This window comes from Arachis ipaensis, chromosome B7 (assembly GCF_059453495.1).
Source record: "Arachis ipaensis isolate K30076 ecotype BB chromosome B7, ASM5945349v1, whole genome shotgun sequence".
Classification (NCBI taxonomy): Eukaryota; Viridiplantae; Streptophyta; class Magnoliopsida; order Fabales; family Fabaceae; genus Arachis; species Arachis ipaensis.
Window position 1 is genome coordinate 17,854,636 of NC_142442.1, and position 143,192 is coordinate 17,997,827.

Here is a 143,192-nt window from a genome sequence, read left to right on the forward strand (position 1 = left end):
ATCTTTAAATGAATAATTTTTAGTTCCTTGACTTAATTTAGTGATTTTATTAAAGTATTTAGGACAAATATCTAATTCTAATTATCTCAGTAAATTTTTAAATTTTTATTATTTTTGTTTTAACAGTATTTACCATATATGTATTTTTATTAAACTGTGGATTTGTATTCTTATTAAGCCAAAGAGTTTTTTGTTTCTAATTCATCACATTGCATGTATGGGTTTCATGTGTTGATTTTAGATTATTGTCAAGTTATTTTTTTTCTTTTTTGATGTACCAATGAAAATCGTGAACAATTTAGAAGGAAAAACTTTAGAAGTATGATCTCTGTCAAGCATGGAGAATATCTAGGCGACTTAGCTGAAGAAAGTGTAATATATGAACATATTTTCTTCAAAGAAGATGAAAAGTGAAAGAAAACTGTTACTCTAGATTGGCTTTCTCTACACTTTTTTTTTTCTCAAGTTAATATTTGTTTAGTGCAAAGTTCATTAACAAAATTTTTCTGTATACTATGAGCTAAATTCTAAATGCCATTACATGATTCATGTAGTGAGTTTTATATACTAAAAAAAGGTTGTGCTGTTATAAATAAGATTGTGTTTAAATTGTCTACTTGCTTCAATTTAATAGCTTATTTTAAAATAATTTATAGATTTTTAGTTTCAAGATTTGTAATTCCCATTTTCTCTATTGATTTGTTCGCTTATTTTAAAATTGTGTGTATTGACTTTAACAATGTTTAGCATGATGGTGAAACTGCGAAAGTTATTAGCCAATTAAAAGATAGACATGTGAATTTAAGTTTTTAAAAAGTAAAGAAGGGTATAATAGGATAAAGAGACATATACATATTCATTCTTATGAAAATATATATTAACAAATATAGAAAAGACAAATATTCCTGTAAAAGAGCATTGTAATTTCTCTATATCTCAATAAAGAAGATTTTTTAAAGGTTATAATTTCGAAAAAAAATCCAAAGAAGAAATGTCCTTTTAATGTTAAAGTGTTTAGCTGTTGCAGCATGTGACACCAAAAGAAAATATACGATAAATACTATCAAAAAATAGGTTTTTATACAAAAAAATATAAATGGATAAATATTTTTTTTATTACTAGTTATGATTTTTTTATTATTTTTAATTTAAATTTATCCTCTAGATGATACATTTGTTTGAGGTCATGGAAGTACTTGATTTACTTATAGCCAAGATCCTATTTTAAAAACAATAATAATCATCAATTTGATAATGAAGCAACTAACACTTTTTCTTTCCTTTCCAATTTAATAAGGTTATTTTTTGTTTTATATATTCTATCTATTATAGTCCTATTTAATTATTTAAATTTCATGCAAGTTACTAATTACTCAATACTTCATGATATAAATATAAAATAAAAAGTATTGTATATTTTTTTTATTTTAAAGCAAAAACTTTTAATAACAGATTATTCCTGAATTGATCACTTTTATTACTTTTATTATTACTGATACTTTTTTTAAATGTGTTAATTTTTTCTATTTACATTTGTAATTTATCTGCATATCTGCGTGAATAAAACAAAGAAAGAATACAATTATGAGGTGAATGTAAATCATGTTTAAATTGTTAATTAGTGTGAAAAATAAAGGAGCATTATTAGTGTTTGGAAAAATAATGTAATGCAATTTAATATAAATTAAGTACTATTTTAATTTCTAATGTTTGGATTAAATAGCAAAAAATTTAGAACATCATTTATATTTTAATAGAAACACTTATAAATAATAACGTAACATAATACTTCATAGCGTTTTTTTAATAGTAATCTTTTTTTGTTTGCTTAAAAATTTTCATATACTTTTTCGAACAATATCAATGCTTTTTTATTTTTTCCACCAAATATTATTTCAAATATATTTTACATTCACGTTATTATATTCTTCATTTGTCTTGTCTGCGCATTGCGCGGGTATCTTGCTAGTATATATATATATATATATATATATATATATATATATATATATATATATATATATATATATATATATATATATATATATAAGTCTATACAGTGCGAGGACAAAGACAACGATTACTACTGCTGCTGTTGCTACTGCTACTACTATTGTTGCTCTTGCTGTTGCTGCTAATGCCGATGCAGGTCAAAGATAACTGGAAGCTGAAGAGATCTGATACTAGAAAAAGAGTCACTCGGGTACATCAATTATCGAAAATTTCGGTATGAGCTTCGCCATGTTCAGTGGATGAGGCGAAAATGGATACTGACTTTCGTCAGGGTGCAGCTTGGCGAAAGGCATGTCATATGGCATGTCCGGGTTGAATTTTTGACTAAGCAGAGGATGGGAGAAGGGATGATCAGAAAGGTAGTAGCGATGCATACGCGGAATTTCCTAGAACACCGCATCTCCCAACGCGGGATCTATGTAGCAGCCGTAGGCAGGGCACTAAAAAAAAGAACGTCGGTCCCATTTGCGGATGTGGAAGAAAGAGGGTGAGACCTAAGGTTTCTAACATGATACTATACAAAAACTCTAAGGAGTCCACAGCCTAAGTCTAACCGTTCACAAGGCTCAAAAAAACATTAGTTCATACACAAACAAGTACAAGTACAAGTATATAACAGAACAACAGTTACATAGCAAGTAAACGTACATTCACAAACAGAGAAAATGCAGCAATCAAGTATGATGCATGTCTAGTCCTATGTAGGCCATGAGCTCATACGTCGGTTGGCTACTCACAACCCGACGTTACCCAATCCAAGTCCGGATATGGCTACTCCACTAGGTCGGTCGCGCATCGGTGTCCAAAATACAATCGCGGCACTGATAAAAGAATAGCCTAAAATACAAGGTGCTCCCAGTGAGTAACAGTCCATATGGCGGGCGTCCCCACGTTCATATAGTCTTTGGCCAGGCAGGATGAAAGTCCATTCTGCCAGGTATCTCTAGCACTTCGGGGTTTATAGTTTTTTTTTTCCGCGGCACACCTCAATAAAATTTTATCTTTAAGGGACTTTTTTGCCATTCTTTTATAAAAATTTGTGTCCGGTCTCTTTTCTTAAAATTTTTCAACCTTGTCACATTCTACCATATTTTTCTTGTTTTTATATATTTTCAATTTTGCCCTTTGTTAACTGACTTTGTTTTTCTAATTTTCAAAGATTTTTAGTGACACTTTCACTACTAATGTTATTACTTTATCATTTACCTTCATGTTTTTACTAAAAGACCTTTTTATCCTTTATTAAGTTAATTAATCATTTTTTATTTTTTTATTTTATACCTAAAGTTATCAATTTGTCCCTAGTACTCTAATTTTACCGTTTAATCTTATTTAGCGTCAAAATTTTACCAGATTGATCCTAAAATTTTTCCATGAACAAATTATTTCTAATATTTTTATTAAATACCAATTTTATCTCTAGTAACCTAAAACACTATTTTACCTTTTATTAATTTATTTACTTATATTAGTTACCACTTTTTATCATTTTACTTCTAATTTTTACTACAGTTTTTATTTAGGCCAAAAATTTTATTTTAGTTATAATTTTGACCCAAATAATTTATATAATTACTCATTTATCCTTAATAACACTAAATTCATAATTTTATTTATTTTTTATTTAAATTACATATTTAACCCTCCATTTATCCGAAAATAAGTATAACACCCTTTTACTGTTGCATACTTGTTTCATAGGATTAAAATCAATTTTCTTTCTTCTCGCTAACCTTCTAACATGTCATTTTCTAGGTCTTTTGGTAGATGAATTTTCAAGGATACAGTTGTTTATTTTTATCCACTGTTAATGACTTTTAAAATTTGAAACCTAAATCTTAAGTGCTCTAAATAATTTCAGTAGTTTCATACAGTTTTCAGAGGCAAATAAGTTTCATATATCACTCAAATAACAATTCAAAATAGGAAAGTACCAATGAATTTACAAATTATAAAATTAAGCACAAAATCACCATAAAGTGGCTTATATGAAGAGCGAATCAAGCACAAACATATTTTAACTATTCCTAACCCTTACCTCTCGTTTAATGCAGTCACTAGACCTCTCAAACACTAGAAAATATTCTCGCAAAGGATGGAGCACGTTTGGGTATGGTGCAATTTTTTCTTGGTCGAAAGTGTCACAAAAGTGTTGAAATTTGACCACTTTAAATTTGAATTTATGTAGCTCCTTAGACGTGCTTCATATGGGTTTCAAGAGAAATTTTCTATACACATAAGAGAATAAGAATTCACCATAGTCACTACTGAAAAACAGAAAAGAATAGAGAAGAAACAATAGCTTACCTTATTGAATTTTCGGTAAAAATGCGAGAATTAGTGGAAACAGGCAAGAAATTGTGTTTAAATGGCTTGGACTCTTGAAGAACACATGAAGAACTACTGAAAATAAGGTTGAAACACATGGAAAAAGTGCTCTCTCTCTCTCTCTCTCTCTCTCTCTCTCTCTCTCTCTCTCTCTCTCTCTCTCTCTCTCTCTCTCTCTCTCTCAGAGAGTGATAAAGATGCATAAGTGTTTGTGACCAATGTTCTTTTAAATAAAAATTCAGAGTCTTACTGAATTTTTTATGATAAAAGGATGAAGAAAAATTAGAAGAAAAGGTGTTGAGATTGAGAGAGAAGGGGCGTGAGTTTGAGTGAGAATAATTAGTGTCATAATTACTTGTGGTTGAAAATACAGCAGAGAGGGATGAGAGGCTGAAATAATCTCGGTCCAGACTAAGAGGGAGGGGTTAGTTACTTGGGTGGCAAGTAAAAGGATCCGAGGTCTCTACGAGTCATTTGCGGAATTACTTAGTAAAATAATTAATGGTTAAGATTTATTCTTAAGGAAACAAATCATGAATTAATGACTAATATTAATCTTGAGACGCAATTACCTAAGTAAAAATTATTTTTACCAATGGTTCTGAGGTTCTTTTGTTATTAGAGATTTTCTTGGCGCGCAAAACCTTCACTAAAAGTATTTTTATGGCTTAAAAAGTCTCTAGTAAGAAAAATAACTAGTAGTAAGCTAATATTTACCATCAACTAGTCAAATTTGACTTAGAAAAATTAATTACCCTCATAAAATCAAGTTTAACTTTATTAATTACCTTTTTCTAATTAATTTTTTTCACCATTAGACCTACCTCACTATTTCTTGTTGGGTCATCATTCAGAATTTTACAAGATAAATTTTAAAATATCTAAAAAAGTCTATTTATCGAAAATTGAGTTCTTAGAGAATACTCGACTATAGGGTTAGTACTGTCAGCTCTAGTTAAAATTTTATGTTAGTTTCTATAGTTCTTTCAATTTTGTATTTAAGATCTAGGGCAATTTACATATTTAAAACATTTGGAAGAAAACGTTACGCAATAACAATTTTTCAAAACACCAGACACAATTGTAACTTTTCTAATTATATGTAAACCCCGACATCCTGCTGCGGATTAGAATTGCACGTAAACCACCACACCCTGTCGCGGTTTACGTTGAATTTGGCCTGTGTATAAACCGCTACACAGTTTATATTGACTTCTGTAAACATAGAATCCGCTACACCCTATGGCGGTTTCTGAAGGAATGGCGTCGATAAAGAAACCGCGATACCCTGTAGCAGTTTCTTCTTTTCCCAAGCATTGTCTCTTACTTTAGCAAATATGCAAATGAATGATGAATGTGAGCTCTTAATAATAGAACTCTTAACAATCCCAAGTTTTATTTTGTATTCGACTTTGTAAAATTTGTAAAAGGATAAATTAAATGAAAAACTAATTATAAGTAACAATAGAATCATAAATAATGAAAATTTATAGTTTCAAATAATACTAAATTAAAGAGTACTGATAGTACTAAAAAATTATAGAATATTTTCTTTTTGTTTGACATTATAAAATTTAGGAAAATTTTCAAGTATGCCAATGAATCGGTGTTTCAGTGATTTTTAAACATTGATCTTAATGATATATATAATTTTTATATGATCTTAAGTATATGATCAATAATTTTTATATTATTCTTTTAGTATTCTAATTTTTCATGTATGTTATTATTTTTTGCAATTCTTATTATTTTTTTTCATATTAACTTTTTTTAGACATAAAGAACAGAAAATGATAAAAAAAAGTTAACATGAACAAAGAAATAATAAGGATTGCAAAAAATAATAATATACATAAAAAATAAGAATACTAAAAAAATAATATAAAAATTATTTATCATATAAATAAAATAAATACAATAAAAAATAAAAATATGAAAGAGAGTACTATAAATTTTAGAAAAATTTTCAAGTGTAATAGTATACCGGTGTTTTAATGATTTTTAACCGCTGATTTTAATTATAAATTATATATATAATTAAGATCAACGGTTAAATATCACTGAAACACCGATGTACTGGTATACTTGAAAATTTTCCTAAATTTTATAATGTCAAAAAAAATATTCTATAATTTTTTTAGTACTATCAGTACTCTTTAATTTAATATTATTTTAAATTATAAATTTTTATTATTTATGATTTTATTGTTACTTATAATTAGTTTTCATTTAATTATCCTTTTTGATAAAATCATAATTCATATTATGCAAAATTTGATAATAAACGTATTATATCATAATTATAATTACAAATTTTACAAAACCGAATACAAAATAAAACTTAGAGATTTTTAAGAGCTCTATTATTAAGAGCTCACATTCATCATTTATTTGCATATTTGCTAAAGTAAGAGACAATGCTTAGGAGAAGAAGAAACCGGATATTGCGGTTTCTTCATCGACGCAATTCCTTCAGAAACCGCTACAGGGTGTAGCAGATTCTGTGTTTACAAAAGTCAATATAAACTGCTATAGGGTGTAAAGATTTATGCACAGGCCAAATTCAACGTAAACTGCGACAGGGTGTAGCGGTTTACGTGCAATTCTAATCCGCAGCAGGGTGTCGTGGTTTACATATAATTAGAAAAGGTGCAATTGCGTCTGGTATTTTAAAAAGTTGTAACTGCATAACGTTTTCTTCCAAATGTTTTAAATATGTAAATTGCCCTAAAATCTATATTTTATATGTTTTTAATTAGATTCTTACAATAATTTTAAATTTGTAACTAGATCTTTTTTAATAGTAAACTTTTTAAAATATTTTCGTTTATCTTACACTGCTAGCAAGTATGTCTCAGCATATTTATTAAATTAAATATTGTTCGGTAGCTCGGGTACCGGACTGTTCGGGGAGATCCTTTGGTTGGTAAGGTGGGGTATCGCCTGGTTCCGGGTTGCGGGGTTGGAGCTGGAGCAGCCGATGTCCCGAGATCTTGGTGTGGAGAGAGGGGGGTGCCAGCTGCAAAGACACTCCGACGCTCTAGTCAGTCAGATGTGCAGGCGAAAAGTGGGCAAAGTGATATGTGTGACGTACCTTGGGGGAGGGGTAGGACCCTCCTCTTATATACCTTGTCAGAAAAGTGGGCCCCATAGGAGAAGGCCTCCTTCCAGGAAGTTTCCTTCTCCCCAGCTGTTATGCAGCTGGCAAGGAGGGTGCGTGGCCGGGTCGCCAGACAGGCGGGTACGATGACCCGCCCAAATGGGTCGGTAGATTTTCGGGCCGAGTCGGTCTCCATGCCTAGCTGGGCTGGGCCGTATCAGTGTCCCCAACGCGTTAGCAATGGTCGTGAGCACCGTTGGTGGCGTGTTATGTTTTCTCTCGTGTGTTGTCGCTAGGTCGGCCGCTCATGGAGAGGAGGTGCCTCTTGCACGCGTGTCTGTTTGTTGCTGGGGATAACCTTTCGTCGCCTCGTTCTTCGCGTCAAGTATTTGATGCTCATAGTGGGTTATTTCAAAACCTTGCGTGCAAAGACTATTTTACTTTTTGCCTTTCGCGCTTCTTGAGTTAGTTTCCTAATCCCCTAGTCAGTTTTGCATTTCGCTTCCACTTCATTTCCTTGTTCTCTCCACTTCCATCTTCCTCCCTCTCGAATTTCCTACTGCTATTTCTACGCCCTTGTGCATTCGCCCCTTCTTGCCTCCTTTCGAATCTTTGCAACTATCCTGGTAAGCGCTCATCTCTCACTCTTTGTTCCATGTTTGTTTTATCTTCATTGTCTATGCTCTGTATGCATGCTATTTTTCTAATTTGACTTGTATGTTGGATGACATTAGTCTTAGGTAGGTGCATTAGGGGGGTTGCCACTCCAGGGCATTTGTTTTTAGGCTTTTACTTAGGATTGGCTTCGACCATGCTTGGTTGCAGTTGTTGAATAGGCAAAATGTAGTTTCTGGACCTTTTTCGAACTCCCGACCTCGTAGACTAACCGAGTGGTGCCCCCACTATAGGTATGCCTCGTCACGTTTCGCGATCTTCCTCCTCAAGCGCGGGTTACGACCGATATGCTTGGGTGACCTCTGACGTGAAGGACTCCCCAAACCAAATGGGTGAGGAGGAGCTGACCGAGTTCCGTCAAGTCGAGTACTTATGCGGCGGGACCGACGAGGAGTCTAACTACGATGTTTTCATCCCCGCCCCTAAAGAACAGTTATACAAACTCAACCTCCACTCCCCCCGAGTTGCCGACTGGATCTGGTTCTACAAGGCAATGTTTACCCAACTGGGGGTTCGCATTCCTTTCACTTCTTTTCAAATGGCGCTCCTTAACCGAGTCTTCGTGGCGCTGTCGCAGTTGCATCCGAACAGTTGGGCTTCCATCCGCTGTTTCGAGATGGTGTGTGAATATTTAGAGCTGCCATTGTCCGTGGACGTTTTCCTTTATCTCTTCAACCTTATGAATCATTCCAAAAAAGGGAAAGCGAGGAAAGGGTTCATGTCCTTCAAGGACAAGTACTTCAAGGTGCGCCCAGTCAAAGGTCACCATCCCTTCTGGCTGTCGTTAGAGGGGCAGCGCCTCATCCCGACGTATTGGAGTTTCGGGGCGGGGTCCAATACCTTTATAAAAGTAACATACAAAGGAATGTCCTCTGTGGACAAAAAGATTGCCGACGTGTTGTTGGCTATTTTTGGGAAAAACCATGTGAACCTCCATCTCCTTATGGGTGACCAGGAGGTTGCTAGAAATTATATTTGTGAATAGTTTTAACTCGCATTTCTTGTGCTACTATTGCTCTGATTTGTTATGCCGACTTCACGACTAACCTGTTTCACTATTTTGCTACAGTGGGAATGTTTGCCGAAGTGACAGGCCTTGAGAATTTATATAACACCTTTCTGGCCGGCAACAGTGATGAGGAAACGGCCGACGAGAAATAGGAGGCTCCACCTGAAAATAACGAGAAACAGGCGGTGTTCCCTCCTCGTGATGCCGAGATGTCGGACCAAAATACTGATGAGGCGCATGCCTCTCCCGTTCATGGTTAGGCGATTGGTCCTGGCAAGGGCTCGACCTCCAACCCTCAATTCGAGGAGGATGATGTGTAGATTATCCACAACCCAAAGAGGAGGAAGCCGTCCTCCAGTTCTGAAGGAGCCCTCATTGTGATGGAGAGGAATTTTATAGACACGTAGCTGCTTCCTGGCACAGAGGAATATTTCCATGGCTGGGATCTTCCTGGGCAGGCGAGATGGATGTATTGTTCTCTTCTTCACGGCGCCGCCATAGCCAGGAAGGCCGAGTTTGAGCTGTCCAGAATCCAGTTGGTGCAGAGGAGGCTCGAGTCCTCTGTCAAGGCCAACAATCAATTTAAGGCGCAAGTTGAGACACTTCGGGAGCAGCTGTCCAAAGCAGAGGAGAAGCTCAAAGCTTCCGAGGAGAAGGCCACAGTCGCTGAGGAAAAATTGAAGACTTCCGATGCAGCTGTTTCCCGGCTAACCGAGCGGGAGCTGACTTTGGAGAGCCAGCTCAACATTACTCACGGTCGAGTCGTTGCTTTGGAAAAGGAACGCGACGAGGCCGCCTCATTGGCCAAGACTGCTCAATCCGAAGCTGAAGAATATAAGAAAAAGTACAAAGAGACCGTGAAATATGGGAAGAGCGCCATCCTGATGACCGAAGAGGCCCTTAAAGTCCAAGTAAAGCTCGTGGCTCCTGACTTCGACACGTCGGCAATCGGTGTTTTCAAAACAATCAAGGACGGCAAGATTATCGATATGCCGCAGAAGTGATCTCTGTACTCGTATGAATCTTGTAATTTTTTGTTTCTGTAGACGTTGTCGCATAGTTTGATAAACTTTGCTGTTGTGCATGTTGGATCTTGTAACTTTGAACTGCTATAGTAGTCGCCTGGTCAGCTTATGGTTATTGCTTTTCCCCACTTACTCGGTAGTACATTTTCGTTCTATTTTATTACCGTTTTGTTGGTATTGGCTTGTCTCTCACGTTTGTTTACCGTTGCATTGGTAATTTGACGAAGCCAAGTCGTGGCTTCACTATCGATGTAGCTGTTTGTTATGGCGTTAACTTAGTTGGTTTCTGGGGTGATCAGTCCCGGGGTACCGTGTCGTTGCCCCATTTAGCATTATCGTAAGAAATTTGTTGTCGCGGGATGTATGAATGGGGAAAAGTAACATTTAACAAGTGAACATTAACAAGTGAACATTAATCGGCAAGTGAACAAGTCTATTGCAACAATAAGAATTTAACAAAAGTAAATTATTTGATGATAAAGCGAAACCCGGGTCTTACTGAGCTGGTCAGGTCGCCTACTCGACGTGTTTACACTAGGAATAAAATCTTCTTAAGTTACCCGCGTTTCAAGTTCTCGGGACTTCCTTGCCGTCGAGTCTTTCCAACTTGTAGGCGCCCTTACCAATCACCTCTTTGACCCTGTAAGGGCCTTCCCAGTTAGCCGTCAGCTTACCTTCCCCCTGAGTCGGCATCCCGATGTCGTTGCGCTGCAGGACCAGGTCATTTTGTTCGAAATCTCTCCTGAGTACTTTGGTGTTATAGCGTAGGGCCATTCTTTGCTTCAGTGCTACTTTCGACAAATGGGCCATCTCTCTCGCCTCGTCTACTAGATCTTTCTCTACAGCTTCCTCTACTCCTCCCAGAAGCAACCGTGGGCTCGGTTCGCTGATCTCTACGGGTATCATAGCATCCACCCCGTATGTCAGGCAGAATGGGGTTTCCCCGGTGGACGATTGCTGGGTTGTGCGGTAGGACCAGAGGAAGGAGGCGAGTTCGTCGGCCCATGCTCCCTTTTTCTTATCAAGCCACTTTTTGAGGCCTAGCAAGATGACCTTATTCGCGGCCTCAACTTGGCCGTTTGTCTGGGGGTGTTCCACAGATGAGAACTTTTACTTTATGCCCAAACCGGCGAGGAACTCTGTGAACTTCTTATCAGTGAACTGTGTCCCGTTATCAGAGATAACGACCTCAGGGATCCCGAATCCAGTTACCACTTGTCTCCACATGAACTTCCGACAATTGAATGAGGATATGCTATGGCTAGTGGCTCAGCCTCTATCCACTTGGTATAGTAGTTGATGGTAACTATAAGGTACTTGACCTGCCCTGGACCGACCGGGAAGGGTCCTAGGAGGTCGATTCCCCAATGTGAGAAAGGTCGCGAAGACGTCAACAGGCTTAGCTCAGTTGCCGGCGCCCTGTGGAAATTGGTGTTCTCATGGCATTTGATGCATTTCCTTACGAATTCTTTGGAGTCCTTCATCATTGATGGCCAGTAATACCCTGCTCTGATGAGCTTTCTTGCTAAAGCTTTGCCCCCGATGTGGTGACCGCAGCACCCCTCGTGGACCTTTCTGAGCACATAGTCCGTTTGATCGGGATGCAGGCATTTCAATAAAGGTTGGCTAATTCCTTTTTTAAACAAATGGCCCTGTATGATGGCATACTTGGCCGCTTCCCGCCTTATCGTTTTGGCTAGCTTGTCGTCGCTGGAAAGTCTTGCCTTCTCCAGAAAATCAATGATCGGGTCCATCCAAGAGGGTTCTGATTGGGTCAATTGGAGGACCACAGATGGTTCCTTTACCAAACCTTGAATGAGAGACCGGTTGCCGGCCCCTGGTTTGGTGCTTGCTAGCTTGGACAGGAGGTATGCTCGTGTGTTCCTTTCCCTCGGAACGTGTTGGATCGTGACCTCCTCAAATTGCTCGCTCAACTCTTTGACCTTCTCCAGGTACTTCTGTAACAGTAAATCTCTGGCTTGGTAGGTTCCATTGACCTGAGAGGTAACGACTTGCGAGTCACTGCAAACCTCTAGCCTTGTAGCTCCGACTTCCCGAGCTAAGATTAAGCCGCCCAGAAGGACTTCGTACTCTACTTGATTGTTTGACACTGGGAACTCAAACTTGATCGACTGTTCATATATGACTCCGGCGGGGCTCTCCAGGATGATCCCGGCGCCTCCGGACGTTTGGTTGCATCTACATGGAGATTCCACCATATGCTCGTTACCTCGGCCGGGTCCCCTGTTACTTCTACCAAGAAGTCAGCCATGGCCTGCGCCTTAAATGCATGCCTGGGTTCATATTGTAAGTCGTACTGGACAGCTCGATAACCCAAGTCATCATTCTTCCCGCTAAGTCGGGTTTCTGTAGTACCTGACGGATTCCATGGTCTGTTCTCACGACCACCTGATGACCTTGGAAATACTGTCGTAGCATACGGGAAGAGGTCAGGAGTGCAAGTGCCAACTTCTCTAATTTGCTGTATCTCAATTCTGCTCCTTGCAGTACTTTGCTCACAAAGTAAATTGGTTGTTGGATCTTCCCTTCTTCCCGTCCCAAAACCGCCGCCATCGCTTCATCCGTTATGGCCAAGTATAGGTAGAGTGGTTCCCCGACCTGGGGCTTCCTGAGGACAGGTGGTGTTGCCAGAATCTCTTTAAAATGCTTGAATGCTTCCTCGCATGCTGGGGTCCATTCAAATGCTATCCCCTTCCTCATCAGGTTGAAGAACGGCAGGGCTTTCGCAGCCGATGCCCCGAGGAAGCGAGACAGTGCAGTGAGCCTTCCCAACAACCTCTGAACGTCCTTGACGCAGCCTGGGCTCTTCATTTGGAGTATTGCTTGACACTTTTCAGGGTTGGCCTCCACCCCTCTCTGGGTTATCATAAACCCCAAGAACTTTCCTGCTTCCATGGCAAAGGCACACTTAAGCGGGTTAAGCCTCATGCCGTGTTGCCAGAGGGAAGCGAACACGTTTCTTAGGTCGCTTAAGAGGTCCTCAGGTCGGGTGGTCTTTGCAAGGATATCATCCACATATACTTCCACCGTTTTGCCTATAAGGTCACTGAATATTCTATTCATTAACCTTTGGTAGGTGGCCCCAGCATTCTTCAGGCCGAATGGCATTACCTCGTAGCAATATATTCCCCCCGGCATTATGAACGCTGTTTTCTCCTCGTCTGGCCGGTGCATCGGTATCTGATTGTAGCCAGAATAAGCATCCATAAAACTCAGATACCGATATCCCGCCGCCGTATCGACAAGTGCGTCAATGTTGGGTAGGGGGTAGCAGTCCTTGGAACATGCTTTGTTAAGGTCGGAGTAATCCACACACATCCTCCATTTTCCATTGTGCTTTCTTACCAGAACTACGTTCAACAACCAGGTTGAGTAGTTGAGTTCCGGATAAATCCCGCTTCGAGGAGGCTGGCCGTCTGCCTGGCCACCTCCTCTGCTCTTTCTTGTGACATTTTCCTTGAATTCCTTCTCCTCTGAGCCACCGGTTTGGCCTTCGCCTTGACAGCCAAGTGTTGCGACATGAGCTGGGGGTCTATCCCCGGCATGTCGGCTGGCGTCCGAGCAAATAGGTTGCCGTTGGCCTTGATCATTTCCATTAGGGGTTCCTTCAATTCGTGTGGGAGGTTTCTGTTCACGAAGGTGAACTTCTCCTCTGTGTCGCCGACCCTGAACCTTTCTAAGTTCCCTTCCGGCTCGGGTCTGGGCTTGTCGCTGACTCTAACATCCAGGTTGGCGAGGAACACTCCTAATGCTTCTTTAGATTTCTTCCTCAAGGAGAGACTGGCATTGTCGCAAGCGACTGCCATTTCCAAGTCTCCCTTTATGGACCCCACGGATCCGTTGTCAGTGATGAACTTCATTACCAACATCTTTGTACTGATCATTGCCCCGAGATCGTTGATAGTCTTTCTTCCTAGGATGACGTTGTAGGCCGTAGAGTCTCGCAGAACTACGAACTCAGCCATTACCGATCTCCTTCCCTGTCCCAGTCCTACGGATACTGGTAGGGAGATTATCCCGTCGGGCTTGATAAAGTGGTCGTCCAAACCTACTACGCCGTGCTGGTGAGTCCTCAAGTCAGCATCCCGGAGGACCAAGGCATCGAACACATTACGGAACATGATATCCGAGTCAGCGCCGGTGTCTACGAGGATCCGCTTGATAAGGCCGGTTCGCACTCTGGCCGTGATGACCATGGGAGGGTTTTCCGCGACCTCGTCGAACCATTGGTCTTCCGGACCGAACGAGATGGGCGGAACCCTTTTGGAGCTTCACACGGAAGAGAAGGAGACCGCCAAGTCTTTGGCGTCCTTCTTGTGTGCCGACCTTGACTTTGGAGCCGCGTCTCTTGCTATTACCACGTTTACTTTGGTAAGGCCGTGCTCGTTGTCCTCTGGCTCCTGACGTCGCTTCACTGCACGGGTCTTGTCTTCTCCCTCGTGGTCGCGATCTCGTCTCCTCGGCCCCCTGATGAGGTGGGAGAATTCAGCCAGCTTTCCGTCCCGGATCGCTTGTTCCAGCGCGTCCTTCAGGTCGAAAGAGTCTTGTGTCTTGTGTCCATAGCCCTTATGATAATCACAATAGAGGCTCTTGTTCCCCCGGTTCTGTCCTTGAGAGGTCGAGGCTTCGATAGAATTCCTTTCTCAACTATTTGCTGATAAACCTCTACGATGGGAACGATGAGGGGGGTGTAGTTGGTGAATTTTCCGACTCGGGGAAACGGCCTGGATGTCTTGCTCGACCCGCCGTCTCTGGCGTGCTCCTTCGGCCTTTCCCCACCACCGTGCTGCCGGGGTTGGTTGTAGGCCGGCTGCCGTTTGTTGGCTGCCACGACTTGGCTGACTTCTTCATCGTTAATATATTTCCTGGCCACACTTTGGATCTCTTGCATCGTCCATACCGGTTTCGTGGTGAGGTGCTTCCTGAAATCCTCGTTTAGGAGTCCATTCGTCAAACACAAGCTAGCCACCGAGTCAGTTAGCCCGTCGATCTCCAAACATTCATCGTTGAACTGGTCCAAGTATTTTCTGGTTGGCTCACCGGGCCTTTGTGTTATCCCGAGTAAGTTTATCAGGTGTTTCGCCTTCGCAATTCTGGTAGTGAATTGGGACAAGAAAGCGCAGCTAATGTCCGAAAAACTGGCAACAGAGCCCTGCGGGAGGCTGTTAAACCACCGTATTGCAGGTCCTGCCAGAGTGACCGGGAACGCGTGACACCTTACTTCGTCGCCTACTCCCTCCAAGTTCATTCTGGCCTCGAAGGTCGTAAGATGCTCCTGGGGGTCTTGGGTTCCGTCGTACCTCATGTCTGTCGGCTTATCAAAGTGCTTTGGTAGCCGGACCTCGAGGATGGAACGATGAAACAGGGTTGCGCCCATTATCACAGGTCGCCGCGTTCTCCTCGGCCTTTCTCCGCCGTCTTCCCGATCCTGCTCCGCGGTGCGTCTTCTTTCAGGCCGGGTGTATATCACGGGGTCACGACGTCTTCTTGGGCGTTCTTCTTATTCCCTAGCACTTTTAGTTTCAGATCGTGGGCTAGGCGTTCGCCGGGAGTGACTTCTCTGAGGAGTTATTCCTCGTGACACGGGAGAACGGGAATAGCTTGGTTCTAGAGTTCGTTGACGATGTTCCTGATCTGCCAGCTGGCGTTCCAGGTTCTGCATCCTGTGACGCAGTTCCTGCATTATTCTGGCGCTATTGCTGCCTGTTCCCCCAAAGGGGCGCCTCTCTTGAGATCGTGAAGACGGCTCGGGTTGTCATGGAGGGGACCTCGTGCGCTCCCGGGAGGAAGCCACGGAGGCTTCCCCTCTAGGCTCGGCCCCGCGGCCTGGTTCTCCAGGACCCAGTACGACGTCCATTTAGGCGAGTCCCCACAGACGGCGCCAATGTTCGGTAGCTCGGGTACCGGACTGTTCGGGGATATCCTTTGGTTGGTAAGGTGGGGTATCGCCTGGTTCCGGGTTGCGGGGTTGGAGTTGGAGCAGCCGACGTCCCGAGATCTTAGTGTGGAGAGAAGGGGGTGCCACCTGCAAAGACACTCCGACGCTCTAGTCAGTCAGATGTGCAGGCGAAAAGTGGGCAAGGTGATATGTGTGACGTACCTTGGGGGAGGGGTATGACCCTCCCCTTATATACCTTATCAGAAAAGTGGACCCCATAGGAGAAGGCCTCCTTCCAGGAAGTTTTCTTCTCCCCAGCTGTTATGCAGCTGGCATGGAGGGTACGTGGCCGGGTCGCCAGACAAGCGGGTACGATGACCCGTCCAAACGGGTCGGTAGGTCTCCAGGTCGGGTCGGATCGGCCTCCATGCCTAGCTGGGCTGGGCCGTAACAAATATTTTTAAAATAGTAAAAATGTGATTATAAATTTAAAATTGATATAGAGACTTAATTAAAATTTTTTAAAGTATATGAACTTAAGTATAAATTTGGTGAAATCATACAGAATAATAATAATCTTTTTTATTTTCATCCCAACACTATAGATTAAGGAATTAGAGGAAGAAACAAATAAGATTAATAAATTTTACAATTCATTTTAAAATTTTAATTGTCGTTTTAGTAATGCCAATTTCTTCTATATCAAAAAGAGATGAAGGGAGTATTTATTTATATTTTGCAGTAATGTTGTAAGCTGTGTGTCTAAGAGATATATGTCTTTAAGAAAACATTGTCGTAAAAATTATTTTGTTGTATTTCTTTATGCTACTGGAACATATATGCATGGACATGGAAGTGTGATTAGAAATGAAATTTTTAGCGGTGTCCTTTAATATTTTGTGAAACATATGTGGAATATTAATTGTTAAACCATTGGAGAAGAGTTGTATTATAAATAATTTATAAGTGTCAAAAAATTTAATATTTATCAAACCACTTATATATTTAATCTAAATTTTTTGTATAAATATTTAGATATTATTTATAAAATATATAAAAAATAGCAAAATTTAATTTCTAATTTTTTTTCATTTGTTAAAGACAGGTCATTTAGAAAAAAAATACTTGACATAAAATAAAAATTTAGAAAATGCTAAAAGGAGAAAAAGAAACAAGAACAACAAAAAAAAAAGAAAGAAGAAAAAACTTCTATATTTGTATAACAAAAATTTATATGTTTTGTAATTAAGAATTCTTTTGTTTTCATTTTATTTATGTAACTATTCTGTGGTTAGTTTTATAAAATTTTGCGTTCAACTTCACAAATTTTTATATTTTTTGTTACAGAAATTTTTATATTTTAAATTTTAAGACCAAATTTTCTTATAACGGACATTTGGATAAAAAAAATGTAAATTTTTAAGGAAAATAAAAAATTGTGGATGAAAATACAAAATTTTTTTTCTCTTCTTTGATAATAAACACACATTTTCTTACCATAAATATAGAAACTTTGAAAAAAAATAGAAAAAAAACAAAAAAAATTACATTTCCATTTTTTTAAAGCATAATTCTGTATTTAATTTTGGTAAAATATATCATGTTAAGTTATTTTTACAAAATTTCAGTATTTATATAGTAAACATTTTTATATTTTACAGTTAAAATTTTGTGTAAGTCTTATATAATTATTCTATATTCATCTTTATAAATTGCTGTCCAAGAGATTAGATTTATTGTTAGAGGAGTGCTAGGAGGTCACTAACTTTTGTGATTTATAACTATTAAGTAGTTATTAATAATGATTTTAATGGTGTGAGATTTTATCTAATGACTAAAAATTACTTACTTTTCTTTTATTGATTACATGTTGGTCAAAATTTAATAAAGTTGCTTTTCTCTAGACTTTTTCTTATTGTTATGTTATGATATGATATATGATAGGAAACATTTCAAGTGCACCAGAAAATACCGGTGTACCAGTTGTTTTAATCGTTGATTTTGATTAATATATATTATATATATTTTTTATAATCCAGATCAACGGTTAAAACAACTGGAGCACCGGTACTCCCGGTGCACTTGAAATGCTTCCTATATGATAAGATATGACATGTGACCCTTTAATTTGGTGAACGCGTCCAAAATCTATTTACTGAGAAGTGCCATCACTCAAACAGATCGCATTAAAGATTGAGCTGCCATGACCCATTCTTCTTTGTTGCGTGAAACCCTCGACCCGACTCCATGGTTGAAGCTTCATGGTGCTCGAAAGCGACCATTGATGGCCATTACGTTAAAGCGAAAAAATAAATAAATAAAGGGAAGAGTTAATAAGGAAAATTTATCTGAAAAGCTAGCAACTCATGTTTACACATTTTTCTGAAAAACAATTAGAAAGAATTGATAAAATCATATCTTTAATAAAGTTGATAAATTTTAGGATTCAAGTCTCTTAAGATTTGTATCCACATATTAGTGGTTGTTAGATTTTTTCTCTGTAGAGAACATTTTCAAATACAGGTTGTTTGTGAACTATAAGAATTATGTTCTGTGTATTTATAATTTTTGTGCATTGTTGTTACACCACAGAATCATCTAATAGTCTAAAACAGTATTAAACTATTGATGATATGGTGTAATAAAGAAAACTAACCAAAAATTGGTAAGGGTAGAGAAAAGTTATTTTACATGTCTAATGGGCTGGCCCAACCCTTATTTCATGCTGAGTTGAACTGTATTCTAGTTTTAAGACCAAAAAAGGAACTGTTGTACGGAAAAACCGTCACTTAAGAAAACAAAATAATGTGATCAAAGCCTTCTCTAATGTAGTGTTTGGTGAAGAGATAGAGATAGAAAGACTAAGACTGAGAGATAGGAATTAAAAGATAGAGATTAAAATAAATTTCAGTATTATGTTTGGTGCAAAGTGAGAGATAGAAATTGAAATAAGAATGAAATTCTAATTTAATTTGCACAAAAGATAAAATTGGAATTAATTAATTGGAATGAAGGTATTTTAGGTATAAAATGTTATTAAAGTTTCAGTCTCCATCTCTAAAAATTTTAGTCATCTGTGTCCCTACTTTTTGGAGGTATTAAAATACTGAAATTTAGGAGACAGAGACAAAAATTTTAGTACCAGTCTCTAAACTAACAAACATGATACTGAGTCTCAGTCTTCCAGTCTCTGTCTCAGTACCTCAAAACAAACGCTGCCTAAGTGACATTTCATTTGTCTCGTGAATAATACTCGAAATCAAAACTTGGCTGACACAAAATAGTGGATAAGATAAAAATATTTCATATGAGGCATTTCTTTTAAAAATTCAAAGATATTGAGTTTTTTAAAATTTTACCAAAATATATAAAAACATAAAAAAAATTGTCGAAAATTAATGGGTACAATTTCTAAAAATTTTTGAAAAATTAAGAGAAAATGTTCAATTTGGTCTCTAAATTTTTAATCGCACTTCAAATGTATCCCTGATTTTAGAAAATTACCAAATAAGTCTTCGACATTACAAAAGTTAATTCTCCATTAGTCCTTCGCATAACTGTCGTTAGTGAATTGCTGATGTGGCTGTTAATTGCCACACTGGCTGCCACCTATGTTTTACTAAAATGGCGTCGATTCGTGGGTTTAGGCTCGAATGAAGCCAAAGCGACGTCGTTTGATTTCCTTTTCCTCAAAATAAATCTATCGAAATGGTTTCCCTCTTCATTATTTTATGTTTTCCACCAAAAACTCAAAAATATTCTTCTCTTCCATGAAGTCCTTCGTCTCCCACAAGGAAGCACTTTCTGAGTGTCGCCAACGCTCATCCATGTGGCACTCTCTTTTTTTGTTCAGTGAATCGTTTCATCGACGATGCATCGTTGTCGCACATTGTTTATGTGAAAGGTAAGAATTTTCGTTTAGTATTGTTTCTTTCTTGTGTTATGTTGATGGAATGGATGGTGGATAAGTAATGTAGGGTGAACTTTATGCCATTGTCCATATTTTACGTTTTACTACATTATTTGTATTAAAAAAATCTATTAGGATTTAGGGTAATTTTTTCAAAACATGTTATGAATATAACTTAATTTAAAATTTTATTATCCTCATAAGATGATGTGTTTTTCTCTAGTTCTGAGTATATAGTTGTTATTGAATCATTAAAATTTTAGGATATAATTTTTTTTTATTTTCTGGAATATGGTTGGTTATAAGGGAACATTAATAGTTCTGTTTTGGGTTTATTTTATGTTTTTTCAGTTGAGTGAATGCTTGACACTCGTTTTCTACAATGGTGAAAAGTGTGAGATAGTCACTGATGGTAGAATTATCTACACAAGCAACTTGATTAATGAATGGATTCAGATAGATGAAGATTATCTGGATGTCTTTGTTGTGACTGGTTACTTCAAGGAGTTAGGGTATGACAAAGCTAATACGACTTGGTATTTGAACCCGGTTTAAGGGTTTGAGTTCGGGTTGAGGAGGTTGGCATTTGACCAAGATTTAAGGGATATGATCAGACGCAGCCATGCCAATAACAATGTCATTCATATTTACTTTGAGCATGGGCCTTTTAAGCCTGAGTTTATAGATATTATGGAATTGTTTGAGGATGGTAAACATGCTGATGGAAGAGGTGATAGTGAACCAGAGGTTACATCAGTTAAGGATGCTAGCACTATTTTAAGCCAATTGTATGATCCAAAAATACAAGAGACACCACTTGAGCCCCATTTCACTATGCCTATGCCAAACCCCCACCCTAGTCCCACTGCAGTTGAGCCCAACTTTGAGCCCGATCCCACTACACTTGAGTCCAATTTCGATCCCAATCCCACAACACTTGAGCCTAACCTCCAGCCCAAACCCAATGCAAAAAATTCCAAAGATTTTTCCGATTCCACTATACTTATGACCAAATTCAAGTATGATTTTCCTGCTACTGATGCCACAACCGAAAAGAAATTAACTACACCCACTTTCAACCTTAATCCAAAATCAATTGTCCCCCTATTTCTGGCCTAAAGTCCACTACCTCAAAACCTATTGCCACCAAGTCTACTGCTGTTAAGAACAAAGTCCCAAAATTCATTGTTCCCAATATCAGTAATATTAAGTGTACTGTGAGATAAACTGCACAATCATTGAGGTGTAATATAACAATGAAACATGCAGTACCCATTTTCAATCATGCAAATTTTAGATTTAATACATCTACAAAATTTACTGTGTCTAGAAAATCTTGTATAAGATCTGTTGAAAAAAGGAGTGTTCCCTCCATAATAACAATGGCTGATGATTCATTCTCTGACTCATATAAGTTTGTAGAGGATAGTCTTTATAAGCTACCATTTTTATCTGAGTTTGAAGAGTCCATCAGTGATGAGGAAGTAATTAAAACTTCATCAAGAGTTGCAGTTAAAGGAAATAATATGAAAATGAGTCAATTTCAAAAAGGAAAAGAAAAGGTTGTGGATGAAGTTATCCCCATCCATGGATTTTGAGCTAGAAAAAGAATATAATTTTGAGGACTTGTTAAGCCAAGGTTTATTTCAACATTGCACTTCAATTTCATGATTGCATAACACAATATCTTGCATAATACAGTTCTACTACCTATTGCTTGTTTATTGGTGCGGTAATTTATAACCCACTAACTAATCGGCAAGTGCACCGAGTCGTACCAAGTAATACCTTATGTGAGTAAGGGTCGATCCCACGAGGATTGATGGATTAAGCAACAATAGTATTTGATAGGCTTAGTTAGACAAACAGAAAATAATGCTTGAAAGTTCAAAGACATTAAACAATATTAAAAATATTAAAGATAAGTAGATAAATAAGTTGGGAATAAAATATTGAGAAAGCAGTTAAGGGTTCAGAGTTATCTATTTTTCTGGATTAACTTTTCTGACTAACTATTTTAATTATGTAGGATTTAATTTATGGCAAACTATATGTGACTAGACCCTAATTCCTTAGACCTTTCTAGTCTTCTCTAAAATTCATCAACAGCCAATTCCTTGGTCAATTAATTCCAATTAGGGGGTGAAGGTCAATTCTAGTTATATGCCACAGAAATCCTAATTACCCAAACATAAAAGGATTATATGTCACGTATCCTATTAAATCCAGATAAATTAGAAATTTAGGAGAATATGTTTTCAAGCTGTTGTTCAAGTAAAGAGCTTTTCCAAGTTATACAAGAACGCATATAGAAAGAGGGTCATACTTCCGTTCCACCCAAATTCATAAAATAAAGAACGAAAACAATTCTTAAATATAAATCCATACATAAATTAAAATAGAAAAAGTAATAAAATCAATCCATACAAATAGACAGAGCTCCTAACTTTAACAATGGAGGATTAGTTGCTCATAATTCAGAGTAGAAAACTAGGATTGTAAATTGGGATGGAATGGGATCCTCCCCAGGACCTGTACAAAGGAAGGAAAGCTTCCTCCTTTTATAACTAATCCTAATAAATTTAAAAATCTAATATCTAAAACTAAAAATTAAAATAATATCTTTTCCTAATTTAAGATTTGAATTTAAATTTGAATTAATTAACAGATCTTCAGTTGATGGGTGGGGACCACTTGTTCTGTCCATTCTGCAGCTTCTACTATGTGTTTTCTGGGCTGAAAATTGAGTTAAAACAGCCCAGAAATCGCCTCCAGCGTTTTTCTGCGTTTTCTGCACGTGGCGCATGTGACGCGTCCGCGTCGTCCACGTGTTCGCGTCATTTGTGCAGATTCCAATCCACGCGTTCGCGTCAGGCACGCAATCGCGTCATTGCGATCTCCTCCATTCCGCGCGGTCGCGTGAGCCATGCGTCCGCGTCGGTATTCGCTGGTCATCTCCTTGGTTTCTTCTCTTTCTCTGCAGAAACTTCATCAAATCCATCCGAATGCTACCTAAAATAAATAAAATTGCACAAAACTCAAAATAGCATCCATAGTGGCTAAAATATAATTAATTCTTAATTAAACTCAACAAATTAGATGCAACTTTACTAGAAAAAAGATAGGAAAGATGCTCACGCATCACAACACCAAACTTAAACTGTTGCTTGTCCTCAAGCAACCAAAACTAATATAAGCTTAGGATGTGAATTTGCATGAGAATAAGAGTTCGGTTAAGCTCATGTCTCTTCTTATAGTGGAGTTAACAACTGTAATCCTGAATAGTTTTGGCATCTCACTTTATCCTTTGGAGTTCAGAATGATTGGCATCCATAGGAACTCATAATTTAGATAGTGTTATTGATTCTCCTAGTTCAGTATGTTGATTCTTGAACACAGCTACTTTATGTGTCTTGGCTGTGACCCTAAGCATTTTATTTTCCAGTATTACCACCGGATACGTAAATGCCACAGACACATAATTGGGTGAACCTTTTCAGATTGTGACTCAGCTTTGCTAGAGTCCCCAGTTAGAGGTGCCCAGAGTTATTAAGCACACTATTTTTGCTTTGGATCACGACGTTAACCGCTCAGTCTCAAGCTTTTCACTTGACACCTTCACGCCACAAGCACATGGTTAGGGACTGATTGATTTAGCCGCTTAGGCCATGATTTTATTCCTTAGGGCCCTCCTATCCATTAATGCTCAAAGCCTTGGATCCTTTTTACCCTTGCCTTTTAGCTTAAAGGGTTATTGGCTTTTTCTGCTTGCTTTTATTTTATTTTATTTTATTTTATTTTTTCTTTTTTTCGCAAGCTTTGTGTTTTTCACTGCTTTTTCTTGCTTCAAGAATTAATTTTATAGTTTTTCATATTATCAATAACATTTCTCTTTTTTATCATTCTTTCAAGAGCCAACAATTTTAACATTCATGAACTTCACTATAAAAAATATGCACTGTTCAAGCATTCATTCAGAATCACAGAAAATACCACCACATCTAAGTAAGCGAGACTACTCTAAAAATGAAATTCAAATTCTCATGCACTACATCTGTTCTTCTTTTTTTTTTTCAAGCTTAGTGGGCAATACATGAAACATCTTTCAGAATTAAAGCACTTAACAGAAAAATTAAACTATAACCTATGAATCTACTAATAAAGGATCATGCAGCAAACAAAGCAAACTAGCAGAAAACCAGAACATATATAATAAAAACGGGAAGGAAAAAAATGAAAGGAGCTCAACCACCTTAGTTATCTGAGCGGTCATTTTATTCTTCAGGTTGTGCTCCTTTGTGAAGATGATTCGCCTCCCTTTTGTTGCCATAGGAATAAACAGAAAACCCTTAAGCGAAGCGTCAACACCAAACTTAAAGGTTTGCTTGTCCTCAAGCAAAGAAGAACTGAAAATAGAAGGAGACAAATATTATTATGAAAGAAAAAGGAAAGGATAAAAGAACAAGAGAGAACAGGGATTGGGAGAGAGAGAGAAAGAAAATTGGGCGGCGCAAACGACGCGTTCGCGTACGTTGCGCATTCTTCATAATGACGCGTTAGCGTCAGGCACGCGTCCGCGTGCCCTGGATTTTGTGCGATTTGCGCGAAGCCAACCGCGCGCCCGCGTGACTTTCTGTTCGCATGGCTTGGAAGCCAAATTTTCATACGACGCGTTCGCGTCATGCACGCGCTTACGTGGATGGCCATATGTGCAACTGACGCGAACGCGTTAGTCACGCGTCTGACGCGTCCGCGTGACCAAATTTGTGCTTTTAGCACACCTCTTGTCCTAAGTCGGCACAATTCTCTGCCCAAACACTCTTTTACATCGAATTTGCAGGTCACGCGTTCGCGTCGGTGACGCGCCTGCATGAATGGCGAAAATCACAAACGACGCGAACGCGTGGGGTACGCGTTCGTGTGGGATCGTTTGTGTGAAAGGCATGAGTCCAGCGCCACTCCCGTGCAATTCTCTGTCAATTTTTATTTTTTACGCACACATGATTGACGCGTTCACGTCAATGACGCTTGCGCGTCGTGTGCTTTCCCCGCTTTCTTTTTTTTTTCGGCTCCTGTTCTAAAATAGCTGCATGATCAGAAAATTAGTAAGAACTTAATAAAAATCAAATAAGTAAGAAAACTACTACTAATAAAAATAAAACAAAGTAAAGCTAAGAATGAAAAGGAATGATCACACCACGGTGGGTTGTCTCCCACCTATCACTTTTAGTTAAAGTCCTTAAGTTGGACATGTGGTGAGCTCCTTGTCATGGTGGCTTGTACTTGTAATGATCCAGGAATCTCCACCAATGTTTGTAATTCCAATGGCTACCGGGATCGTAAACTAGGCGCATAACGCCTTTGAGCAAGTTGAAGCAAGTGACAAAGTCCCACGAGTGTTGATTGTGGGAATGAATTTCAGGGTCTCAAACCTTGCTTTTACACCCGTCTTCTTGTGTATCACCATTGTTCTCACCGGGTGGCAAGCAATTTGAATTCTCACAGAGACATCCAAACAACCTTCTAGACCCATTCAAATTAGTTCTACACCAATTCTTGCACTTCAATTCGGAGCATGCAACCATATTGAACCTTGCTTGACAACTCTTACCATTAACCATCTTCCTCTTACTCTTGATACCACAAAGAGCTCTAAGTTGACCATCCGTCTCCAGTAGCCCATATTCAAGTGGGAAAGTAAAGGTTAAGGATAGGAATTTTACCCTCTTGAATGTTGTATTGGATGGTAATGGCCTTGGGAGAGGTCTTGCAAGCTCCACTCCCTTGTGTTCTGCTTTGAATTCTACCACCTCTTTGCAAGCTTCCTCTTTTTCAACCTCTTTTTCTTGGTAGCTCTCTTCTAATTCAATCTCTTCTTTATTGCTTACCAAGGGCATGGGAGGTTGTGCATCTTCCCCTTCTTCCATGTGTGAGGATGGAAAGTTCTCTAATTCACTGGAGTATGAATTCCTTTGATTGATTTTCTCACTTTCTTCTATAGGATCTTGCATTATATCTCTTGGGAAGGAATTTGCTTGCTCCTCTTCCTGTGACTTGATAATCGACTGCACATGCTTCTCTATATTTTTGACACTCGTCTTTATATCCTGTAAGAATTCTTTCATGAGAAGCTCAATATCTGATGGTATTTGAAATGAATAAGGAGGAGGTGATGGTTCATGATAAGTGTAAAAAGAGGATGGCTCTTGGTATGAACATGGAGATGGTGGCTCTTGATATGGATAGAGAGATGGTGGTTCTTGGTATGGATATGGAGATGGTGGTTCTTGATAGTTGGAACATGGAGCATTGAAGTTTCTTTGGTTTTGACTTTTCCAACCAAAATTCGGGTAGTTCCTCCATCCACAATCATATGAATTACTACTTGGGTGGGAGTAGTAACTCATGTGATCTCTCTCCATTATTTTTTCTTAGCACAACACACCAAACAGAATTAAACGCACCATGTGGTAAACAGGAAAGCAAAGAAGAAAGAATAGAATTCTAAAAATTAAAATAAAAAAAATTAAAATAAAACTAACTAAGAAACACCAAACTTAATTTCAGGAATTAAAAAAAATTATTGTTATTTTATTTTATTTTATTTTATTATTATTATTTTTTTTAAATAAAAATAAAATAAAACTAATAGAATATAAAAAGTTAAAAAAATTAAACAAAGTAAAACGAAAAAGAAAAAAAAATGAAAATGAAAAGAGTAATAAAATAAAACAAAAAAAAATCAACGAGATTTTTTTTAAAAAAAAATATTTTTAAACGGAAAAAAAATAAATAAAACGGGGGCAGGGGTTTGCAAACGGGAAAAAACAAGGAAATTTTTTTTTAAAATATCTTTTTTTGAAAAATAATAAAACAATATTTAAAACGCCTAATCTAAACAATTAAACAACTAATAGTTGTTAATCACAGTCAATCTCCGATAACGGCGCCAAAAACTTGGTGCGGTAATTTATAACCCACTAACTAACCGGCAAGTGCACCGGGTCGTACCAAATAATACCTTACGTGAGTAAGGGTCGATCCCACGAGGATTGATGGATTGAGCAACAATAGTATTTGATAGGCTTAGTTAGACAAACAGAAAATAATGCTTGGAAGTTCAAAGGCATTAAACAATATTAAAAATATTAAAGATAGGTAGATAAATAAGTTGGGAATAAAATATTGAGAAAGCAGTTAAGGGTTCAGAGTTATCTATTTTTTCGGATTAACTTTTTTGACTAACTATTTTAATTATGTAGGATTTAATTTATGGCAAATTATATGTGACTAGACCCTAATTCCTTAGACCTTTCTAGTCTCCTCTAAAATTCATCAACAGCCAATTCCTTGGTCAATTAATTCCAATTAGGGGGTGAAGTTCAATTCTAGTTATATGCTACAGAAATCCTAATTACCCAAACATAAAATGATTATATGTCACGTATCCTATTAAATCTAGATAAATTAGAAATTTAGGAGAATATGTTTTCAAGCTGTTGTTCAAGTAAAGAGCTTTTCCAAGTTATACAAGAACGCATATAGAAAGAGGGTCATACTTCCGTTCCACCCAAATTCATAAAATAAAGAACGAAAACAATTCTTAAATATAAATCCATACATAAATTAAAATAGAAAAAGTAATAAAATCAATCCATACAAATAGACAGAGCCCCTAACCTTAACAATGGAGGATTAGTTGCTCATGATTCAGAATAGAAAACTAGGATTGTAAATTGGGATGGAATGGGATCCTCCCCAGGACCTCTACAAAGGAAGGAAAGCTTCCTCCTTTTATAACTAATCCTAATAAATTTAAAAATCTAATATCTAAAACTAAAAATTAAAATAATATCTTTTCTTAATTTAAGATTTGAATTTAAATTTGAATTAATTAACAGATCTTCAGTTGATGGGTGGGACCACTTGTTATGTCCATTCTGCAGCTTCTAATCTGTGTTTTCTGGGCTGAAAATTGAGTTAAAACAGCCCAGAAATCGCCTCCAGCGTTTTTCTACGTTTTCTGCACGTGGCGCATGTGACGCGTCCGCGTCGTCCACGCGTTCGCGTCATTTGTGCAGATTCTAGTCCACGCGTTCGCGTCAGGCACGCGATCGCGTCATTGCGATCTCCTCCATTCCGCGCGGTCGCGTGAGCCATGCGTCCGCGTCGGTATTCGCTGGTCATCTCCTTGGTTTCTTCTCTTTCTCTGCAGAAACTTCATCAAATCCATCCGAATGCTACCTAAAATAAATAAAATTGCACAAAACTCAAAATAGCATCCATAGTGGCTAAAATATAATTAATTCTTAATTAAACTCAACAAATTAGATGCAAATTCACTAGGAAAAGATAGGAAAGATGCTCACGCATCACTTACTAGAAAGCTCATCAAACAAGTAATTAGACCAACACCAATAGCCATCGTTAAAAATACCGTAACCATCGTCATCATCATTATCTTCAGTGACTTAACTTTACTCTCCAAAATTTTCAGCCTCCGTTTAAAATCGTCCACTGCTTTTTGATGAAATTGACCAATACTTTGTTGTTCATCGTATCCATCATCCCAACGAAAAAAGTTACAATGACTTTCAAATTGCAAAGATAAGAAAGCAACGTTGAAACCGAATTTCTTCAAGGCGAAAAACATGATATTTGTTGGACAAATCACTAACCTCATAATTAGGACACCCATGAAATGGTCTTCCTAAATTCTCTGGTGTCCTTGAATACTTGATTATTGCTCGCAAACCATAGTTGCAAAACACAGCATTCCTAGCGACTTTGAGTCGGATGTCTTTCTTTCCACTTGAGTAATTTATACCTGAGCTTCCTTGACTTGTATCTCTACCACCTATCATTATTCAACAATGATGCGAAAATAATTTCGAGATTCGAAGAAAAGAAAGAAGAATGAAGAGAAAAGAAGAGTGAAGAAAATGGAAGAGAATAACAAAGATGATTCTTAATTTTAAGGATTTAGAATTTTAAATTTAATGATGAAATTAATTTGGACACAAAGAATTAATGTAAAACACCATTTTGAACATAATCTTGTAATATCCATGTCACATTACACATCATACAGCTAGCATGGCAGTTAACAGCCATATCATCAACTCATGGCAGTTTTGCGAACGACTAATAGAGAATTAATTTTCATAATGTCGATGACTTATTTGATAATTTTCTTAAGTTAGGGATACATTTAAAATGTAATTGAAAATTCAAAGACCAAATTAGACATTTTTTTAAAGAATTAAACAATAAAAATCGATGGATACGATTTCTACACACTACCTTATACAACTAAAATAAAATTGGTGCCACAAAATTTTTCATAGCAATGTATTTAATACTACTACCATCATGCTCTTGTCATACATATGCAACGTACTGAAAAATAATTTGCGAATAAAAATAACTACTGTATATAAAAATTTCACTTTTGTATAAAAGTTACTACTGTGTATAATAAAAATCCACTTTAGTATTCAAGAGAGATTTAATTAGTACAACCGTGAAGAACTTATTTAACTCTATGATATCATATTTTATAAAAGAGAAGACCCTTCTTATCTAGTTGACTAATAAGTAGTTGCCATGGGAATTCGTGGCTTCACTTCAATGCCATATTAATGGGTGCATTCAATGCCACCCTTCGGTAGTTTGGTTTTGGTCCCTCACCATAACATATTATATTATTACTCTTATATATCAACATCTCATTGATGCACTACACTCAAAACTTTTCAAGAACCTAGCTACAAAACCATTAAAATCAAACCCTACAACCTACATACAAGTAGATACAATAATAATATAGAACCATTATTGTTATCTAAGACTAGAGGAGTAACAAGATAGCTAGATGGAGAAGGGAAATGGTTTTGAAGGTGGTGCAGCAAGATCATCAACAGCATCCATGAACATGGCTTATAATGGTAGTGAGGAATTGGAAGGAAACGAGAGTAGCATCATACGGACTGTAGAGACATTCTTGCGTTTGATTCCTATTGGTTTGTGTGTAACCGCGCTTGTGATCATGCTTAAGAACTCTGAGCAAAATGATTATGGTTCTGTTTCCTACACTGACCTTGCTGGTTTCAGGTAATATATCAATTACAACTTCCAATTATTAGAACCGTAAAAAATTTCATCACTCACTGCTGGTTCTATTTTTCATTGGTTTTGTACTATTCATTTTTTTCTCCAAAAATTGGTCTATTTTTAGGAAAAGTATAAAAAATTAATTTTTAGATAGTCATTTTTTTTAATTCTAATTTTTTTTTTTTAGAATTTGGAGTTTAGGTTTTATAATTTAAGATTTAAGATTAAGAGTTCATGACTTGAGATATAAAATTTAAGATAAATAAAATAATTTTTTTTAAAATTAGCTAATGTTAACTGAAACAATTGGTTCTCTAGTATTATTTTTATTTTTATAATATATGTGGATATAAGGAATATTCAGATGTACTTTCAAAAATAAAAGTGATCTAAATGTGTCAAATTTCTAGAGTGATGAAATAAAAGGAAAGAGAAAGAGAGCAGTTGTAATTAGTTAATTAGATCTTAGTGTGAATATGTGGGAATGTTGAAGCTGAAATCTTGTTTATTCATGGTTGAAGGTTTTTGGTGCATGCAAATGGGATCTGTGCAGGTTACTCATTACTTTCAGCTGTGTTTGTTGCTTTGCCCCGCCCTTCCACCATGCCTAGAGCTTGGACATTCTTTTTCTTTGACCAGGTCAGAGCATAATTTTTGTTACCCCTTTTCTTGCATGCTAATGAAACTGATGAGAAAAGGAACTTACAGATGTTCATTCACTTCTCCTTAACACTGCTTCAATTTTCCCTTATGGGGAGGTTTAGACATACTTGTCACTATTTATTTTCAAAATTTTGGTATAATGAACTTTTCTTAGATATTTGTGTGTACTAAATGTGATAATCATACTGAATTATTGAAAGTACACACAACCAATTAGTATCAAATACATTAGAATCATTGAGATTTTTTCAGCATCAGTCGTTAGATTATTTAGATTGTCTTTTTTTGGCCAGAAATCATGTCTATGCAAGAATTTTAACTTCAATTAGTCTACAGGTTCATCTGCGAAGTTTTTACCTTAGCAATAGCAAGCAACTTTTTGAAAGTTACCATATGCTCAAAGTAATTTAAACTATTGTTAGTAAAAATACTAATTCTCCCACATGTGAATGAACTTAATTTCTTGGAAAATTTGGTACTAACTACCCAATGTAAGCTAACTTTATGGAGGAGATTGGAACCTCAGGAGTTCTAATTCTACAAAGTTAAAGAACTGAAAAACTTGCTAATTGTGATTGATTCCAGGTGTTAACCTACATAATCCTGGCTGCTGGAGCTGCTTCAACTGAAGTATTGTACTTGGCTGATAAGGGGAACACAGCAACAACATGGAGTGCAGCTTGTGGATCCTTTGGTTCATTTTGTCACAAGGGAACAGCATCAGTGGCCATCACATTTGTTGCAATGTTTTGCTATGTGATGCTTTCCCTCATTTCTTCCTACAAGCTATTCAGCAAGTATGATGCACCAATGAGCAACCCCATTAATGCTAAAGGCATTGACATTGTTGCTTCTCATGGCTGACCCTAAAATGGTAATGGTGTCTAGAAACTCTGCTTGTGATGTGTGTACACTGTGTTAGTTACAGTATGATAACAATAATTACATACTATTATGTGTGTGAAGTTGTTTCAATGAGGACTCAGTTTGACTCGTTCTTCATGTATAACATGGTATAAAGGTTGGCATTAACTTTCTACAATTGATTCTTCAAAATAAGAGAGATGTATTATTCATTCAGTTATGTTTCATATACTGAATTGATATATACATCACTATCGATGAATATGGATAGAATATAAAATTCATTCTGTGGTTACTGTGGATAGAAAACTATGCTTCTGAAGTGATTACTGTGGTGTCCAACTTGCTGCTTAAATGAACTACCACTAATTAATTCCAAATTTATCGATATGATATATATAATAGCTTTCTAATGTCCAGCAATAAACAATGTTCTTTTTATTGGTGTCCATTATGGTAGACATCAGAACCAAAGTTCAGTAAAATACAAATAGTGCCAGCTGATAATTATGTATATTAAATATTCAATCACCATTCACCTTGTAAAAGAAGAGAAAGAAAATAAAAAAATACTGTGATTTTGTGTTTTCTTTCTTTTCTTTTGGCCTGTACAAAATACAATGATGATGAGGCAATTTCTTGGATAGGAACTTCTCAATTTATACATGCAAATCAATGTTTAAAAATGACCCAGACAACTTGACACATGCCAACATTGATTTACATACTTAAAGTGGAATCGTCCCACCCAAGAACTTCCCAGAGTGAAATTAAATTAGAAACAGAAGTAATACATTCAGCTATGTAATTGAAGACAACTCAGGATCAAATAGTATGGTAAGCCATATTCAAAAGACGTTCAGAAACTACAAACTTTTCCTTATTGTTACACAAAGGCTATACTGAAATCAAATACATAATACACTTACATTATTCATAATCCTTTAGCTTATCTTATTGGAACAGGGAAGGACCAAAGAAACTCCAAATTAGCAAGAGTGATAATATAGCCTTCTACTGGTGCCTAAAGATCCTCCTAATTCAGAATTCCACCCAAAACAGTAGAGATTGTAACTTACGCAAACATTGAAAGATAATTCAATGTATGTGAATGAGATTTTGAATTAGGAAAATTTTTAGGCATGTCAATTAGAAGGATTTATCATTTCTCAACTAGCGACTAGAATATCTAAAAGAACAGCATCAGGAGCTAGCGGGCTGAACGAGAACAGCATCAGGAGCTAGTAGGCTGATCGAGAAGGCTCCGCCCACATGAAATTGTGCACACAATAAGACCCAGAATTGCCAGCATATGAAACTTCCTGTGGTCATATATTTGATTAATCACATGTCAATGGTTTTAGAAGGACCAAAGAAGTATGGTCAATCACACATTTCAAAAATAATTGGAGAAATTCTTACAACTCTTTTGAGCAAATCTACTGTTTCAACATCAGATTTTTTAACTAACCTTATCTTCTTACCCAGACCCAGCCAACATTCTATACCTCACTTACAGTTACTTTCTCAAAAATTTTCTAAAATTCAATTTTAGAATATAAGAGTAACCTACAAAGGTGATATAGGAATCAATGAATGGGTTAAAGCAAGAAAAGTACCCAGTTCTAGCCTTCTAGTGGATATAGGAATCCATAAATGGATTAAAGCAAGAAAAGTATCTAGTCCCAAGTTCCTAATAACATATAAGAATTAAGCCTGATACTAATATCAGGCATGCTTTTACACTTTATTGTTTTCACTATTTTCTCTTTTTCCTTTATAAAATTCTGAAAACAGACAATGAAAATGCAAACCAAATGCACCCTTGATTTACGGATCTCAAATCTGCAGCATGTCAGATCCGAGACCCTCTCTTGATCCACTCAGTAACCCCTTGATTTTGTTTTTTAATTTCATTTTTACACAGTACATGACAATATATGATTGAATGTGTGTGCGCGAACTAAAATCAAAACCAAATCCATGAGCTGCAACAATTCATATGAGCTTTAAAAGACCAAAAACAAGTAAAAGTAATGGGAGCAAACCCGAGAGTGAGTCGCTTCGCGGGATCACCAGTGGAATAGCCAGTGAAGTAGAAATAGCGAGCAACAACATGAAGCAACCCAAGGCCCGCACAAACTGAAGGGTGCTTCAACCCTCCCATAATCATGAGCATGAAGAATATGGGCATTGTTTCCAAAGAGTTCTGATGTCCTCTCTGCGCACACACACACACATAAACCACTGACTCAATAACCCAAAAAAATTTCGATTCATCAACATTTCTCTGCACGAAAACAAAAATCTACATATACATATAAATAATTACGCTTTAAGAGAAAGAAGAACCTGAACACAGTTAAAGAGATTGGCTTGTTTGTTTTCGGATTCAAGGGCATAAAGGGTGGGATAAGGGACATTGTACCTGTGGAGAATTTCATCAAACAGCTTGTAAGCAACGGAAGATGAAGAAACAAAAATGGAAGATACACATAGATATGAAATTAAAAATTACTTCTTGCGAGCCATGCCGACTTGGAATGCCATGTAGAAATTGAGGAAGACATAGAGAACGAGAACGATGACGACGTAACCGTACTCTTTCGGGAGCAATTCTACGAGAGATGCTGCCATTTTCGAGTGGGAAATGAAAAAGCAGCGTTGCAATGAAATGGTCAAATGGAAATATAGAATGAGATGGGGATTTTCTCTCTCTGACTTTGGCTTTGGTTTCGATGAGATGAGATATCTAGAAGATTAGAACTCTTCCACTCTTCAAGATTGCGCATTGCCATTGCATTACCATAATCTAAGCGTTTTTATTTCTTATCATTGTTAAGGCAGTTTCTATTGTTTTAGAATAATGAGGCTAAAATTTTTATATATGGATAATTTTAATGTGAAATACAAAAATATTTGATGATTTTGGTGTTCTACAGGGTTGTGGTAGTAGCACAAAACGTTACTAACGTTTTGTAATAAAAAATTTTTTTTAATCATCAAAGAACAAAACGTCACTGACGTTTTGTAATAAAAAAAATATTATTTTAATTATTAAAACACAAAACGTCGCTGACGTTTTGTTAGAAAAATATTATTTTAATTGAAGAAACACAAAACGTCATTGACGTTTTGTAAATGGCCATAGTTGTGTTCAACACACAATTTGGTTCATGATAAAGGATTTCACCTCTAGTAATACAATATTAAAAAGAAAAAGTTCGAATAATGATAGTGATTTATAAAAAAAAATACGTATAAATATCAATCAATTTTAGTAATAATTTATTTTCTTCCATTATTTAAGAATTAATAATAAAAAAAATACAATAGTCCAATCATTATATGATAGTTATATTATTTTAACATTTTAAAACCAAATATACTGATGTGGTATGTTTTGGCATTTTTCTTCTCAATATTATATATATTTTTTATAATTAAAATTAATAGATAAAATTACTAAAACACTAATATTCTAAATATATTTAAAATTTTTCTTATATTATATATTAAAAAAATACACTTTTATTTCTTGTAAGATGTCTAAATCACATTTTTCTCCCGCTATATGATTATAAAATATATACTCAACACTCTTTTTCTATAAAATTAAAATAACGTATATATTTTAGTTTATGTGACTAAATTTTTTTCCAATAACAATTATATATATATATATATATATATATATATATATATATATAAATTTGTGATAATAATTATTTGGTTGATTCAGATAATAATATTTTATTATTATTGTAATAAATAGTATTTATTTTGTTCAAATGATACTGCAATTAAATTGTATTTTATATGCAAAAAGAATGAATTAGTGATATAAAAGAGATATAATAAAAATCAATAATAGGAATCATTTGAAGAAGTAGGGTTACGAAAATATAATGACATGGAGTATTCTAACACTAACTTTTAAATCGACTTTCAATCTGATTAATTTAATGAAAGAATCAATCATAAATATTTATTGTCTATTATATCTATTTTATCTTATTAAAATTAAATTTTTTCAATTAATAACATAGTTGATATGATATGTTTTTTAAGGTATTTTTTATTTATTTTATTTTATTTATTTAAACGCATTAATTAATTTGATTGAGATGAATAGTAAATTAGCCAATGAGTAATAGTTCAAATGGCATAGTCTCTCCATACTCAATTAAGAAGTTGCGGATTCGAGTATTCTATCTTTAGTAAAAAAAAAACAAAAAAAAAAGAGATGAATAGTAAATTATTTAATATTTTATTTGACTAAATTAACTATAACTAACTAATCAATTGCATTAGTTATTTGATTTGAGCGTAATAAATAAATTGATTTTGTTTTAATTTATATTAATTTTTTTATCTTATATATTTTGATTAATTTTTAAGAGTATCATAATTAATTATTTATTTAATTTGATTGAGATAAATATTAAATTATTTAATATTTTATTTGATCACATTAAATATAACCAATCAAATATACTAATTATTTAATTTAACTAAAATAAATAAGTTAATTTTGTTTTAATTTGTAATTTATTTTTTTATCTTATGTATTTTAATTAATAATTTTTAAAAATAATATAACTTTTACATAACATATTTATAAGATATTATTTATTTATTTAACTTATTTGTTTTATCTATTTCGGTATTTCATAATTTTTTTACTATAAAAAATTATATATACTAAAAAAGAATCTCAATTTTTTTTACTAATAGTTCTTTTATTCGATAATATTTTATTCTCCTATTGCTGTATTATTTCTACTCTTTTTTTATAAACTATAAAACATTATTATTTATTATTGTACTTTGAAATAAAGTATTTTTAAAACTTTTTAAATGAAAACACGCATAATCATTTTTGTTATAATTTTTTTTAAAGTTAATTAAATTTAAAATTTAATTATTCTTAATATTGAAAATAATAAAATCAATGAATAATATTTTTACTTATTTTTAAAGTATAACAATTACTCATTAATAGTAATATATAATTTGTAATTAAATTGAAATATTTACGTTATAATCCTATCTTTCTAAAGACTTCTCTTTAAATAACATTAATGGTTAAATATGTAGACATTTTCTCATAATTCATAAGTAAAACTTTTAAATTCTCTTTCTCTTATGTTAAACCCAATTTGAACAACTGCAATCTAATAGAGTTATGCTACGTAGACAATGGAGAATGCGAACAACGCGAATAATAGGTGGCACTTCAGGCCCACTAAAATAAATAAATATTTCACCCCATTCATCCACCACAATCCTAACCTCTCACCATCTACCTTTTTCTCTTTTTACCGTAGCCGCTTTACTTTCCCTTCTCTGTCGCACCGTCACCAATGCACCTCATCGTCGCCGCCACCGTCTAAAGAAGCAACGCGCCGCATTGCTGTTGCACCTTTTTCTCCCATGCATCACATCGCCTCTGTGCTCTCTGCAACCAACGCTGCCGCTGCACCTTCTTCTTCCCTGCGTCGCGCCCCCTGCTCTCAACGTCGCCGTTGCACCTTCTTCTCCCATGTGTTGCACTGCCCCTGTTATCCCTACAAGGGATGCTGCGGCTGCGCGCCTTCTTCTCTCCTCCGTGACATCGCATTATCACCGAGCTAGAGGCTTTGTTCCACCACTGCTCCAACGCTGCATCTCTACCCTTTGCTTCCACATCGCTACATCGTGTCTTCGCTACTTTCATCGCGTGCCGCTTTGCTCCGTTCACCCAAATGGTATGACCCAAATAAACATTCACATCTTAGTGAAAAGTACCATTCTCATACATAGTAAAATAAATATCGTGTGGAGCATGTGCATGTAGAATCAAGCAAATCAAGTAAAATACCAATGGTATACTCAAATAAACATCCACTTTAGAATGAAAAAACCATCCGCTTACATAGTAAAATAAACACCCGACTTAGTTGATGAGAAACAAGTAATGACAGCAGCAGCGGCGGTGACGAAGAGATGGAAGGTGACGTTGTTTGAAAAAAAATGATTCAAAAATAAAAAAGATTCAAAATTATGATTAAACCTAATTAGTTCAAAATTTGATTTTTAAAATTAAAATTAACTTCTTTTTTAACCTATTGTTTATTATGTTGTTCAGAAAAGGCGTTATTCCCCTATATTTTCTCTTTTGTTAAAAATCTACCTTAAACCATTTTATATTCTAAGATCATATTCATTCTTAGAATCAAAGTAATATAACCAACGTTATTCCCTGTTGAAACTTACTAACATATTTTGTTTATTCTTGAGTTGTAGCTACATTTATACTGCTAGAGCGAAATAGTTTCATGTTTTTTTTTTTTTTTGTTTAAACACCTACTAAAATTGCTAAAAACAAGATAAAAACACAATTAAATACACAATTTCTTATCTTAACTTTTGTGGAATGATAGAAAGAATTTGTGTCAAAATCTTGTTTTGTTCATACGTAAAATAATAATTGTTTATACAAGGCCTTTCCACAAAAAAATCTTTTGTTACAATAAAAATGATATTGATTATTCGATAATCAAAATTGATTTTTCTATCCAATACAAACACTTTTTTTTTTCAAAAGCAAATATTTGTTATGTGTAAAAAAATTAAGATATCACTCAAGCATTATTTATCAAGTGTTTTATAACAATATCTACTAATCAAGGAGTTTTTTTTTTTAAATTATGAGTTTAGTTTTCACTAACAATATTAATTGAGGATAATCGAATTAGATCTAAAATATGAAATCCTTAATTATATTTGGTAGTATTTTAAATTTTAAGTATATCCGATTCTTCTATCATAAAGGAGTAAAGATACAATGTCACTTAAATTAAATTTTAGTATATTTCATCCTTTGAATAAATTTCAACCAAAATTAAGCTCCAAAAAAATGTTGGTGTACTCCATGACTATAAACCAAGCCAAAACCTCTTCTTCACGATACACAATTGTTATAATAATTATATCAAATATATGTTTTTTCGTCTTAAATGTGTTACAAAGTCAAATATGATTGGAATTATTTATTTTAATTTCTCTCTCTCTCAAAATTTAGTTCTTCTATAGTATTTTTTTAGATAACAAAAAATATTTACTTTAGTCATTAAAAATATAAGAAAATAATCTTTTAGAATTTTGTCACAAAATTATAAAATTTTATTTAAATTTAATAAATATAATTATTTAGTCTCATTATTTTATATGGCTAATTCTATACATAATACATAATAATATTAAAACTCAATCCACTTAAAATGATCAATAATTACAAATTTTATATTATTAGAGTTAATAAAACCATCCTTCATATTTAGTATTATTTTTTATTGATGTAAAATATCATTACAAGCTCATGCCTATACTGTTTTATACATATTTTGGTCTTCACATATTTATATACAAAAATTTATAATGCAACATATATAAATGTATAAAAAAAAAATCACGCAAAAAAATCACTTCAAATCACATTATTATATCCAGATTCCAGGCATACGTAGTCCTTTCACTTGACTTGTGTAATACAATACAATAATTTACGTGACCATCTTTTTTGTCAAAGAATGGCAGACAAGAGAAATATTGAAGTAGCAAATTAAGGTGGAGGTATTAAGAGCTACAAGGGCGGTGGAGAAGAGTGCACCCAAATGAAATTGCACACAGCATTAGACCCACAAGCGCCACAAAAAATAATCTCCTGTTCACATATCATATAGAGTGATTAATTAATTATATTCAAGTGCTAATGGTTTTGTCACACAAAAAAAATGCTAATGGTTTTGGAGAGACCAAACAACCATGGTCAGGATCAATCACTCATTTTAATAATAATTGGTGGAAATTCTCATATTATAGTTCTATTTAATTTGTTTTCAATCAACTTTTTGCATATAGATTACCCATAATGAACATCATTATTTTAATTTCTACTCTCTTTTAGTGATAGTTTTTCAACAAGGGTGATTGTTTCAAGGTTAAAATCTATTTACGTGTATTAGATATTCTTGAAAATTTTGATCATTCCATATTTTTATTCTCACCTTATTATAGGATGAAGATAAAGAATTTCCTTGATGACATGCATGGAAATAAACTTTCATATGTAAAAATATACTAAATCAGAATCCTTCAAAATACAAGATATTATATAAACACTAAAAATTAGTTATTATATTTGCATTTTATTACCGTTATATCAGTGGTTGTTAAAAATTACCACAAAAAATATTGTTGCGTTTTAAAGGACGATATACTTCTAACTGTTGCAATATCATGTTTGCGGTGATTTAAAATTGCCACAAAACCCTCATAAAATCGCCGCTTAAACATGTGTATATAGTGTATTTTGTATTTATGTATTTAATTTGAGTAGTTAATTTTTAATGGTTAATAATATTTGATGTGCCCACCAACCTTTAAGTATCATTACACAAAAACAAGATTAAAAAAATGAAACAACTAAACATTAATTGAGACGAAAGTTAATACTGATTCTCAATTTCTCATAATATTAAAGCAGATCAACATATAAGAATTTCTCCAATAATATTTTATAGTTCGCATGTATTAGCTTTTTAATTTTATGGTGGAGGGGGAAAAAATAGAAGCAAGTCAAGAGCAATATAAGAATGATGTCAAACCCGATCTTAAGACGGTTGATGGGATCACCGGTGGCATAGCCTTTGAAGTAGAAATAGCGAGCAATGATATAAAGCACTCCAAGGACACCACAAATTGAAGGGTGCTTCAACCCTCCCAAAATCATGAGCATGAAGAATATTGCCATTGTTTCTAACGAGTTTTGGTGCCCTCTCTGCACTCACCACAAAGAATAACAACACAAGACTTAAACCATCCCCAGAGGAAAATAAAAATATATATAAATAGGGGTGTTCATGGATCGGATCGTATTCGCAGATCTGCAGTAGGTAAATATCCACATCCAATTAAAAAAATTGCGGATACGTTCCGATCCGCAGAATGATCGAATCGGATAGGATCCGATCCACACCCTTTAAGGATTGGATCGTGGATATCTGCTCTACACCGGCGTATTCGACCCGGGGATCTGCACAATAATAATTAATATATATATATATATATATATATATTTGTTATTATATTTACTTGTTTGTATGTTTTAGTTAGTAGTTATTATTTATATATTGTATTATTTTATTTTTGTTATTTAGAAAAAGTTTGATTAAAAATATTTTAGAAATAAATAGGTTTAAAAGTGTGAAAGAAAAATTTTTATTGAATTTTTTACATAAAAATATGATTAAAAAGAAAAGGTTCAATTATGTGGATATACCCGACATCCGATTCGATCCGATCCGCAAATGTGCGGATCAGATCAGATCCGACACAAAAAAACGTGAATATCATATCCGATCCGATCTGATGGAGATTGTGCGTATCGGATCAAATTTTCGGCCATATCCGATCTGATTCGATCCGGGTACACCCTTATACAAACAGGATATAAAAAAGAAACTTGATGTGCATTTTTTTCCATAAAAATATCTGATCTTTCATTGTATATTATATATATATATATATATATATATATATATATATATATATATATTAATATTAAATTCATATTTATTATTAATATTTAATTTATAAACATAAATTAACAAATTAAACATATTAGTGCCTACAAATACATTAGTATAAGTAAATTAAAATTTTGTAAAAGGATGCAAATTCATAATTTTATATATGCATGCATGTGTAGTGTAGTGTAGAAATTGATACATTATAAAAAGGTTTAGAAAAAATATATGGAATCAAGAGGTCTTCAATTAAAAAGTAAACAACTTAATTAATTTATAATTATATTTAATTAATTTTTTTTAATTTATAATATTTGATATTAATTGCTTCTCACCCCAAATTAAAATTCTAAATGATACGTTGGAGAAATAGGTGCAGGGATTACGGAACTTCTAACAATTCCGATTCTTAGTATATAAAAAATTTTATAAAATTTATAAAAAAACATCTATTTAGTATGAAAAAGAAACATTCTGATACTTAGTAAAAGAAACATCCTAATGTCTAGCATAAACACCATTTACGTAGAAGTTTTGGATTCACTTAGAGGCATTTGGCAGATTTTTTGCTGATACCTTCTTAGTTCCCAGTATTGTTGAAAGGTTTAATATATTTATCAGGTGTCAACTGTTGCCAAAAGTTATTTGGCTTTTAGAATTTTCTAACTAAAACATTTGAAGAAAATAACACTATGAATTTTTTTTATAAAAATGATAGAGGGTTATCAGAATTTATTATTTTTTATTATTAGTTAACCATAAATATTTAAAAATATGTGATAAAATATATTATTAGACTATTAAATTAAAAGAACTAAACTAAAAAAATTAAATTAATGATTAAATGATGACAAAAAATAATAAATTTTGATATCTTTTTAATATTTTTTCCTTTTTTTTATTGAAAAAAAACTTGAACATTTGTTTTTGTTTTTGGAATCTTTTACATGTTCAATGCATATACTCATTATCGTTAGTCGAACACATTTTTTTTTCTTTTAATAAAAGCAAAGTATAAATTAAATGATTTAGTTAACATGTGATTGGAAGGATAAGTTAAAATTATCAATTAATTTTTTTTTATAAAAAATTACAAAGTTGAATTTCCAATGTATTTAATTTGTTTTTATTAAAATAAAATATTTTAAAAAAATTAGTAGTAATAATTTTAAGAAAAAACTACCAAAAGTACTTATGAAATTTACGAACGTTGATAAAAATATCCATAAACTAAGGAAATTAACGTTGTACCCATGAAAGATGGGTTTCGTACGACAAAAGTATCAAAATCCTATTTTTTTGTTAATTTTTTAATAAAATTCCCAAACTACACCACCCTAACCCCATTATAGCGTCATTCCATCTCTTTTGACTTCTTCCTCTCTCCTCACTTTTCCCTCTCTCAAAAACCCTTACAGAATCATAGAGCTCTCCCCCTACTTCTTTATTGTCGTCCGCCACATACCTATCCGTCACCGCCAATCTCCTCTCCTTTCACTATTCTTAAAATTTATTTACAGAAGATCCAGTTGATGGCTACTTCTACTTCTAATTTTTATCGAAATAAATTTTAAATTGGATGAATGAATTTGTTAGTTTTTTATGGTTGATGGCTGTTTCTGCTTCTGATTTTGCTAAAATGAATTGAAATTAGATGAATAAATTTAAAAAATTTTATGTCTTGAGTATTTTTTGGTGTTTGATTGATTTGGTTTAGGTAAGGATTGTAAACTTATGACTGAACAGATTGAGGTCTGATCCTCCACTACTACTACCACCACCACCACCATTGATTTTGGTCTAGTCTGTTATAGAAGTAGTTTCGGACTCCATGACAAGAGATTTTAAAGGTGCACGTTGGGTTATGGAAGGTTGAAAAAGTGAGTTAAAATTGAGGGTGGGGTAGTTTGAAATTTTTATTAAAAAACTAACAAAAAATTAGGGGTTTGATACTTTTGTTATACGGAACTCATCTTTTATATGTACAGTATTAATTTTCTTAATTTATGGGTACTTTTATTAGCGTTCGTAAACTTCATGAGTATTTTTAGTGGTTTTTCCTAATTTTAATATGTGCTTTTAGAATATATCATAGTTAAAGTATTAAATCCTGAATTAAATTCATGTAATTAAGAGATAAGAAATGTTATATATTTAAGATTTTTTATGAATTAACTCTAACCAAATTAAATAATAAGACTTAAAATAATATTAATCATAGTTAATTTTTATTATATTAGATCAATTTAATTTAATGTAATTAAAAAAGACTTGAATATATAGTATTATTCTTAAGAAATACTCCTGTTTATTGATTTATGAATGTGTTAAGAAAGATTAAAAGGAAGTACAACAATTATTAGCGAAACACGCAGTTGGTAATTACCTGAATGCAGTTAAAGAGTTTGGCATCTTTGTTTTGGGATTCAGAAGCATAAAGGGTGGGATATGGAACCTTGTACCTCTTGCGAGCCATGGCCACTTGTGCAGCCATGTACAAGTTCAGAAAACAGTATATTACAAGAACTATCGCCACAAGCCCATACTCTTTTGGGAGCAACTCAATTATCGTCGCCATTTTTCTGTTGATTAGTAGTAGTAGTAGTTCAATATCAGACCGATGTTGGGATTAATATATAGACAACTTCAATTCAATAATAAATAATTAGTGTGGCACCCTGATTATTATTATTGTTTGGATTTTGATTTTGGGTTAGCGAACGCCGTTTTAGATTATGTTAAATTTAGAATTTAGTTCTTTTAAATTTTGAATTTTATTTTAGAAGATAAAGTGTAATTTTTTATTATTTATTTTATAAATAAAATAAAAAAATATAAAAAAATTATTTAAAAATAAAAGATTACATTTTATTCATTTAAATAAAAATTTAAAATTTAAAAAATTTAAATTTTAAATTTAACAAAAAATATTAAAAAATTAATAAAATTTATTATTTTTGACTAATAATTAATAATAATATTTAAAAATATAAATTAAAAATATATTATTTGATTATTAAATTAAAAAATTAGATTAATAACTAAAATTTTAAAAATAATAAATTTTACTTGGCTTAATTTTTTTTTCAAATTTAATTTTAATATTTCATTTTCTGAGAGAGGAAAGTAGTTCTACATTGAAATGACGTAATTAAAATTAATTTATTATTAAGACAATGGAAGATAGTACATAATAGTAAAATTCCGTGTTCTTGGCTTGATCCGGTTATGTTGTTGTATCCGCTGATTGTTCTCCAAGGCAGAGATTATCAAGAGTCAACCTTTGACTATACATAATTAATGTGGCTTGCTCACTAATCCACAGAGCTAAACTTATAACGCTCACATAGACACATGCTGAAGTTTAATTATATTTTGTTATTGCAAATAGAAATTCTTTAATCAGTGTCTTAAAATATACTTTGATCAATGGGAGAACAATATATATATCACTCTCTCTTTCTAATAAGATAGTAAGATACCAAAGGTTTTGGTAAAGATCTAGTGCCAAAAATGTTTTTCATTTTTTATGACAAAGCAATTTATAGTTATTTTGTGATAATTTAATTAATGCTAATTTATGTTTGATATATATGTTTCTATTTGTACATAACTAAATATTTTCAGTAATTAAGGTCTATTTTGGACCCCAAATATATTAAGCATTAAAAAAAATAAACAAAAAGATATGAATTAAAATTAAAAAAATATTAAATTAAAATAAAAACAAAAAATTAGGTTAAAATTGAATATACATAGAATCATTTAATTTTTTATCCAATTTCTTAATGTAAAAAAAAAAAAAAATTCTTCAACACCTAACTTCTCTCCACATTATAATTTGGAAATTGAATTGAATGGACTCAGTTAATTTTTTATCCAATTTTTCGATGCAAAAAGAGAGAGACTCAATCAATCTCACTTGTCCACCTATAATTTCATTACCAAATCAAAAAGTATTTTGGCACTCTTCTAATCTCTCCATATTACGACTATAATAATTTATGAGGTATTTATAACCTCTTATTAGGTTAAAATAAATAAAATCATAAGTCCATAAACATAAAGCCAATTTAGTAACTTTTTTTTTGAACAAAGGAGCTCAACACAATAAAGTGGAGCATAAAGAAACACAGTACAACAAAACACAATATATAAACATAAATAAAATGGCCGCATCCGTTGTCATCTCCGGCATTGCTATCAACAACTAAACGGATCAACTCCACACCATTCCCCGTAGCTCAAGAATGATCTAATCTTTACTCCTTCAACACTTGTCTGTACGCTCTGGAAGACTCTGCTATTGCGCTCCAACCAAATGTTCCAAACAACTGCACAGAATCCTGTCAGCCATTTTCTTTGCTCAGACTTGCCACCTAGTACTCCAGTTCAACTCTCAAAGAACTCTTTTCCGGTCCCCGGAATGGCCCAAGCTCTATCAACACCCGTCAACCAAGCACACCATACCTGCCATGTTAACTCACAAGCAAAAAATAAATGATGCACTAATTCTATGTCCTTGTTACACAACACACATATATTGTCATTATGATTAATAATGCCAAGTCTAGTCAGTCTCTCCTTCGTGTTGATCCTGCCTACTAAAACAAATCATGCAAACAGTTCAACCTTTGGAGGAACCAAGCCTCTTCAGATGGAACTAGTGAAGCTGTAACTCGTGATGTCCTCTGAGAGTGTCTCTTTCTGCAACACCTACACAAACGATTTAGTAGAAAAAATACCTTTTTTTGTCAAATTTCCAGACAACTGAATCCTCTCTATCAACTGAAAAACTTACAACCCGTAACCGGTCGTAGAGTTGATTGAGCAACTCTAGCTCCCATTGGAAGAGTTCTCTCCTCCGCTGGAAGTTCCACACCCACTCTAGCCCATCCCAAAATCCACAGTCCCCTATTACTGATCCTTGTTGATTTGAAATAGAGAAGAGCCTCGGAAAATAATCTTTCAAAGATCCATCTTGTAGCCAAGCATCCTCCCAAAAATGGGTGTTTCTGCCGTTTTTCACCTCCATGGACAAGCCACTGATCATCATATTTCTTATATGCTGCTCCTTAATATTAAGCTGGCAGATATCTTTCCACGGGCCCCCTCTTGATGGCAACGGTTGGTTTGACAACATTGCAGTTGGGTCCAACTGATTACAGGAGAATACAACATTCTTCCAAAGCGGGCAGTCCTCCTTTGAGAAGTGCCACCACCACTTGAACAGGAGCGATACATTTCTAATTAAAGCATCTCCCACCCCCCCAAACCGCCTAACTTTTTCGGAGCTTGAACTAACTCCCATCTCACCATTGGCATCCCGCTATTCCCATCTTCTTTACTCCATAAGAACCTTCTCTGCAGTCCAATTATCTTTTCTGCAACCGTCTTTGGCATCTTATACAAGCTTAAGTAGTAAATCGGCAAGCTATTGAGAACATATTTTATGAGGACCAATTTACCCGCTTTGTTGAGAGATCTAGCTTTCCATAGGCTCAGCTTGTCTTCCACCTTATCTATGATTGGTTTCCAGGTCTTCACCAACCGAGGGTTAGCGCCAAGAGAAATGCCTAAGTACCTGACAGGTAACGCCGCTTCAGCACATCCCAACAAACCACACATATTCATCACCCATTCCTTCTCACAATTAACTGGAATTAGGCTAGACTTCTCAAAGTTGATGCTCAGGCCTGACATTAACTCAAAGTAAGGCAGGAGCCTCTTATAATTCACCAGCGTCTCTGTTAATTCTATATTGTCCTTTCCCACCAGCAGTGGAGAAATTCGGCTATTTCTCCTTTTGTTTTGCCATCTTTCTTTTTGCTGCGATGGCTTCATTTTGACTCTGTAGAATTGTCATAATATCTTCTTCATCGTCATAGACCGCTCCTGACTCCACTACTAGCATACTATAATTAGGAGTTGGAGAGACCAATAGAAAAATAAATGTGTAAATATTCGAATAACCCTTGAAAAGACATAGTAAATATGACAGATGGAAGCAAATTGTACAAACAATTATACAAAGAAGACTGAAAAATATGTGTGGGAGATGACATGAGAACATTATTTTGGAAAGACACATAGATGGATGACAAAAAGTTAAAAGAGAGATTTTTGATGCTGTATAGAGTCTCAAATCAGAAGAATGGTAATATTAGTGAGTGTGGCATGTGGATTGGATCATCATGAGTCTAGCAATTCTAATAGAGGAAAGAGTTTTTCGAGAGAAAAAAAAGCATAAATAGAGAGTTAGAGAGCATTCTAGATTTTTTTTTTGTGCAGGTTACCAAGACAACATGGCATGAACACATAGCATAGATGGTGAATACAACGTCAAATCATTCTATGATTCGGTGCTTGGAAAAATACATAGAGCTTCAAATACAAAGCATATCTTTGATGACCTTTGAAGAGGGCTAGTTTCACCAAGAATAAAGATGATGGTGTGGTTTGTAATTTTAGATAGCTTGAATACAAAGGAAAAACTATTAAGGAGAGGAGTACTAGATGCCAAAAGTGTAATATGTGTTTTATGTGGAATCGAAGTGGAAACGATAAATCACTTGTTCTTATACGGTCAATTCTCTACTCAATTATGATGATCTACTTTAAATTGGTTTGATTCAAAATGAGTAAGAGTAAAGGATATGAAAATTTGGTTTGAAGTCTCGATGCAACAAAAAATTAGAAAAATGTATAAAAATAAATGGCGTATGTGCTACTTCGCAATTTTATGGGTGGTTTGGAGTGTTAAAAATAGAAAAATCTTGGAGTAAGTATTGTTTTGATCCCTAAAGATAAGGTCAAAATCAAAATCGTCCCTAACCTTATTTTGGATTTAAAATTGTCCTTAACGTTTTATTTAGTATTAAAATTGTCTTTTTTGACCATTTTACCCTTATACTCTCTCACCTCTCTAACTCCAAATTTTATCTTCTTTACACCACCGTCACAATACAGAACACACACAGCTTCTTCACACACAACCATCACACACCTTCAACTGCCACGCCACACACACTTTTTCTTCACACACAACCATCACACACCTCCTTCTTCTTCTTCTCCATCACACACAACCGCCACACACACTTCACCTCGACAGCGACCTCCACCCCGACAGCGCGGTGACCTCCAAGAGTAGTAGCGGCCAATGACGACCTCTGCCCTGACGGCAACTTCCAAGAGCAGCACCAGCGACCTCCATGCTTTTTATAAGATATAGTTTCATTCTTTTGTTTAAAAAAAAATCTGAATATGTTGTTGTTAGATTTGAAGAATTTGATGTTGTTCATCATAATCCCTAATTCCCTAATTTTTATTGTTGATTTTGTTTTTGTTCTTATTTCTGGATTTTCTGGATTGCTGTTGCTTTTTTTGTTTTTGGATTTCTTATTTCTCCCTAATTTTTGTTCTTGTTATTGTATTTGATTGTTCTTGGTAATTAAATTTATAGATTTTTTATTTTTGTAATTGGAGATGAATTTGGATATTTTTAATTCTTGTAATTGTATTTTGTTAACTGTATTTAAAGATTTGAAGTTTTAAGTTTTGTTAATGAAAGAAGAATTTGTTCTTCTAGAAGAAGAAGAACAAGAAGAGAATTTGTTCTCCTGAAAGAAGAAGAACAAGAAGAATGAAATGGTGGGAAAAAGGTATTTTTATCATTTTGAAAAAAAATTTATTTGAAAGGACGATTTTAATAACAAATAAAACATTAAAGACGATTTTACATCGAAAACTATGTTAGGAACGGTTTTGATTTTGACTTTAAACGTTAGGGACCAAAATAATACTTATCCCAAAAATTTTTGAAAAAAAAAGTAATTATTAATTGTTTGGAACAAATTAAGTGTTTTATCAACCAATGGTGCGGTTTTTAATTTGTATATTGGGGCTGAGATAGTGTTTTTTACCGTTATTGGGACTCTGTGTGTAATCCTCGGGTATGGACGATGGCCTAAAACAAATCTGAGACTCAGATTTCCAGTACCACAAATCGGAGGGTCAGTTTTCCTCAAATCGGACCCTCAGATTTGAATGTAACTAGGACATGCTTCTGTGTCAATCGGACGGCCAAAAACAAATCAGTGGAGATCGGACGGTGAATGCAGTGATGCCCGAAATCTGAGGCTCAGATTTCACTCTTTTTCCATCCAACGGGCAGGGTTATATCAACAATGATCAATGGTAAAGGAGGGCTCTACAATTCTTAGCCTCAGTATTGTGGTCAATAACCACGTGTTCCTCATGCACATGGGAAGGATGGGGCTTGATAGCAATTGCACGAGCCTGTCTCTTTCTTCTCTCCTCATTCATCCCTTTCAAGTTTCAACCCCTATTTAGTTCAGTTTAGGCAACCATTCTTCATCCTTCACCTTTCATACCTCTAAATTCATACACTTATAATAAATAAAAACCATAATGCCTAAGAAAAAAAATTAAAGAAGTAGATCGTCCTGAACTTCACATTATTAACTATCTTAGCCAACTTTATTATGTAAGTATTTTTATTAAATTTTTTTTAATATAGATAGAAAAATAATTATATTATGAATTTAATATAATTTATAGTAAATAAATTATAGTTATTAACATATATTGTCCGTTGATAATTATTAGTTTAATCTTACACACGTGTGTGTATATATATAATGTTAATTTGTTTGTTTACGTTATAATAATAATAATAATAATAATAATAATAATAATAATAATAATAATTAGTTTAGTCTTACACACGTGTGTATATATATATATATTGTTAGTTAGTTTGTTTGTTTACGTTGTTGTTATAATAATAATAATAATAATAATAATAATAATAATAATAATAATAATATTATGTAGGTAAAGAAGAAAAATTAGTAGAATATTTGTTATTATATGATTAGATTTATTTTATAGGTTTATTAATTGTATTTGTTAGAGTAAAATGGTAATTAGAATTTAGTTTAGTGGGTAATTTTATTGATGACAATTGTTGCTGAAATTTTTGGTAGGTTTTATTTAGTGTTAGTGACATAATAATTTAATTAAGCATTATTAATAATCAAAGTTAATAGAGTTTAATTTTTGCATAATTATATCAATTATTTTAGATTGTAGGAGAATATAAATTAGAATTTTTAAATTTATTTTATAGATTTAGTAATTGTATTTGTTAGTAGAATGATAATTAAAATATAAGTAATGATGGTCATTTTGTTGATAAGAAGTTTAGTGATAATGACAACTAAGTAGAGAGGTTAATTTATTTTTTGTCGGGTGTATATTTAATGTTAATTATAAGTCTTTGTACTCATGTATGATTAACTACCATAAGATAACTTGAATTAATTATTCGTCTATATTTTGTAGGCCACAAAAATTTTGAGGTGTGTCCACATGAATCCACCGGGATTATATAATCCAATTGTTGAGCCTCTTGTGCGGGCCACTGAATTTTATTATGTATATAAAGTTGGAGTGATCCAAGGCCAGTCAGCTTTGGTAACAACTCTAGTAGAGAGATGGCATCCAGATACTCATACATTCCATCTCCTGACTGGTGAGTGCGCTGTTACGTTGGAGGATATGGCTCTAATCCTAGGTATTCCGATAAATGGTCTTCTTGTGACAGGAACAACCATGACTAGTCAGGAGGCCATGGAAGCCGAATGCTTACATCAATTTGGAGTTGCACCAACAACCAGTGATTGCAGAGGAAGTTTCATCAAGATGACCTGGATTAAAAATGGGAAAGAAGGATTAATTTTAAATGATCAAGTTGCCATGAAAAAGTACGTGAAATGCCATATATTGTTGTTGTTTGGGTCAATCTTGTTTGCTGATAAGTCTGGGTCAGCGGTTCACTGGAAATTTCTTCCATTGCTTCATGACTTCTCACGGATACATGAAATTAGCTGGGGATCGGCATCCCTAGCACACTTGTACAGAGCATTGTGTAGAGCATCTCGATTTGATTGTAAAGAGATGGATGGTTCACTGACATTGTTGCATATGTGGGCTTGGATTCGTATGCCATTGCTTGCCCCGATTCCTGGAACACCACAGTTCTTTCCACTGGCTAACCGGTAATATCAATTGTCAAATGATATTGATATGTTACTTTGTATTGCAATATCTGGTTTGAAAGTTTAGTAATGAAAAAAATGTTAACAGATGGCGTAATTGGGAGCATCATAATTGGCCATATAGATATCATATTGTTGCTTATTTTAGGGGATTGTTAGATGAGGTTCAAGAAGGCCAGGTGTGTTCTCATTCATTGATATAGAAACATTTGTATATACATGTTTGTTGATGTGTTTGTATTATGCAATGGTTAATAATATTTTTTTATCCAATCCAGTTTGTTTGGGAAGCTTACGGTGTTGATCAGATAGAGGCAGATGTCATTCCAGAAGATATTCGTAGTCAATCAGAAATTTGGAGTGCAACCATACCATTGATATCATTTGAGACTCTTGAGTGGCATGCAACCGATAAGTGTAGGAGACAATTCGGGTTCGTACAGGGTGTCCCACATCAGGAGAGGTCTCTAGATGGCCAACATGGTGAGATTTTGACCGGACCTAAAAACTTGGATTGGTCTGTCACATACAGATTTTGGATAATGCAGTGGACTAACCGATATAGTCATGTCCTAATTCATGAGCTTGTGCCTTTGCATCATCCATTAGATCTTTACATGTGTTGGTATCGAGAAAAATATGGGACTCATTTGCACTTGTCTGATCTGGTCTTAGAAGAAAATCAAGAGGGTGTAACTAACCCGAATCAGCCACACCAGCCCGAGCCACAGCCATCATTACAAAGGCAACAACCTCCATAGTTAACACCACTACAGGAGCAACCTCAGCCGTCTTCAAATCCGTATGTTTCTCAAACATATCGCTCATCGCCTTTTACACCGTCATTCTAACCGACTTCAAATCCATATGTTCCATATGTATCGCACTTTAAAAATGGGACCAAGCATCATTTAACCAGCTGCTTGGCTTTATGGCTACAGAAGCGGGTCAATCACAGTCATGTAATCTGAGTGAAGTACCCCCACCCAAATTGACGCACCAGAATGTCCTAACCCAAGGCCGGAGGTCATTGGATACTCAAATTCGGTTTTGTTCACCTTCAGGAAATTCTGGAGGCAGATTATCTGTTGACTCAAGTAGGAGTGATGGTAGTCGAGGTATTGTTAATAGCGGAAACTCCCGTCGCATCCAAATGGGTCTCATCAAGAAGAGTATGAGGGGTAATGACATTGATGATGTTGACTATTTGGTAGACTCCCGCGAGGGTGATGACGAGGATGATGATGACGACGATGAGGAGGAAGAGGACAATGAGGACAATGAGGTCGATGATGGTGGACATGGTGAAGATGATGACTGTGGTGATAACCCTGGGCCTAATACAGGTAACGTAACCCTTAATAGGTTGATATCTTTATAGTACACATTGTTAGTGCTGAATATTACTTGTAGGTTGATATATATGTTATCTTAACAGAATACTTTATTGTGATTGTATATTGCTAGTAAGTTGATATCTATGTTATCTTAAATTTTTTTTAGGTGGGGCAGGTACAGGAACAGGTGGGACCGCATCTCCATATATTGGAGGCAAAGGATATAACCTAAGAGCTGATCTTCTATGACGGAGTGCAAATAGATTCACACCGTTTACATTTACGAATGTCGCAAAAAAGTGCAAGAAGTTTTGCAATGATGTCAAGTGGACAATAAAAAAGTAGAATGTTAGACTTTGTGTAAGAAATATTTAGATTTTGTGTAAGAAATATATGGACTTTGTGTAAAAAAGATATGGACTTTGTGTTGGACATATGATGACTTTGTGTAGGAAATATTTGGACTTTTATAAGTAGCATGATTAGAATGTTTTGAAGGACATAGTGTTTGTTAGTTTAATATAAATTGACAAAGTGGCAATATAATGTAATTTATAGGACATAAAATATATAAATTTTACAAATTCAAAATGCCACCATAATGTTATTTGAAAGACATAATTGCTAAAAAAATCAATGGCTTGCAAAGCTTGGGAAATAGTATTATAATTTATAATTGAAGATGTGAGACTAAAAAAAGAGGAATTAGTGTTTATATTACAAAAATATTTTAGATTGGATAAATGACAAAATAGGAATGAGTTGGGACTTGAGGATATTAAGAAATAAATAAAATATGTGGTACGGCAAGTGATACTAAATGTGGGAGTAAATTCGTGGACAGCAACACATTCAAAGAAAAGAAAAGGTGAAAAAAATTGGTAAAAGAATTAAGTGCGTATTGAGTCTATTGAAATAATGAAGGTAAATGAAAATAACTAAAAGATACATCCATAATGATACAAATATGTGACTGAAAATACTATATTAATTGTGATTTTTTTTTTCTTTGTTTATTTATATTTTTTTGTTTTTTTTTTTTTTTTTTTTGTTATAACTCTGTGTAGCGTTGACTATTTTTTATGGTAATATCAAAGAAGATAGTCCAATTCTTCTGATGACTCTCCTACTCCCCTCTCATGGATTGAGTTTCTTTCGAAGTATCTAAACAAAAAAGCCTAAACTCCTTTGACTTTCTTTGTGCAAACATTTATATTTAAAATCTAATAATGCAACCATTAGGTCCATCACAATCCGAATTAACATTTCCTTGGCATGTTCCATGAAGACTTTCTGAAAATTTATACGAATATTAGATCCTCAAAGTCAAACATCATACAAAAATGTAAGAATATGAACCCCCAGATTCTGACCGACTCCCTCGGTTTAATTTTTTAAAGAGTTAAGTATGTTTTCGTTCTTAAATTTTAGAGTCAAAATTAAAATTGTTTTTAACATTTTTTTATTAAAATTATTTTCAATGTTTAAAAATATTTTAAAATTATCTTTTTTATTCTAAAAAAATAAATTTATCCTTATAAAAAAATAAATTCTAAAATTAAAAATTATAAAATAAAAAATTAAATTTCATCTCACCAAAATCATTAGTTCTCAATAACCCTTTCTCATTAACATCCTCTTTCTCATCTCTCTCACCCATGCAGCTACATCGTCGCTTTCTAACTGGTGATGAAGAGCTTCCATCCGCAGCAAGCCACCGCCTGTCAACTTGCCGGCGATGACGACCACATCCACCACAAAGGAGCTCCGTCATTACCTCGCACAACTCCGACCCTTTGCCGTCCGTTTCCCCTGACAAAGCAACTGTTGGTGTCTCCTCGCCACAAAAGACGACGTCAATAACCACGCGAAGGTAGTTTATTTCTGCGTCGCGTCCAACCACACCATCCATCAGTCTTAAGCGCTTCCCGTAAATCTATGTTTTGTTCGTTGTTTTCTTTTTTTTAAACCCATTAATTGGAACGAATAATGAATAAATTAATTATTGTGATTGTTATTATTAATAGAAGAAAATTGTTGTTGAATAAATTAATTATTATTGTTGTTTTTCTTTTTGTCTTTTTTTTCTATTGTTGTTGTTGGTAGTGTTGATGAATTGTAAGAAGGAGTCTCTGGGTTACATCTGATGGTAAGAGAGTAACAATAGGATGAAGATAGAAATGTGGGTAATTGAGTACATGTGGTGGTGGTGGGGAGTGAGTGAAGTTCAGTAGTTCACTGGTGAGTGGATGAGGTTGGACGGTGATGGATGATGATAAAGATAAAGGAATCAAGATAAAATGGAGGTGAAGGACAATAATAGTAGGAATTGGAATCCGACGATAACGGTGGAATGTGATTTAATTTTTTATTTTATAATTTATAATTTTATAATTTATTTTTTACAATGATAAATTTATCTTTTTAGAATAAAAATGATTACTTTAAAACATTTTTAAATATTGAGAATGATTTTAATAAAAAAAAAATATCGAAAACAATTTTAATTTTAACTTCAAACATTAAAAACAAAAAAGATACTTAACTCTTTTTTAAATGATGATTCAGATTCATCAAATAGTTCAATCTCAAATAATACATTCTCAGAAATAACAGCAGCTTCAACACTCAACAGTATTTTTTGCTACATTGATAAATGAATAAGAAGTATAGATTTCTCCTTCAAGGAATTTTTTGTTATAGCTTAAATTACTCAAAATCCTATACTGAACATCCAGCATATGCTTCTGATTTCCTAAAATCACCACCCTCTCAAACAAGCTGTAGTCAAGAATTTCTTTTTCTTCATCATCATCACTATAATTCAGAGTTTTCCTGTACAAAACATAGTTATTGAGCAATCACTCTACTCTAGTTGTTGCGAAGGAGGCCACCACAGTTCACTGAGCTCGCGTTTTGAATCACTGAACCATCAACGTTCAGCTTCACCCAATAATTCTCCTCTTAGACATAGAAGAGTGCACCCAAATGAAATTGCACACAGCATTAGACCCACACGCGGCACAATTATATTCAAATGCTAATGGAATTGGAGAGAGCAAAACAGCCATAGCCAGGATCAATCACCCATTTTAATAATAATTGGGAAAATTTTTATGAGTTTAATTGGTTGGACACTAAAATTATTTTACGTTCACATTGTATAAAAGTTAATTTATTGTAAAAAAATTCAAAAACTAACCGAATTTATTATTTTTTATTATTAATCTAATTTTTTTAATTTAACAATTTAACAATATATTTTTAATATTCCTGATAAAAAAAATAAATTTTGATAACTATTAAAAATTAATTTGTCATAGTACTAAATTTCGACCAATAAATTACTACATATACAATACGAGATTCAAACTATCCATACTTGCTTAAACACACTAATAAATTAATCACTAGACTAACCCAAATTAATTTGTTGTATTGTAGTTCTATTTGTTCTCAATCAACTTTTTTTTTATATATAAATTACCCATAACCAAGATCATTGTTTTCTACTCTTTTTTATTGGTAGTTTTTCGATAAGAGTGATTGTTTCAAGGTTTAAAACTTATTCCTAGAAATAATAAATTAAAAAAAATATTATTTATGGATATTAGTATTCTTGAAAATTTGATCTTTTCATATTTTTATTCTCACCTTATATGTTGGAAATAAAGATTTTCCTTGATATGGAAATAAACTTTTATATGTAAAAATGTACTAAAACAAAATGTCTCAAAATAATAATAAGAAATATATAAATAAATATTTGAAGATATTTTCCCAATAACTTATATGATAAAGAAAAAATTAATGCCAAATACCATTAAAAATTTTAATTAACGAAAAAATCAATTATGTTAAAAATACTAAAAAATATTTAGTAAATATTATATTAAAGAGAAAGACCACACACAAAATATTTATAAATAGACAATAATGTCTTTATCTTTTTTCAAATCTCTAATTTAAGATAATAATTTTGTATTTGTCACCGTCCATCTTCTTTTCTTTTCTAACTTTCGCCACCCCTCATAAAAGAGAAATGTTCATATACAAAAGCATCATTTAAAAAAAAATTGTTTAATTAAATGCTAAAATATAAGTGTTTTTTTTTTACCAATAATTTAAAAAAAAAAAACAAGAAGCTGATGAAACAGCGGAAAAACCGATTGAGTTGAGGGAGCAAGTAAAGGGTTTGAAAGGATTAAAATTGAGTGACAAGGAGGTGTTGTTGAGATGGGAGTGAAGGGAATTTGAAACAATAAAATTGGAGGAGGAACCGCCAGAGAATAGGAAAAAAAGTTGAAGAATGGGGGGATAGGCATGGAAAATCCAGGAAGAAACAAATAAGACAATACAAATGGAAAGAATGAATACAAAACACAAGTTTTTTTTTTTTTTTTTTTAAGTGTAAGAATTAATAATAGAATTGAGTCTAAAATATAATCGATAATGAAAAACATTTTGAGAATGAAGAAAAGCTATAAAATTAAAAGTTAACCGAATTATGAATGATGAATTAGAGGTAATAAATAAAATGTATCGATAAAAATTTGAGTATATAGACAGTTAAAAGAATATGTTTACAAAAAAATAAATAATAAAATAATTTAAAGATATATTTATTTTTTATAAAAAAAATTAATCTTTTTTTTAAATAATAAAAATTAATGCTTCTTAATTTTAGTATTCTTTTTAATAATTAACTCCTTTTAAGGTTTCTTTTGAGTAATTTTTCCTATTATAAACCAAATAAACTTTTAACTTATCCCTGAAATTACCGAACAAGTTTATTGAAATACACAGCGATATTATTCTCATGTATAATGTATAATATTATTCGCCACTGTATAATAGTTCAAATGGCATAATCTTCCCCTACTCAATTAAGAGGTTGCGGGTTCGAGTCTTCTATTTTTGATAAAAAAAAATGTATAATATTATTCCTGAAAGTTTTATTCATACAAATACAATTTTTAGTATCAAGATCTTTTAAAGTGAGAAAATTAATAAAGTGATAAAGTGAGGAGTTAATTATAAAATATGAATATTTTATTAAATTATTGTGTCTATATATTTTGGATATGACACTCACCAATACTCGTCTGACACATATATTTGTGTTTAACTGTATCTTAATAAAAAATAAAAAATAAAAATTTTAACATATTTAAATACACCTAAATACCATTAGATGTAAGCATTTTTAGTTTTATTTCTTAATATGTATTCTTGAAATGAGTTTAAAAATAATATATATTATTATTTGTTAAAACAAATATTTTAAATACTTTATATAATTAAAAAAAGATATTAAAAATGATTAAAAATTTATTTTATATTTTAATATCAATAAAATATCAAATTATCATTGTAATTTATCTAAAAAATACTTTATATTTTATATATATGCCGTGTTTTCATGTCTTATAAGATTTTAAAATCTATATATTTATGTATCTCGTATCGTGCCGTGTTTTATATTCGTGCATCATATAAAATTAATCATTTTTAAATTAAGATAATAAAATATACATTTCATGAAATTATAAAATTAATAGTAATTAACCTTTCATCATTTTACCACTTTATCAATTTTTTTTTTAGGATCCAAATTTCAGTTTCTAAGCTTGAAACAAAAGAACGGTTATTAATAATATTATTTGTACCAAACCTTTTAAGCATTACTACTCAAGAATAAGAGTAAAAAAATGTAACATCTAAACATTAACTGAGACAAAAAAGTTAAGACCTATCCTCATAATATTAAAGCATAGTAACATATAAGAACGAATTTCTACAATATTTTATAGTTCTATGAACTACTTTTTAGTTTTATGGGGAAGGCAAAAATAAAAAAAAGGAAGACAAAAGAAATATAAGAAAATGGAGTCAAACCTGCTCTTATGACGGTTGTTGGGATCACCGGTGGCATAGCCTTTGAAGTAGAAATAACGAGCAATGATATAAAGCACTCCAAGAACCCCACAAATTGAAGGGTGCTTGAGCCCTCCCAAAATCATGAGCATGAAGAATATTGCCATTGTTTCTAAAGAGTTTTGGTGCCCTCTCTGCATTCATCCAAAAATAAATAAATAAATAAATAACACAACGCTTAAAAAGTTTATTTGGATATCATTAAATTATTAAAAAAATAAATAAATATTATTTTGATCCCTATAATTTAAAATAAAAATCAAAATCATTTCTCACATTTTTTTATTTAAAATCATCCCTAACAATACAATTGTCTTTAAAGTTATTCTTTTGTTAAAAGAAATAATTTTTGGATATATTTATCCTTTATAAAAATTAATAATTATCATTTGTTTAAGAAAAATATATTAATAAATATATTAATACACTAATATAAATAAAGAGTTAATCTTGTAAAATGCTGCAAATTACATAATCTTCTCATATATGCACGCGTCTATAGAAATTTATAGAATTTAAAAAATTTTAATATACTGGTCGGCTACCACAAAAAGTTAGTTGCTTTTTGGATTTATTTTTATAAAAGACATTTTAAGAGAATAAGAGTATAAGACTATGAATTCTTGCACTTCTTGTGGAATCTTTTACATCTTCAATACATATATACTCGTTAGTTGAACAGAATTTTTTTTCTTTTAATAAAAGGTAAAGTATAATAAAGGGTTTGACTAATATATACTTGCAAAGTCACATGTAAAATTATTAAAGAAATTTTAATAAAAATACAAAAAATTCAAATTCTTAATATATTTATTGTGTATTTATTAAAAATAAAATATTTATAATAATTTAATATATCCTAAAAATATACATTAACTAAAGCACTTAATAATTGAAGTGCCAAAATAATTAAAATGATATTACGTGACTAATAAAATTTATTATTTTTAGTCAATATTAGACTAACACTTTATATTCTAAATTCTAAATATAAAATTCTAACTCTTAATAATATAAAATAAAATATTGATTGATATTAATAAAACATATTTATTATATTTAATAAAAAATATTATCCTCCTAACATTTGTCGGTAATTATTAGTTAATTGCAATTATTACCTGAATGCACTTGAAGAGTTTGGCATCTTTGTTTTGGGATTCAGAAGCATAAAGGGTGGGATATGGAAAGTTGTACCTCTTGCGAGCCATGGCCACTTGTGCAGCCATGTACAAGTTCAGAAAACAGTATATTACAAGAACGATCGCCACAAATCTATACTCTTTTGGGAGCAACTCAATTATCGTCGCCATTTTTCTGTTGATTAGTAGTAGTAGTGGTTCTTCTTCTAAGTTTTAACAAGGAATCACATGAACAGAGCCATGCAGTGCTTGTGCTTTGGGATGATTTTGCTTTCAATAGCAGATCGATGTTGTGATTAATATATAGACCAATTCAATTCAATAATAAATAATTAGTGTGGTACCCTAATTATTATTAGTGTTAGGATTTTGATTTTGGAATAGCAAAAGTGGTTTAGACGGATTATTTTAACTAGGTCTATAAATAACTTTTTTTTTTAACTTATGAAAAATTATAGTAGAGTAAAGTATTGTTTTTGTCTCCAACGTTTGGAGTAAGTTCTATTTGTGTTTCTAAAATTTAAATCGTCCTATTTGTATTCTTAACGTTTATAAAAGTGATTCAATGTTATCCTACTATCAATTATACTAATATTATATTTTTCAATTATTCTCACTTGAATGTATTCATTCTCAATTAGGTCTCACTTGGATGTGTTCGATTTTAATATTATACCCACTATTTGTGTTTAGATTCAATTATGTCCATAGAAAAGTGAATTATGTAAATGTTGTAGGAATTAGTTTCAACATTTGATGAGCTATTTTTCGGAGTAGATCATCGATTCTATCTCAGACATTTGTATTCTAACTTCAAGAAGATATTTTTAAAACTCAAATTAAAGCGCTTATGATGTGTAATTGACGGCAGGATAACATTGAATCACTTTTACAAACGTTAGGGATACAAATAGAATGATTTAAACGTTAGGGATACAAATAGGATTTATCCCAAACGTTGGGAAGAAAAACGATACTTTACTCATTATAGTATTATGTTTGGTGACTTGGTGTAATTTTTAAAACTAACTTATAACTTTTTAAAAAACTATTTAAGTGTTTATAGAGAAATTTAAAAAATAATTTTTTTATAATAATTTTTTTATTATTTTTTTTTAAACAAATATTTTTAAGATTAAAAAATTAAATACAAAATAATTTATTGGGCAAAAAACAGAAATAAGCCAAGGGAGAAAATAATTTATATGAATAAGCCAAAACGAAAACTGCTTCATGAATCCACCAATGCACGTTTATATGTAGTTCGAACCAGGTTGGTTCGAACTCCATTTCTACATAATTCGAACCAGCTTGGTTCGAATTATACACAAACACATGCACACACTAATTCGAACCAAGCTGGTTCGAATTACACACAAACACACGCACATACTAATTCGAACCAGCTTGGTTCGAATTACACACACAGTAATTCATAGTATAATTCAAATTATGCTGTTAAAAAATTAATAATTTATTAAAAACATTTTATTAAAAAAATATATATTTTATTTCATACGTTAAAAAAAAGCTAACAAAATATTTAATTACGAGACTTCTTTAAAATATTAATGAGTTATCAATTCGAATTCCATACAATATTTTTCTGTCCATTTTTAATAGCTCATGAATATTTTTTAATACATTTTTTTAATATTTTTTTTTAAATTATACTACAAAAAATATTTTATCCTATGCAAAACAATTTAAAAAAATGGCTTAAAAAATGTTAGGAGTACTATAAAAATTTGTAATGTTATAATAAGGGATAAGTATTGTTTTGGTCCCTCACGTTGAGGGTCGGAATCGAAACTGTCCCCAACGTAATTTTCGATTTATAATCATACTTAACGTTTTTTTCGTATTAAAATCGTCCTTTTAATTTTTTTTTGACAAAAATACCCTCATCACTACCAACACAATTACCTCCTCCACCAGTACCACCACCAACACCACCACCACCACCACAACCACCACCACCACCAGCATCACCATTAACACCAACACCAACACCACAACCACAACCACAACCACCACCACAACCACAAACACAAACACAACCACCACCAACAACCACCACCACCACCAAGACCACCACCAAGAAAGCAGAGGAATCAACACCACAACCACAATCACAACCACAACCACCACCAACTACCACAACCACCACCAAGAAAATAGGAAACAACACCAAACAAAAACAGAAACAACACCAAACAGAAACAGAAAGCAAGAAAGCAGAAACAAGGCGTGAGGCGGAGGCGGCAGAAGCGAGGCGGAGGCAGCGACGTGAGGCGGTGAGACGGAGGCGACGAGGCGTGAGGTGGCAGAAGCGAGGCGGAGGCGGCGACGTGAGGCGGCGGCGCGGAGGCGGCGAGGCTTGAGGCGGCAGAAGCGAGGCGGACTCCAATGGCAGTGGCTCGCCGTCCCCCTCCCCCCTTTCCCCTTCCCCCCACCCCACCCAGCGTCCATTCCCCCTTCCCCTTCGCGCCGCCGTCCCCCTCCCCCCTTTCCCCTTCCCCCTCCTCCTCCCCCTCTCCCCTTCACCCCACCCCACCCCCACCCCCACCCCCACCCAGCGTCCATTCCCCTTCCCCCTTCGCGCCGCCGTCCCCCTCCCCCCTTTCCCCTTCCCCCTCCTCCTCCCCCTCCCCCCTTTCCCCCACCCCCACCCCACCCCACCCCGCGTCCTTTCCTCCTTCCCCCTTCACCGCCTTCTCCCCCTTCCGCCTTCCCCTTTTCTCTTCTTCTCCGGCTTCTTCCACTTCCCCTCCTCCCTCTCTTCGCCGCCGGTGCCGTCCCCCCATCCCCCCTTCCCCTTCCCCCTTTCCCTCCCCTTCCCCTTCGTACCCTTTTCTTCCCCCGACCCCACTAACGGGTTTTCTTTTTTTTTTTTTTAAATTTTATAATTTTTTTATTATAGGGGTAGTTTAGGAATTAATTAAAAAAATTTATTAGAAAGGACGATTTTAAATTCAAATACGACTTTAAGGATGATTTTAAATCAAAATATACATCAGGAACGGGTTCGATTTCGACCCTCAACGTGAGGGACCAAAACAATACTTATCCCTTATAATAGCTTAGGTAAATACATGTATGTACTCAAATTTTAAATAAAATATTCTACATAGTCAATAATAATTTAGAAATGAAAGAAAATATTTTATTCCATACAAAATAATTAAAAAATATATTTTATTCTATACAAAATAATTTTAAAAATGGCTTAAAAGATGTTATGAGTACTATAAAAGTTTGTAATATTCTAGTGATTTAGGTAAATACATGATAAAAATATTTTTTCTTTAATTTCTAAATTATTAGTGACTATGTGGAGTATTTCTTTAATGTCCTAAGTCATTAGGACATTACAAATTTTTATAGTATTTTTAACATCTTTTAAGCCATTTTTTAAATTATTTTACATAGAATAAAATATTTTTTGTGGTATAATTTAAATAAATTTATTAACAAATATTCATGATAATTTTTTAATAAAATTATTTAAATTATATGGTGAGATATTACATGATTCGAATTACGCATAGGGAAGTTCGAATCACTCTTATTCAAATTATATGGTGAGCAATTCGAATTATATACAATACTCTTCTGCCTATTCTTGATAGTTCATGAATATTTTTTAATAAATTTATTTAAATTATACCACAAAAAAATATTTTATTCTATGCAAAATAATTTAAAAAATGGCTTAAAAAATATTAGAAGTACTATAAAAATTTGTAATGTCTTAATTACTTAGGACATTAAAGAAATACTCTACATAGTCACTAATAATTTAGAAATTAAAGAAAAAATATTTTTATCATATTTTTACGTAAATCACTAGAATATTACAAACTTTTATAGTACTCATAACATCTTTTAAGCCATTTTTTAAAATTATTTTGTATAAAATAAAATATATTTTTTAATTATTTTGTATGGAATAAAATATTTTCTTTCATTTCTAAATTATTATTGACTATGTAGAATATTTTATTTAAAATTTGAGTACATGCATGTATTTACCTAAGTTATTATAACATTACAAATTTTTATAGTACTCCTAACATTTTTTAAGCCATTTTTTTTAAATTGTTTTGCATAGGATAAAATATTTTTTGTAGTATAATTTAAAAAAATTTATTAAAAAAATTATTAAAAAATATTCATGAGCTATTAAAAATGGACAGAAAAGTATTGTACGAAATTCGAATTGATAGCTCATTAATATTTTAAAGAAGTCTCATAATTAAATATTTTGTTAGCTTTTTTTAACGTATGAAATAAAATATATATTTTTTTAATTTTTAAATTATTAATTTTTTTAATAAATTTTTTAATAAATTTTTTTTAATAAATTATTAATTTTTTAACAGCATAATTCGAATTATACCATGAATTACTGTGTGTGTAATTCAAACAAAGTTGGTTCAAATTAGTATGTTCGAACTAACTTGGTTCGAATTAGTGTATGCATGTGTTTGTGTATAAACGTACATTGGTGGATTCATGAAGCAGTTTTCGTTTTGGCTTATTCACGTAAATTATTTTCTTCCTAGGCTTATTTCTGTTTTTTGCCCTAATTTATTTATAAATTATTTTTAATTTAAATTCTCATATTTTAAGTTTTTTTTAATTAAGTTGTTAAACTGGCTCTAAATTAAATTTAACTAATATTTTGTATTCCAAAAGGAACGTAGTAAAATGACATAAAAATAATTTTATTATTATTTTAATGAGTCAGACAATAATGGAAGATAGTAGTAGTAAAATTCTGTGTTCTTGGCTTCATCCGGTTACGTTGTCTCCGCAGATTGTCCTCCAAGGCAGAGATTATATCAAGAGTCAACCTTTGACTAAATTAATGTGGCTTGCTCACTACTCTCCACAGAGCAAAACTTATAACGTCGCTCATGTTTAATTATATTTTGCTATTGCAAATAGAAATTCTTTAAAAAGATAACCAAGGTTTCGACTTTCGGTAAATATCTAGGGCCGAAAATGTTTTTTGTTTTTTTATTACAAAGTGATTTGTAGTTATTTATGTTAATACTGCTGAATAGTGTTTCTTTTTTCTTATGTTTAACATTGATATAATATGTTTCTATTTGAACATAACAATACTTTCAGTAATTAGGGTCTATTATGGACACCTAATTTTACTCAAGTAGGTATCTCTTTTATGTAGATAAATTAAAATAAGTGAATTACATACCCAATTATCCAAAGGAAGACAAACATGAAACATGTTAAAAATAACATTAAAAGTTAATACTAAGTTTCTTATAATCACTTAACACAAACACAGGTTTCTTGGCACCAAAAAACACAGGTTTATAGTTTATATGTAAACCACACCAATTGATACGATTAATAAGTTCAGAAGTATTAAATATACAAACTCAAAAGAAGCTAAACTCCTTTGATATTTCTTTGTGCAAAGATTTAAATTTAACATCTAATAAACTTCTTAATGATGTTCAACAGGTCCATCATAAGCCGAATTAACACTTCCTTGGCCTGTTCCTTGAAGATTTTCTGAAAATTTATACAGAAATATTAGATCCTCAAAGTGGAAAATCAAACAAAAATGTACACAAATTAAGCTAAGCAACAAATATTTTACCTTGAATATGAACCACCAAAATCTGTCTTACTTCCTAGGCTTAGTTTCTTAAATGTTGATGCAGATTCTTCAAGAAGTTCAATCTCAAACAATGCATCCTCAATTACTTGACCCAATTTCTTGTCTTCACTAGCATTGTGAAAACAATCTCTTTTCTTAGCATCAAGAACCAGTTTTCTCCATATAGAGTCACTATTAAACAATGTTGAACCATTTCCAACAATCCAAAGGCAATATCTACAAAAATCAAACAATAAATTTTAATCACCTTATGCATATTCTCATTTATAAATTAAGGTGGTAGTTTAGTTTAACATACCTAGCTCTTGTCAATGCCACATTTGTTCTTTGTCTGTTGGAAAGAAAACCAACTTTTCCAGCACCATTTGCTCTAACTGTTGATATTATGATAATATCTTCTTCCCCGCCTTGAAAGCCATCGACGGAACGAACACTTAAACTGAAATCAGGATCAGAAACCGAAGTGTAATTCTTGACTTTCTCTTGAATTTCATAAACTTGAGCATTGTAAGGAGATATGACTCCTATGCTAGTTTTCTTCTTTGTCCTCACAAACTCTGCCAAAAAAACAGTGTTGCACTATTAAGAACACATAAAAATTATATTGACATAGTTAATGAGACAAGACAAGAAAAGGCGAGAGAATTTGGCAACCTTTGTGGAGGTTTCCAACAATCTCACAAATAACTGCAGCTTCAACAGTGTTTTTTGTACTATGTCCAAGACCAATTTGTTCTCTTCCTTTAGCTACATTTATGAATGCATAAGAACCATAGATATCTCCTTCAAGGAATTTTTTGTTATAGCTTAAATTACTCAAAATTGGAGCATCAGAAAGCTTTCCTTCATAGAACTCTTCACTTGGAAATAAGCTAATTGAAGGACTCATCCTATACTGAACATTCAGCATATGCTTCTCATTTCCTAAGATTACCAACCTCTCAAATAAGCTTCTTCCAAATTCTGTCTTCTCAGCAATCTATAAGATGTTGATCAATTTAAAAAACATTACACATAAAAATGATCAAGATTCAATAAACAACAATTAAGATCACTAAAGTACTAACTATTTAGAAACAATGCTCAGTACCTTGCTTTTTACCAAGGCTGGAAGTTGTTTCTCATCGCCAATTAACACACAATGCCTAAGACCTGGGAGCTGTAATGGTACGGTTGACTCGCATTCTTTAAGCTGTGCAGCTTCATCAACTACCAGAAATTTAAGCTGTGCCATTCCTTCTGTGAACAACTTTACAGAACTTGATGCTGTACAGAAAATCAGACAAGCATTTGACAAGCATAATTTCTCGATTCCATGCTTGTCATTAGTGACCGGAATGAAAACGGATTGAGAAAGTGTAGTTAGTATTCCAACACATAATTCTCTTTCCAGGCTTGGCCACCCCAAGTAGTCAATAATTTCTTTTTCCTCATTTTCTACTTCTTCTTCATCATCATCCCTATAATTCAGAGTTCTCCTGTACATAACATGATTCAAGGAACTTTCAAGGGATCTAAGCAAATCTAAAGCTCTAGTCATCCTCCTCACATCACTGATCTGAATAAAACATGTTGGCATGTGTGTGTATAAAGTCTGCATACAGAATTCAAGTTTTCCTTTCAGTTCCCTGAAATTCTTCTTCACAAATTGATCAAATGTCATTATACTTTCAATGAGAGAATGATACTTATCTGCAATGTCACTGTATTTCATGTTCACAAATTCCTTCAATGTTTTAGAATCACCAAAGAGCAAGTTCCTTCTATACTGGATTTCAACAGTGCTGTTTTCTTTCTGCACAAAATCTTCGAATGGCATTAGGCCCTTCTCTTTCTGATACAATTTATATAGCTTCTTAGGTTCCTTGATCAGTTGAATCATTGATTCAACGCTATGTTTCCATCCACTTAGTGGAGCAAAACACTTAACAAGATTATTCACACGATTTTCGAGAAAGATATCTTTAAGGCCAACATAAGTGTCAACCTTCATTCTAGAACTATTGCCAAATAGGACTATGTCTCCAAAACCATATGATTCATGCTCAAGTGAATCCTTGACAAGGCTATGCAGCCGCGACGCAACAGCCATCACTGCTGTGTTGGTTGGAGCACATGTCAATGTCCTGACTCTAAGCTTCAAAAGGGAAAATAAGATACAAGCCACAGTCTTGGTTTTCCCAGTCCCAGGAGGTCCCCATATAAGGTTCATGGTGCTGTTATGTTGACATTTTGTCAAGCTTACACAGCTTGAAACTGCATCTTCTTGTGATTCATTGAGATTCTGAGACTGAATCATATTTCTTATGCTTGAAGTGCCAATAACATTTAGTCCTGAGGGACATATTTGACATTTTCTTCCAATCTAAGAACAATAAAGAAAACATGTAACATGTTATTACCTCTGTTTTGAGAAATTAAGGGAATGAAGAACTTAGAAGCATTCAGATTATGATAATTTTAAACAGTCCAAATCATGCACTAGATTTATGTAATGTATTTACACCTAGTGACTCATTTGCATAAATTTATATTTACAAAGTAATTTACCATCAAACCAAAGTTAAAAAATGATATACAGTAAACTACATAACCTAAATTCACAACCTCAATATATAGAATATAGTTTTTTTTCCCCCTTACCATCATGTCAGGTCTTAGCACCTTTTCAATAATGCTCATATCTGCATCCTCTAGCTGTGAATTCAATGCCTTCCATATCCTAACATTTGTTAGAATGTTCATAAGATACACAGCATAAAGCTTCTTAACACCACCACTTCTGTCATATTCATTCATAGTGTCCATGTACTTGGAGGACAAAATTGGAATTGCATTGTCATATGCATGTTTTGGCCTAACAACATAACCAATATGGTAGAATTTTTTGGGGCTGTTGTTTAAATCATCTATGCATTTTGGTCTAACAGGAGTAAATGCAATAACATCTCCTAACATAGGCTCATATGATTTTCCAATTTCACCACCTTCTTCCACATCATCTTTATCCACATCATCACTATCACTAGTGTTCACCAATGTTAAGAGATGGAACAAATTCTTAGGAGGTTTGAAGAACTCTTTGTCCATTTCGACAGCCTCGATTTCGCAGAATCGAGCTCTAGAGACTCCTTTCAATCCTGAACACATGTCACTGCGTGTCTCTTCAATCAATGAAGGAATGAATGAGTTCATGTATTCTTTCACAGAATTGAATGTCTCTGGAATCTTAACAACCTGTTAAAAACACTGTTTCTTAAATTCATTTCTTAGCTTCACCAACATGGAAACAAAAACAAAATATTTATAAAAAAAGAAGAGAGAAAAGACTAAAATAACCTTGTGCTTGTAAAGATTATCATTCAGAACATCTCTTAGAGTCCAAGAAAAGACAATATCCAACAAACTGGATTCATCATCATGATCCTCCCTAGTATTTGACATCCTTTGCTAATTGATGAAGATCAAATCTGAATGAATTTCAAATAATAGCAAGAAACCATTAATATTCTCTGATAGATATAGTGAAACTATTCATCACTTGTATATGTTAATGTTAATGTTAAATATACACTTTATGGAAGTGAGAATGAAGAATACTTACTAAAATGAATCTGGCTGCCGTTGATGAATGTAAAAGAAAAACTACTTCAAGTGCTTAGTTGAAAATTAAACGTTCTTAGAATAAATATATATATATAGACAGTGAGAGAGAGACTTCATGCAATCAAGGCCAGGAAGAGAAATCAAAGGATCAACTTAAAAGTTAAGTGAAATTAGTAGTAATTAAAACACTACTTGGGAAATTAAACGGGGGAATGCTTTATTTATTTACGAGGCCTACCTAATTATTGGACTATTTTCTTGAAAAATGTTAATTACTTAATACTACAAATAGTAAAAATAATATTAAAATCAGCTACAAATATTAAAAAAAATATTTGTATGCTAAAATCAGCTATAAGTTCAGCTGTTATGTATTTATGTATATTTTATATTTTAATTTAAATTTTATACTAAGAAGGATGTTAGATGATCAGTGAATTTATTATTTTTGACAGTAATAAGTTAATAATATTTAAAAATATATTATTGAATTGTTAGACTAAAAATATTACACTGATAACTAAAAGTACTAACAAAAAATAATAAATTCTACTTGTATTTGAGTTTTTTTTTTCTTATATTAGCAGTTATTTTTTGTAATTGATTTTTGTGTATACCTAATTCGGTTTATTATTACAATTGTTTTCATTTATAATTTATAATAATAGTTTAATTTATAATTTATAATTATTTTTTTAAATTAGAAATGGAACTCAAATATGAGACCTCTAGATAAAGATAGTAAGACTATGCTATTTAAGTTATAGCTGATTGGTTTTATAATTATTATTTTTGTTATAGTTTAATTTATAATTTGTATTTTATATTATTATTAATTTATTTTTATTGTTGTTGCTTTATAATATAATCGTGAACATTATTCTTCTCTCCGTGTTTATTTTTATTTTTATAATATATATTCCTCAAGACAAAATAACAAAACATGAAGCTAAAAAAATCTAATACAAAATCGTCCGTTTATTATATATATATATATATATATATATATATATATATATATATTTTATTGGTTATCAGTGGCTAAGAGAAGGGGGTTGAATCTTAGCCCATTTTTATTTTTGCTTGATAATACTTGTTGGCTTTTGAAACCATTTCTGGAAACTTTCTGTCTTTTTATCTCGTAACTAGCCACGAGACTTTTTCTTTTGTCTCGTCCCTAGCCACGAGACTTTTCTTTTTGTCTTGTCAGTCAGCACGAGATATTTTCAGTTTTATCTCCTGGTAGCAGAAGCAGAAATGGAGTAGAAGAAAGAGAGAATTACACCAAGATATATCTTGGTTCAGCTGCTAAGTGTAAGGCAGCCTACATCCAGTCTCCATCACAATAATGATGGAATTTCACTATAATCATTTTTAATTACAAACTGTAAAGTGCTAACCCAACTTACAAGGGAATTCCCACAGAATCATGAAACACAACACATATGTACAAAGGAACTCTAAGGATATCTATGGCTTTTTTCTTTTAATTTTACACTCTCTGTCTTTTTTCGCTCTATGGCTTTTTCATACAAACCTCACTGTTTGCCTTTTTTCATGAGACTCAAGACATGACAAAATTAAACAGAAAATTACAAAATGAAGAACATTGAAGGAGAAGAAATTCTGTCAGCTTGAAAAGCTATGAGAACTTTATGCCTTGTACTCTCACTCCTTGAATCAACCCTAAGTGTTCACCTATACTTATAGGGAGAAGTCTCCAAGGTTGAAACCAAACAAACCAAGCCAATCTTCTTCTTCTTCAAGTCATAACCGGTTCGGTCAGAGAGAGAGAAGAGATAACTCATACAAAACCCAACATGAAATTACCTCTAGTCCTTCCTTGGTCACCACTCTTCATCAATCCGAGCCCTTCATCTCTTCCTTGCTCTCCAAGATGAACTTCTGGCCCTTGATGCTTCATGATGATGATAGCTTCATCTACTCCAATCTCTGCCTCTTCCATCACGTAACCACTCTAGCTACTTCCTGTGATGGTTGATCAGAATCAGAGACAAGCCATCCTCCAAAGATCTTCTCCTAGCTGGCCGAGATCTTCTTCTTGTTTTTGGGTATGAGGAGCTCGAGATTACCTCACCAAATCTTACCATTTTTAGTGAGAATCTCAACCACTACATACTTTTTGTTTACTTTTTCTTGCCATCATTTTGATGGTCTTGATGCATGTAGTTCATTCTTTTTTTTGGTAGCTCAACTTAGCTTCCATAGTTTCCTGTGATATGACCGAAAGAGAAGAAGAGAGTTGAGAAAGAGGAAAGAGAAATTTGAACATTAACTAATGGAATATGACAAAGCAAATTAAATGTCCACTTTCCTTTTACTGAGCAACGTGTAGCTTAATAATATCCATCAAATCAATGACCAACTCTCTCTCATGTTTCCAATGCATGTATTAACTTCATTTTAATAAAATTTGAATTCCATTAGAAATGGATTCCGTTGGAAGCTAGAAGCAATACATTTGCTTTCTCTCAAACTTGGTTTCGGACCAAGTGTTGGATTATGTAGCAACAATTATTAACTTGGGCTTGTAGTAATAAGAGTTCAATTTGGCCCAAGTAAAGTAACCATAAATTAAACTAAGTGGATCAAAGGATTTTTTGTATCAATGCTGAATGTTAACTTTAATTTGGACTTATGATAATGTTTGAATTCTAGCTCAAATAATCACAAATTACTTCAGCTATACAATATAAAAAACATTAAACAAGACTGAATGGTTTTAAGCATATTGGGCTGGTAATAATTCTTTTTCTGTTCGGCCCAATAAGAAAACCTACATCACAAAATTATTAATTAACATATGTTAAATGAAAATCAAATTAATAATTTTGTAATTAATATAATTAATAATGTTTAATCATCACAAATATTAATTTAGAGTTTTCCAAACTCATCATATATATATATTAACTAAATAATTAAACCTACAATAGATAAATAATTCAATTTATATATATATATATATATAGTAATATAATAAAATTTTAGATTTAGCTAATATATTGTGTAAATGTATATGTTAAACATACCAACTAAAAAAATTACATAAAAATTAGTTTTCAATAAATTTACTAAAATAAAAGTTTTAAATTTTTTATTAATATTAACATATGCACTAAGACATAATTCGTATTGATTTTTAGTGTATATATTATATTATTATTGATAATTATTCATATTGCAAAAGCTCACATCCTACATTCCTACTTCCTAGTCGGACCTTCTTTCCTAAGGCATCTCTTCTCCTTATATAAGTATTTATTTAGAAAAAAAAAATAAAAAGTAATATTTTTCAATCTATATTTAGTCAACTTTATTAGTTTTTTAGATTGTATTTTCAATGTTATTAAATTAAAAAGTAATGCTAGTTAACTACTTTTTTCGATCAAAATCAACAAACTTTTTTACAATTATTTCTTTCATCTTAAATTTTATATTTTAAATTATAAACATGTAATTTTAAATTTTAAATTATAAATATAAAATCTAATATTAATTAATATTGGTTAATTAAAATTTGATTTTTTATATTTTTAAATTAAATTATAGAGGTGAATTGTCATTTTTATTCCATATTTTACTTTTGAATTTAAAGTTTAAAAGTGTCCTATGTTGCAGAAAGAGAAAAAGAAAAAAAAAAATCCCTTTCACTATTTTTATTTTTTAGTCATCTGCTTACCCTTTAAGTTTCTTTGCTTTCTCTCTCTGTCTTTGAACCACATTCATATTCCCACCAATTAAAGAAACTCAACAACAGTGCATGAGAAAGAGACCACCCTAAATAACTTGCAATTGACTTGGCGTCAACCTTTGCTACTTTTTCATCTTTGGGTTAGGAGTGTGAACAATGCATTTCACTACATGTAAATAACCAATACCATTTCATAATTTTTTATCAGAAAAAACCTTAAAACCAACGGTTTTTAACGATTTGAGTCAACATTTATTCGGTACAAATATTAAATTATTCTTAATAAATAAATTTTACTAATTCATATATAAATTTATAGATAGAGGCATAATTATTAAAACCAAATCTAATTAATCGGTTCGACTGAAAAATTCTTCTATATCAATTCGATTCGATGTTTAGACCATATAAAATAAAGATTTGATATAGATGGTCAAATTTTTTTCCTTAATAAAAGAGATGTCATTCACAGCCACCATATTATCATTTTTTTAGTTAATATATATACAAATTATAATACATATAGATAACTTTTATCAAATAGTTTACTTCTATTTAATTTATCTTAATTTTACTTATAAACTCATTTATTTTTAAATTAATTATATTTTTATTTAACAATAATTATAAATTCACTTATTTTTTTATAATTATATAATATCTATTAATATTATTTTTCAATAAATACTTGTAGTATATAATAATATAATAGTATAATAGATATAAACTAATTAATAAATTATTGAAATTTAAAAATAATAGTTATTTTGATATAAAATCAAAATGAAAATATTTATGATAGAGTAAAATTAACAAAATATTTATTATTTATGTTCTATATTGTTTTAGAATAGCTAGATATTCTTAAAATGTTAGTAAAAATATGTATTTTAAATTTTAATTTTAAATTTTTTATTATTTTTAATTTACATAAGATTGGGTCAACCGATTCAATTAGTGATCCATCAGTTAAATCAGTGACTTATAGGGCCGTCAAAATGGGTTAAACCCATCGGGTCAGTCCATTTACCCGTTTAAATGGGCGGGCTTTGCCTCTAAAATTAAGCCCATTTAAATTTCGGGCTAAACAGACTGAACCCGATTAACCCGAAAAAAATAACGGCTTAAACAGGCTAGCCCGCGGGCTAAACGGGTGGCCCGTTTAATTTTTTTTTACATTTTAAAAAAAAAAGTAGCATGTTTAGCTAATATTTCTCCCGACTCGACCCGAAAATCCGACCCATCAACAAAAAAAATATTATTTTTAATGGTTTTTGACCTAAAAGTGATATTTTTTGTCAAAATATTTTTCAAAAAATAAAATAAAATGATAAACGGGTTGGCTCGTTTAACCCATTAGACTGACCATAAACGGTCCGGACTAGAAAATTCTAGCCTGCGAATAAAACGGGCTTAAACGGGCTAGCCTGTTTAACCCACGGGCTTAATGGGTCGGGCCTAAATGGGCCGGACTAGCCCGTTTGACAGCCCTAATGACTTAATAACTTAGTAGTCTGACAGATTTGATCATTGGTGACAACTTGAATGGAAGTACAAGTTGTGTTAATTTTGTTGAGTTTGAGAAATAATTTAATTATTAATAATGACCAAAATATGTTTTTAGTTGGATTTAAAAGTCCAAAAATTTTTAAGAGTAAAATTATAAAAATAAATTTATTTAAAATAAAAATAATGTGATTAAGTTTAATTTACTTAGATGTGGTTAAAAAATAATTAAATAATTATATACCATAAAAATTTGATTCTATTGAAGGATAAAATTAAAATTTATTTTTATGTATCATATTTGTACCCAATGTTTTCGTCCTATTTTAAGTCTCTAACGTTTTAAAATCGTCTCAATTTTGCCCCGTCGTTAATTCTGTTAACAGATCCTAACGGCAGGACAACATTGAGCCAATTTTAAAATGTTAGGAACTTAAATAAAATGATTTAAATATTAAGGACAATTTTAAAATTTATCCCAAAATATAAAACAAAAACGATACTTTATTTTTTTTTATGTATAAACTATAGTAAAAAATAAATAGAAATTATGTACTTTATACGTGCAAATCTTTGTAAACATAGTGTAAACTAATCAATTGCCGATGAAAGTTTCATTTAGGGTTACCTTTTTGTTCCTATTTAGTATTTACTGCAGCTAATTATCCTTCACTGCTTCTATTTACTAATGTGGGTTGAAGTTTTTTATTGTGGACGGTTCAGTTTCCTTCAGTTATAGTGACTGGCTTACTGCTATATACGTCAACAAAATAAAGAGAAAATTTGTGACTCATATTCTTTATTTGTGTCATTTAGAATTCAGAGAGAAAAAAACAAGGATCAAGGATGGAGGAGACTTCAACAAGCACACAGAAAAATGATAAGCATCAAAGCTTGTTGGATATTATGTTCTCATGGACTCTCCATGATGTTCTCAACCACAAGCTCTACAAAGACAAGGTCTTTTTTATTATTATTGTGTTATATTCAATATTCTTTAACCTTTGATATTCTTACATTATTCTTTTTATTTATCTAGTAAGTTCTCTGTTTTTGTTCTGTTTTTAAATTTTTAACAGAGTGAGGAAACAAAATGTAGAATTGAAAGAGTGCTGTTCTTCATAAGTACAAAGTTGCTCGTGTATTTTTAATCACAAATTTGCAAACTAAATTGTATTCTTAATTTCAACTTCTCTTCAAAAAAGATTAATACAAACATTGTTTTTCTGCTTTAAGAATGTACAAAACACTGTGACACCCTTCTTTATTAGTGAGGTAAGTAGATAATGAAATTTCTTAGCAAGATGGGAAGCACTATAACTTTGTAATATAATAGTTATAGTTATATATTATGCCTCAAATGATGTTAATTTTATTATCTATTTTGGTTGCACTTTCTATACCATTTTTGATCTTCTAGGAGATACAATGTTTTTCTTCACAGGTTCAGAAGATTCCACTCTCATTCTCCTCAACAAAAGAGTACTTGAACTCATTTATTTTCCCACTGATTGAGGAAACTCACAGTGATCTGTGCTCAGGAATAGAAGGTGTTTCTCAAGCTCCATTTTGTGAGGTCATGACAATTCAAAGGTCCAAGGACTTCAAACCTCCCAAGGCCTTGTTCTATAAAATGAGAGTAAAGAAGGTCACTGAAGAAGTTCAAAATGTTGGAAAATATGAACCTGAATTTGGAGACATTGTTGCTTTCACAGATGTTAGACCAAAAGGGATATATGACTTGAACAGGCCTAAAATGCAATACCATATTGCTTTTATTTGTGGATCAGAAGATGAATTTACTGATGAGATTGAAGTACTTTCATCTAAATGCTTGGATATGGATTTTGAATTTTCCGGGAATATTAACGAAACACAAAAGCTCTATGTTGTATATTTGTTGAACATGACCACAAATATTCGCATTTGGCGAGCACTGAATGTTGGTGAAAAGATGAACATTATTGAAAAAGTTCTGCAGCATGAGCCTAATTCAAATGTAAGCTAAGTGTTATTTGAAAAGCATAATTGAGGCTAGTTGCAAACTTTTTTGTACCAATAACTAATTGAACACCGATGGAAACATTTTCTACATGAGATTCATATTATAGATGTTCATGCATTGTTCTCTGATTTTGATATGCTGCTACTTTTGTTGAATATATTTGATTTCTTATTTTTAATTCCAATGGTTATACCATATTTTACAGATTGAAGAAGTCTGTCAGATTTGCTGTTCTGGAGAAAGCATGACTCAGTCTCCAGCTCAATCTTCAGCACAAATCATAATCCGTGCTCAGAATCTGAATGAATCTCAAAGAGATTCTGTTCTAAGCTGTGTTGCTATGAGCAAATGCCATTACAGTCATAATGTTAAACTTATATGGGGCCCCCCGGGAACCGGCAAAACAAAGACTGTTGCTTGCTTGTTATATTCATTGCTCCGGGAAAAGATCAGAACATTGACATGTGCTCCAACTAATAATGCAGTGTTGACCGTGGCGTCTCGCCTGCATAGTTTGTTTAAGCAGTCACAGAAGTTTGATACTTATGGCCTTGGTAACATTTTGCTATTTGGCAACAAAAACAGAATGAAAGTGGACAATTTTCCCGGTCTTGAAGACGTGTTTCTTGATTATAGAGTGGAAGAGCTTTTAAAGTGTTTTATGCCATTAACCGGGTGGAAACATCACTTGGAACTTATGATCAAGTTACTGAAGAACCCCAATCAACAATATAGGTGTGAACTGAATGATAAGGAGGATCTAATGTCATTGGAAGAATTTGCTAAGAAAAGTAACAGCAATGTAAAACGTGCATATTCTTCATACAAGAGAAAAGTGAAGAGTTCTAACCTTTTGACATTTGAGCAATTTGTTGAGAAGAAATTCGATGGCATTGTAGAGTCTTACAATTTGTATGTTGAAGATAAAAAGATGAGTACCTCTGGTATGACGATGGAGCAATTTGTGAAGCAAAGGTTCAGTTACATTGGAGGTAGGCTCAAGTTGTTCATGAAAGCCTTGTATACTCACCTACCAACATCTATGATTTCATTCAAAGTGGTAAAGAAAATGTTCATTGCTCTGAATTTGTTGAAATCTTTGGAAACTTCGCTGCGCAATACCAAGTTCAAACGAGACTTTCATCAATGTAAAGATGGAAAAAGCCTACAAAGCATTCTAAGTTCACTATCACGTTCAATTTCGCTTCCTTGGATCACAAGCAAACATGGCGTGTCAATGTTTTGCATTGAGAAAGCATGCTTAGTATTTTGTACTGCATCAAGTTCTTCTAAACTGCATACTCAAGAAGGGGAAAAGTTCCGGTTTGTAGTTATTGATGAAGCAGCACAGCTGAGAGAATGTGAATCAGCAATTCCATTGCAACTTCCTGGTCTTCAACATGCTGTTCTCATAGGTGATGAAAGACAGCTTCCTGCATTGGTTAAAAGCAAGGTACTTTGGATGCTCAAGCACTAAAATATAGGGAAAAAGAGTTGTTTACTTGATTACCATATATGAAATTAGGTCACAAAAATGTGAGTTTGGTTTAGATTCTGAAATCTTTTAAAGGAAACTTTCTGGTGCACAAGCATCCGTGTTAACGCAGGATCCGGGAAAGGGCACCTAAGGGGTGTAATGTACACAGCTTAACCTGATAATTATATCGGTGGTTGTTTCCATGGTTTGAACCCGTGTTTAAAATACCCTAACCAAGTAGTTTTGCTTGTTTAATCTTTTTAAATATTCTAGTAGATACTCCTTTGGTTTAGTAACTTAGTTGTTTTGAATTTTGTTTATTATTGAAGATCATTATCTAATATGTTAATTGATCAAATTTTAGATAGCTGAGAAGGCTGAATTTGGAAGAAGTTTGTTTGAGAGATTGGTATTGTTGGGAAAAGAGAGGCACATGCTTAATATTCAGTATAGGATGCATCCATCAATTAGCAAATTCCCAAGTGAAGAGTTCTATGATAAGCAACTTGCTGATGCATCCATTGTCAAATTAACAAGCTACAATAAACAATTCCTTAAAGGGAAAATGTATGGCTCCTACTCTTTCATCAACATATCAAGGGGTAAAGAGCAGTCTAATCATGATCATAGTTTGAAGAACATTGCTGAGGCTGCTGCTGTCTCAGAGATTATTCAAAGACTTAGAAAAGGTTAGTTTATCTTTCTCATCATTTGTAATTAAGCTTGAATAGTTTTTTAGTCCCTATAAAGTTTTGCCATGATATTGGTACCTCTTTTTTCTTAAAATGTGTTTAGTCTTACCATGTCATTAGAAATGATAGATATTTTAAAAAAAATAATGAGAGTCCTAACTCATCTTTTTAATTATCTTCTTAATTTCTAAATAAAAAAGTTTTAATTTTTTTTTATCTTTTTGATATTTTCGAAAAATAAGATATATATTTGAATTTTTACTCATTTAAGTATTAGGAGGATAATTAAGAGATTGGATTAATAACATTATTTTTTATCTATACCAATATTTCCTAAATTTTCTTGATTATTTATAATATCTTAATTTAATATGAAGTTTAGATGATAGGAACCAAGGAACTTACCTATAGAAAAATGAGAAACCAACACCAACCAAAACTTTTAATGGGACCAAAATAATTTTGAAACATTTAAACACACAATTATAGGGAATAAAAACATAGTTAAACCTAATATGATATATATATGATATGATATTATTTCTTTTCCCTCTCTTGTTGCCAGAATGTTTGACAAGAAGAAAGAAAGTTAGCATAGGAATCATATCTCCATACAATGGTCAAGTACATGAAATCCAGAAGACCATAAAGCAATATATTTCAGACAGTGATCCTAACTTCTCTGTGAGTGTTCGTTCTGTTGATGGTTTTCAAGGTGGTGAAGAAGACATAATTATAATATCAACTGTGAGATCCAATGGTGTTGGAAATATTGGTTTTCTTTCAAATAGACAAAGAACAAATGTGGCATTGACGAGGGCTAGGTATGCCACTAATGAAAGATAGTTGTTTTTGCTGACATGATGTTACATGATTAGATCTATGTGTAAAATTGTTTTATACTAGCAGTGTATCGAAATTAAATTGTATTATATAACTGAAAATAACCAACTTTATTAATTATGTGCATTTTGGTAATTTGAGATTTCATACACCAAAAAAAATGTACCTACATGAATCCATTATATATTGTAGATATATGTTATGATCATGCTCTAAATGGTGAGATTTAGTTCTTTTTTATTGAAAAACTTTTGGTTTGGTTTTATGCACAGATATTGCCTTTGGATATTAGGAAATGCATCAACTTTGATAAACCGTAACAATGTATGGAGGGAACTGGTTCTTGATGCTAAGGAAAGAAACTGCTTCCACAATGCTTATGAGGATGAGAAACTGGCTCAGGCCATTGAGAATTCCTTGTGGGACCTTGAACTTGATTCACTGGAGGCACCATTCAAGAAACTAAGTTTATGGGACAATTCTAATACAGCTTCTACTTCCTTTAGGTATGTGGAATCTTATAACTTGCTAACTTTATATGTATGTTCATTTGAATATAAATTAATGTATATCATTATAAGTTAGTTTTCAACATGGGCCCATATGAAATTGAATTATTACTACTTATGACTGGACAAAATTAATTAGAAACATATTTTGGTTAGTATTTTGTATTGCATTGAATTAACATATTTTTGTAAATCTTATATTGTTGTAAAAAAATGTAACAAATTAATATAAAAAACAGATTTTAGAGAACACATTGTATTTTTCGGTTGTTTATTTTATAATGGTGGATTGTAATTTTTGTGAGGTTCTCTTTGGGCAGAGCACATAAACCAAGATTGATGTATAAAATCAAAACATGAAGACATTGAATCACATGTTTATGCAATGCCATGGAACATGCCATCCCTAAAGACCTTTGTTGAGTTTTGAACTTGTGATCAAGAAGCAGAGAAGCAAATCAACCTTTTGAGTTTTTGTCATCCATGCATGCTGGCAATGGCAATACTGTAATTGTATTTTGAACATAACTTATCCTTATTACCATGCGTATTCTACCATGATTTACTAATTTTTGGTGGATTATGCTAAAGATTATTTAGAAATGCAATTTATCCTTGCATTTTTTTTTTTACTTTTTAAGGGATGAAATACAAGCTACATGTATTAAGATTATATGGCGAAATTTGGTGAATTTTATTATTAATTATTCATTGTATGAATTGTATGCTTTATACTTTAGTATCTCTATAACTCTATTCGTCATATATTTTGTTGGAATAATTTTGGACTCATTTCGCAAATAATATAAGGTATTTATTCTTATGAAATTATCTATATGTAAAAATATAAATATATGATATTAATTTTTTTCTTGGTCAGTGATATTGAAATATTGCAAGTTAGATTCATTGTTGGACTTGCATGAATACGATGAAGGTATTATGTATAAGTAATTGAAATTCACATGCAGATCTCTTTTATGTAAAATTAGTAGTTAAGAAATGATAATTTAGTCAAATTTATTAAATTATCTAACAATTTTTAATTATCAATTTTACGTAAAAAATAACTGCATCGAATTTTCCGCTTTTTAATTTTATTATGGAGAACAGATTGATGCAGGACAGCAATATGGAGAGCATACATATTTTATCGGCGTGTAGTGTTAGGTGGCTACAAATCGGACGGTGCGAGTTCTCTCAGGCAAATCGGACGGTCCAATTTCAGGGGACAGAACAGACGGTCCAAATTGTCCCTCTCCCACCACGTGTCGCATGGACGTTGCTCCCCACAACAGTGTCCTTAACTCCAGCATAACCCTTTACTGCATGCATATCCACCCTCTGAAATGAGTTTCATCTCCATCCCACCTAGTAACCATTCTCCCATCTTCTCCTTCATCTAATTCTTCTTCTTCTCCCCACAAGTGGTTGAAAAAAATTAAAATACCAAAAAAAAAATTTTAAAATGTTGATCATCCTAAACTTTATATTATAAGATATCTTAGTTATCTTGATTATGTAAGTTTATTTATTAAATTTTGTTTTATATTTTAGAATTATAATTATTATTATAAAAAATTTAATTATAGTTGTTGTTAGTAGCTCAACTTAAAAACATAATAATAATAATAATAATAATAATAATAATAATAATAATTTATTATTATTATTATTATTATTATTATTATTATTATTATTTCTATTTCGGAGTTACAATTGTTGTTGTTAGAAGTTTAATTATAATTGTTGTTGTTATTACTAGTTCAACATAGAAACAGTGAGATTATTATTATTATTATTATTATTATTATTATTATTATTAATTCAGAATTATAATTATTGTTGTTAGAAATTTAATTATAATTGTTGTTGTTAGTAGGTCAATTTAGGAACATATATCAATGACTATTATTATTATTATTATTATTATTATTATTATTATTATTATTATTAATTCATTTAGAATTATAATTATTATTATTAGAAATTTAATTTAGTTGTTGTTGTTAGTAGTTCAAATTAGAGTCATATATCAGTGACGTTGTCCTCATCGTCGTCGTTGTTGTTGATTGAAATTTAAGAATATATGTTTAAATAATAGTTAGAAATATATATATAAATATAGTTAGAGAATATTTTAATCAATATTAATGTTTGAGTTAGACTAATATGATAGATTAGTAAAAAGAATATGTTTAGAATTTTTTGTAATATTTTTAGTAAAAAATATATGTTTAAAAAATACATTTTTGGATTAATATTGTTGATTTTGATCAATAATTAGGTTTTGTAAAATATAATAATATAATGTATTTATTTTTCGATAATAATTATTTGTTTACTATTAGGTTTTTAATTGACATAAATATGCTGTTGTAAGTGAGGTTTTAATATTATAGTAGAACATTAGTTAGGTAGGAATTGAAAGTATCTATTAGTTATTATTATTAGTGGTAAGTTATAAATAATTTGTTGGATATATTAGTTGTTCTAGTTAAAAAATTATTATATTTTAGTAGTAAATTAATAATTGTTGATAGTTTGATTAATAATTTATGTTTTTGTAGAGTTTACGGATGTTGACGTGTGATTACCCTGTCCATCCGGATCAGTACGATGATAGGGTGAAGGAGCATTTACGATTTATTGCTTTTTATCATGCATCTCAGATTAGAATAGTCCAATGTCAGAAAGGACTCGTAAATGCTCTAGTCGAAAGGTGGTATCCAGACACACATACCTTTTACCTTCCGATTGGTGAATGTGCTGAAGATATGGCTATGATTCTTGGTCTTCCGACGGACGGTCTTCCAGTCACAGGAATGACTATGAGTAGTTTTGAAGCCTTAGAGGCAGAGTGTTTGCACCAATTTGAGGTTGCACCGAGAAAGTCAAACTGTAGAGGAAGCGGTATAAAACTGACGTGGCTTCGAGATCTAAAAGAACGGTTACAGTTGACTGATGAAAACAATATACAGAGGTACGTGAAGTACCACATTATGTTGTTGATCGGTACGATATTGTTTGGAGACAAGCTTGGGGCATCTGTGCACTGAAAGTTTCTGCCTTTACTTCGTAATTTTGGCAGTATCGGACAGTACAGTTGGGGACGGCTTGCCTCGCACACCTGTACAGGGCGTTATGCAGGGCATCTCGTTTTGACTGTAAGGAGATTGACAGTCCGCTAACACAGCTGCTCGTTTGGGCATGGATCCGCCTGCCATATCTAGCGCCGGTTCGTAGGAAATTTCGTAGTTTTTCGCTTGCAAACATGTAACATTATCTTACATTTACTCCGTATCTTCATATTTAGAATCCAGTTCTGTTAATGAATTAAGTCATATTAGGTGACGTAATTGGGAGCGTGGAAACCAACGCTTTAGGTATCTTACACTTGCTCACTTTAGGAAGACCTTGGATAATCTTCAGGAAGGCCAGTTATATTTTCATTAAAGAAGTATTTCGTTTAGTTTAATAACCGAAATTAAAGGTAAATAAACACTCAATACATCAATGATGATATAAATAAACTTTACATCAGGTTATTATCTCAATCTTAACGAAAAAAGAAAACATAAAAACATAAATAAATATTGATAATAAACACTAATTAATATTTAACTACATCAATAACTAACAAAAAATATTATTATCCTAAACTTAACTACATAAACACATAAACAAATGCTAATTGAATATGTTTTCACATATCACTTAACTATTTGGTCCATCAATCAATATAAATTATTACAGAATTCTAATCTGTCTTATAAATATAGGCAATTACGTACCGGCGCTTATATTTCGGAAACTCCGGAGCATGCATGGCTTTCAAATCCAACATTCGCATAAAAGATGGCTCCTCAAACGGTACTTCGTTTGCCAGTGCATTTGCCACGTCTGTCATATTTGGAGCCATAGTGCCGTCACCTTGATCTTTATCTCTATTTGGATCAACAACTTCATAATTGCTTTCGAACTCTTTCTCACTGTCACTATTGTAATCTTTCCGTACAATATTTTGGTCGGCCTCAGATTGTTCGAATTCAATGTACAGCTCGATGAACGACATTTGGGCACGACTTTCAATATACATTGAAAACATCTCTTGCATACTTGCTTCGTCGGTTATATATTTGGTTTGAAATTGAACGAATCCACCAAATACTAGTATGGGATATCTGTATAAAATACATGATATTTTCCTTGACATCGCAGAATCTATCTTCTCACAAATCACACTTTTGAGCTCTTCAAATGAGATTGTGAAGGGAATAACAACATCTAACGGATTTTCACAAATAAATTTTACTACTTCAAATGTTTGTAACAAAATCTGACCAAAATAATACACTTTTAAAAGAACTCTATCATCTATTTCTCTCACCAATCTAAACAGAAACAAAACCTCACTATCAATTTTTTTTACCTCATAGCAAAGAAGAGAGAACCAGGAGTGGAAGAAAGCAAAAGAACAAGATGAAGAAGACGGTATCTGCTGCCTTGTTTATGAGTTACACATTTTTAAATACATCTATCTGCATAAATCGGACTCAGTGAGTTGTTCCAGCTCATTCAAAAAATTATATAATAATCAATTCAGACCATCCGAATTGATTTTCGTATTATTAAAAAAAATAGCTTCATATACAACACGATTTGAAATTTCTCTCCTTGCAAATCGGACCGTCCGATTTGTCCATTATATTTTTTTCCAACCACAACTCGCATAGTCCGACTTGTTTATATAACAACGCAGAAAAAACTGCTCCACATATTTGTCTAGCACCTCTATACCCCAAAACGCAGCACATCACATTCACAGCTTTCATAACCAAAAAAATGAGCCACAAAAAATTCAAAAAATTGTTGCGTCCTAAAATCAAATTAATTAACCGCACATGTATATAAATAAAGAGTTAATCTTGCAAAATGCTGCAAATTACATAATCTTCACATAAGGCTATGAATTCTTGTTCTTTATGTGGAATCTTTTACATCCTCAATACATATATTCGTTAGCAGAACAGAATTTTTTTCTTTTAATTTGGGATTCAGAAGCATAAAGGGTGGGATACGGAACTTTGTACCTGGTGCGAGCAATGGCCACTTGTGCAGCCATGTACAAGTTCAGAAAACAGTATATTACAAGAACAATCGCCACAAACCCATACCCTTTTGGGACCAACTTAATTATCGTCGCCATTTTTGTGTTGATTAATAGTAGCAGTGGTTCTTCTTCTAAGTTTTAACAAGTAATCACATGAACAGAGCCATGCAGTGCTTTGGGATGATTTTGCTTTCAATCTCAGATCGATGTTGAGATTATATATAGAGTTATAGACCGATTCAATTCAATAATAAATAATTAGTGTGGTACCCTGATTATTATTATTAGTATTGTTTGGATTTTGATTTTGGCTTAGCTAATTAGACAAAATTAAATTTAACTAATATTTTATATTCCAAGAGGAATGTAGTAAAATTACATAAAATGATCAAATTAATTTTATTAATATTTTAATGTGTCAGACATGGAAGATAGTGGTAAAATTCTGTGTTGTTGGCTTTATCTGTGGATTGTCCTCCAAGGCAGAGAATATTAGAAGTCAACATTTGACTAAATTAATGTGGCTTGCTCACTACTCCACATAGCAAAACTTATATGGTCTCTGATGTTTAATTATATTTTATTTTTGTAAATTTTATGATATTTATCATTTGGTGTTTAATTTTTATTTAATTTATTTTTTTAGTAAATTTTAAATATTTAAAAATTATTTATTTTTATATTTTTAAAATTAAATATTAACTGTTAATTCTTTTTATTAAATTAAACACTATTTTTTATGGTTTTTTAATTAAACGCTAAATAGTGTTTTTTTTTCTCTTATGTTTAACATTGATATATATGTTTTTATTTGAACATAATTGTTGAATTAGAAAAATAATTAACACTTTGATGATAATAAATATGATTAAGTTGAGTTAATATCTTAAATAATTTTTAATAAATTGGTTCAAGTGTGCAGGTCCAATATTATTTTTGTTATAATCCAAAATAATGAAGCAAAATGCACTCAAGTGTGCTGAACATGACCCACAAACCAAGTTTAATACCAACCAAACTTTAGTAAATTAAATCTAAACTAGGTTTCTCATATGCACTTCTGGTAAACACAAGAGAGAGAACTTCATCTTCGAACTCACACACCAGAAAAAAAAAGAAAGCTAATTAAGAAAGCAATGTCCAATCAAACTAATCAAGAACATGTTAAGTTAGAGGTTAAAGGTAATTAGTTTTCATTTGCATGCAAGTTGATTTCTTCACTTTTTTTCAACTCTTTGCACCACTATTTCGGGTAACAAGAGGAAACAGGTGGTTAAACTTTATCTACTATAAATCAATGGCCCACAATGTTACTTGGAACCAAAGTACTCTTTCAATGGTTTGGATTTGGAATTATCACTGAGCAAATCAATTTCTGCTGTTCTGTCCTCCTCGGTCAAGCAAAGGATCAGATTTGAAATTTCTAATTTAAGGGTTGATTGAGGAAAGAGAAAGAAGGATCTCTGTTAGTCCAAAGTCCAAGAAGTTGACTTTGAGAAAATCCTAACTGTGGCTCTGATGAAGATACAAAAAGAAAAATGAATCACATTAGAGCTGAAGGAGAGAGAACCCGAATTAGAGAGAAGAGAAAAACCTCACAAACAGAGTTTGAAGTCTTGGAAGCATTGCACCTACACTAAAAGGAGCACTCCGCCAAGATGAAGAACAATATTTTGAGTTTAGAAGTTGGGTTTAGCATATAGAGTCAATGCTGTGAATCATCATCTCCTTCATGTTTCACTATTTATATTTCTGTTTCAATGTATATCTGTTTTTTATTCTGTCTGAAGTAAAAGGCAAGAAAGAAAGGCATTGAAAAAAAGTCATTGAGTGAAAAAGGCTGAGAGAAACACTTCAGAGAAAAAACTAAGAGTGATTTCAGATTTCTTTTGATTGTATTTCTGTTTTGTATCAAGTACCTGAGAGGTATCCCTTGCTAAGTTGGGTAAGTACTTAATGTGTCTGGTTTAAGTAGTTACATTACCAAATCAAGTTTATGTTGAAGCTTGATATGTCTCAGATAGGATTACGTGGAGTTCTAGAGATTTGGTGTATGTAATACTTAAAAGATAGTGAAAATTCCATCAACGTTGTGGTGGAGACTAGATGTAGGTTGCATTACACATGGTAACTGAACTAGGATATATGTCTATGTCACCTTCCTCCTCTCTGCTTTAGTTTTGTTTTTCTGATTTTTATGAGACAAAACTAAATTGTCTCCTGCTTAATCCGCTGCGCAGACCAAACAAATTCCAAGTTTATTATGATTTTAAAGCTTAATCAATCAAAGTTAAAGAAGGCCATAGATTCAACCCCTCTCTTCTCTAAGATTTCTGGAACCTTCAATCAGTATCAGAGCACAGTTGACCCATACTGTTAATTTGGGTAGAGTACCAATGGAAACTCTCGCTTGTGACGGTGTCACCAAAGCAAGATTCTCCGCTCATTGGCGTGGGTGAACCGGTAGAGACTGTTGTCTCCTGGCCTGATATGTGCCATTAATGGGTGACATGGCAGAATGGCTATGATCAGCATCATTGGTATCAAGAGTTAAGGTTTCAAGAATCAAGCTTAATATCTTGGAGTAAAGGTCCAATGGCTAACAACTTGGGTACAACCACAGCGGCCTACACACTAACAAAGGGTCAGTCAAACAACATGCCTCCCTTCTTTAATGGGAAGAACTATGTTTACTGGAAATAAAAGATGTGGATCTATCTTCATTCAATCAATTGATTATAACATATGGATGATAGTTGTGAATGGTCCTAAAATTCTAACAAAGACTAGTGCTGATGGAGTGGTAACTCCAAAGAAAGAAGCCGAATAGAATGATGATGACAAAAAGAAGGTGGAGCTGAATGCTAAAGCTATAACCTTGTTACACTGTGCTATCAGTTTCGAGGAGTACCGAAAGGTGTCTAGATTCAAGACGGTAAAAAAATATGTGAGAAACTACAGGTTACACACGAAGGCACCAAACAAGTAAAAAAAAGGATCGATATGCTGCAAAAAGAGTATAAGATGTTTACCATGAAGGATGGAGAAATCATTGATGAGATGTTTGAGAAATTCTCAATCATCATCAACAGCCTTGATGCTATGGACTTAACGCACACCAAACAAACTCTAGTAAGAAACGTCCTTAGAAGCCTCACAAAAAAGTGGAAAACAAAAGCCAGTGTTCTAGCCGAGAGTAACAACCTGAGCTCACTAATCTATGATGAGCTGATATAAGTTTGTGTATGCTTTAGTTGTATTCTCTATATGTATATAAATAAACAGGAAACAAAAGAAGAGCACACATTTAGGCCTTATAAAAGAAAGGGGGAGCACTTCAAAACCTTTTTAGTATCATCAAATGGAAGTGTTTTAATCTTGTCTGATCTGTTTCAATTCCTTTGATTATACTCCTTGAAAATATGTTTGTCATCAAGAAAGAAATTGTTGAGTTAGAAAAATAACTAATACTTTGATGATGACAAACGTGATTAAGTTGGGTTAAAAACTCAAATGATTTTTGATAAATTAATTCAAGTGTGCAGGCCCAAAGTTATTTTTGTTGCAGCCCAAACCAATGAAGCAAAATGCACTCAAGTGTGCTGAATGGAACATGACCCATGGACCAAGTCCAATACCAACCAAGCTTCAGTGAATTAAACCTAAACTAGGTTTCTCATATGCACTTTGGGTAAACACAAGAGAGAGAGAATTTCATTTTCGAACTCACATACCAGAGAATAAAGAAAGAGAAAGCTAGTCAAGAAAGCAATATCCAATCAAACTAATCAAGAGAATGTTAAGCTAAGTCAGAGGTTAAAAGTAATTAGTTTTCATTTGCATGTAAGTTGATTTCTTCACTTCTTTTCTAATTTTCTGCACCACTATTTTGGGTAACAAGAGAAAAGAGGTGGCTGAACTTTATCTGCTGTAAATTAATAGCCTACAAATATTACTTGAGGCCAAAGTACTATTTCAAGGGTTTGGATTTGGGATTATCACTGAACAAATCAATTTCTATTGTTCTATCCTCCTCGGTCAAGCAAATGATCAGATTTGAAATCCCTAATTTAAGGGTTGATTGAAGAAAGAGAATGAAGGATCTCTGCTAGACCAAGGTCCAAGAATTTGACTTTGAGAAAACCCTAACTGTGGCTCTGATGAAGATGCAAAAAGGAAAATGAATCATATTAGAGTTGAAGGATAGAGAACCCGAATTAGAGAGAAGAGAAAAACCTCACAAATAGAGTTTAAAGTCTTGGAAGCATTACACCTCCACTAAAGGGAGCACTCCGCCAAGATGAAGAATAACGATTTGAGTTCAGAAGTTGGGTTTAGCATAAAGAGTCAAGGCTGTGAATCATCATCTCCTTCATGTTTTTACTAAAAGGCAAGAAAGAGAGGCATTGAGAAAAAACCATTGAGAGAAAAAGGTTGAGAAAAACACTTGAAAAAAAAGTCAAGAGTAATTTCATATTTCTTTTAGTTGTATTTTTATTTTGTATAAAGTACCTGAGAGGTATCCCTTACTAAGTTGGGTAAGCACTTAGTGTGTCTGGTTTAGGTAGTTACGTTACCAAATCAAGTTTATGTTAAAGCTTGATGTGTCTCAGATAGGATTACGTTGAGTCTTAAAAAATTAGTGTATATAATACTTAAAAGATAGTAAAAATTACATACCCAATTACCCAAATGTATTAAGTATCCAAAGGAAGACATACATGAAACATATTACAAATAAATACTAAAAGTTAAAATTAAGTTTCTTATAATCAGTTATCACACAACACGGTTTTCTACTTTCTTGGCACCAAAGAACAACAGGTTTATAGTTTATATGTAAACCACACTATCCGTCTGAACATTAATTGAAGAAAACACCAATTGATACGATTAATAAGTTCAAAAGAATTAAATATACAAGTTGAAAAGAAGCTAAGCTCCTTGACGATGTTGCATCCACCAGGTCCATCATAAACCGAATTAACACTTCCTTGGCCTGTTCCGTGAAGATTTTCTGAAAATTTATACAAGAATATTAGATCCTCAAAAGTCAAAAGTGAAAAATCATACAAAACTGTACACAAATTAAGCTAGGCAACAAACATTTTACCTTGAATATGAACCACCAAATTCTGACTTACTCCCTAGGCTTAGTTTCTTAAATGTTGATGCAGATTCTTCAAGAAGTTCAATCTCAAACAATGCATCATCAATTACTTGACCCAATTTCTTGTCTTTACTAGCATTGTGAAAACAATTTCTTTTCTTAGCATCAAGAACCAGTTTACTCCATATAGACTCACTATTAAACAATGTTGAACCATTGCCAACAATCCAAAGGCAATATCTACAAAAATCAAACAATAAATTTTAATCACCTTATGCATATTCTCATTTATAAATTAAGGTGGTAGTTTAGTTTAACATACCTAGCTCTTGTCAATGCCACATTTGTTCTTTGTCTGTTGGAAAGAAAACCAACTTTTCCAGCACCATTTGCTCTAACTGTTGATATTATGATAATGTCTTCTTCGCCGCCTTGAAAGCCATCGACGGAACGAACACTTAAACTGAAATCAGGATCAGAAACTGAAGTGTAATTCTTAACTTTCTCTTGAATTTCATAAACTTGAGCATTGTAAGGAGATATGATTCCTATGCTAGTTTTCTTCTTTGTCCTCACAAACTCTGCCAAAAAAAAAATTTTTGTTACACTACTAAGAACACACATAAAAATTAGGTGACATAGTTAATTATACAAGAAAAGGTGAGAAAACATAGCAACCTTTATAGAGGTTTCCAACAATCTCAGAAATAACTGCAGCTTCAACAGTGTTTTTTGTACTATGTCCCAGACCAATTTGTTCTCTGCCTTTAGCTACATTTATGAATGAATAAGAGCCATAGATTTCTCCTTCAAGGAATTTTTTGTTATAGCTTAAATTACTCAAAATTGGAGCATCAGAAAGCTTTCCTTCATAGAACTCTTCACTTGGAAATAAGCTAATTGAAGGACTCATCCTATACTGAATATTCAGCATATGCTTCTCATTTCCTAAAATCACCAACCTTTCAAACAAGCTTCTTCCGAATTCTGTCTTCTCAGCAATCTATAAGATTTTATTCAATTTAAAAAACATTAGACACATAAAAAATTATCAAGATTCAGTAAACAACAATTAAGATCACAAAAGTACTAACTATTTAGAAACAATGCTCAGTACCTTGCTTTTAACCAAGGCCGGAAGTTGTTTCTCGTCGCCGATTAAGACACAATGCCTAAGGCCTGGGAGCTGTAATGGTACGGTTGACTCGCATTCTTTAAGCTGGGCTGCTTCATCAACTACCAGAAATTTCAGTTGTGTCATTCCTTTTGTGAACAACTTTACAGAACTTGATGCTGTACAGAAAATCAGACAAGCATTCGACAAGCAAAATTTCTCAATTCCATGCTTGTCATTAGTCCTTGGAATGAAAACTGATTGAGAAAGTGAAGTTAGTATTCCAACACATAATTCTCTTTCCAGGCTTGGCCACCCCAAGTAGTCAAGAATTTCTTTTTCTTCATTTGCTTCTTCATCATCATCATCACTATAATTCAGAGTTTTCCTGTACGGAACATGATTCAAGGAACTTTCAAGGGATCTAAGAAAACCAAAAGCTCTAGTCATTCTCCTCACATCACTGATCTGAATAAAAGATGTTGGCATGTGTGTGTACAAAGTCTGCATACAGAACTCGAGTTTTCCTTTCAATTCCCTGTATTTCTTCTTCACAAATTGATTAAATGTCATTAAGCTTTCAATGAGAGAATGATACTTTTCTGCAATGTCACTGTATTTCATGTTCACAAATTCCTTCAATGTTTTAGAATCACCAAAGAGCCAGTTCCTTATTTTGTATAGGCTATACTGGAATTCAACAGTGCTGTTTTCTTGCTTCACAAAATCTTTGAATGGCATTAGGCCCTCCTCTTTCTGATACAATTTATAGAGCTTCTTAGGTTCCTTAATCAGTTGAATCATTGATTCGATGCTATGTTTCCAACCACTTAGTGGAGCAAAACACTTAACAAGATTATTCACACGATTTTCGAGAAAGATATCTTTAAGGCCAAGATAACTATCAACCTTCATTCTAGAACTATTGCCAAATAGCACTATGTCGCCAAAACCATATGATTCATGCTCAAGTGAATCCTTAACAAGGCTATGCAGCCTCGACGCAACCGCCATCACTGCCGTGTTAGTTGGAGCACATGTTAATGTCCTGACTCTAAGCTTCAAAAGGGAAAACAAGATACAAGCCACAGTCTTGGTTTTCCCAGTCCCAGGAGGTCCCCATACAAGGTTAATGGTGCTGTTATGGTGACATTTTGTCATGCTCACACAGCTTGAAACTGCATCTTCTTGTGATTCATTGAGATTCTGAGACTGAATCATATTTCTTATGCTTGAAGTGCCAATAACGTTTAGTTCTGAGGGGCATATTTGACATTTTCTTCCAATCTAGGAACAATAAAGAAAACATGTAACATGTTATTACCTCAGTGTTTTGAGCAATTAAGGGAATGACAGCCTTAGAAGCATTCAGATTATGATAAATTTAAAACAGTCCATATCATGCACTAGATTTATGTAATGTATTTACACCTAGTGAATCATAGAATCTCTAGATACATCAAATACTCATTTGCATAAATCTGTATTTACAAAGTAATTCACCATCAAACCAAAGTTAAAAAATGATATACAATAAACTATAAACATAACCTAAATACACAACCTCAATATACAGAATATATATATATATATTTTTTTCCCTTACCTTCGTGTCAGGTCTTAGCACCTTTTCAATAATGCTCATGTCTGCATCCTCTAGCTGTGAATTCAATGCCTTCCATATCCTAACATTTGTTAGAATGTTCATAAGATGCACAGCATAAAGCTTCTTAACACCACCACTTCTGTCATATTCATTCTTAGTCTCCATGAGCTTGGAGGACAAAATTGGAATTACATTGTCATATGCACGTTTTGGCCTAACAACATAACCAATATGGTAGAAGTTTTTGGGGCTGTTTAAATCATCTATGCATTTTGGTCTAACAGGAGTAAATGCAATAACATCTCCTAACATAAGCTCATATGATTTTCCAATTTCACCACCTTCTTCCACATCATCTTTATCTACATCATCATTATCACTAGTGTTCACCAATGTTAAGAGATAGAACAAATTCTTAGGAGGTTCGAAGAACTCTTTGTCCATTTTGACAGTCTTGATTTCGCAGAATCGAGCTCTAGACACTCCTTTCAAGCCTGAACATATGTCACTGCGTGTCTCTTCAATCAATGAAGGAACGAATGAGGTCATGTATTCTTTCACAGAATTGAATGTCTCTGGAATCTTAACAACCTGTTAAAAACACTGTTTCTTAAATTCATTTCTTAGCTTCACCAATATGAAAACAAAAAGAGAAAAGACTAAAATAACCTTGTGCTTGTAAAGATTATCATTCAGAACATCTTTGAGAGTCCAAGAAAAGACAATATCCAACAAACTGGATTCATCATCATGATCCTCCCTAGTTGTCTTTGACATCCTTTGCTAATTGATGAAGAACAAATCTGAATCAATTTCAAATAATAGCAAGAAAGCAAAACCATTAATCTTCTCTGATAGATATAGTGAAACTATTCATCACTTGTATATGTTAATGTTAATGAAGAATACTTACTAAAATGAATCTGGTTGTTGTAGACTTGTAGCGGTTGATGAATGAAAAAGACCCGGGTAGAGAAATTAAAGGAGCAACTTAAAGGTTAAGATGCAATTAGTAGTAATTATTGGACTATTTTTTTGGAAAATGTTAATTGCTTAATACTACAACACTAAAATCAACTACATTATGTATTTAGTAGTTTTTTACTAAAAAAAAATATTAGAAAATTAATAGCATTTATTATTTTTTACTGTAGTTAGTCAATAATATTTAAAAATATAAATTAAAAATATATTGTTGAATTGTTAGTAGTAATTAAAACATTACTTGGCAAATTAAACGGGGGAATGCTTTATTTATTTACGAGGCCTACTTAATTATTGGACTATTTTCTTGAAAAATATTAATTACTTAATACTACAAATATTAAAAATAATATTAAAATCAGCTACAAATATTAAAAATAATATTTGTATGCTAAAATTAGCTACAAATTCAACCCTTGTGTATTGATATATATTTTGTATTTTAATCTGAATTTTATACTAAGAGAAATAGTACAGAGTCAATAAAATTTATTGTTTTTGACAATAGCCAACTAATAATATTTAAAAATATAAACTAAAAATATGTTGTTAAATTACTAAATTAAAAGAATTGAACTAATGACTAAAAATATTAACCAAAAATAATAAATTTGACTAATATTTCAACTTTTTTTCTTAAACTAGTAGTTATTTTAGTGTATTGTGTATACCTAAAACCTAATATGGTTTATTATTACAATTGCTTTTATTTATAATTTATAATTTATAATAATAGTTTAATTTATAACTTGTATTTTATGCTATTATTAATTTATTATTATTGTTGCTGCTGCATAATATAATCTTGAACAATATTTTTCTCTCCGTGTTTATTTTTATTTTTATAATATATATTTCTCAAGACAAAATAAAAAAATATGAAACTAAAAAATCTAATACAAAATCGTCAGTTTATATATATATATTAATTAATTAAATAATTAATTAAAAAAATAAGTAAACCTACAATAGACAAATAATTCAACTTGTATTAGTAATATAATAAAATTTTGGATTTAACTAATATATTGCCTAAATGTATATGTTAAACATGCCAATTAAAAAATATTATATAAAAATTAATTTTCAATAAATTTATTACAATAAAAGTTTTAAAATTTTTATTAATAATAGTATTAATATTAACATATGCACTAAGACATAATTCGTAATTGAATTTTAGTGTATATATTATATTATTATTGATAATTATTCATATTGCAAAAGCTCACAACCTAGTAGAACCTTCTTTCCTAAGGCATCTCTTCTCCTTATATGAGTATCTATTTAGAAAATAAATTAAAACTAATATTTTTCAATCAATATTTAGTCAACTTTATTAGTTTTTTTAGATTCTATTTTCAAGGTTATTAAAATAAAAAGTAATGCTAGTTAACTACTTTTTTCGATGAAAATCAACAAAATTTTTAGAATTATTTCGCTCATCTTAAATTTTATATTTTAAATTATAAACATATAATTCTAAATTTTACATTACAAACATAAATTCTAATATTAATTAATATTTTTAAAAGTTAATTTTTTTATATTTTTTAAAATTATAGAGGTGAATTGTTGTTTTTATCCCATATTTTACTTTTGAATTTAAAGTTTAAAAGTGTCCTATGTTGCAGAAAGAGAAAAAGAAAAAGAAAATCCCTTTCACTATTTTTATTTTTTAGTCATCTGCTTAGCCTCTAAGTTTCTTTGCTTTCTCTCTCTTTTTGATACACATTCATATTCCCACCAATGAAAGAAACTAAACAACAGTGCATGAGAAAGCGACCAACTTAAATAACTTGCAATTGACTTGGCGTCAACCTTTGCTACTTTTTCATCTTTGTGTTAGGAGTGACCAACGCATTTCACTACATGTAATAACGAATACTTTTAAATTGAGGTAACGAGAGAAAACCAAATTTATGAGTTAACCTAACACCTCACCACTCAAATTTTGAAGTTTTAGAAGGAATGCATCTTGTCACGGTAAATTTTAGAAGGTTAAATTTAACAGTGTTTGTAGAGTTTTCTAGAGTATTTGAGAATGCTCTAGATGGTTCTGGAACGTTCTAGAATGTCCTAGAAGTTCCTGGAATATCCTAGAAGGTTCTAGAAGACTCTAGAAGATCATAGAGTATTCTAGAAGAGTGTAGATGTATATAGAAGTATAAAGAGTGGTATGGAATAATCTAGAAACAATTGGAAAGTTGTGGTAGGATAGATATTTGTAAAGAAGGTTCTGGATGATTAATCTGGACCGTTGATTAGATTTGATCTTAACCATCCATTGAGGAGGTGGATGGCTATAAATAGGAGGTAAGAGTTAGTGTAAGGTGTGTGAATCATTTGTAACCAGAGCAATAAAGTGTTCTTCCACCAAAGCTTCCTTTCTCTTGTATTCTTAGCTTTCTTGCTAAGTATTGAGGGTTAGGCTGACTTGGTCTTAGCTCAAGAGGTTGAGTAAGTCCGAGTGCCGGCACAATAGCATTGGAGTGTGTCCAAGGCCGTGACAATTTGGTATCCGAGCAAGGTTCGAGAGGGAGCACAAGTGATTTGTGGGTATGGCTTCTAGTATCACCATGGAGCATATTGAGTCTCAAAGGGGAAGGAATGCTATTCCTTCTCAATGGGGAGGCAAGAAGGTCCGTTCTTCAAGTGAGCCTAGAGGTAAGGACTCTAACTTCTTAGAAGAGAGAGTTTCTGTGTTGGAGAAGGTTCTATCCTCTATGGATGAGCGGTTCCAAAGGATAGAACATGATAAGGAGACCCTCGAGGCTCACGTGTTAGGAGAACTAGATGCTTTCAAAGAAAGCATGCTCCAAATCGAAGAGAAGCTTGAGAATTCCTTAAAGCTATTTGAGGAAGTTCGAGTTTGGTTCGAGGAGGCAAAATCTCGACCAACCATTATAAGGGAGACGACAAGGATTGATCTCCCCAAGCCAAAGGAGTTCAAGGGCGTAAGGGACGCTCGCGAGGTGGAGAACTTCCTATGGCAAATGGAGAGGTACTTCGAAGGCCAAGGGGTGGTCGAAGAAGCAATAAAGGTACGCACTGCAGCTCTCTACCTTTCTGATAATGCTACTTTGTGGTGGAGGAGAAAGTGCGTAGATATAGAAAAGGGTACTTGCAACATAGTCACATGGGAAGATTTCAAAAGGGAGTTGAAAAGACAATTCTTCCCTGAGAATGTGGTTTATGAAGCAAGGAAAAAGTTGAGGGAGTTGAAGCACAAGAGTACGATTAGCGACTACGTAAAGGAGTTCACTATTCTCACGCTTCAAATCCCCAACTTAGCATCAGAGGATGCATTGTTCTTCTTCATTGATGGACTCCAACCTTGGGCAAAGCAAGAACTACAAAGAAGGAATGTTAAGGATGTCGATGAGGCCATCGTGGTGGCCGAATCACTCATTGAGTATCATAAGGGAGACTCTAAACCCAAGTCATCCTCCAAGCCTAGTTCTACTAAAGGTGGGGGAGACAAGGGGAAGAGTTTCTCAACCAAGAAGGAAGGAAAATACTCTTCAAAGAAAGAATACGAAGAAAAGAAGAAGGCTTTCGTGCCCAAAGGAGGATGCTTCGTGTGCAAGGGACCACACCAAATGAAGGATTGTCCCAAGCTAGGAACTTTGGCATCTATCGCCGAGGAACGAGAAGCTCAAACTCAAGTAACTGAGTGTGTTGGATCTATCCAACACATAAATGCTGTGAAGAGAAAAGAGGCAAGCACTGTAGAAAAGAAAGGCTTGATGTATGTCAAAGCCTTTATCAATGAAAAACCTGTCATGGCTATGATCGACACTGGTGCTACACACAACTTCATCACGCCTGATGAAGCAAGGAGGCTTGGGTTGAAGATCACCGAAAAGAATGGTTGGTTCAAACCCGTGAATACCAAGGGTGAACCCCTTAAGGGAGTAGCAAAAGGGGTTGAGATGACTCTTGGTTCTTGGAAGGGCCTTGTGGATTTCTCAGTAGCACCCATGGACGATTTTAAAATAGTCATCGGACTCGATTTACAAAGGAAAGCAAATATAATACCTATGCCATACTACGACGTAGTATGCGTCATGGAGAAAGGGTCTCCATGCATGGTCCCTACAGTCTCTAAAGTTGGCAGACCACCAATACTGTCTGCCATGCAACTCAAGAAAGGGTTCAAGAAGGGAGAGACTATATATTTGGATCTATTACAAGAGGAGTCAACATCCGAAAGAGAAGACGTTCCTCCCAAAATCAAGGAAGTCCTTGAAGAAAATAAGGATGTGATGCCTCCCGAGTTGCCAAAACAACTACCACCTAGGAGGAAGGTAGACCACAAGATTGAATTGGAGTTAGGAGCAAAGCCGCCCGCCTCAACACCTTATAGGATGGCACCGCCAGAACTCGATGAGTTGAAGAAGCAACTCAAGGATTTGCTAGATGCTGGGTTCATCCGTCCATCGAAGGCACCTTATGGCGCACCAGTCTTGTTCCAAAAGAAGTATGATGATTCATTGAGACTATGCATCGACTATCGAGCACTTAACAAGGTAACCATCAAGAACAAATACCCCATTCCTTTGATAGACGATTTGTTTGATCAACTTGGTAGAGCTAAGTGGTTCTCAAAGCTAGATTTGAGGTCAGGATATCACCAAGTGAGAATTGCCGATGGTGATGAACCTAAGACCACGTGTGTCACGAGGTATGGATTGTATGAGTGGTTGGTGATGCCTTTTGGCTTGACCAATGCTCCTGCGACCTTCTGTACCTTGATGAACGAGATTTTTTGACTTTACCTTGATCGGTTTGTAGTGGTCTACTTGGATGACATTGTTGTCTATAGCAATACTTTGGAGGAACATGTAGAACACTTACGAACCGTGTTCAAGATCTTGCGAGAGAATAACCTATATGTGAAGAAGGAAAAGTGTTCCTTTGCAAGGGACTAAGTCCACTTATTGGGACACATCATTAAAGATGGAACTCTCTGCATGGATCAAGGAAAAGTGAAGGCTATCAAAGAGTGGAAACCTCCAAACAAGGTATCTGAATTGAGGTCATTCCTTGGGTTGGCTAATTACTATCGGAGGTTTATCAAGGGATACTCCGCTAAGGCTGCACCATTAACTGATCTTCTCAAGAAGAATCACTCTTGGGAATGGTCAAAGGAGTGTCAAAAGGCCTTTGATGAGTTGAAAGCTGCTATCACAGAAGGACCAGTACTAGCACTACCCGACTACTCAAAGGTATTTGAAGTCCACACTGATGCTTCTGAGTACGCTATTGGAGGAGTTCTGATGCAAGAAGGACATCCTATTGCCTTTGAGAGTCGCAAGTTGAATGATACAGAGAGGCGATACACTGTCCAAGAGAAGGAGATGACCGCGGTGGTGCATTGTTTGAGAACTTGGCGTCACTACTTGCTTGGTTCACACTTCATCGTCAAGACAGACAATGTGGCTACAAGCTACTTCCAAACTCAAAAGAAGTTAAGCCCCAAACAAGCTAGGTGGCAAGACTTCTTGGCTGAGTTTGATTTCGAATTCGAATACAAGTCAGGCAAGACTAATGTGGTAGCAGATGCGCTGAGTCGCAAGGCTGAGTTAGCGGCCATTTCTATCGTGGAAGGAGATATTATGCATATCATCAAGGAAGGGTTGCATCACGATCCATTAGCCAAGAAGTTGGTGGAGTTGGCTAGAGAAGGTAAGACCAAAAGATTTTGGTTAGAAAACGACCTTCTCTACACAAAAGGGAGAAGACTATACGTTCCTAAATGGGACAATCTGAGAAGGAAGTTGGTAAGAGAATGCCACGACACCAAGTGGGCTGGTCACCAAGGTTAGCGAAGGACCTTAGCACTCATTGAATCTTCTTATTATTGGCCTCAAATGAGAGATGAAGTGGAGAGCTATGTGAAGACTTGTCTTGTGTGCCAACAAGATAAGATTGAAAACAAGACACCAAGTGGGTTGTTGGAACCTCTACCTCCATCAGAGCGACCGTGGGAAAGTGTCTCTCTAGATTTCATCTCTGCCTTACCAAAGTCCGAGGGGTTTGGATCTATTCTCGTGGTAGTGGATCGATTTTCGAAGTATGCTACCTTTATACCTGCCCCTACTGACTGCACTGCAGAGGAAGCAGCACGACTATTCTTCAAGAATGTGGTGAAGTATTGGGGATTGCCTAAGAGCATCATTAGTGATCGTGATCCACGCTTCACAGGACGACTATGGACAGAGCTGTTCAAACTCCTTGGGTCGGAGCTTCATTTCTCAGCAAGCTTCCATCCTCAAACCGATGGGCAGACTGAGAGAGTGAATGCCTTACTTGAGTGTTACTTAAGGCATTTTGTAAGCGCTAATCAGAAGGATTGGACAAAACTCCTAGACATTGCTCAATTCTCATACAATCTGCAAAGGAGCGAGTCTACAGGAAAGAGCCCATTTGAGATTGTGACTGGACAACAGCCACTTACACCTCACTCTCTTTCTTCCTCTTACTCAGGAAAGAGCCCTGGAGCTTATCATATGATTAAGTCATGGGAAGAACAAGCAGATGTCACTCGTTCTTACCTCGACAAAGCTGCCAAGAGGATGAAGAAATGGGTAGATAAGAAGAGGAGGCATGCAAGCTATCAAGTGGGAGACAAGGTAATGATCAAACTTCTTCCACAACAATTCAAAGCCTTTCGCAAGGTTCATAAGGGCATAATCCGCAAATATGAAGGGCCATTTGAGATCATTGGACGTGTTGGGGAGGTTGCTTACAAAGTACAACTTCCTCCCTCTATGAAGATCCACCCGGTCTTCCATGTGAGTATGCTTAAACCATATCATGGAGACCAAGACGAACCGAGTAGAGGTGACTCAAGTCGCGCTCCGCCCGTGGTAATTAGATCCTTTGACAAAGAAATCGAAGAGATCCTAGCTAATCGCATCGTGCGACGAAGAGGGGTGCCACCAAGTATCCAATACTTGATCAAGTGGAAAGGGCTCCCGATAACCGAAGCTAGCTGGGAAACTCGCGAAGATCTGTGGCAATTCCAAGAACACCTAGAGCGCTATCATGAACAGAACGCGACGAGGACGTCTGCGCATTAGGTGGGGGAGAATGTCACGGTAAATTTTAGAAGGTTAAATTTAACAGTGTTTGTAGAGTTTTCTAGAGTATTTGAGAATGCTCTAGATAGTTTTGGAACGTTCTAGAATATCCTAGAAGTTCCTGGAATATCCTAGAAGGTTCTAGAAGACTCTAGAAGATCATAGAGTATTCTAGAAGAGTGTAGATGTATATAGAAGTATAAAGAGTGGTATGGAATAATCTAGAAACAATTGGAAAGTTGTGGTAGGATAGATATTTGTAAAGAAGGTTCTGGATGATTAATCTGGACCGTTGATTAGATTTGATCTTAACCATCCATTGAGGAGGTGGATGGCTATAAATAGGAGGTAAGAGTTAGTGTAAGGTGTGTGAATCATTTGTAACCAGAGCAATAAAGTGTTCTTCCACCAAAGCTTCCTTTCTCTTGTATTCTTAGCTTTCTTGCTAAGTATTGAGGGTTAGGCTGATTTGGTCTTAGCTCAAGAGGTTGAGTAAGTCCGAGTGCCGGCACGGTAGCATTGGAGTGTGTCCAAGGCCGTGACAATCTACACTAAAAAAAAGCATTCTGCTAAGATAAAGACAACAATTGAGAATTCTAAAATCTGGTTATTTTTATAGATTTTAACTTGTTTTATTTCTTCTCTTTCATATTTTTTTATTGAATATTCTGATTTTTTTAATTTTATCTTTTTTTGTTTCAATTAATGAAAAAAAAATGCATAAATGTAAGAATTTAGAGAAAAAACCATTAAAAAAAGGCAAAGAAATTTAATTTAGAGAAAGGCCAAAGATGATTTCAATATCTTTTGTAATTATTTTGAGAGATTTTTTTGTTAAATTAGGTGAGTACTTAGTGTTGAGAGTCTAAGGAGTGAATATAGCCAAATTAAATTTAGTTAAAAGTTTAGTTTGTCTCGGATAGGATTAGGAAGAGAGGGATGCTCCCATAAAGACGCATAAAACGTCTTTTTTTTAAAGATCTTTTAATAATTAAAATTTAACACATATAATCACTTAAATTATGTTATTTTTGTCAAAATTAGGTCAGATAAATTAATTTGACTGAAAAATAGTGAATCAAATTTTGAATCCGTTTAAATTAATATTATTTTTTATAAAAAATGACTACAATACCCTATTATATAAAATGACTAAAATGCTCTTATTATATATATTAATTTTGAGAATTCTAAATTCTAGCCATTTTCTTCTCTATCGTTATAGGGTTAGAATTTAAAGTTTTCAATATATATATATATATATATATATATATATATAGGGATATTTTAGTTGTGTTTTATAATAGGGATATTGTAGTAATTTTTTATAAAAAATATTAATTTATACCGGTTTAAAAATTTAATTTATTAATTTTTTTGTTAAATTGATTTGTCCAGTCTAATTTTAATAAAAATAATACAATTTAATTAATTATATGTGTTAAATTTTAATTTTTAAAAAATATCTTTAAAAAAAGATGTTTTTGACATTTTTATCTAAGTGGCTCCCTTAGGAAGAATCCTAAAAAATTGGTAATTGTAATTATTGAAAAGATAGTAAAAATTTTATTATTGTTGTAGTGAAACTGGATATACTACATTGTATAAGATGATTGAATCAAGATATATATTTGTGTTTTTTTTTCTACTATGCTCTATTTTCTATTAATTCATTATGAGACAAAAATAAATTGTTTCATGCATAATCAACTTCGCAGACACAGTAGATTTAAAGTTGTAGAAATTGTTTTACTGCTTAAATTTTAAAGCATAAAAAAGTCATAGATCTAAACTCCTTTTCTTTGAGCCATTGAAAATCTTTAAATTTATATGTATAAACTATAGTAAATATAAATACAAATAATGTACTTTATGTATGCGAATCTTTGTAAATGTGTTGTAAACTATTATTGTTTAAATATTGACTCAAAATAATAATATTTATCATTTAATATTATTATTTTTTTTATTTGGCTTTTTTCAGTATCCAGTCAAACAGAAAAAAGACTAATCAGTTTCGTTTAATGTTACCTTTTTGTTCCTATTTACTACAGTTAATTATTCTTCACTAGAGGTAATGACCAATTCAATACCCGAAAGATTCAAACGCTGACATTTTGGTACCTAACTATTGTTATTGACAAAAAGGTACCTGAATGATTAAAATTTTTGCCAAACGTGTCCACGTGCTTGCCGGACCATAGCTCCGGTGAGTACGATGCTTATATGGACGCCGGTTTTTGCTGACAAGATCAGTTTTATATTAGATGAAATTTGTAATTAAAATTATGCTTAGCCTACCTGAAAATTAAGTTAACCTAATTGAATATTGGTTTTGCCCTAATTTAATTTTGCCCTAAAACCCAATTTTGCTCTCTTCGTTCACTCATAGAACACGATCCCAATCTGAAAGATGCAAGCAACTAGGGCTCGTGGAAAAGGTGGAACCGTGAGAAAGCACTCATTCATTCAAGCCTTCGACGTTGATAGTGGTTCAGGAGTTGTGAGTAAAATCTACGAAGGGTGTTGCTTTTGTCCCCTTCCAGTGGTTCCGTTAAAGTCGAAGACAAGTAGCAACCCTGATAGATGGTTTCTACGTTGCCCTATGTGGAAGGTAAGCTTAGAATGTTGATGTATACGTGACGAAATGATGCAATCTTCTTGGGTTTATTTTCTCCACTTTTTCGGATTTAGTTTTCGATCGCACTCTGATTCATGAAATTTTTGTGCCATGCTAGAACACACAAAGACGTTGTGGGTATTTTCAATAGTTGGATGAAATAGAAGAGCAATGTGTGAAAGGAGAAGTTTCTTTGGAGAATAGCAACATGGTGGGCATAGCAGACCCAAAGAAGAAAAGCAGAATCAATCTGGAGCGTAGTGATGGCCGGGAAAGGGATAGGATGATGATGGTGCTTTCTATGGTGAATGACATGAAGGAGCAGCTGAAGAGGGTTGAGTTGTTGTTGATTGTTATCTGTATATTGTTGGGGTTAAATCTGGTTTTGAGTCTGCTTTTGTACATTGCCAGAATGCTCCCTTAAGTTCCTTATCCTTCCATCGTTTGTTCAGGTTTCTCCACATATGTATACAACAAAATCTGTGTTTCACACCTGGCATCACATCCTGTAATGCTGGTATCAATCCCTGCATTCATAGGTAAACTCAGCAGTTAGCATTAATACATTTAAGTTACTCAAGTAAGAGTATAAGAGCACCAATGATTGGATACAGTGCATATTACCTTCTGCTGGTCGGACATAAAAACCCAGGTATTCTCATTATAGTCCCCTATGTCAGTATGTAACTCCTCAAAAAAGAATCTCCAATTTTCCCGAGTTTCTGTATCCACAATACCGTATGCAATTGGGAAAAACTGGTTGTTCGCGTCTTGACCTACTGTTGTTAGTAATTGCCCTCCAAAGTAACCTTTCAGAAACGTCCCATCCAACACTATGAAGGGTCTGCACCCTGCTTTAAATCTCTGCTTGCAAGCAGCCAAACAAACATACAAGTTCCTAAACCTAGGCAACCCTTCCTGCTGTGGAGTAGTCCCCATGTTGGCTCTTGACCCAGGATTAGCCTTGATGATTTCATTCAGATAGTCTCTAAGTCTCAGGTATTGATCCTTTTCCGTTCCTTCAATAACATTTTTGGCCTTATCCATAGCCCTGTACATCATCCTCTCATTAACTGAGATGTCATACTCCACCTTAAACCACTCCTGTGCCTCCCTTTGTAACACATTGGGATGGATTCTGAGTTTCGATACCATCTCCTCAGCAACCCAGGCACAACTCACTGACTTACTCTTGTTGCTTCTCGGACACGTATGCTCATCCACAAATGTCTTAATCTGAAACGAGGCTGGATAGTTGGTCCTCGAATAGTAACACAACCAAGGGCAGTCGGAGTCGTAGCAAATCACCCTGCACCTCTTCTTCTCATTCCTAAGATAGAATACCTGTCTCCCAATTTGAATGTTGTACTTTTGCACTGCTGCTTTAAAGTGTTCCATGGTCTCAAACTCCATGTTCAACTCCAGAGTAATTTTTCCAAATGGTGTGTTCGGGTTATATTGCAGAAAAACAGGTTCATCTTCATCATCAGATCCAGGAGGGCTATACAGTTCATCAGATTCGTATTGGTACATCTCAGGTCCCATGTCTCCATCTGCTCTGTTCGGATTAGGCACCTCTACCCTTGGTGCTTCATCATCCTTTCCAGGTACAGTCCTCTGCCCAGATGGTTGAGGTCGTGGATGATTTCTCCTTGTATTTGTCCTCTCATTTCTTTGTGTTTCTGTATCTGTTAATACATCAGTTGATATATGTCAGCCATGATGCAATACTTATCCAAAAATGCTGTAACAAAATAGAAACAATAATTTTACCTACTGCATTTTCTGTAACTGGTTCCTCTGCCCTCAACTCATCCACCACTGGTTCTTCAATGTTAGCACCTTCATTGGCAACATGTGCATCATAATCATTGGATTCATAAACCCAATACTTCTCCAAAAATGCTGTAACAAAACAGAAATAATAAATTTACCTGCTGCATTTTGAGTAGCTGGTTCCTCTGCCCTCAACTCATCCACCACTGGTTCTTCAATGTTAGCACCTTCGTTGGCAACATGTGCATCATCATCATTGGTCTCATGTGTTTGTTCATTTACTGTTTTAGCTTCTCGAGGATCACCCTCAGGCTGTTCAGATTCAGCAGCTCTTCTTTCTTGTGATAAACCACTGGGTGGTGGTCCTGGATGCCTCTTTCTCACCCTCTTAACAACTTTCTCTGGAGCTGCAGGTTGTTCAGTCTCTTTATCCCCATTCCCGTAATTCACATCATCATTCATAACACCACCCTCACATTTATCCGACTCGTTAACATCAATAGCCTCCTCAATCACAACTTCGTTCAAAAACTCCTTCACAACAACTGTCAAAGCATTATTCAACTGATTAACCTTACTAGTGGCCTCATTCACAACTTCAGTTCCCTCTCATCACCAGGTGGATTGATCTCAACCACACTCTCACTGCTACCATCAGACACCACATCGTCATCAATGATTTCAGGGTTGGCATCAATGGGGTGATCAAAATAGAGATGGACAGTGTTGTCATTTTTAATTGCACTCTCACACATCCTCATCACTTCAGCATCTATCCTAAGCACTCTAAGACCCTTACCTAATTCGAAACCAGATTCTAGCCAATACGCCTCATTATATCCAGGGTAACCCAGGTCTAAAAATAACCCCTCAACAAAAAATAAATTACATGTCTCCACATTCACCCTGTGTATCTCAGTTACTAAACCCCCTTCGTATATCACATTCCCATCTCTAACCCTTTTCAAGCAACCCATGTGATGATATACAAACGTAACTACACAATCCATCTAAGAAATAGTAGAGAGAAGATACAATAAATAAATAGGATGTCACCAGCAAACAAAATAAACCAGAACTTAAACAAAGATCATGAAGCAGAACGTACCTCTTCGTAGGGTTGCTCCTTGCGAAGAATGGTGATCCAACGATGCCACTTGAAAACCGTTACCCTTGATTCGACAATGTCTCTCACCTAGTATCGTTCTTCTTCGCGCCAAGCTTCCAGAGCAACGTCTCTCCTTCTCTACGTGACCTTTGAATTTCACTAGTAGTGACACACTAACCACATTAACTCAGTAACTAGTAACAACATTTGCTAATTGGGTTTTAGGGCAAAATTAAATTGGGAAAAAACCAATATTCAATTAGGTTAACTTAATTTCCAGGTAGGCTAAGCATAATTTTAATTAAAAATTCAATCTAATATAAAACTGATATTGTCAGCAAAAATCGGCGTCCACGTAAGCATCGTACTCACCGGAGCTATGATCCGGCAAGCACGTGGACACGTTTGGCAAAAATTTTAATCATTCAGGTACCTTTTTGTCAATAATAATAGTTAAGTACCAAAATATCAGCGTTTGAATCTTTGGGGAACCGAATTGGACATTACCTCTTCTTCACTAGTATTTACTAATGTGGTTTGAAGTTTTGTATTGTGGACGGTTCTGTTTCCTTCAGTAATAGTGACTGGCTGACTGCTATATACGTCAACAAAATAAAGAAAAAAAAATTGTGACTCGTATTCTTTATTTGTGTCATTTAGAATTCAGAGAGAAAAAAAAAAGGATCAAGGATGTTGGATATTATGTTCTCATGGACTCTCCATGATGTTCTGAACCACAAGCTCTACAAAGACAAGGTCTTTTTTATTATTATTGTTTTATGTTCAATATTCTTTAGCCTTTGATATTCTTACATTATTCTTTTTATTTATTTAGTAAGTTTTCTGTTTTTGTTCTGTTTTTAAATTTTTAACATAGTGAGGAAACAAAATGTAGAATTGAAAGAGTGCTGTTCTTCATAAGTACAAAGTTGCTCCTGTATTTTTAATCACAAATTCGCAAACTAATTGTATTCTTAATTTCAACTTCTCTTCAAAAAGATTAATACAAGCATTGCTTTTCTGCTGTAAGTAGATAATGAAATTTCTTAGCAAGAAGGGAAGCACTACAACTTTGTAATATAATAGTTATAGTTATATATTATGCCTCAAATGATGTTAATCTTATTATCTATTTTGGTTGCACTTTCTATTCCATTTTGATCTTCTAGGAGATAAAATGTTTTTCTTCACAGGTTCAGAAGATTCCACTCTCACTCTCCTCAACAAAAGAGTACTTGAACTCATTTATTTTCCCACTGATTGAGGAAACTCACAGTGATCTGTGCTCAGGAATAGAAGGTGTTTCTCAAGCTCCATTTTGTGAGGTCATGACGATTCAAAGGTCCAGGGACTTCAAACCTCCCAAGGCCTTGTTCTATAAAATGAGAGTAAAGAAGGTCACTGAAGAAGTTCAAAATGTTGAGAAATATGAACCTGAATTTGGAGACATTGTTGCTTTCACAGATGTTAGACCAAAAGGGATATATGACTTGAACAGGCCTAAAATGCAATACCATATTGCTTATATTTGTGGATCAGAAGATGAATTTACTGATGAGATTGATGTACTTTCATCTAAATGCTTGGATATGGATTCTGAATTTTCCGGGAATATTAACGAAACACAAAAGCTCTATGTTGTATATTTGTTGAACACGACCACAAATATTCGCATTTGGCGAGCACTGAATGTTGATGAAAAGATAAACATTATTGAAAAAGTTCGGCAGCATGAGCCTAATTCAAATGTAAGTTAAGTGTTATTTAAAAAGCATATTGATGCTAGCTGCAAATGGAAACATTTTCTACATGAGACTCATTTTATAAATGTTCATGCATTGATCTCTGATTTCGATATGCTGCTAATTTTGTTGAATCTATTTGATTTCTTATTTTTATTTCCAATGGTTATACCATATTTTACAGATTGAAGAAGTCTATCAGATTTTTTGCTGTTATGGAGAAAACATGACTCAGTCTCCAGCTCAATCTTCAGCACAAAGCATAATCCGTGCTCAGAATCTGAATGAATCTCAAAGAGATTCTGTTCTAAGCTGTGTTGCTATGAGCAAATGCCATTACAGTCATAATGTTAAACTTATATGGGGCCCCCCGGGAACCGGCAAAACAAAGACTGTTGCTTGCTTGTTATATTCATTGCTCCGGGCGAAGATCAGAACATTGACATGTGCTCCAACTAATAATGCAGTGTTGACCGTGGCATCTCGCCTGCATAGTTTGTTTAAGCAGTCACAGAAGTTTGATACTTATGGCCTTGGTAACATTTTGCTATTTGGCAACAAAAACAGAATGAAAGTGGACAATTTTCCCGGTCTTGAAGATGTGTTTCTTGATTATAGAGTGGAAGAGCTTTTAAAGTGTTTTATGCCATTAACCGGGTGGAAACATCACTTGGAACTTATGATCAAGTTACTGAAGAACCCCAATCAACAATATAGGTGTGAACTGAATGATAAGGAGGATCTAATGTCATTGGAAGAATTTGCTAAGAAAAGTGACAGCAATGTAAAACGTGCATATTCTTCATACAAGAGAAAAGTGAAGAGTTCTAACCTTTTGACATTTGAGCAATTTGTCGAGAAGAAATTCGATGGCATTGTAGAGTCTTACAATTTGTATGTTGAAGATAAAAAGATGAGTACCTCTGGTATGACAATGGAGCAATTTGTGAAGCAAAGGTTCAGTTACATTGGAGGTAAGCTCAAGTTGTTCATGAAAGCCTTGTATACTCACCTACCAACATCTATGATTTCAATCAAAGTGGTAAAGAAAATGTTGAACGCTCTGGATTTGTTGAAATCTCTGGAAATTTTGCTGCGCAATACCAAGTTCAAACGAGACTTTCATCAATGTAAAGATGGAAAAAGCCTACAAAGCATACTAAGTTCACTATCACGTTCAATTTCGCTTCCTTGGAAGACAAGCAAAGATGGCGTGTCAATGTTTTGCATTGAGAAAGCATGCTTAGTATTTTGTACTGCATCAAGTTCTTCTAAACTGCATACTCAAAAAGTGGACATGTTCCGGTTTGTAGTTATTGATGAAGCAGCACAGCTGCGAGAATGTGAATCAGCAATTCCATTGCAACTTCCTGCTCTTCAACATGCTGTTCTCATAGGTGATGAAAGACAGCTTCCTGCATTGGTTAAAAGCAAGGTACTTTGGTTGCTCAAGCACTAAAATATAGGGAAAAAGAGTTGTTTACTTGATTACCATATATGAAATTAGGTCACAAAAATGTGAGTTTGGTTTAGATTCTGAAATCTTTTAAAGGAAACTTTTTGATGCACAAACATCCCGTGTTAACGCAGGATCCGGGAAAGGGCCACACCTAAAGGATGTAATGTACACAGCTTAACCTAATAATTATATCGGTAGTTGTTTCCATGTGATGGTTTATCAGCGGCTAAGAGAAGGGGGATTGAATCTTAGCCCCTTTTTCACTTAGTAACTCTTGCTGTCCTTTAGAACACTTGAGGAGATATTTATTGTTTTTGTCTCGTGCCTAGCCAAGAGACTTTTTCGTTTTATCTCGTGGCCAGCCACGAGATATTTTCAGTTTTGTCTCCTTTGCAGCAGAATCAGAAATGAAGTATAAGAGAGAGAAAATTACACTAAGATATATCTTGGTTCAGCTGTTAAGTGCAATGCAGCCTACATCCAGTCTCCATTACAATGATGATAGAATTTCATTATAATTATCCTTGATTACAAACACCAATTCTCTCTAAGAACTACCATTCCTATCCGGGACAAGTCCAGAATCTAAACCCCAATCCTGAACTTGACTTGGTTACAGCCAAGCTTTCAACTGCTAAGTGCTAACCCAACTTGCAAGGGGATTCTTACAGAATCATGAAACACAACACAGATGTACAAAGGACCTCTAAGGACATCTATGGCTTTTTATTTTAATTTTGTATACTCTGCCTTTTTCCGCTCTATGACTTTTTCTTACAAACATCACTGTTTGCTTTTTTCAATGAGACTCAAGACAGACAAAATTAAACAGAAAATTACAAAATAAAAAATATTGAAGGAGAAGAACATATGTTAGCTTAGGTAGCTATAGAAACACTGTGTTTTCACTCTTTTTCTTACTTCAAGCTCTGGCTGTTCTCCCTTATTTATAGAGGGGGAAGCCTCCACGGTTGAAACCAAATGAACTAAGCTAAACTTCTTCTTCTTCATGCAAAACCGGTTCGGCCAGAGAGAGATGAGATAACCGAATGCTAAAACCAACATGCAATTACCTCTGAGTCTTCCCTTTACACCAAGTTTCATCAATCCGAGCCATCTAACTTGACTTACACTCCAAGTAGGATTCTTAGCCCTTGATGCTTCTTGATGCATGACAGTTCTTCCTGCTTCACTTTTGCTTCCTCCTTCACGTACCCTTCTTAGCTACCTTCTGTGATGAGTGAACACAAAGCAGAGACGAGCCATGCCTTTGAGATCTTCTTCCTCTGACCGAAATCTTCTTCTTCCATTTTTGGTATGGAGAGGTTGAGCTTACTTCACCAAATCTTACCTCCTTTGGTGAAGATCTCAGCCACAACATACTTTTTTTTTCTTTTTCTTGCCATCATTATAATGGTCTTGTTACTTGCTTCTTCTTCTCTTCGGTAGCTTGCCAATTGTCATAGCTTTCATGCTTTTTCTGTGAAGTGACCGAGAGTGAGAAGAGAGAGTAGAGAGAGAAGAAAGAGAAAGAAGAAAAGCATTCAATGGATTTGAACAAATGAATTAAACTAAATTAATTTTCTTCCTTTTTTGTTTTAGGTAGCGTGTAGCATTGATGATCACAATCAAATCAAATGCTAATTTCTCTCTCATGATTCCAATGCATTAATGATAATTGAATTAAATTTGGAATCCATCACATAAGAGAGATCCGTTGGAAGCAAGAAGCCTTTGCTTTCTCTCTTTTCTTCATTTCGGACCAACCTTAATGGTCTTGGGGCAAAACATTTTGGGCTAGTTCAACTTAATTCTGGCACAATTAACCACAAATTGATTCAGCCATAATACTTAAACATTTTGAACAAGGCTTGCAATTTTTCTTTTCTTTTCGACCCAAGTAACATAACCATAAATTCAGCCACCATAATCACAACAATTTAATATCAAGACTGAGTATATGGATTCATGTTGGGCTAGCCAATTTCTTCGGCCCAATCAACAGATTATGCATCACAAAAATTATTAATTAGTAAATGCACATTAAAGCTCAAATTAATAATTTTACAATTAATTATGTTAATAATGTTTGATCATCATCAATTTAATTTGGAGTTTTCAAACTCATCACCATAATTTGAACCCGTGTTTAAAATACCCTAACCAAGTAGTTTTGCTTGTTTAATCTTTTTAAATATTCTAGTAGATACTCCTTTGGTTTAGTAACTTAGTTGTTTTGAATTTTGTTTATTATTGAAGATCATTATCTAATATGTTAATTGATCAAATTTTAGATAGCTGAGAAGGCTGAATTTGGAAGAAGTTTGTTTGAGAGATTGGTGTTGTTGGGAAAAGAGAGGCACATGCTTAATATTCAGTATAGGATGCATCCATCAATTAGCAAATTCCCAAGTGAAGAGTTCTATGATAAGCAACTTGCTGATGCATCCATTGTCAAATTAACAAGCTACAATAAGCAATTCCTTAAAGGGAAAATGTATAGCTCCTACTCTTTCATCAACATATCAAGGGGTAAAGAGCAGTCTAATCATGATCATAGTTTGAAGAACATTGCTGAGGCTGCTGCTGTCTCAGAGATTATTCAAAGACTTAGAAAAGGTTCGTTTATCTTTCTCATCATTTGTAATTAAGCTTGAATAGTTTTTTAGTCCCCATAAATACAGGTCATTTTTATTTTAATCTCCATAAAAGTTTTGCCATGATATTGTTACCTCTTTTTTCTTAAAATGTGTTTAGTCTTACCATGTCATTAGAAATTATAGATATTTTTTAAAAAAATAATGAGAGTCCTAACTCATCTTTTTAATTATCTTTTTAATTTCTAAATAAAAAAGTTTTAATTTTTTTTATCTTTTTGATATTTTTGAAAAATAAGATATATATTTGAATTTTTACTCATTTAAGTATTAGGAGGATAATTAAGAGATTGGATTAAAACTCTTAGTTATTACTCTATTTTAAAATATTTATTTAGTTCATTCAAATATCAAGAACATTATTTTTTATCTATCCCAATATTTCCTAAATTTTCTTGATTATTTATAATATCTTAATTTAATATGAAGTTTAGATGATAGGAACCAAGGAACTTACCTATAGAAAAATGAGAAACCAACACCAACCAAAACTTTTAATGGGACCAAAATAATTTTGAAACATTTAAACACACAATTATAGGGAATAAAAACATAGTTAAACCTAATATATATATATGATAGGGTAAAGTATATTTTTTTGTCCCTGAAGTTTAGCAAATATTTCAAAAATACCCTTAAGTTTTATTTTGTTTCAATTTTGTCCTAAAAGTTTTCGATTTGCATCAAATATACCCTTAACGGCTAAATTTTCAAAAAAATTAAGACCAATCTAACAATAATGTATAAAAACTATGCTTAATTTGCTTGTATTGAGGGTTGTTCTTATGAAATTGTTGTTGAATCGGTCTTAAATTTTTTGAAAAATTAGCCGTTCGGGGTATATTTGATGCAAATCGAAAACTTTTAGGACAAAATTGAAACAAAATAAAACTTAGGGGTATTTTTGAAACTTTTGTCAAACTTTAGGAACGAAAAATATACTTTACCCTATATGATATTATTTCTTTTCCCTCTCTTGCCAGAATTTTTGACAAGAAGAAAGAAAGTTAGCATAGGAATCATATCTCCATACAATGGTCAAGTACATGAAATCCAGAAGACCATAAAGCAATACATTTCAGACAGTGATCCTAACTTCTCTGTGAGTGTTCGTTCTGTTGATGGTTTTCAAGGTGGTGAAGAAGACATAATTATAATATCAACTGTGAGATCCAATGGTGTTGGAAATATTGGTTTTCTTTCAAATAGACAAAGAACAAATGTTGCATTGACAAGGGCTAGGTATGCCACTATTAAAAGATAGTTGTTTTTGCTGACATGATGTTACATGATTAGATCTACGTGCAAAAGTTAAATTAAATTCTATTATATAACTGAAAATAACCAACTTTATTAATTGTGTGCATTTTTGTAATTTAAGATTTCATACACTAAGAAAAATGTACCTACATGAATCCATTATATACTGTAGATATATGTTATGATCATGCTCTAAATGGTGAGATTTAGTTCGTTTTTGTTGAAAAACTTTTGGTTTGGTTTTATGCACAGATATTGCCTTTGGATATTAGGAAATGCATCAACTTTGATAAACCGTAACAGTGTATGGAGGGAACTGGTTCTTGATGCTAAGGAAAGAAACTGCTTTTACAATGCTTATGAGGATGAGAAACTGGCTCGGGCCATTGAGAATTCCTTGTGGGACCTTGAACTTGATTCACTGGAGGCACCATTCAAGAAACTAAGTTTATGGGACAATTCTAATACAGCTTCTACTTCCTTTAGGTATGTGGAATCTTATAACTTGCTAACTTTATATGTATGTTCATTTGAATATAAATTAATGTATATCATTATAAGTTAGTTTTCAACATGGGCCCATATGAAATTTGAATTATTAATACTTATGCCTGGACAAAATTAATTAGAAACATATTTTGGTTAGTATTTTGTATTGCATTGAATTAACATATTTTTGTAAATCTTATATTGTTGTAAAAAAATGTAACAAATTAATATAAAAAACAGATTTTAGAGAACACATTGTATTTTTCGGTTGTTTATTTTATAATGGTGGATTGTAATTTTTGTGAGGTTCTCTTTGGGCAGAGCACATAAACCAAGATTGATGTATAAAATCAAAACATGAAGACATTGAATCACATGTTTATGCAATGCCATGGAACATGCCATATTGCCATCCCTAAAGACCTTTGTTGAGTTTTGAACTTGTGATCAAGAAGCAAAGAAGCAAATCAACCTCATGAGTTTTTGTCATCCATGCATGCTGGCAATGGCAATACTGTAATTGTATTTTGAACATAACTTACCCTTACCATGCGTATTCTACCATGATTTACTAATTTTTGGTGGATTATGCTAAAGATTATTTAGAAATGCAATTTATCCTTGCATTTTTTTTTTTACTTTTTAAGGGATGAAATACAAGCTACATGTATTAAGATTATATGGCGAAATTTGGTGAATTTTATTATTAATTATTCATTGTATGAATTGTATGCTTTATACTTTAGTATCTCTATAACTCTATTCGTCATATATTTTGTTGGAATAATTTTGGACTCATTTCGCAAATAATATAAGGTATTTATTCTTATGAAATTATCTATATGTAAAAATATAAATATATGATATTAATTTTTTTCTTGGTTAGTGATATTGAAATATTGCAAGTTAGATTCATTGTTGGACTTGCATGAATACAATGAAGGTATTATGTATAAGTAATTGAAATTCACATGCAGATCTCTTTATGTAAAATTAGTAGTTAAGAAATGATAATTTAGTCAAATTTATTAAATTATCTAACAATTTTTAATTATCAATTTTATATAAAAAATAACTGCATTGAATTTTCCGCTTTTTAATTTTATTATGGAGAATAGATTGGTGCAGGACAGCAATATGGAGAGCATGCGTATTTTACCGGCGTGTGGTGTTAGATGGCTACAAATCGGACGGTGCGAGTTCTCCCAGGCAAATCGGATGGTCCAATTTCAGGGGACAGAACAAACGGTCCAAATTGTCCCTCTCCCACCACGTGTCGCATGGACGTTGCTCCCCAAAACAATGTCCTTAACCCCAGCATAACCCTTTACTACATGCATATCCACCCTCTGAAATGAGTTTCATCTCCATCCCACCTAGTAACCATTCTCCCATCTTCTCCTTCATCTAATTCTTCTTCTTCTCCCCACAAGTGGTTGAAAAAAATTAAAATACCAAAAAAAAAATTTAAAGATGTTGTCGTCCTAAACTTTATATTATAAGATATCTTAGTTATCTTGATTATGTAAGTTTATTTATTAAATTTTGTTTTATATTTTAGAATTATAATTATTATTATAAAAAATTTAATTATAGTTGTTGTTAGTAACTCAACTTAAAAAAAAAAAAATAATAATAATAATAATAATAATAATAATAATAATATTATTATTATTATTATTATTATTATTATTATTATTATTTCTATTTTGGAGTTACAATCGTTGTTGTTAGAAGTTTAATTATAATTGTTGTTGTTATTACTAGTTCAACATAGAAACAGTGAGATTATTATTATTATTATTATTATTATTATTATTATTATTATTATTATTATTATTAATTCAGAATTATAATTATTGTTGTCAGAAATTTAATTATAATTGTTGTTGTTAGTAGGTGAATTTAGGAACATATATCAATGACTATTATTATTATTATTATTATTATTATTATTATTATTATTATTATTATTATTAATTCATTTAGAATTATAATTATTATTATTAGAAATTTAATTTAGTTGTTGTTGTTAGTAGTTCAAATTAGAGTCATATATCAGTGACGTTGTCCTCATCGTCGTCGTTGTTGATTAAAATTTAAGAATATATGTTTAAATAATAGTTAGAAATATATATATAAATATAGTTAGAGAATATTTTAATCAATATTAATGTTTGAGTTAGACTAATATGATAGATTAGTAAAAAGAATATGTTTAGAATTTTTTGTAATATTTTTAGTAAAAAATATATGTTTAAAAAATACATTTTTGGATTAATATTGTTGATTTTGATCAATAATTAGGTTTTGTAAAATATAATAATATAATGTATTTATTTTTTGATAATAATTATTTGTTTACTATTAGGTTTTTAATTGACATAATTATGCTGTTGTAAGTGAGGTTTTAATATTATAGTAGAACATTAGTTAGGTAGGAATTGAAAGTATCTATTAGTTATTATTATTAGTGGTAAGTTATAAATAATTTGTTGGATATATTAGTTGCTCTAGTTAGAAAATTATTATATTTTAGTAGTAAATTAATAATTGTTGATAGTTTGATTAATAATTTATGTTTTTGTAGAGTTTACGGATGTTGACGTGTGATTACCCTGTCCATCCGGATCAGTACGATGATAGGGTGAAGGAGTATTTACGATTTATTGGTTTTTATCATGCATCTCAGATTAGAATAGTCCAATCTCAGAAAGCACTCGTAAATGCTCTAGTCGAAAGGTGGTATCCAGACACACATACCTTTTACCTTCCGATTGGTGAATGTGCTGAAGATATGGTTATGATTCTTGGTCTTCCGACGGACGGTCTTCCAGTCACAGGAATGACTATGAGTAGTTTTGAAGCCTTAGAGGCAGAGTATTTGCACCAATTTGAGGTTGCACCGAGAAAGTCAAACTGTAGAGGAAGCGGTATAAAACTGACGTGGCTTCGGGATCTAAAAGAACGGTTACAGTTGACTGATGAAAACAATATACAGAGGTACGTGAAGTACCACATTATGTTGTTGATCGGTACGATATTGTTTGGAGACAAGCTTGGGGCATCTGTGCACTGAAAGTTTCTGCCTTTACTTCGTAATTTTGGTAGTATCGGACAGTACAGTTGGGGATCGGCTTGCCTCGCATACCTGTACAGGGCGTTATGCAGGGCATCTCATTTTGACTGTAAGGAGATTGACAGTTCGCTAACACAGCTGCTCGTTTGGGCATGGATCCGCCTGCCATATCTAGCGCCGGTTCGTAGGAAATCCCGTAGTTTTTCGCTTGCAAACATGTAACATTATCTTACATTTACTCCGTATCTTCATATTTAGAATCCAGTTCTGTTAATGAATTAAGTCATATTAGGTGACGTAACTGGGAGCGTGGAAACCAACGCTTTAAGTATCTTACACTTGCTCACTTTAGGAAGACCTTGGATAATCTTCAGGAAGGCCAGTTATATTTTCATTAAAGAAGTATTTCGTTTAGTTTAATAACTGAAATTAAAGGTAAATAAACACTCAATACATCAATGATGATATAAATAAACTTTACATCAGGTTATTATCTCAATCTTAACAAAAAAAGAAAACATAAAAACATAAATAAATATTGATTAATAAACACTAATTAATATTTAACTACATCAATAACTAACAAAAAATATTATTATCCTAAACTTAACTACATAAACACATAAACAAATGCTAATTGAATATGTTTTCACATATCACTTAACTATTTGGTCCATCAATCAATATAAATTATTACAGAATTCTAATCCGTCTTATAAATATAGGCAATTACGTACCGGCGCTCATATTCCGGAAACTCCGGAGCATGCATGGCTTTCAAATCCAACATTCGCATAAAAGATGGCTCCTCAAACGGTACTTCGTTTGCCAGTGCATTTGCCACGTCTGTCATATTTGGAGCCATAGTGCCGTCACCTTGATCTTTATCTCTATTTGGATCAACAACTTCATAATTGCTTTCGAACTCTTTCTCACTGTCACTATTGTAATCTTTCCGTACAATATTTTGGTCGGCCTCAGATTGTTCGAATTCAATGTACAGCTCGATGAACGACATTTGGGCACGACTTTCAATATACATTGAAAACATCTCTTGCATACTCGCTTCGTCGGTTATATATTTGGTTTGAAATTGAAGGGAATAACAACATCTAACGGATTTTCACAAATAAATTTTACTACTTCAAATGTTTGTAACAAAATCTGACCAAAATAATACACTTTTAAAAGAACTCTATCATCTATTTCTCTCACCAATCTAAACAGAAACAAAACCTCACTATCAATTTTTTTTACCTCATAGCAAAGAAGAGAGAACCAGGAGTGGAAGAAAGCAAAAGAACAAGATGAAGAAGACGGTATCTGCTGCCTTGTTTATGAGTTACACATTTTTAAATACATCTATCTGCATAAATCGGACTCAGTGAGTTGTTCCAGCTCATTCAAAAAATTATATAATAATCAATTCAGACCATCCGAATTGATTTTCGTATTATTAAAAAAAATAGCTTCATATACAACACGATTTGAAATTTCTCTCCTTGCAAATCGGACCGTCCGATTTGTCCATGATATTTTTTTCCAACCACAACTCGCATAGTCCGACTTGTTTATATAACAACGCAGAAAAAACTGCTCCACATATTTGTCTAGCACCTCTATACCCCAAAACGCAGCACATCACATTCACAGCTTCCATAACCAAAAAAATGAACCACAAAAAATTCAAAAAATTGTTGCGTCCTAAAATCAAATTAATTAACCGCACATGTATATAAATAAAGAGTTAATCTTGCAAAATGCTGCAAATTACATAATCTTCACATAAGGCTATGAATTCTTGTTCTTTATGTGGAATCTTTTACATCCTCAATACATATATTCGTTAGCAGAACAGAATTTTTTTCTTTTAATTTGGGATTCAGAAGCATAAAGGGTGGGATACGGAACTTTGTACCTGGTGCGAGCAATGGCCACTTGTGCAGCCATGTACAAGTTCAGAAAACAGTATATTACAAGAACAATCGCCACAAACCCATACCCTTTTGGGACCAACTTAATTATCGTCGCCATTTTTGTGTTGATTAATAGTAGCAGTGGTTCTTCTTCTAAGTTTTAACAAGTAATCACATGAACAGAGCCATGCAGTGCTTTGGGATGATTTTGCTTTCAATCTCAGATCGATGTTGAGATTATATATAGACCGATTCAATTCAATAATAAATAATTAGTGTGGTACCCTGATTATTATTATTAGTATTGTTTGGATTTTGATTTTGGCTTAGCTAATTAGACAAAATTAAATTTAACTAATATTTTATATTCCAAGAGGAATGTAGTAAAATTACATAAAATGATCAAATTAATTTTATTAATATTTTAATGTGTCAGACATGGAAGATAGTGGTAAAATTCTGTGTTGTTGGCTTTATCCGTGGATTGTCCTCCAAGGCAGAGAATATTAGAAGTCAACATTTGACTAAATTAATGTGGCTTGCTCACTACTCCACATAGCAAAACTTATATGGTCTCTGATGTTTAATTATATTTTATTTTTGTAAATTTTATGATATTTATCATTTGGTGTTTAATTTTTATTTAATTTATTTTTTAGTAAATTTTAAATATTTAAAAATTATTTATTTTTATATTTTTAAAATTAAATATTAACTGTTAATTCTTTTTATTAAATTAAACACTATTTTTTATGGTTTTTTAATTAAACGCTAAATAGTGTTTTTTTTTCTCTTATGTTTAACATTGATATATATGTTTTTATTTGAACATAATTGTTGAATTAGAAAAATAATTAACACTTTCATGATAATAAATATGATTAAGTTGAGTTAATATCTTAAATAATTTTTAATAAATTGGTTCAAGTGTGCAGGTCCAATATTATTTTTGTTATAATCCAAAATAATGAAGCAAAATGCACTCAAGTGTGCTGAACATGACCCACAAACCAAGTTTAATACCAACCAAACTTTAGTAAATTAAATCTAAACTAGGTTTCTCATATGTACTTCTGGTAAACACAAGAGAGAGAACTTCATCTTCGAACTCACACACCAGAAAAAAAAAAGAAAGCTAATTAAGAAAGCAATGTCCAATCAAACTAATCAAGAACATGTTAAGTTAGAGGTTAAAGGTAATTAGTTTTCATTTGCATGCAAGTTGATTTCTTCACTTTTTTTCAACTCTTTGCACCACTATTTCGGGTAACAAGAGGAAACAGGTGGTTAAACTTTATCTACTATAAATCAATGGCCCACAATGTTACTTGGAGCCAAAGTACTCTTTCAATGGTTTGGATTTGGAATTATCACTGAGCAAATCAATTTCTGCTGTTCTGTCCTCCTCGGTCAAGCAAAAGATCAAATTTGAAATTTCTAATTTAAGGGTTGATTGAGGAAAGAGAAAGAAGGATCTCTGTTAGTCCAAAGTCCAAGAAGTTGACTTTGAGAAAATCCTAACTGTGGCTCTGATGAAGATACAAAAAGAAAAATGAATCACATTAGAGCTGAAGGAGAGAGAACCCGAATTAGAGAGAAGAGAAAAACCTCACAAACAGAGTTTGAAGTCTTGGAAGCATTGCACCTACACTAAAAGGAGCACTCCGCCAAGATGAAGAACAATATTTTGAGTTTAGAAGTTGGGTTTAGCATATAGAGTCAATGCTGTGAATCATCATCTCCTTCATGTTTCACTATTTATATTTCTGTTTCAATGTATATCTGTTTTTTATTCTGTCTGAAGTAAAAGGCAAGAAAGAAAGGCATTGAAAAAAAGTCATTGATTGAAAAAGGCTGAGAGAAACACTTCAGAGAAAAAACCAAGAGTGATTTCAGATTTCTTTTGATTGTATTTCTGTTTTGTATCAAGTACCTAAGAGGTATCCCTTGCTAAGTTGGGTAAGTACTTAATGTGTCTGGTTTAAGTAGTTACATTACCAAATCAAGTTTATGTTGAAGCTTGATATGTCTCAGATAGGATTACGTGGAGTCCTAGAGATTTGGTGTATGTAATACTTAAAAGATAGTGAAAATTCCATCAACGTTGTGGTGGAGACTAGATGTAGGTTGCATTACACATGGCAACTGAACTAGGATATATGTCTATGTCACCTTCCTCCTCTCTGCTTTAGTTTTGTTTTTCTGATTTTTATGAGACAAAACTAAATTGTCTCCTGCTTAATCCGCTGCGCAGACCAAACAAATTCCAAGTTTAATTTATGATTTTAAAGCTTAATCAATCAAAGTTAAAGAAGGCCATAGATTCAACCCCTCTCTTCTCTAAGATTTCTGGAACCTTCAATCGGTATCAGAGCACAGTTGACCCATACTGTTAATTTGGGTAGAGTACCAATGGAAACTCTCGCTTGTGACGGTGTCACCAAAGCAAGATTCTCCGCTCATTGGCGTGGGTGAACCGGTAGAGACTGTTGTCTCCTGGCCTGATATGTGCCATTAATGGGTGACATGGCGGAATGGCTATGATCAACATCATTGGTATCAAGAGTTAAGGTTTCAAGAATCAAGCTTAATATCTTGGAGTAAAGGTCCAATGGCTAACAACTTGGGTACAACCACAGCGGCCTACACACTAACAAAGGGTCAGTCAAACAACATGCCTCCCTTCTTTAATGGGAAGAACTATGTTTACTGGAAATAAAAGATGTGGATCTATCTTCATTCAATCAATTGATTATAACATATGGATGATAGTTGTGAATGGTCCTAAAATTCTAACAAAGACTAGTGCTGATGGAGTGGTAACTCCAAAGAAAGAAGCCGAATAGAATGATGATGACAAAAAGAAGGTGGAGCTGAATGCTAAAGCTATAACCTTGTTACACTGTGCTATCAGTTTCGAGGAGTACTGAAAGGTGTCTAGATTCAAGACGGCAAAAAAATATGTGAGAAACTCCAGGTTACACACGAAGGCACCAAACAAGTAAAAAAAAGGATCGATATGCTGCGAAAAGAGTATGAGATGTTTACCATGAAGGATGGAGAAATCATTGATGAGATGTTTGAGAAATTCTCAATCATCATCAACAGCCTTGATGCTATGGACTTAACGCACACCGAACAAACTCTAGCAAGAAACGTCCTTAGAAGCCTCACAAAAAAGTGGGAAACAAAAGCCAGTGTTCTAGTCGAGAGTAACAACCTGAGCTCACTAATCTATGATGAGCTGATATAAGTTTGTGTATGCTTTAGTTGTATTCTCTATATGTATATAAATAAACAGGAAACAAAAGAAGAGCACACATTTAGGCCTTATAAAAGAAAGGGGGAGCACTTCAAAACCTTTTTAGTATCATCAAAGGGAAGTGTTTTAATCTTGTCTGATCTGTTTCAATTCCTTTGATTATACTCCTTGAAAATATGTTTGTCCTCAAGGAAGAGATTGTTGAGTTAGAAAAATAACTAATACTTTGATGATGACAAACGTGATTAAGCTGGGTTAAAAACCCAAATGGTTTTTGATAAATTAATTCAAGTGTGCAGGCCCAAAGTTATTTTTGTTGCAGCCCAAACCAATGAAGCAAAATGCACTCAAGTGTGCTGAATGGAACATGACCCATGGACCAAGTCCAATACCAACCAAGCTTCAGTGAATTAAACCTAAACTAGGTTTCTCATATGCACTTTGGGTAAACACAAGAGAGAGAGAATTTCATTTTCGAACTCACATACCAGAGAAGAAAGAAAGAGAAAGCTAGTCAAGAAAGCAATATCCAATCAAACTAATCAAGAGAATGTTAAGCTAAGTCAGAGGTTAAAAGTAATTAGTTTTCATTTGCATGTAAGTTGATTTCTTCACTTCTTTTCTAATTTTCTGCACCACTATTTTGGGTAACAAGAGAAAAGAGGTGGCTGAACTTTATCTGCTGTAAATTAATAGCCTACAAATATTACTTGAGGCCAAAGTACTATTTCAAGGGTTTGGATTTGGGATTATCACTGAACAAATCAATTTCTATTGTTCTATCCTCCTCGGTCAAGCAAATGATCAGATTTGAAATCCCTAATTTAAGGGTTGATTGAAGAAAGAGAATGAAGGATCTCTGCTAGACCAAGGTCCAAGAATTTGACTTTGAGAAAACCCTAACTGTGGCTCTGATGAAGATGCAAAAAGGAAAATGAATCATATTAGAGTTGAAGGATAGAGAACCCGAATTAGAGAGAAGAGAAAAACCTCACAAATAGAGTTTAAAGTCTTGGAAGCATTACACCTCCACTAAAGGGAGCACTCCGCCAAGATGAAGAATAACGATTTGAGTTCAGAAGTTGGGTTTAGCATAAAGAGTCAAGGCTGTGAATCATCATCTCCTTCATGTTTTTACTAAAAGGCAAGAAAGAGAGGCATTGAGAAAAAACCATTGAGAGAAAAAGGTTGAGAAAAACACTTGAAAAAAAAGTCGAGTAATTTCATATTTCTTTTAGTTGTATTTTTATTTTGTATAAAGTACCTGAGAGGTATCCCTTACTAAGTTGGGTAAGCACTTAGTGTGTCTGGTTTAGGTAGTTACGTTACCAAATCAAGTTTATGTTAAAGCTTGATGTGTCTCAGATAGGATTACGTTGAGTCTTAAAAAATTAGTGTATATAATACTTAAAAGATAGTAAAAATTACATACCCAATTACCCAAATGTATTAAGTATCCAAAGGAAGACATACATGAAACATATTACAAATAAATACTAAAAGTTAAAATTAAGTTTCTTATAATCAGTTATCACACAACACGGTTTTCTACTTTCTTGGCACCAAAGAACAACAGGTTTATAGTTTATATGTAAACCACACTATCCGTCTGAACATTAATTGAAGAAAACACCAATTGATACGATTAATAAGTTCAAAAGAATTAAATATACAAGTTGAAAAGAAGCTAAGCTCCTTGACGATGTTGCATCCACCAGGTCCATCATAAACCGAATTAACACTTCCTTGGCCTGTTCCGTGAAGATTTTCTGAAAATTTATACAAGAATATTAGATCCTCAAAAGTCAAAAGTGAAAAATCATACAAAACTGTACACAAATTAAGCTAGGCAACAAACATTTTACCTTGAATATGAACCACCAAATTCTGACTTACTCCCTAGGCTTAGTTTCTTAAATGTTGATGCAGATTCTTCAAGAAGTTCAATCTCAAACAATGCATCATCAATTACTTGACCCAATTTCTTGTCTTTACTAGCATTGTGAAAACAATTTCTTTTCTTAGCATCAAGAACCAGTTTACTCCATATAGACTCACTATTAAACAATGTTGAACCATTGCCAACAATCCAAAGGCAATATCTACAAAAATCAAACAATAAATTTTAATCACCTTATGCATATTCTCATTTATAAATTAAGGTGGTAGTTTAGTTTAACATACCTAGCTCTTGTCAATGCCACATTTGTTCTTTGTCTGTTGGAAAGAAAACCAACTTTTCCAGCACCATTTGCTCTAACTGTTGATATTATGATAATGTCTTCTTCGCCGCCTTGAAAGCCATCGACGGAACGAACACTTAAACTGAAATCAGGATCAGAAACTGAAGTGTAATTCTTAACTTTCTCTTGAATTTCATAAACTTGAGCATTGTAAGGAGATATGATTCCTATGCTAGTTTTCTTCTTTGTCCTCACAAACTCTGCCAAAAAAAAAATTTTTGTTACACTACTAAGAACACACATAAAAATTAGGTGACATAGTTAATTATACAAGAAAAGGTGAGAAAACATAGCAACCTTTATAGAGGTTTCCAACAATCTCAGAAATAACTGCAGCTTCAACAGTGTTTTTTGTACTATGTCCCAGACCAATTTGTTCTCTGCCTTTAGCTACATTTATGAATGAATAAGAGCCATAGATTTCTCCTTCAAGGAATTTTTTGTTATAGCTTAAATTACTCAAAATTGGAGCATCAGAAAGCTTTCCTTCATAGAACTCTTCACTTGGAAATAAGCTAATTGAAGGACTCATCCTATACTGAATATTCAGCATATGCTTCTCATTTCCTAAAATCACCAACCTTTCAAACAAGCTTCTTCCGAATTCTGTCTTCTCAGCAATCTATAAGATTTTATTCAATTTAAAAAACATTAGACACATAAAAAATTATCAAGATTCAGTAAACAACAATTAAGATCACAAAAGTACTAACTATTTAGAAACAATGCTCAGTACCTTGCTTTTAACCAAGGCCGGAAGTTGTTTCTCGTCGCCGATTAAGACACAATGCCTAAGGCCTGGGAGCTGTAATGGTACGGTTGACTCGCATTCTTTAAGCTGGGCTGCTTCATCAACTACCAGAAATTTCAGTTGTGTCATTCCTTTTGTGAACAACTTTACAGAACTTGATGCTGTACAGAAAATCAGACAAGCATTCGACAAGCAAAATTTCTCAATTCCATGCTTGTCATTAGTCCTTGGAATGAAAACTGATTGAGAAAGTGAAGTTAGTATTCCAACACATAATTCTCTTTCCAGGCTTGGCCACCCCAAGTAGTCAAGAATTTCTTTTTCTTCATTTGCTTCTTCATCATCATCATCACTATAATTCAGAGTTTTCCTGTACGGAACATGATTCAAGGAACTTTCAAGGGATCTAAGAAAACCAAAAGCTCTAGTCATTCTCCTCACATCACTGATCTGAATAAAAGATGTTGGCATGTGTGTGTACAAAGTCTGCATACAGAACTCGAGTTTTCCTTTCAATTCCCTGTATTTCTTCTTCACAAATTGATTAAATGTCATTAAGCTTTCAATGAGAGAATGATACTTTTCTGCAATGTCACTGTATTTCATGTTCACAAATTCCTTCAATGTTTTAGAATCACCAAAGAGCCAGTTCCTTATTTTGTATAGGCTATACTGGAATTCAACAGTGCTGTTTTCTTGCTTCACAAAATCTTTGAATGGCATTAGGCCCTCCTCTTTCTGATACAATTTATAGAGCTTCTTAGGTTCCTTAATCAGTTGAATCATTGATTCGATGCTATGTTTCCAACCACTTAGTGGAGCAAAACACTTAACAAGATTATTCACACGATTTTCGAGAAAGATATCTTTAAGGCCAAGATAACTATCAACCTTCATTCTAGAACTATTGCCAAATAGCACTATGTCGCCAAAACCATATGATTCATGCTCAAGTGAATCCTTAACAAGGCTATGCAGCCTCGACGCAACCGCCATCACTGCCGTGTTAGTTGGAGCACATGTTAATGTCCTGACTCTAAGCTTCAAAAGGGAAAACAAGATACAAGCCACAGTCTTGGTTTTCCCAGTCCCAGGAGGTCCCCATACAAGGTTAATGGTGCTGTTATGGTGACATTTTGTCATGCTCACACAGCTTGAAACTGCATCTTCTTGTGATTCATTGAGATTCTGAGACTGAATCATATTTCTTATGCTTGAAGTGCCAATAACGTTTAGTTCTGAGGGGCATATTTGACATTTTCTTCCAATCTAGGAACAATAAAGAAAACATGTAACATGTTATTACCTCAGTGTTTTGAGCAATTAAGGGAATGACAGCCTTAGAAGCATTCAGATTATGATAAATTTAAAACAGTCCATATCATGCACTAGATTTATGTAATGTATTTACACCTAGTGAATCATAGAATCTCTAGATACATCAAATACTCATTTGCATAAATCTGTATTTACAAAGTAATTCACCATCAAACCAAAGTTAAAAAATGATATACAATAAACTATAAACATAACCTAAATACACAACCTCAATATACAGAATATATATATATATATTTTTTTCCCTTACCTTCGTGTCAGGTCTTAGCACCTTTTCAATAATGCTCATGTCTGCATCCTCTAGCTGTGAATTCAATGCCTTCCATATCCTAACATTTGTTAGAATGTTCATAAGATGCACAGCATAAAGCTTCTTAACACCACCACTTCTGTCATATTCATTCTTAGTCTCCATGAGCTTGGAGGACAAAATTGGAATTACATTGTCATATGCACGTTTTGGCCTAACAACATAACCAATATGGTAGAAGTTTTTGGGGCTGTTTAAATCATCTATGCATTTTGGTCTAACAGGAGTAAATGCAATAACATCTCCTAACATAAGCTCATATGATTTTCCAATTTCACCACCTTCTTCCACATCATCTTTATCTACATCATCATTATCACTAGTGTTCACCAATGTTAAGAGATAGAACAAATTCTTAGGAGGTTCGAAGAACTCTTTGTCCATTTTGACAGTCTTGATTTCGCAGAATCGAGCTCTAGACACTCCTTTCAAGCCTGAACATATGTCACTGCGTGTCTCTTCAATCAATGAAGGAACGAATGAGGTCATGTATTCTTTCACAGAATTGAATGTCTCTGGAATCTTAACAACCTGTTAAAAACACTGTTTCTTAAATTCATTTCTTAGCTTCACCAATATGAAAACAAAAAGAGAAAAGACTAAAATAACCTTGTGCTTGTAAAGATTATCATTCAGAACATCTTTGAGAGTCCAAGAAAAGACAATATCCAACAAACTGGATTCATCATCATGATCCTCCCTAGTTGTCTTTGACATCCTTTGCTAATTGATGAAGAACAAATCTGAATCAATTTCAAATAATAGCAAGAAAGCAAAACCATTAATCTTCTCTGATAGATATAGTGAAACTATTCATCACTTGTATATGTTAATGTTAATGAAGAATACTTACTAAAATGAATCTGGTTGTTGTAGACTTGTAGCGGTTGATGAATGAAAAAGACCCGGGTAGAGAAATTAAAGGAGCAACTTAAAGGTTAAGATGCAATTAGTAGTAATTATTGGACTATTTTTTTGGAAAATGTTAATTGCTTAATACTACAACACTAAAATCAACTACATTATGTATTTAGTAGTTTTTTACTAAAAAAAAATATTAGAAAATTAATAGCATTTATTATTTTTTACTGTAGTTAGTCAATAATATTTAAAAATATAAATTAAAAATATATTGTTGAATTGTTAGTAGTAATTAAAACATTACTTGGCAAATTAAACGGGGGAATGCTTTATTTATTTACGAGGCCTACTTAATTATTGGACTATTTTCTTGAAAAATATTAATTACTTAATACTACAAATATTAAAAATAATATTAAAATCAGCTACAAATATTAAAAATAATATTTGTATGCTAAAATTAGCTACAAATTCAACCCTTGTGTATTGATATATATTTTGTATTTTAATCTGAATTTTATACTAAGAGAAATAGTACAGAGTCAATAAAATTTATTGTTTTTGACAATAGCCAACTAATAATATTTAAAAATATAAACTAAAAATATGTTGTTAAATTACTAAATTAAAAGAATTGAACTAATGACTACAAATATTAACCAAAAATAATAAATTTGACTAATATTTCAACTTTTTTTCTTAAACTAGTAGTTATTTTAGTGTATTGTGTATACCTAAAACCTAATATGGTTTATTATTACAATTGCTTTTATTTATAATTTATAATTTATAATAATAGTTTAATTTATAACTTGTATTTTATGCTATTATTAATTTATTATTATTGTTGCTGCTGCATAATATAATCTTGAACAATATTTTTCTCTCCGTGTTTATTTTTATTTTTATAATATATATTTCTCAAGACAAAATAAAAAAATATGAAACTAAAAAATCTAATACAAAATCGTCAGTTTATATATATATATATATATATATATATATATATTATAAATTAAAAAAAAAGTAAACCTACAATAGACAAATAATTCAACTTGTATTAGTAATATAATAAAATTTTGGATTTAACTAGTATATTGCCTAAATGTATATGTTAAACATGCCAATTAAAAAATATTATATAAAAATTATTTTTCAATAAATTTATTACAATAAAAGTTTTAAAATTTTTATTAATAATAGTATTAATATTAACATATGCACTAAGACATAATTCGTAATTGAATTTTAGTGTATATATTATATTATTATTGATAATTATTCATATTGCAAAAGCTCACAACCTAGTAGAACCTTCTTTCCTAAGGCATCTCTTCTCCTTATATGAGTATCTATTTAGAAAATAAATTAAAACTAATATTTTTCAATCAATATTTAGTCAACTTTATTAGTTTTTTTAGATTCTATTTTCAAGGTTATTAAAATAAAAAGTAATGCTAGTTAACTACTTTTTTCGATGAAAATCAACAAATTTTTTAGAATTATTTCGCTCATCTTAAATTTTATATTTTAAATTATAAACATATAATTCTAAATTTTACATTACAAACATAAATTCTAATATTAATTAATATTTTTAAAAGTTAATTTTTTTTATATTTTTTAAAATTATAGAGGTGAATTGTTGTTTTTATCCCATATTTTACTTTTGAATTTAAAGTTTAAAAGTGTCCTATGTTGCAGAAAGAGAAAAAGAAAAAGAAAATCCCTTTCACTATTTTTATTTTTTAGTCATCTGCTTAGCCTCTAAGTTTCTTTGCTTTCTCTCTCTTTTTGATACACATTCATATTCCCACCAATGAAAGAAACTAAACAACAGTGCATGAGAAAGCGACCAACTTAAATAACTTGCAATTGACTTGGCGTCAACCTTTGCTACTTTTTCATCTTTGTGTTAGGAGTGACCAACGCATTTCACTACATGTAATAACGAATACTTTTAAATTGAGGTAACGAGAGAAAACCAAATTTATGAGTTAACCTAACACCTCACCACTCAAATTTTGAAGTTTTAGAAGGAATGCATCTACACTAAAAAAAAGCATTCTGCTAAGATAAAGACAACAATTGAGAATTCTAAAATCTGGTTATTTTTATAGATTTTAACTTGTTTTATTTCTTCTCTTTCATATTTTTTTTATTGAATATTCTGATTTTTTTTATTTTATCTTTTTTTGTTTCAATTAATGAAAAAAAATGCATAAATGTAAGAATTTAGAGAAAAAACCATTAAAAAAAGGCAAAGAAATTTAATTTAGAGAAAGGCCAAAGATGATTTCAATATCTTTTGTAATTATTTTGAGAGATTTTTTTTGTTAAATTAGGTGAGTACTTAGTGTTGAGAGTCTAAGGAGTAAATATAGCCAAATTAAATTTAGTTAAAAGTTTAGTTTGTCTCGGATAGGATTAGGAAGAGAGGGATGCTCCCATAAAGACGCATAAAACGTCTTTTTTTTAAAGATCTTTTAATAATTAAAATTTAACACATATAATCACTTAAATTATGTTATTTTTGTCAAAATTAGGTCAGATAAATTAATTTGACCGAAAAATAGTGAATCAAATTTTGAATCCGTTTAAATTAATATTATTTTTTATAAAAAATGACTACAATACCCCTATTATATAAAATGACTAAAATGCTCTTATTATATATATTAATTTTGAGAATTCTAAATTCTAGCCATTTTCTTCTCTATCGTTATAGGGTTAGAATTTAAAGTTTTCAATATATATATAGGGATATTTTAGTTGTGTTTTATAATAGGGATATTGTAGTAATTTTTTATAAAAAATATTAATTTATACCGATTTAAAAATTTAATTTATTAATTTTTTTGTTAAATTGATCCAGTCTAATTTTAATAAAAATAATACAATTAAATTAATTATATGTGTTAAATTTCAATTTTTAAAAAATATCTTTAAAAAAAGACATTTTTGACATCTTTATCTAAGTGACTCTCTTAGAAAGAATCCTAAAAAATTGGTAATTGTAATTATTGAAAAGATAGTAAAAATTTTATTATTGTTGTAGTGAAGACTGGATATACTACATTGTATAAGATGATTGAATCAAGATATATAGCTGTGTTTTTTTTTTCTACTATGCTCTATTTTCTATTAATTCATTATGAGACAAAAATAAATTGTTTCATGCATAATCAACTTCACAGACACAGTAGATTTAAAGTTGTAGAAATTGTTTTACTGCTTAAATTTTAAAGCATAAAAAAGTCATAGATCTAAACTCCTTTTCTTTGAGCCATTGAAAATCTTTAAATTTATATGTATAAACTATAGTAAATATAAATACAAATAATGTACTTTATGTATGCGAATCTTTGTAAATGTGTTGTAAACTATTATTGTTTAAATATTGACTCAAAATAATAATATTTATCATTTAATATTATTATTTTTTTTATTTGGCTTTTTTCAGTATCCAGTCAAACAGAAAAAAGACTAATCAGTTTCGTTTAATGTTACCTTTTTGTTCCTATTTACTACAGTTAATTATTCTTCACTAGAGGTAATGACCAATTCAATACCCGAAAGATTCAAACGCTGACATTTTGGTACCTAACTATTGTTATTGACAAAAAGGTACCTGAATGATTAAAATTTTTGCCAAACGTGTCCACGTGCTTGCCGGACCATAGCTCCGGTGAGTACGATGCTTATATGGACGCCGGTTTTTGCTGACAAGATCAGTTTTATATTAGATGAAATTTGTAATTAAAATTATGCTTAGCCTACCTGAAAATTAAGTTAACCTAATTGAATATTGGTTTTGCCCTAATTTAATTTTGCCCTAAAACCCAATTTTGCTCTCTTCGTTCACTCATAGAACACGATCCCAATCTGAAAGATGCAAGCAACTAGGGCTCGTGGAAAAGGTGGAACCGTGAGAAAGCACTCATTCATTCAAGCCTTCGACGTTGATAGTGGTTCAGGAGTTGTGAGTAAAATCTACGAAGGGTGTTGCTTTTGTCCCCTTCCAGTGGTTCCGTTGAAGTCGAAGACAAGTAGCAACCCTGATAGATGGTTTCTACGTTGCCCTATGTGGAAGGTAAGCTTAGAATGTTGATGTATACGTGACGAAATGATGCAATCTTCTTGGGTTTATTTTCTCCACTTTTTCGGATTTAGTTTTCGATCGCACTCTGATTCATGAAATTTTTGTGCCATGCTAGAACATACAAAGACGTTGTGGGTATTTTCAATAGTTGGATGAAATAGAAGAGCAATGTGTGAAAGGAGAAGTTTCTTTGGAGAATAGCAACATGGTGGGCATAGCAGACCCAAAGAAGAAAAGCAGAATCAATCTGGAGCGTAGTGATGGCCGGGAAAGGGATAGGATGATGATGGTGCTTTCTATGGTGAATGACATGAAGGAGCAGCTGAAGAGGGTTGAGTTGTTGTTGATTATTATCTGTATATTGTTTGGGTTAAATCTGGTTTTGAGTCTGCTTTTGTACATTGCCAGAATGCTCCCTTAAGTTCCTTATCCTTCCATCGTTTGTTCAGGTTTCTCCACATATGTATACAACAAAATCTGTGTTTCACACCTGGCATCACATCCTGTAATGCTGGTATCAATCCCTGCATTCATAGGTAAACTCAGCAGTTAGCATTAATACATTTAAGTTACTCAAGTAAGAGTATAAGAGCACCAATGATTGGATACAGTGCATATTACCTTCTGCTGGTCGGACATAAAAACCCAGGTATTCTCATTATAGTCCCCTATGTCAGTATGTAACTCCTCAAAAAAGAATCTCCAATTTTCCCGAGTTTCTGTATCCACAATACCGTATGCAATTGGGAAAACCTGGTTGTTCGCGTCTTGACCTACTGTTGTTAGTAATTGCCCTCCAAAGTAACCTTTCAGAAACGTCCCATCCAACACTATGAAGGGTCTGCACCCTGCTTTAAATCTCTGCTTGCAAGCAGCCAAACAAACATACAAGTTCCTAAACCTAGGCAACCCTTCCTGCTGTGGAGTAGTCCCCATGTTGGCTCTTGACCCAGGATTAGCCTTGATGATTTCATTCAGATAGTCTCTAAGTCTCAGGTATTGATCCTTTTCCGTTCCTTCAATAACATTTTTGGCCTTATCCATAGCCCTGTACATCATCCTCTCATTAACTGAGATGTCATACTCCACCTTAAACCACTCCTGTGCCTCCCTTTGTAACATATTGGGATGGATTCTGAGTTTCGATACCAGCTCCTCAGCAACCCAGGCACAACTCACTGACTTACTCTTGTTGCTTCTCGGACACGTATGCTCATCCACAAATGTCTTAATCTGAAACGAGGCTGGATAGTTGGTCCTCGAATAGTAACACAACCAAGGGCAGTCGGAGTTGTAGCAAATCACCCTGCACCTCTTCTTCTCATTCCTAAGATAGAATACCTGTCTCCCAATTTGAATGTTGTACTTTTGCACTGCTGCTTTAAAGTGTTCCATGGTCTCAAACTCCATGTTCAACTCCAGAGTAATTTTTCCAAATGGTGTGTTCGGGTTATGTTGCGGAAAAACAGGTTCATCTTCATCATCAGATCCAGGAGGGCTATACAGTTCATCAGATTCGTATTGGTACATCTCAGGTCCCATGTCTCCATCTGCTCTGTTCGGATTAGGCACCTCTACCCTTGGTGCTTCATCATCCTTTCCAGGTACAGTCCTCTGCCCAGATGGTTGAGGTCGTGGATGATTTCTCCTTGTATTTGTCCTCTCATTTCTTTGTGTTTCTGTATCTGTTAATACATCAGTTGATATATGTCAGCCATGATGCAATACTTATCCAAAAATGCTGTAACAAAATAGAAACAATAATTTTACCTACTGCATTTTCTGTAACTGGTTCCTCTGCCCTCAACTCATCCACCACTGGTTCTTCAATGTTAGCACCTTCATTGGCAACATGTGCATCATAATCATTGGATTCATAAACCCAATACTTCTCCAAAAATGCTGTAACAAAACAGAAATAATAAATTTACCTGCTGCATTTTGAGTAGCTGGTTCCTCTGCCCTCAACTCATCCACCACTGGTTCTTCAATGTTAGCACCTTCGTTGGCAACATGTGCATCATCATCATTGGTCTCATGTGTTTGTTCATTTACTGTTTTAGCTTCTCGAGGATCACCCTCAGGCTGTTCAGATTCAGCAGCTCTTCTTTCTTGTGATAAACCACTGGGTGGTGGTCTTGGATGCCTCTTTCTCACCCTCTTAACAACTTTCTCTGGAGCTGCAGGTTGTTCAGTCTCTTTATCCCCATTCCCGTGATTCACATCATCATTCATAACACCACCCTCACATTTATCCGACTCGTTAACATCAATAGCCTCCTCAATCACAACTTCGTTCAAAAACTCCTTCACAACAACTGTCAAAGCATTATTCAACTGATTAACCTTACTAGTGGCCTCATTCACAACTTCAGTTCCCTCTCATCACCAGGTGGATTGACCTCAACCACACTCTCACTGCTACCATCAGACACCACATCGTCATCAATGATTTCAGGGTTGGCATCAATGGGGTGATCAAAATAGAGATGGACAGTGTTGTCATTTTTAATTGCACTCTCACACATCCTCATCACTTCAGCATCTATCCTAAGCACTCTAAGACCCTTACCTAATTTGAAACCAGATTCTAGCCAATACGCCTCATTATATCCAGGGTAACCCAGGTCTAAAAATAACCCCTCAACAAAAAATAAATTACATGTCTCCACATTCACCCTGTGTATCTCAGTTACTAAACCCCCTTCGTATATCACATTCCCATCTCTAACCCTTTTCAAGCAACCCATGTGATGATATACAAACGTAACTACACAATCCATCTAAGAAATAGTAGAGAGAAGATACAATAAATAAATAGGATGTCACCAGCAAACAAAATAAACCAGAACTTAAACAAAGATCATGAAGCAGAACGTACCTCTTCGTAGGGTTGCTCCTTGCGAAGAATGGTGATCCAACGATGCCACTTGAAAACCGTTACCCTTGATTCGACAATGTCTCTCACCTAGTATCGTTCTTCTTCGCGCCAAGCTTCCAGAGCAACGTCTCTCCCTCTCTACGTGACCTTTGAATTTCACTAGTAGTGACACACTAACCACATTAACTCAGTAACTAGTAACAACATTTGCTAATTGGGTTTTAGGGCAAAATTAAATTGGGAAAAAACCAATATTCAATTAGGTTAACTTAATTTCCAGGTAGGCTAAGCATAATTTTAATTAAAAATTCAATCTAATATAAAACTGATATTGTCAGCAAAAATCGGCGTCCACATAAGTATCGTACTCATCGGAGCTATGATCCGGCAAGCACGTGGACACGTTTGGCAAAAATTTTAATCATTCAGGTACCTTTTTGTCAATAATAATAGTTAAGTACCAAAATATCAGCGTTTGAATCTTTCGGGTACCGAATTGGACATTACCTCTTCTTCACTACTATTTACTAATGTGGTTTGAAGTTTTGTATTGTGGACGGTTCTGTTTCCTTCAGTAATAGTGACTGGCTGACTGCTATATACGTCAACAAAATAAAGAAAAAAAAATTGTGACTCGTATTCTTTATTTGTGTCATTTAGAATTCAGAGAGAAAAAAAAAAGGATCAAGGATGTTGGATATTATGTTCTCATGGACTCTCCATGATGTTCTGAACCACAAGCTCTACAAAGACAAGGTCTTTTTTATTATTATTGTTTTATGTTCAATATTCTTTAGCCTTTGATATTCTTACATTATTCTTTTTATTTATTTAGTAAGTTTTCTGTTTTTGTTCTGTTTTTAAATTTTTAACATAGTGAGGAAACAAAATGTAGAATTGAAAGAGTGCTGTTCTTCATAAGTACAAAGTTGCTCCTGTATTTTTAATCACAAATTCGCAAACTAATTGTATTCTTAATTTCAACTTCTCTTCAAAAAGATTAATACAAGCATTGCTTTTCTGCTGTAAGTAGATAATGAAATTTCTTAGCAAGAAAGGAAGCACTACAACTTTGTAATATAATAGTTATAGTTATATATTATGCCTCAAATGATGTTAATCTTATTATCTATTTTGGTTGCACTTTCTATTCCATTTTGATCTTCTAGGAGATAAAATGTTTTTCTTCACAGGTTCAGAAGATTCCACTCTCACTCTCCTCAACAAAAGAGTACTTGAACTCATTTATTTTCCCACTGATTGAGGAAACTCACAGTGATCTGTGCTCAGGAATAGAAGGTGTTTCTCAAGCTCCATTTTGTGAGGTCATGACGATTCAAAGGTCCAGGGACTTCAAACCTCCCAAGGCCTTGTTCTATAAAATGAGAGTAAAGAAGGTCACTGAAGAAGTTCAAAATGTTGAGAAATATGAACCTGAATTTGGAGACATTGTTGCTTTCACAGATGTTAGACCAAAAGGGATATATGACTTGAACAGGCCTAAAATGCAATACCATATTGCTTATATTTGTGGATCAGAAGATGAATTTACTGATGAGATTGATGTACTTTCATCTAAATGCTTGGATATGGATTCTGAATTTTCCGGGAATATTAACGAAACACAAAAGCTCTATGTTGTATATTTGTTGAACACGACCACAAATATTCGCATTTGGCGAGCACTGAATGTTGATGAAAAGATAAACATTATTGAAAAAGTTCGGCAGCATGAGCCTAATTCAAATGTAAGTTAAGTGTTATTTAAAAAGCATATTGATGCTAGCTGCAAATGGAAACATTTTCTACATGAGACTCATTTTATAAATGTTCATGCATTGATCTCTGATTTCGATATGCTGCTAATTTTGTTGAATCTATTTGATTTCTTATTTTTATTTCCAATGGTTATACCATATTTTACAGATTGAAGAAGTCTATCAGATTTTTTGCTGTTATGGAGAAAACATGACTCAGTCTCCAGCTCAATCTTCAGCACAAAGCATAATCCGTGCTCAGAATCTGAATGAATCTCAAAGAGATTCTGTTCTAAGCTGTGTTGCTATGAGCAAATGCCATTACAGTCATAATGTTAAACTTATATGGGGCCCCCCGGGAACCGGCAAAACAAAGACTGTTGCTTGCTTGTTATATTCATTGCTCCGGGCGAAGATCAGAACATTGACATGTGCTCCAACTAATAATGCAGTGTTGACCGTGGCATCTCGCCTGCATAGTTTGTTTAAGCAGTCACAGAAGTTTGATACTTATGGCCTTGGTAACATTTTGCTATTTGGCAACAAAAACAGAATGAAAGTGGACAATTTTTCAGGTCTTGAAGATGTGTTTCTTGATTATAGAGTGGAAGAGCTTTTAAAGTGTTTTATGCCATTAACCGGGTGGAAACATCACTTGGAACTTATGATCAAGTTACTGAAGAACCCCAATCAACAATATAGGTGTGAACTGAATGATAAGGAGGATCTAATGTCATTGGAAGAATTTGCTAAGAAAAGTAACAGCAATGTAAAACGTGCATATTCTTCATACAAGAGAAAAGTGAAGAGTTCTAACCTTTTGACATTTGAGCAATTTGTCGAGAAGAAATTTGATGGCATTGTAGAGTCTTACAATTTTTATGTTGAAGATAAAAAGATGAGTACCTCTGGTATGACAATGGAGCAATTTGTGAAGCAAAGGTTCAGTTACATTGGAGGTAGGCTCAAGTTGTTCATGAAAGCCTTGTATACTCACCTACCAACATCTATGATTTCAATCAAAGAGGTAAAGAAAATGTTCATTGCTCTGGATTTGTTGAAATCTCTGGAAATTTTGCTGCGCAATACCAAGTTCAAACGAGACTTTCATCAATGTAAAGATGGAAAAAGCCTACAAAGCATACTAAGTTCACTATCACGTTCAATTTCGCTTCCTTGGAAGACAAGCAAAGATGGCATGTCAATGTTTTGCATTGAGAAAGCATGCTTAGTATTTTGTACTGCATCAAGTTCTTCTAAACTGCATACTCAAGAAGGGGAAAAGTTCCGGTTTGTAGTTATTGATGAAGCAGCACAGCTGAGAGAATGTGAATCAGCAATTCCATTGCAACTTCCTGGTCTTCAACATGCTGTTCTCATAGGTGATGAAAGACAGCTTCCTGCATTGGTTAAAAGCAAGGTACTTTGGATGCTCAAGCACTAAAATATAGGGAAAAAGAGTTGTTTACTTGATTACCATATATGAAATTAGGTCACAAAAATGTGAGTTTGGTTTAGATTCTGAAATCTTTTAAAGGAAACTTTCTGGTGCACAAGCATCCGTGTTAACGCAGGATCCGGGAAAGGGCACCTAAGGGGTGTAATGTACACAGCTTAACCTGATAATTATATCGGTGGTTGTTTCCATGGTTTGAACCCGTGTTTAAAATACCCTAACCAAGTAGTTTTGCTTGTTTAATCTTTTTAAATATTCTAGTAGATACTCCTTTGGTTTAGTAACTTAGTTGTTTTGAATTTTGTTTATTATTGAAGATCATTATCTAATATGTTAATTGATCAAATTTTAGATAGCTGAGAAGGCTGAATTTGGAAGAAGTTTGTTTGAGAGATTGGTATTGTTGGGAAAAGAGAGGCACATGCTTAATATTCAGTATAGGATGCATCCATCAATTAGCAAATTCCCAAGTGAAGAGTTCTATGATAAGCAACTTGCTGATGCATCCATTGTCAAATTAACAAGCTACAATAAACAATTCCTTAAAGGGAAAATGTATGGCTCCTACTCTTTCATCAACATATCAAGGGGTAAAGAGCAGTCTAATCATGATCATAGTTTGAAGAACATTGCTGAGGCTGCTGCTGTCTCAGAGATTATTCAAAGACTTAGAAAAGGTTAGTTTATCTTTCTCATCATTTGTAATTAAGCTTGAATAGTTTTTTAGTCCCTATAAAGTTTTGCCATGATATTGGTACCTCTTTTTTCTTAAAATGTGTTTAGTCTTACCATGTCATTAGAAATGATAGATATTTTAAAAAAAATAATGAGAGTCCTAACTCATCTTTTTAATTATCTTCTTAATTTCTAAATAAAAAAGTTTTAATTTTTTTTTATCTTTTTGATATTTTCGAAAAATAAGATATATATTTGAATTTTTACTCATTTAAGTATTAGGAGGATAATTAAGAGATTGGATTAATAACATTATTTTTTATCTATACCAATATTTCCTAAATTTTCTTGATTATTTATAATATCTTAATTTAATATGAAGTTTAGATGATAGGAACCAAGGAACTTACCTATAGAAAAATGAGAAACCAACACCAACCAAAACTTTTAATGGGACCAAAATAATTTTGAAACATTTAAACACACAATTATAGGGAATAAAAACATAGTTAAACCTAATATGATATATATATGATATGATATTATTTCTTTTCCCTCTCTTGTTGCCAGAATGTTTGACAAGAAGAAAGAAAGTTAGCATAGGAATCATATCTCCATACAATGGTCAAGTACATGAAATCCAGAAGACCATAAAGCAATATATTTCAGACAGTGATCCTAACTTCTCTGTGAGTGTTCGTTCTGTTGATGGTTTTCAAGGTGGTGAAGAAGACATAATTATAATATCAACTGTGAGATCCAATGGTGTTGGAAATATTGGTTTTCTTTCAAATAGACAAAGAACAAATGTGGCATTGACGAGGGCTAGGTATGCCACTAATGAAAGATAGTTGTTTTTGCTGACATGATGTTACATGATTAGATCTATGTGTAAAATTGTTTTATACTAGCAGTGTATCGAAATTAAATTGTATTATATAACTGAAAATAACCAACTTTATTAATTATGTGCATTTTGGTAATTTGAGATTTCATACACCAAAAAAAATGTACCTACATGAATCCATTATATATTGTAGATATATGTTATGATCATGCTCTAAATGGTGAGATTTAGTTCTTTTTTATTGAAAAACTTTTGGTTTGGTTTTATGCACAGATATTGCCTTTGGATATTAGGAAATGCATCAACTTTGATAAACCGTAACAATGTATGGAGGGAACTGGTTCTTGATGCTAAGGAAAGAAACTGCTTCCACAATGCTTATGAGGATGAGAAACTGGCTCAGGCCATTGAGAATTCCTTGTGGGACCTTGAACTTGATTCACTGGAGGCACCATTCAAGAAACTAAGTTTATGGGACAATTCTAATACAGCTTCTACTTCCTTTAGGTATGTGGAATCTTATAACTTGCTAACTTTATATGTATGTTCATTTGAATATAAATTAATGTATATCATTATAAGTTAGTTTTCAACATGGGCCCATATGAAATTGAATTATTACTACTTATGACTGGACAAAATTAATTAGAAACATATTTTGGTTAGTATTTTGTATTGCATTGAATTAACATATTTTTGTAAATCTTATATTGTTGTAAAAAAATGTAACAAATTAATATAAAAAACAGATTTTAGAGAACACATTGTATTTTTCGGTTGTTTATTTTATAATGGTGGATTGTAATTTTTGTGAGGTTCTCTTTGGGCAGAGCACATAAACCAAGATTGATGTATAAAATCAAAACATGAAGACATTGAATCACATGTTTATGCAATGCCATGGAACATGCCATCCCTAAAGACCTTTGTTGAGTTTTGAACTTGTGATCAAGAAGCAGAGAAGCAAATCAACCTTTTGAGTTTTTGTCATCCATGCATGCTGGCAATGGCAATACTGTAATTGTATTTTGAACATAACTTATCCTTATTACCATGCGTATTCTACCATGATTTACTAATTTTTGGTGGATTATGCTAAAGATTATTTAGAAATGCAATTTATCCTTGCATTTTTTTTCCTTTTTAAGGGATGAAAATACAAGCTACATGTATTAAGATTATATGGCGAAATTTGGTGAATTTTATTATTAATTATTCATTGTATGAATTGTATGCTTTATACTTTAGTATCTCTATAACTCTATTCGTCATATATTTTGTTGGAATAATTTTGGACTCATTTCGCAAATAATATAAGGTATTTATTCTTATGAAATTATCTATATGTAAAAATATAAATATATGATATTAATTTTTTTCTTGGTTAGTGATATTGAAATATTGCAAGTTAGATTCATTGTTGGACTTGCATGGAATACGATGAAGGTATTATGTATAAGTAATTGAAATTCACATGCAGATCTATTTATGTAAAATTAGTAGTTAAGAAATGATAATTTAGTCAAACTTATTAAATTATCTAACAATTCTTAATTATTAATTTTATATAAAAAAATAACTGCATCGAGTTTTCTGTTTTTTAATTTTATTATGGAGAATAGATTGGTGCCGGATAACGATACGGAGAGTATGCGTGTTTTACCGGCGCGTGGTGTCAGGTGGCTACAAATCGGACGGTGCGAGTTCTCTCAGGCAAATCAGACGGTCCGATTTCAGGAGATAGAACAGATGGTCCGAATTGTCCCTCTTCCGCCACGTGTCGCATGGACGTTGCTCCCCACAACAGTGTCCTTAATCCCAGCATAACCCTTTAATGCATGCATACCCACCCTACAAAATGAGTTTTATCTCCATCCCACTCAGCAACCATTCTCCCATCTTCTCCTTCATTTAATTCTTCTTCTTCTTCTCCCCACAAGTGGTTGAAAAATAATTAAAATGACAAAAAAAAAAAAAAAATCTAAAGATGTTGATCGTCTTGAATTTCATATTATAAGATATCTTAGTTATCTTGATTATGTAAGTTTATTTATTAAATTTTTTTTGATATTTCAAAATTATAATTATTATTGTAAAAAATTTAATTATAGTTGTTGTTGTTAACTTAAAGAACATATCAATGACATTATTATTATTATTATTATTTCGGAGTTATAATTGTTGTTGTTAGAAGTTTAATTATAATTGTTGTTGTTATTACTAGTTCAACGTAGAAACAGTGAGATTATTATTATTATTATTGTTGTTGTTAGAAATTTAATTATAATTGTTGTTGTTAGTAGGTCAATTTAGGAACATATCAGTGATATTATTATTATTATTATTATTATTAATTCAGAATTATAATTATTATTATTAGAAATTTAATTATAGTTGTTGTTGTTAGTAGTTTAAATTAGAGTCATATATCAGTGTTGTTGTTGTTGATTGATTGAAATTTAAGAATATATGTTTAAATAATAGTTAGAAATATATATATAAATATAGTTAGAGAATATTTTAATCAATGATAATGTTTGAGTTAGACTAATATGATAGATTAGTAAAAAGAATATGTTTAGAATTTTTTGTAATATTTTTAGTAAAAAATATATGTTTAAAAAATACATTTTTGGATTAATGTTCCTAATTTTGATCAATAATTAGGTTTTGTAAAATATAATAATATAATGTATTTGTTTTTCGATAATAATTATTTGTTTTCTGTTAGGTTTTTAATTGACATAAATATGCTGTTGTAAGTGAGGTTTTAATATTATAGTAGAACATTAGTTAGGTAGGAATTGAAAGTATCTATTAGTTATTATTATTAGTGATAAATTAGAAATAATTTGTTGGATATATTGGTTGTTCTAGTTAGAAAATTATTATATTTTAGTAGTAAATTAGTAATTGTTGATAGTTTGATGGGTTTTTTACTTAAATAAATTGTATGGGAGTCAAAATTACCTGATTCCCCTAAAATCTGTAACGTAAATCCCCTCTTGATATTATTATATAAATCGTCCTAGGCTGCACAGGGTTACATAAAACGTGAATCATCTTAGCCTAGGACGATTAATGCATGAACATGTAAGGCAAATCAAACGTAAATCGTGACGGGGTCTCCAGGGTTAGAAGAAGAGCATAAATCGTCCCAGGGTGGTAGGTTTCACGTGTTAATAGGCTAACTCTCACTGGCTGCCACGATTTATGCATTATTGAGACCCTCTTCAGCCTGGCACGATTTATGTGTTAGTTTGTAACACTAACTGGGCTGAGACGATTTATGCCCAAGTTAGCAACCCTAAGAACTCAAGGATTTAATGATTTAGGGTGTATGTAATTTAGCATAAGACGTTAGAAATCAGGCTTCTTAGTAGCTTAGTTAACACTCTTATTATAGAGTGATGGTTGCATAATAGGGTACTCTTATTTATAATATTTTAATTTAAATTATATCTATTTAAATTTTAATTTAAAAAATAAAAATATACTTTTTATAATTTCAATTATTAATTTTATTGAGAAGATTAAATTAAATTTAAAAAAATACTAACAAATTATAATAAAAGAATACTAAATTTTAATACATAAATTTAAATTTTTTCTTTAAAAAAAATGTCAAAAGGTGTTAAAAAATATTAATTTTGCATAATATAAATTTATGTTGTTTTAAGTAACATAAATTTAAGTTTTTATAAAATTTTTAGTATTCGTTGTTTATATAATTTTTTTAATCATTTTTATTAATGCATATTTTTTATAGAATTTTTTTTGTCATTTTTTATTTGACTTCATATAAATTTTAATTATTTATTTATAATTTTAATTATTAATTCTATTAAAAAAATCAAACTAAATAAAAAAATACTAACAAATTATAATAAAAAATATGCATTAATAA

The 143,192-nt window shown here is 33.0% G+C and overlaps 14 protein-coding genes across 16 annotated transcripts; 7 read left to right on the forward strand and 7 right to left on the reverse strand.

Moving 5' to 3' along the window:
• Window positions 1–10,717: 10,717 nt before the first annotated feature.
• LOC148550476 (uncharacterized) lies at window positions 10,718–12,369 on the reverse strand. The gene is made up of 2 exons (XM_088494508.1): window positions 11,473–12,369; window positions 10,718–11,233 (listed from the first exon to the last, which is right to left on the reverse strand). Exons 1-2 carry the CDS (start codon window positions 12,367–12,369, stop codon window positions 10,718–10,720), a joined length of 1,413 nt encoding a protein of 470 aa, XP_088350634.1.
• A 17,326-nt stretch (window positions 12,370–29,695) lies between these two features.
• LOC107609101 (CASP-like protein 2A2) lies at window positions 29,696–31,777 on the forward strand. Its single transcript, XM_016310937.3, has 3 exons — window positions 29,696–30,072; window positions 30,594–30,711; window positions 31,321–31,777. Exons 1-3 carry the CDS (start codon window positions 29,834–29,836, stop codon window positions 31,597–31,599), a joined length of 636 nt encoding a protein of 211 aa, XP_016166423.1. The 5' UTR covers window positions 29,696–29,833; the 3' UTR covers window positions 31,600–31,777.
• Window positions 31,778–32,421: 644 nt separating this feature from the next.
• On the reverse strand, window positions 32,422–34,454 carry LOC107609102 (uncharacterized). The gene is made up of 4 exons (XM_016310938.3): window positions 34,118–34,454; window positions 33,952–34,027; window positions 33,648–33,820; window positions 32,422–32,921 (listed from the first exon to the last, which is right to left on the reverse strand). Exons 1-4 carry the CDS (start codon window positions 34,234–34,236, stop codon window positions 32,834–32,836), a joined length of 456 nt encoding a protein of 151 aa, XP_016166424.1. The 5' UTR covers window positions 34,237–34,454; the 3' UTR covers window positions 32,422–32,833.
• Window positions 34,455–39,134: 4,680 nt separating this feature from the next.
• On the reverse strand, window positions 39,135–43,749 carry LOC107608611 (uncharacterized). Its single transcript, XM_016310357.3, has 3 exons — window positions 43,558–43,749; window positions 40,251–40,423; window positions 39,135–39,307 (listed from the first exon to the last, which is right to left on the reverse strand). Exons 1-3 carry the CDS (start codon window positions 43,747–43,749, stop codon window positions 39,220–39,222), a joined length of 453 nt encoding a protein of 150 aa, XP_016165843.1. The 3' UTR covers window positions 39,135–39,219.
• Window positions 43,750–50,828: 7,079 nt separating this feature from the next.
• Window positions 50,829–52,017, forward strand: LOC148550477 (serine/threonine-protein phosphatase 7 long form homolog). Its single transcript, XM_088494509.1, has 3 exons — window positions 50,829–51,256; window positions 51,345–51,435; window positions 51,535–52,017. Exons 1-3 carry the CDS (start codon window positions 50,829–50,831, stop codon window positions 52,015–52,017), a joined length of 1,002 nt encoding a protein of 333 aa, XP_088350635.1.
• Window positions 52,018–55,277: 3,260 nt separating this feature from the next.
• Window positions 55,278–59,843, reverse strand: LOC148550478 (uncharacterized). Its single transcript, XM_088494137.1, has 3 exons — window positions 59,652–59,843; window positions 58,475–58,664; window positions 55,278–55,620 (listed from the first exon to the last, which is right to left on the reverse strand). Exons 1-3 carry the CDS (start codon window positions 59,841–59,843, stop codon window positions 55,526–55,528), a joined length of 477 nt encoding a protein of 158 aa, XP_088350263.1. The 3' UTR covers window positions 55,278–55,525.
• Window positions 59,844–64,927: 5,084 nt separating this feature from the next.
• LOC107610020 (helicase SEN1-like) lies at window positions 64,928–69,128 on the reverse strand. The gene is made up of 8 exons (XM_021107399.2): window positions 68,933–69,128; window positions 68,668–68,798; window positions 67,972–68,565; window positions 66,419–67,693; window positions 65,983–66,307; window positions 65,627–65,885; window positions 65,308–65,544; window positions 64,928–65,219 (listed from the first exon to the last, which is right to left on the reverse strand). The coding sequence occupies exons 2-8, from the start codon at window positions 68,770–68,772 to the stop codon at window positions 65,186–65,188; spliced, it is 2,829 nt and encodes a 942-aa protein (XP_020963058.1). The 5' UTR covers window positions 68,773–68,798; window positions 68,933–69,128; the 3' UTR covers window positions 64,928–65,185.
• Window positions 69,129–74,919: 5,791 nt separating this feature from the next.
• Window positions 74,920–80,354, forward strand: LOC107606814 (helicase SEN1-like). Its single transcript, XM_016308830.3, has 7 exons — window positions 74,920–75,115; window positions 75,600–76,154; window positions 76,366–77,613; window positions 78,002–78,326; window positions 78,895–79,153; window positions 79,445–79,678; window positions 80,002–80,354. The coding sequence occupies exons 1-7, from the start codon at window positions 75,002–75,004 to the stop codon at window positions 80,039–80,041; spliced, it is 2,775 nt and encodes a 924-aa protein (XP_016164316.2). The 5' UTR covers window positions 74,920–75,001; the 3' UTR covers window positions 80,042–80,354.
• A 1,906-nt stretch (window positions 80,355–82,260) lies between these two features.
• LOC148550479 (serine/threonine-protein phosphatase 7 long form homolog) lies at window positions 82,261–82,961 on the forward strand. Its single transcript, XM_088494510.1, has 2 exons — window positions 82,261–82,731; window positions 82,773–82,961. Exons 1-2 carry the CDS (start codon window positions 82,261–82,263, stop codon window positions 82,959–82,961), a joined length of 660 nt encoding a protein of 219 aa, XP_088350636.1.
• Window positions 82,962–89,600: 6,639 nt separating this feature from the next.
• LOC148550480 (helicase SEN1-like) lies at window positions 89,601–93,667 on the reverse strand. Of its 2 annotated transcripts, none has more exons than XM_088492728.1 (8): window positions 93,538–93,667; window positions 93,294–93,427; window positions 92,625–93,215; window positions 91,022–92,305; window positions 90,583–90,907; window positions 90,227–90,485; window positions 89,908–90,144; window positions 89,601–89,811 (listed from the first exon to the last, which is right to left on the reverse strand). In XM_088492728.1, exons 2-8 carry the CDS (start codon window positions 93,399–93,401, stop codon window positions 89,778–89,780), a joined length of 2,838 nt encoding a protein of 945 aa, XP_088348854.1. In that variant the 5' UTR covers window positions 93,402–93,427; window positions 93,538–93,667; the 3' UTR covers window positions 89,601–89,777. The 2 variants fall into 2 exon arrangements, with proteins under 2 accessions (XP_088348854.1, XP_088348855.1); XM_088492729.1 differs by having other exon boundaries at window positions 93,294–93,407; window positions 93,538–93,605.
• Window positions 93,668–95,984: 2,317 nt separating this feature from the next.
• On the forward strand, window positions 95,985–98,383 carry LOC148550481 (uncharacterized). Its single transcript, XM_088494198.1, has one exon. It carries the CDS (start codon window positions 96,170–96,172, stop codon window positions 98,381–98,383), a length of 2,214 nt encoding a protein of 737 aa, XP_088350324.1. The 5' UTR covers window positions 95,985–96,169.
• An 8,507-nt stretch (window positions 98,384–106,890) lies between these two features.
• On the forward strand, window positions 106,891–114,168 carry LOC107607229 (uncharacterized). The gene is made up of 7 exons (XM_088494024.1): window positions 106,891–106,956; window positions 107,394–107,948; window positions 108,127–109,377; window positions 111,696–112,020; window positions 113,042–113,300; window positions 113,571–113,804; window positions 114,129–114,168. Exons 1-7 carry the CDS (start codon window positions 106,891–106,893, stop codon window positions 114,166–114,168), a joined length of 2,730 nt encoding a protein of 909 aa, XP_088350150.1.
• Window positions 114,169–123,622: 9,454 nt separating this feature from the next.
• Window positions 123,623–127,689, reverse strand: LOC148550482 (helicase SEN1-like). Of its 2 annotated transcripts, XM_088492721.1 has the most exons (8): window positions 127,560–127,689; window positions 127,316–127,449; window positions 126,647–127,237; window positions 125,044–126,327; window positions 124,605–124,929; window positions 124,249–124,507; window positions 123,930–124,166; window positions 123,623–123,833 (listed from the first exon to the last, which is right to left on the reverse strand). In XM_088492721.1, exons 2-8 carry the CDS (start codon window positions 127,421–127,423, stop codon window positions 123,800–123,802), a joined length of 2,838 nt encoding a protein of 945 aa, XP_088348847.1. In that variant the 5' UTR covers window positions 127,424–127,449; window positions 127,560–127,689; the 3' UTR covers window positions 123,623–123,799. The 2 variants fall into 2 exon arrangements, with proteins under 2 accessions (XP_088348847.1, XP_088348848.1); XM_088492722.1 differs by lacking the exon at window positions 127,560–127,689 and having other exon boundaries at window positions 127,316–127,530.
• Window positions 127,690–135,240: 7,551 nt separating this feature from the next.
• On the forward strand, window positions 135,241–140,155 carry LOC148550483 (uncharacterized). The gene is made up of 7 exons (XM_088494029.1): window positions 135,241–135,306; window positions 135,744–136,298; window positions 136,477–137,727; window positions 138,116–138,440; window positions 139,009–139,267; window positions 139,559–139,792; window positions 140,116–140,155. The coding sequence occupies exons 1-7, from the start codon at window positions 135,241–135,243 to the stop codon at window positions 140,153–140,155; spliced, it is 2,730 nt and encodes a 909-aa protein (XP_088350155.1).
• Window positions 140,156–143,192: the final 3,037 nt, after the last annotated feature.

What these genes read in the sequence shown, in the direction of transcription:
- LOC148550480 (XM_088492728.1), bottom strand. Translation starts at nt 93,401, where the DNA reads ATGTCAAAGACAACTAGGGAGGATCATGATGATGAATCCAGTTTGTTG. An exon ending in ATAATCTTTACAAGCACAAG is followed by an intron (nt 93,216 to 93,293) that starts GTTATTTTAGTC and finishes TGTTTTTAACAG; the next exon opens with GTTGTTAAGATTCCAGAGAC. An exon ending in TTTGGTGGTTCATATTCAAG is followed by an intron (nt 89,812 to 89,907) that starts GTAAAATGTTTG and finishes ATAAATTTTCAG; the next exon opens with AAAATCTTCACGGAACAGGC.
- LOC148550483 (XM_088494029.1), top strand. Translation starts at nt 135,241, where the DNA reads ATGTTGGATATTATGTTCTCATGGACTCTCCATGATGTTCTGAACCAC. An exon ending in AGCATGAGCCTAATTCAAAT is followed by an intron (nt 136,299 to 136,476) that starts GTAAGTTAAGTG and finishes CATATTTTACAG; the next exon opens with ATTGAAGAAGTCTATCAGAT. An exon ending in CTGCATTGGTTAAAAGCAAG is followed by an intron (nt 137,728 to 138,115) that starts GTACTTTGGATG and finishes ATCAAATTTTAG; the next exon opens with ATAGCTGAGAAGGCTGAATT.
- LOC148550482 (XM_088492721.1), bottom strand. Translation starts at nt 127,423, where the DNA reads ATGTCAAAGACAACTAGGGAGGATCATGATGATGAATCCAGTTTGTTG. An exon ending in GTGGCATTGACAAGAGCTAG is followed by an intron (nt 124,167 to 124,248) that starts GTATGTTAAACT and finishes TGATTTTTGTAG; the next exon opens with ATATTGCCTTTGGATTGTTG. An exon ending in TTTGGTGGTTCATATTCAAG is followed by an intron (nt 123,834 to 123,929) that starts GTAAAATGTTTG and finishes ATAAATTTTCAG; the next exon opens with AAAATCTTCACGGAACAGGC.
- LOC107610020 (XM_021107399.2), bottom strand. Translation starts at nt 68,772, where the DNA reads ATGTCAAATACTAGGGAGGATCATGATGATGAATCCAGTTTGTTGGAT. An exon ending in TGCTAAGACCTGACATGATG is followed by an intron (nt 67,694 to 67,971) that starts GTAAGGGGGAAA and finishes TATTGTTCTTAG; the next exon opens with ATTGGAAGAAAATGTCAAAT. An exon ending in CAGCCTTGGTAAAAAGCAAG is followed by an intron (nt 66,308 to 66,418) that starts GTACTGAGCATT and finishes AACATCTTATAG; the next exon opens with ATTGCTGAGAAGACAGAATT.
- LOC148550477 (XM_088494509.1), top strand. Translation starts at nt 50,829, where the DNA reads ATGGAAGCCGAATGCTTACATCAATTTGGAGTTGCACCAACAACCAGT. An exon ending in TTCTTTCCACTGGCTAACCG is followed by an intron (nt 51,257 to 51,344) that starts GTAATATCAATT and finishes AAATGTTAACAG; the next exon opens with ATGGCGTAATTGGGAGCATC. An exon ending in ATGAGGTTCAAGAAGGCCAG is followed by an intron (nt 51,436 to 51,534) that starts GTGTGTTCTCAT and finishes TATCCAATCCAG; the next exon opens with TTTGTTTGGGAAGCTTACGG.
- LOC107609102 (XM_016310938.3), bottom strand. Translation starts at nt 34,236, where the DNA reads ATGGCAGCATCTCTCGTAGAATTGCTCCCGAAAGAGTACGGTTACGTC. An exon ending in GTCGGCATGGCTCGCAAGAA is followed by an intron (nt 34,028 to 34,117) that starts GTAATTTTTAAT and finishes AATTCTCCACAG; the next exon opens with GTACAATGTCCCTTATCCCA. An exon ending in GCGAAGCGACTCACTCTCGG is followed by an intron (nt 32,922 to 33,647) that starts GTTTGCTCCCAT and finishes ATATGACCACAG; the next exon opens with GAAGTTTCATATGCTGGCAA.
- LOC107606814 (XM_016308830.3), top strand. Translation starts at nt 75,002, where the DNA reads ATGGAGGAGACTTCAACAAGCACACAGAAAAATGATAAGCATCAAAGC. An exon ending in AGCATGAGCCTAATTCAAAT is followed by an intron (nt 76,155 to 76,365) that starts GTAAGCTAAGTG and finishes CATATTTTACAG; the next exon opens with ATTGAAGAAGTCTGTCAGAT. An exon ending in GTGGCATTGACGAGGGCTAG is followed by an intron (nt 79,154 to 79,444) that starts GTATGCCACTAA and finishes TTTTATGCACAG; the next exon opens with ATATTGCCTTTGGATATTAG.
- LOC107609101 (XM_016310937.3), top strand. Translation starts at nt 29,834, where the DNA reads ATGGAGAAGGGAAATGGTTTTGAAGGTGGTGCAGCAAGATCATCAACA. An exon ending in ACTGACCTTGCTGGTTTCAG is followed by an intron (nt 30,073 to 30,593) that starts GTAATATATCAA and finishes TCATGGTTGAAG; the next exon opens with GTTTTTGGTGCATGCAAATG. An exon ending in CATTCTTTTTCTTTGACCAG is followed by an intron (nt 30,712 to 31,320) that starts GTCAGAGCATAA and finishes GATTGATTCCAG; the next exon opens with GTGTTAACCTACATAATCCT.
- LOC107607229 (XM_088494024.1), top strand. Translation starts at nt 106,891, where the DNA reads ATGTTGGATATTATGTTCTCATGGACTCTCCATGATGTTCTGAACCAC. An exon ending in ACAAGCTCTACAAAGACAAG is followed by an intron (nt 106,957 to 107,393) that starts GTCTTTTTTATT and finishes TTTTCTTCACAG; the next exon opens with GTTCAGAAGATTCCACTCTC. An exon ending in ACAGCTTCTACTTCCTTTAG is followed by an intron (nt 113,805 to 114,128) that starts GTATGTGGAATC and finishes CTCTTTGGGCAG; the next exon opens with AGCACATAAACCAAGATTGA.
- LOC107608611 (XM_016310357.3), bottom strand. Translation starts at nt 43,749, where the DNA reads ATGGCGACGATAATTGAGTTGCTCCCAAAAGAGTATGGGCTTGTGGCG. An exon ending in AACTCTTTAACTGCATTCAG is followed by an intron (nt 40,424 to 43,557) that starts GTAATTACCAAC and finishes TGGTGAGTGCAG; the next exon opens with AGAGGGCACCAAAACTCGTT. An exon ending in ATCAACCGTCTTAAGATCGG is followed by an intron (nt 39,308 to 40,250) that starts GTTTGACATCAT and finishes ATATGTGAACAG; the next exon opens with GAGATTATTTTTTGTGGCGC.
- LOC148550481 (XM_088494198.1), top strand. Translation starts at nt 96,170, where the DNA reads ATGGCTTCTAGTATCACCATGGAGCATATTGAGTCTCAAAGGGGAAGG.
- LOC148550476 (XM_088494508.1), bottom strand. Translation starts at nt 12,369, where the DNA reads ATGGTGGAATCTCCATGTAGATGCAACCAAACGTCCGGAGGCGCCGGG. An exon ending in TCCCGGTCGGTCCAGGGCAG is followed by an intron (nt 11,234 to 11,472) that starts GTCAAGTACCTT and finishes GAACACCCCCAG; the next exon opens with ACAAACGGCCAAGTTGAGGC.
- LOC148550479 (XM_088494510.1), top strand. Translation starts at nt 82,261, where the DNA reads ATGTTGACGTGTGATTACCCTGTCCATCCGGATCAGTACGATGATAGG. An exon ending in GAGACAAGCTTGGGGCATCT is followed by an intron (nt 82,732 to 82,772) that starts GTGCACTGAAAG and finishes TAATTTTGGCAG; the next exon opens with TATCGGACAGTACAGTTGGG.
- LOC148550478 (XM_088494137.1), bottom strand. Translation starts at nt 59,843, where the DNA reads ATGGCGACGATAATTGAGTTGCTCCCAAAAGAGTATAGATTTGTGGCG. An exon ending in AACTCTTCAAGTGCATTCAG is followed by an intron (nt 58,665 to 59,651) that starts GTAATAATTGCA and finishes GGATGAATGCAG; the next exon opens with AGAGGGCACCAAAACTCTTT. An exon ending in CAGGTTTGACTCCATTTTCT is followed by an intron (nt 55,621 to 58,474) that starts TATATTTCTTTT and finishes ATTTGAATATAA; the next exon opens with TTGTGCCGCGTGTGGGTCTA.